The sequence below is a fragment of the Coregonus clupeaformis genome, chromosome 24 (assembly GCF_020615455.1).
Source record: "Coregonus clupeaformis isolate EN_2021a chromosome 24, ASM2061545v1, whole genome shotgun sequence".
Lineage (NCBI taxonomy): Eukaryota > Metazoa > Chordata > Actinopteri > Salmoniformes > Salmonidae > Coregonus > Coregonus clupeaformis.
The window spans coordinates 30255650-30378658 of NC_059215.1; the positions used below are offsets into that span (position 1 = coordinate 30255650).

Genomic DNA, 123009 nt, shown 5'->3' on the forward strand with positions numbered 1-123009 from the left:
TCTCTCTCTCTCTCTCTCTCTCTCTCTCTCTCTCTCTCTCTCTCTCTGTGTATCGATCACCCGCTTGTGCGCTGAACGGAAGATGAGTGGCGCAGTGGTCTAAGGCACTGCATCGCAGTGCAAACTGTGCCACTAGAGATCCTGGTTCGAATCCAGGCTCTGTCGCAGCCGGCCGCGACCGGGAGACCCATGGGGCGGCGCACAATTGGCCCAGCGTCGTCCAGGGTAGGGGAGGGAATGGCCGGCAGGGATGTAGCTCAGTTGATAGAGCATGGTGTTTGCAACGCCAGGGTTGTGGGTTCGATTCCCACGGGGGAATGTGTTCACTAACTGTAAGTCGCTCTGGATAAGAGCGTCTGCTAAATGACTAAAATGTCAATGTAAAATGAGAAGGATGCTGAGGCTGTGCGTTACACAAAATCCACCTGTAGAATCAGTGGTTGCAGACTTTCATGTTATCTGTTGCTAATTTAGCTTACAGTCCCTTGTAGGCTACATGTTTAAATGTATATTTTATTTAGTCTTCTTTTATTACTCATTAGGTTTCTTTTTGTCTTATTTATTTATTGCACTATTAGGCTATAAGCTACAGTTAAACTTTCCACTCAAATTGTGAAGACGTTATATATTGATGGCTCCATAATAAACATGATATTGATATTTGTGGGTATGATAATAAATGATAATAACAGCCTAATAGTCATCATCACCATCATTATCCTTGTAATTTACATTGTCATTATCTACTAGCCTATGTATTACTATACAAATGGATTTGCCTGATTTAATAATGGCTTAAGTAATTGTATTCAATATATTGTAATTTGGTTATTAATGAGAAAACGGACTATCCTAAAACAGCTGTCTCTCATCTGCGGCAGCTGTGTGCATATTACTTATTTATGACTATGTAATTCGAAATGGTGTGTGGGCGTTTGTGTGTGACTCGTTTTCAAGACAATAATTTATTTGATAATGAAAATCACTATCATAGGTTTAGCTTATTTGTAGGCCTAGTTCAAAATCTATATTCTCAGCAATCCTACGCATCAATTGGGTCAATGCACCAGAAGAGTGCATTTTGGGTAGTGTAATTTGGTAAAAAACTAAAATCGGGTTGACCATAACAGGGTTGATGATTTCATTTTAAATAACCATAAATCCCCTCGCAAGCTTCACTTTTTTCTTTTTACATTGTTAAAACATTTCTAGCCTGTCTGTCTATGGGTAACAAGGTTGACTTGTTATGTGCTCAGTAGTTTTGTTCAGTAGTTGTGGCCAGTAGTGATCAGTAGTTTGTGGTCAGTAGTTGTGGTTCAGTAGTTTGTGGTCAGTAGATGTGTGGTTTTGGTCAGTAGTTGTGGTCAGATTCTGATTCAGATCAACTTTATTATCCCACCAGGGGGAAATTCATTTGGTCATGTGCTTAAAAAGACAGTACACAAAACATGAAAACACAGAAACCACACAAAACAATTCATTAAAAGTGCCAAAGTGAAAGAGCAATATGCTGTATACTCGAGGGACCAACAGACTATCTATTTTACAGCCTAATGGCTGTTGGAATAAAAGAGTCCCCATATCTATCTGTTTTAATTTTCTTTGAAGAAGTCTCTTTCCCCTTGTCCGGCTGCTGCTGTGACTGAATTTTGAGTGAAGGGGATGAGTACTGTACTGTAAAATATTTCAAGTTTTAGGAGGATGAGTTTTGTGTACAGGTTGGTGGCTGATTCTTGATCTATACCAATTATCCTTTCCGCCATCTTAATCAAGCAGTGAAGCTTGACTTGCTCTTGCACTCGCATGTTTCCGAACACGCATATCAGACCAAATGACAGCACACTCTGCAGGACAGATTTATAGAACATTTGTAAGATATGGCGGTCGACATTAAAATGGTTCAGTTTGCGTTAAAAAAAACATTATTTGTTGCAATTTCTTTATCTTTGCAAAGGCACAGTCATTGAATTTCAGTTTATTGTCTATTTCGATTCCGAGGTACTTACAGTGCCTTCGGAAAGTATTCAGACCCCTTGACTTTTTCCACATTTTGTTACTAGTCAGGATTTAGGGAAAGATTAATAGAGCAAAGTACAGAGAGATCCTTGATGAAAACCTGCTCCAGAGCGCTCAGGACCTCAGACTGGGGTGAAGGTTCACCTTCCAACAGGACAACAACCCTAAGCACACAGCCAAGACAACGCAGGAGTGGCTTCAGGACAAGTCTCAATGTCCTTGAGTGGCCAGCCAAAGCCCAGACTTGAACCCGATCGAACATCTCTGGAGAGACCTGAAAATAGCTGTGCAGCGACGCTCCCTATCCAACCTGACAAAGCATGAGAGGATCTGCAGAGAAGAATGGGAGAAACTCCCCAAATACAGGTGTGCCAAGCTTGTAGCGTCATACCCAAGAAGACTCGAGGCTGTAATCGCTGCCAAAGGTGCTTCAACTAAGTACTGAATAAAGGGTCTGAATACTTACGTAAATATGATATTTCAGTTCTTCATTTTTAATACATTTGTAAAGATTTCTAAAAACAATTTTTTGCTTTGTCATTATGTGGTATTGTGTGTAGATTGAGAAGGAACAAAAACAATTTAATCCATTTTAGAAAAAAGCTGTAACGTAACAAAATGTCAGGGCTACAGGGCGTAAATCGTTCTTTTCTTTTGGCCTGTTGTTTTTAGGTATTGGGACAATCAGCGACTTCTTCCATAAGTCTGGAATTATCACACTATTCAGTGACAGCTGGAACAGCTTCTGGAATGGTAATATGAGCTGGTCTGCGCATGCCTGAAGTGCCTTGCTGCTGACGCCGTCTGGACCATATGATTTTCGTGGGTTGTAGTCAGTTGTTGTGGTCAGTAGTGGTCATTAGTTGTGTGGTTCAGTAGTTGTGGTCAGTAGTTGTGTGCACTCCAATTAGTATAATATGTTAAATTACTTATGGTATTAATTTGTGGATGTCCATCATCCATTTCGTATGATATGTTACAAATTACAGTTCATATGAAATGTTAGGAATTTGCTAATCGTATAATACGTTACGAATTTGCAAAACATATGCTATGTTACGAATTCCAATTTGTTGTGGCTAACGTTAGCTAGTTGGCTAGGTGGCTAATGCTAACATTAGCTCCCTGGCAAACGTTAGCTAGGCTAGGGGTTAGGGTTAAGGTTAGGAGTTAGGTTAAATGGTTATGGTTAGAGGAAGGGTTAGCTAATATGCTAAGTAGTTGAAAAGTAGCTAAAAAACATTAAGTAGTTGAAAAGTTACTAATTAGCTAAAATGCTAATGTTGTCCGTGATGAGATTTGAACACCCACCCTTTAGGTTGCTCGACGTTCGCGTTACACACCAACCCATCCACCCCGATCAACCACCCTCCTTTTTGCCTTAAGTAACCTTCTGTCTTATGTAACCGTACCAGACGTAACGTATCTTACTAATTTCAATGTCTCGACTTTACATTTACTATGTTACGTCTAGTCTATGAGACCAGGCTGCCTACCCAGGCCCAATTGCTTCTGCCCGAAACCCAAAATCAGAAATAACTTCCTCCATTAGTAAATCCATTAGCTGCTACTCTCTGTCTGTCACTCACTTTATTTATTTATTTTTTATTTATTTCACCTTTATTTAACCAGGTAAGCCAGTTGAGAACAAGTTATCATTTACAACTGCAACCTGGCCAAGATAAAGCAAAGCAGTGCGATAAAAACAACAACAACACAGAGTTACACATGGGATAAAACAAAACATACAGTCAATAACACAATAGAAAATATATATACAGTGTATGCAAATGTAGTAAGTTATGGAGGTAAGGCAATAAATAGGCCATAGTGCAAAATAATTACAATTTAGAATTAACACTGGAATGATAGATGTGCAGAAGATGATGTGCAAATAGAGATACTGGGGTGCAAATGAGCAAAATAAATAACAATATGGGGATGAGGTAGTTGGGTGGGCTAATTACAGGTGGGCTGTGTACAGGTGCAGTGATCAGTAAGCTGCTCTGACAACTGATACTTAAAGTTAGTGAGGGAGATAAGAGTCTCCAGCTTCAGAGATTTTTGTAGTTCGTTCCAGTCATTAGCAGCAGAGAACTGGAAGGAATGGCGGCCAAAGGAGGTATTGGCTTTGGGGATGACCAGTGAGATATACCTGCTGGAGCGCATACTACGGGTGGGTGTTGCTATGGTGACCAATGAGCTAAGATAAGGCAGGGATTTGCCTAGCAGTGATTTATAGATGACTTGGAGCCAGTGGGTTTGGCGACGAATTTGTAGTGAGGGCCAGCCAACGAGAGCGTGTAGGTTTCCATAGCAACAGATTAGCTTGGGAAGCTCTACTCAATGAAGAGATATGAGAGAGCAGTTACAGTGGGGAGAACAAGTATTTGATACACTGCCGATTTTGCAGGTTTTCCTACTTACAAAGCATGTAGAGGTCTGTAATTTTTATCATAGGTACACTTCAACTGTGAGAGACGGAATCTAAAACAAAAATCCAGAAAATCACATTGTATGATTTTTAAGTAATGAATTTGCATTTTATTGCATGACATAAGTATTTGATCACCTACCAACCAGTAAGAATTCCGGCTCTCACAGACCTGTTAGTTTTTCTTTAAGAAGCCCTCCTGTTCTCCACTCATTACCTGTATTAACTGCACCTGTTTGAACTAGTTACCTGTATAAAAGACACCTGTCCACACACTCAATCAAACAGACTCCAACCTCTCCACAATGGCCAAGACCAGAGAGCTGTGTAAGGACATCAGGGATAAAATTGTAGACCTGCACAAGGCTGGGATGGGCTACAGGACAATAGGCAAGCAGCTTGGTGAGAAGGCAACAACTGTTGGCGCAATTATTAGAAAATGGAAGAAGTTCAAGATGACGGTCAATCACCCTCGGTCTGGATGCAAGATCTCACCTCGTGGGGCATCAATGATCATGAGGAAGGTGAGGGATCAGCCCAGAACTACATGGCAGGACCTGGTCAATGACCTGAAGAGAGCTGGGACCACAGTCTCAAAGAAAACCATTAGTAACACACTACGCCGTCATGGATTAAAATCCTGCAGCGCACGCAAGGTCCCCCTGCTCAAGCCAGCGCATGTCCAGGACCGTCTGAAGTTTGCCAATGACCATCTGGATGATCCAGAGGAGGAATGGGAGAAGGTCATGTGGTCTGATGAGACAAAAATAGAGCTTTTTATTCTAAACTCCACTCGCCGTGTTTGGAGGAAGAAGAAGGATGAGTACAACCCCAAGAACACCATCCCAACCGTGAAGCATGGAGGTGGAAACATCATTCTTTGGGGATGCTTTTCTGCAAAGGGGACAGGACGACTGCACCGTATTGAGGGGAGGATGGATGGGGCCATGTATCGCGAGATTTTGGCCAACAACCTCCTTCCCTCAGTAAGAGCATTGAAGATGGGTCGTGGCTGTGTCTTCCAGCATGACAACGACCTGAAACACACAGCCAGGGCAACTAAGGAGTGGTTCCGTAAGAAGAATCTCAAGGTCCTGGAGTGGCCTAGCCAGTCTCCAGACCTGAACCCAATAGAAAATCTTTGGAGGGAGCTGAAAGTCCGTATTGCCCAGCGACAGCCCCGAAACCTGAAGGATCTGGAGAAGGTCTGTATGGAGGAGTGGGCCAAAATCCCTGCTGCAGTGTGTGCAAACCTGGTCAAGACCTACAGGAGACATATGATCTCTGTAATTGCAAACAAAGGTTTCTGTACCAAATATTAAGTTCTGCTTTTCTGATGTATCAAATACTTATGTCATGCAATAAAATGCAAATTAATTACTTAAAAATCATACCATGTGATTTTCTGGATTTTTGTTTTAGATTCTGTCTCTCACAGTTGAAGTGTACCTATGATAAAAATTACAGACCTCTACATGCTTTGTAAGTAGGAAAACCTGCAAAATCGGCAGTGTATCAAATACTTGTTCTCCCCACTGTAGCTGTTAGCTACTTTTCATCACTCTAAACTCCGGCAAAACTCAAGGAACTTTATGATTTTTTGTTAAATAATCCCTCCTGTCTGACACCATGTTATGATCTTAGTCAGATATGACTGTACTGCACAGAAGATCACAAGCAAATGGCTCAGCTTCAAAATGTTAGTGATCAATTTAGTGATACCCGAGCCCTACCTGTACCCCAGAGGTTGGTGGCAGCTTATTTGGGGAGCATGGGCTCTTGGTAATGGCTGGAGCGGAATCAGTGGAATGGTATCAAATACATCAAACACATGGTTTCCCATGTGTTTGATGCCATTCCATTCGCTCCATTCCAGCCATTATTATGAGCCGTCCTCCCCTCAGCAGCCTCCACTGCTGTACCCTAGTTATTGATGAGAAAACAGGCCCTAATCGGCCCTAACCTGATGTATAAATGACGTAAATCTATAATGTCAGGGCCCGTCGGGCTCGGGTCGGGCAGCAGAGCTCTACTAGTGAGCATTAGAAATCTTTACTGTATCATTCCAGGTCATCCAGATTGGGGAAGCATTCGAAATCTTAGCGCTAACTGTTCAGTCCAAAACAGATTCACAAATCATGGGAATTTGTCAATCTATGAAGAAGTTCTCTCCCTCTGAGTTAAGTGTTGCAAGGCAACAGTAGCCTTGGCAACACTGCTAAAGCCAGTGTGAGATACATGCTAGCTAACAACAAACGTTTTTCTTTTAAGTTAAATAAATACTGCACACTGACCCACAAAACTTATTTGCTAGATTCATGATAGTGTTGTTAGACAAAGCAAGGAAGTGAACTTCAAAATGTGATGTAGTTTTATTGGAATCTGCAGCTGTTGTTGGTAAGTAATAAATCTGCTAACTTCTGACATGACTTACAGTGCCTTGCAAAAGTATTCATCCCCCTTGGCGTTTTTCTTATTTTGTTGCATTACAACCTGTAATTTAAATTGATTTTTATTTGTATTTCATGTAATGGACATACACAAATTAGTCAAAATTGGTGAAGTGAAATGAAAAAAATAACTTGTTTCAAAGAATTATAAAAAAATACATAACGGAAAAGTGGTGCGTGCATATGTATTCACCCCCCTTGCTATGTAGCCCCTAAATAAGATCTGGTGCAACCAATTATCTTCAGAAGTCACATAATTAGTTAAATAAAGTCCACCTGTGTGCAATCTAAGTCACATGATCTGTCACATGATCTCAGTATATATACACCTGTTCTGAAAGGCCCCAGAGTCTGCAACACCACTAAGCAAGTGGTACCACCAAGCAAGCGGCACCATGAAGACCAAGGAGCTCTCCAAACAGGTCAGGGACAAAGTTGTGGAGAAGTACAGATCAGGGTTGGGATATAAAAAAATATCAGAAACTTTGAACATCCCACGGAGCACCATTAAATCCATTATTTAATAATTGAAAGAATATGGCACCACATATACAGGGAAATTCTTGAGGGAAACCTGTTTCAGTCTTCCAGAGATTTGAGACTGGGACGGAGGTTCACCTTCCAGCAGGACAATGACCCTAAGCATACTGCTAATGCAACACTTGAGTGGTTTAAGGGGAAACATTTAAATGTCTTGGAATGGCCTAGTCAAAGCCCAGACCTCAATCCAATTGAGAATCTGTGGTATGACTTAAAGATTGTTGTACACCAGTGGAACCCATCCAACTTGAAGGAGCTGGAGCAGTTTTTCCTTGATGAATGGGCAAAAATCCCAGTGGCTAGATGTGCCAAGCTTATAGAGACGTACCCCAAGAGACTTGCAGCTGTAATTGCTGCAAAAGGTGGCTCTACAAAGTATTGACTTTGGGGGGGTGAATAGTTATGCACGCTCAAGTTTTCTGTTTTTTTGTCTTATTTCTTGTTTGTTTCACACCCAAAAATATTTTGCATCTTCAAAGTCGTAGGCATGTTGTGTATATCAAATGATACAACCCCCCCAAAAAATCTAATTTAATTCCAGGTTGTAAGGCAACAAAATAGGCGGGTGCAAAGGGGGGTGAATACTTTCGCAAGCCACTGTACTGCATCCAGAAAGAGAGCAGTTGATGGGTTACTAAAAGAGCTCATTCTATTGATTGGTCGAAGCTATTCCTAATAGTGGAAGATTAAATACCCTCTATGTTTTTGTCTGACTTGTTTGGGGAGTGGTCAAAAAAGTTACAGAAAATGTTGTTGATGCGGTTACTAAAGCAGCTGCAACTTTTATCAGAGTAATATATTTTTGTTCAAACGCCAGATGAGTAGCAGAGAAGTAAACAAAGATTGTCTAAGTTGTTGCAAAGCGGTCAAAGTAGCTGATTTGTGTCAAAAGCACTGCATTTACAGTGAATGGAATGTTGGAAGTGATTATTTAGAATGTTGAGGAAATGCTATTAAAGTGAACGAAGATTGACAAATAGAAGGACAAAAAAACTACTAAATCCAGACCAGTCTACACGTTATAAAGTTTGAACTGCGTTTCTAGCTTAAACGGTGTAGGAGTTGAGTGCTGAAGAATAACTATAATAATAATAATAATAATAATAAGTATGTAGAAGATTTAAGTTGGGGCTTTTGCTTCGCAAGCCCCACAATAATAATCTTCAGACATGACTGTCAAAGCTACAAAATAACTAGGGCTTTACAATCATGTACATTTAGGTGGTTAACACAAGAAAAGCCGGGCCTCGAGGGACCACTCTTTGAGCCAATGAGGAGTCATTTTGACTCAAACATTGTAACAGTCTAATAAATACATTTTATATATGCTATTGAAAAAATTATCATTTGGTTGTGTTTATGAAGGCCTTGGGTAACATGAGAATACGAAAAAAAATATGATTTCAAAGAACACAATAACATTTTCGTTAGTGTATGTTACTGTAGGCTATCTGTTGCCATGTGCTTCATAGAAAAAATTATATTTTGAAATAGAGCTCATCTCTTCAATTTTATTTGGCAATGGTAAGGGTTTTGTAAAACTCAGAATCTGCTCTTTCTGATACTGTATAGAAATCAAAACGTCACTTTTTAGCAAGTGTAACAAAAATAACATGTCCTCTTAAAACTGCTTATAACCCAATTCTGTTTGTGATATCAAAATTCTTACAACATACACTATATGGCCAAAAGTATGTGGACACCTCTTCAAATGTGTTGCTGACAGGTGTATACAATCGAGCATACAGCCATGCAATCTCCATAGACAAACATTGGCAGTAGAATGGCCCATACTGAAGAGCTCACTGACTTTCAATGTGGCACTGTCATAGGATGCAACCTTTCCAACAAGTCAGTTCGTCAAATTTCTGCCCTGCTAGAGCTGCCCCGGTCAACGGAAAGTGCTGTTATTGTGAAGTGGAAACATCTAGGAGCAACAACGGCTCAGCTGCGAAGTAGTAGGCCACACAAGCTCACAAAACGGGACCGCCGAGTGCTGAAGCACGTAGCGTCTGTCCTCAGTTCCAACACTCACTACCGAGTTCCAAACTGCCTATGGAAGCATCTCCAGCACAATAACTGTTCGTCGGGAGCTTCATGAAATGGGTGTCCATGGCTGAGCAGCCGCACACAAGCCTAAGATCACCATGCGCAATGCCAAGCGTCGGCTGGAGTGGTGTAAAGCTCTCCGCCATTGGACTCTGGAGCAGTGAAAGCGCGTTCTCTGGAGAAAAACAATTTAATGGTTGAGAGGGATGAGGCAAAAGGAATGGCAAATAAGTCTGGCTGCACAACCGATTGGCAAACGTATTACAAATTGAGAAATCATGTGATGTCACGGATTCTGCCGAGGCTGCCCCTCCTCCTTGCTCGGGCAGGCTTCGGCGTTCGTCGTCACCGGAATACTAGCTACTGCCGATCTATGTTCTATGTTTCTATGTTGCACCTGTTGTCTGATTGTTACACACCTGTTGCCCATTACGTGATTACTCCTTCCCTATTTAACCCGGTGGCTCCCAATGTGTTTTGTGCGTGTTTGTTTTTCGTTTCGTGTGTCGTTGGTGAGCGGGTTTGTTCCTCCCTGTGTGGAGGTGTTTTGTATTTTGGATTCTTTACTTATTCAGTAAAGTACGTTTCATTGAGTTCTGTGTCCTGCGCCTGACTTCAATCCACCGCATTACACTGACACTCGTGACTTGTGACTAAACTGAATAAAAAGAAGAAGAAACTACACTATGAAACAAAGATAAATGACATAAAGAATGATAGTAAAAAGCTTTGGAGCACCTTAAATGCAATTTTGAGAAAAAAGGCAAACTCAGCTCCATCATTCATTCAATCAGATGGCTCATTCATCACAAAACCAACTGATATTGCCAACTACTTTAATGATTTTTTCATTGGCAATGACATGCCAGCAACAAACGCTGACACTACACATCCAAGTATATCTGACCAAATTATGAAAGACAAGCATTGTAATTTTGAATTCCGTGAGTGTGGAAGAGGTGAAAAGATTATTGTTGTCTATCAAGAATGACAAGCCACCGGGGTCTGACAACTTGGATGGAAAATTACTGAGGATAATAGCGGACGATATTGCCATTCCTATTTGCCACATCTTCAATTTAAGCCTACTATAAAGTGTGTGCCCCCAGGCTTGGAGGGAAGCAAAAGTCATTCCGCTACCTAAGAATAGTAAAGCCCCCTTTACTGGCTCAAATAGCCGACCAATCAGCCTGTTACCAACCCTTAGTAAACGTTTGACCAGATACAATGCTATTTTACAGTAAACAAATTGACAACAAACTTTCAGCATGCTTATAGAGAAGGACATTCAACAAGCATAGCACTTACACAAATGACTGATGATTGGCTGAGAGAAATTGATGATAAAAAGATTATGGGGGCTGTTTTGTTAGACTTCAGTGCGGCTTTTGACATTATCAATCATAGACTGCTGCTGGAATAACATATGTGTTATGGCTTTACACCCCCTGCTATATCGTGGATAAAGAGTTACCTAACAGAACATAGAGGGGTTCTTTAATGGAAGCCTCTCCAACATAATCCAGGTAGAATCAGGAATTCCCCAGGGAGCTGTCTAGGCCCCTTACTTTTTTGAGTAAAGCCAGTGTGTCTATGTATGCAGATGACTCAACACTATACATGTCAGCTACTACAGCGCCTGAAATGACTGCAACACTTAACAAAGAGCTGTAGTTAGTTTCAGAGTGGGTGGCAAGGAATACAACTAAAAGCATTGTATTTGGGACAAATAATTCACTAAACCCTAAACCTCAACTAAATCTTGTAATAAATAATATGGAAATTGAGCAAGTTGAGGTGACTAAACTGCTTGGAGTAACCCTGGGTTGTAAACTGTCATGGTCAAAACATATTGATATAACAGTAGCTAAGATGGGGAGAAGTCTGTCCATAATAAAGCGCTGCTCTACCTTCTTAACAGCATTATAAACAAGGCAGGTCCTACATGCCCTAGTTTTGTCGCACCTGGACTACTGTTCAGTCATGTGGTCAGGTGCCACAAAAAGGGACTTAGGAAAATTGCAATTGGCTCAAAATAGGGCAGCACGGCTGGCCCTTGGATGTACACAGAGAGCTAATATGAATAATATGCATGTCAATCTCTCCTGGCTCAAAGTGGAGGAGAGATTGACTTCATCACTACTTGTATTTATGAGAGGTATTGACATGTTGAATGCACTGAGCTGTCTGTTTGAACTACTGTCGCACAGCTCGGACACCCATGCATACCCCACAAGACATGCCACAAGAGGTCTCTTCACAGTCCCCAAGTCCAGAACAGACTATGGGAGGCGCACACTACTACAAAGAGCCATGACTACATGGAACTCTATTCCACATCAAGTAACTGATGCAAGCAGTACAATTAGATTTAAAAAACAGATAGAAATACACCTTATGGAACAGCGGGGACTGTGAAGCAACAGAAACATAGGCACAGACACATGCATACACACACACAATAACATATGCACTATACACACACGTACACATGCCTTGGCAGCAGCTAATGGGGATCCATAATAAATACAAATACAAATACAAATGGAAGCAAGTCCCTGCAGCAATTTTCCAACATCTAGTGGAAATCATTCCAAAAAAAATAGTGGAGGCTGTTATAGCAGGAAAGGGGGGACCATCCCCATATTAATGCCAATGATTTTGGAATGAGATGTTCGACGAGGAACATCTGATTTGGCCATGTAGTGTATGTGTGTTAAATAGACATATTTAGGAAAAGTCAAGGATGGAGGGGGGCATGACAAAACATTGCGGAGATACTGGTATTTGAATTTTAAATTCATATTGTTTCAAAATGTCTCACTCTGCTCTTCTAGCGTTAAGTGGGTTAAAATCGTCCTAGAAGATGTGACGTCAAAATGCTGGGCACTTTAGCAAGTATTTATTCATATATAAAATCAGATTTATTGAATTTTCTATGTGGTTTACACTAGGGATAAATATTTTCCCGGTATTTTACAAATGTTCCATCCCGAGAATAAATCACTTTTCTCCTGAGTAACCCGGTATTTACCGCAAAAAAACGGAAGTGTCATTCAAAAGCATTATAAAGCATATAAATAGGCTTATATCTGGATTTGATTAGAGCTTCGATCGAAAATTCAAGCCTGATGCTACCTGAGACAAAAAAGCCAAAATGATTGTGCCTTTATCCAATACATACAGTATATGATATAGGCTACTGCACATTACGCACGACAGAAAAACATAAAAGCCCATAGATGTAGCTAGCTACTTGCGAAAGTATTCACCCCCCTTCGCATTTTTCCAATTTTTTTGCCTTAAAACCTGGAATTAAAATGGATTTTTTGGGGGTTTGTATCATTTGATTTACACAACATGCTTACCACTTTGAAGATGCAAAATATTTTTTCTTGTGAAATAAACAAGAAATAACACAAAAAAACAGAAAACTTGAGCGTGCATAACTATTCATAACACATATTTTCCTTGATGGCCAAAAACCTCAATTTTAGTCTCATCTGACCAGAGTACCTTCTTCCATATGTTTGGGGAGTTTCCCACATGCCTTTTGGTGAACACCAAATGTGTTTGCTTATTTTTTTCTTTAAGCAATGCCTTTTTTCTGGCCACTCTTCCGTAAAGCCCAGCTCTGTGGAGTGTACGGCTTAAAGTGATCCTATGGACAGATACTCCAATCTCTGCTGTGGAGCTTTGCAGCTCCTTCAGGGTTATCTTTGGACTCTTTGTTGCCTCTCTGATTAATGCCCTCCTTGTCTGGTCCGTGAGTTTTGGTGGGCGGCCCTCTCTTGGCAGGTTTGTTGTGGTGCCATATTCTTTCCATTTTTTAATAATGGATTTAATGGTGCTCCGTGGGATGTTCAAAGTTTCGGATATTTTTTTATAACCCAACCCTGATCTGTACTTCTCCACAACTTTGTCCCTGACCTGTTTGGAGAGCTCCTTGGTCTTCATGGTGCCGCTTGCTTGGTGGTGCCCCTTGCTTAGTGGTGTTGCAGACTCTGGGGCCTTTCAGAACAGGTGTATATATACTGAGATCATGTGACAGATCATGTGACACTTAGATTGCACACAGGTGGACTTTATTTAACTAATTATGTGACTTCTGAAGGTAATTGGTTGCACCAGATCTTATTTAGGGGCTTCATAGCAAAGGGGGTGAATACATTTGCATGCACCACTTCTCCGTTATTTATTTTTTAGAATTTTTAAAAACAAGTTATATTTTTCATTTCACTTCACCAATTTGGACTATTTTGTGTATGTCCATTACATGAAATCCAAATAAAAATCCATTTAAATTACAGGTTGTTCCTTTTAGATTTAAAAGTGGTATGGGGAAAGAAACTTCAGAAGAATTTGAAACTTATAACCGCCATAGGTAGTTTCAAGTTCTCAATAAAAAAATGGCTAAATAGTAGCATGTCTCAAAAGTGAGTAGTAAGATTATAGTACATGGCTGAGAAGGAAATACCCGGGATAGCATATGGTCTGCCTTTTGGTGCCTGTTGTTTTTATTATATTGTGATTGTCTTTTATATATTAGTTATTGATTGTTTTATATATTAAGGGTATGTGAGACAAGGGAGATGTACCTGTCCATAGTTTTTTATTAGGAAAGGAAATTGTACTAATTATCTCATGTTATGAAACAAACAACCATTTTTGTCTGTTATTGTCTGTTGCCGCTACAATTGCTCCCCTAACCTTGTTGCATTCCCCCTCCCCCCTTCAAAAGGACCACTATGGAAAGAAGCTTTTAAGCTTTATTGTGTTATCCTTGATGATTTTCTTAAATTGTATGTGGAGGCATCACCGGCTGGAGCACCCTTATGTATGTATTTTACACATTGTCAAATAAATTAAATCAATCAATTAATCAAATCTGATATGCCAACTCAAGTCTATGCATTTTTTAAAGCATTTATGGACAGTGTTGAATATAGGCTAAATCATAAAATGAGAACAGGCTATATTGAAATGCCTCTTGCCTCAAATATCCTGTTTTGTCATTTTAGTATTGTGCACAAGCTGCTAGGCAGAAATGTAAAAGATCTTGCCTATGTAGAGCAGTGTTTCCCAATTCCAGTCCTTGAGTACCCCCAACAGCACACATTTTAGTTGTAGCCCCGGACAAGCACCCCTGATTCAACTTGTCAACTAATCATCAAGCCCTCAACAGTGGAGGCTGGTGAGGGGAGGACGGCTCATAATAATAGCTGTGCAATGGAGTCAATGGAATGGTATCAACCACATCAAAGATGTGGTTTCCATGTGGTTGATACCACTCCATTGACTCCATTTCAACCATTATTATGAGCTGTCCTCCCCTCAGCAGCCTCCACTGGCCCTCAATTAGTTGAATCAGGCAAGTTTGTCTTGGGCTACAACAACAATGTGTTCTGTTGGGTGTACTTGAGGACTGAAGTTGTGAAACACTGATGTAGAGTAAGATGATGGCAAGGTTTTGCAAATCAGCCTCAACCACCTGAAGATTGATATTCACTAGATTTTTCTTGAATGTGGAGTAATTTGTAGAAATCAGGGGTGGCCAACCCTCTTGGAGAGCTACCTCTAGGTAGGATATTCTACGGTCATACAGTACTTTAAAGGGATAGTTCACCCCAAATAATTACATATTTACATGTTTGATTCTTATGGACAAGGAGAGACTGAAATCCATCCTATGGTTAGCCACTGGCACCAACCGTTGATATTAGCATTTTCTAACTAAAAACCCAATGTAATTCAATGTCCCCCAGTTAGCATACTCTAAATGTCATGCCCAAATAATCTCAAAGTAACTTCAAACCAAGTCATGGAATGTTTTGTGTGTATTCAACTTTAAAAGAATCCTGAATACACCGACCTGTGATTTTTTAACATTTTTATTCCAAATGAACCCCTGGCTTCTTCCTTCCACTTGATGGAGAGGCAATTACACCTTATTGTGTCTTCATGGGCAATGTGGGGACCATCCACCCCATAAATCTATAGGACTATGTGGGGACTGGGCCCTGGTGGCTTGGACCAGTAATTGCAATGCAGAGATCACTGGCACCAGTCTGCTCACCCTGGTGAGGTCATGTTGGCTCAGAGGGCGGTGGGTAGGTTAGGTAGGCTATTACCCTGGTTTTAGATCACACTTGACTTCCTATCTAAATCTGGAATTAATGTTACGAAAATGTGACATGAAAATTGAATGAATTGGTACCATCAATTTCAGGAAATTATTGAAACGTATTCCTCTACAGATAATATTCTATACATTACTTTATGCTGGCCTATAAAGCCAACCAAGTGGCTTACCAATCCATAGATCTGCTTTTCTCTGAAATATGTTAGGCGTCACGACAGCAAAGAAACCCAGCTGTCTCCATGACAACAATAAGGTTTGTTGTGTATATAATTAACACACTTGATCAAAGTAGGCACAGAAAATAACTCCTCCACACAATATAAAGGATTTGATACAGTATATTGCCTCTTCTAGTCCTACTCTTTGTCCTCCTGCTTATAAATACAACAGTGACTCCTCTGGGGGGCAACTAACTGTCAGTCCACTAAGCCGTCTCCTAGGACTAGGAAGAGTGAAAGTGGACGGAGGGGAGGAGTACACATGCCTCCCCTAGCCTTATTTAGTTTGGAACGTCATGTGGTAGGTCTCGAGCTTCCAGCTGCTTTTCTTGGAAATGCCCAAGAATAGAGTGAGGAAAAGAGGAGGAGGGGGAGGGGTTAAGGGAAGGGGAGAGAGAGTGAGAGAGTGAAGAAGAGGCAGGGTGAAGGCCTCGGGATCAGCTGGTTCCGTATGTCAAGGATAGATTAGACACTTGGACTAGCAGAGGTGACATTAGTGGTCCCAGGAAGGGAGGCAGAGAGAGGAAGGAGAGAGGAAGGAGAGAGGGAGGAGAGAGGAAGGAGAGAGGAAGGAGAGAGGGAGGAGAGAGGAAGGAGAGAGGAAGGAGAGAGGGAGGAGAGAGGAAGGTGAGAGGGAGGAGAGAGAGGAGGGGATGTGTTAGCTGAGCCCTCTCCTTCATATGAGGGAAGGGGGAGATAGATGGACTCCGACTGCTACTTACGAGGTAACTGCAGATATGATGGATGATTAGAGGCCAAACAGACAGGTGTGTTGTTACACTTTGGGTTGCTCAAAGTCTGTGATGACAGATCACTGAATCCGCAAAGGGGTATGCCAAGACCTTGTTTTTCTAACCATGTTGCACAGTAGTATACTGCATACTTGTGAAGCACACTGCGCAAGAGAAACGTAGATAAAGACTTCATATGTGGACTTTATAATTTGACATTCACTTTCATGCACTGATTAAGATAATTGCCCCAACAGTAGCCCTTTCCTGCAGTCAAATGACCTTGTGGCCTCATGGCTGGAACGTTATTCATATTTATACGCAGAAAATCTGGTTTTTCTATGTCAAACAGTTTTGTTATATTTCAGTCTTCTTTGATGTATATAACGTGTAATATCGAGGTGCAAACTCATAATTGAATACATTTCAACTCTATATCTGACATGGTACAGGTGTCTTCTTTTTTTTAAGCCCATAACCATGTCTGTGAGGTGTATACTTTTGTTTCAAAGTAGATTTGTTTAAGACTACCAAGAAACACTGTGTGCGACCCTGATTTAGCCCACTGCAGTAAAAGGTTAAGGCATTTTATGCAAGGCACAAAGGCTGTGTTTACACAGCAACCCAAAGAACCCAATTCTGATTATTTTTTTCATATCCACACTGACCTTTTTTTATGTGATCCATATCAGATTTGTGCATTCACACTGATGTAGTCTTTAAAGTAGCACACAGATGCAATGCTCATTTCCTGTCACTGTTCCTTTAAATTTGGGGGTAGTTGTCTTGGTACTGGCAGATCATGTGCAAAAAGGCCACAAAAAAAGATTCATCTGGACTGAGGTCGCATACGGAGCATCAGCATTGTTTCAGGTTTCAGATCCACATATGGATGTGGTATAAATCTGAACTCAAAAGATCAGATTCCATGTGGTTTTTTACTTTTTACACATAGGGAAAAGATCAGATAGGTATCAAATATGCCAAATAATTGGCAAAAGATCTGAATTGGGCTGCCTGTGTAAACGCAGCCAAAGTATTTCTGGACAAATTGTCTTATTTCAATGACTGGTGATGATTCCTATTGTTATCATTTTGAGGCTGTTTAAATATCTAAATGTATGCAGCCAGGGACCCTCTTGTTACTGTGTCTGTGCAAAACCCTCTGACTGAAGCAATGAAGGAGGTCAAATAGAGTGGTTACATTTACTGTAATACAGTATATACTGAGTGTACAAAACATTAGGAACACCTGCTCTTTCCATTACATAGACTGACCAGGTGAATCCTGGTGGAAGCTATGATCCTTTATTAATTTCACCTGTTAAATCCACTTCAATCAGTGTAGATGATGGGGAGGAGACAGGTTAAAGAAGGATTTTTAAGCCTTGAGACATGGATTGCGTATGTGTGCCATTCAGAGAGTGAATGGGCAAGACAAAATATTTAAGTGCCTTTGAACGGGGTATGGTAGTAGGTGCCAGGCGCACCGGTTTGTGTGTGTCAAGTACTGCAACACTGCTGGGTTTTTCACACTCAACAGTTTCCCATCTGTATCAAGAATTGTCCACCACCCAAAGGGCATCCAGTCAACTTGACACAACTGTGGGAAGCATTGGAGTCAACATGGGCCAGAATTCCTGTGGAATGCTTTCGACACCTTGTAGTCCATGCTCCGACGATTTGAGGCTGTTTTGAGGGCAAAAGGGGGTGAAACTAAATATTAGGGAGGTGTTCCTAATGTTTTGTATACTCAGTGTACGTCTCTGTGGTTGAATTATGTCATGTCAAGCTCAGGATGCTATGCCTGTTTAAGGCATGTGCAAATTGACTTATCTTTGTAATATACAGTCATATACCGGTAACTGCCTAAATAAAGTAAACCCCAAAATAAAGTGTCTTAATAGGGCGCTGGGCCACCAGAACAGCTTCAATGTGCATTGGCATAGAGGAACACTATTCTTGTTGATTGTGGTGGAAAACACAGTCTCAGGCACTGCTCCAGAATCACCCATAAGTGTTCAATTGGGTTGAGATCTGGTGACTGAAACACACACACTTTAAACCCATAATGCTCCTTTGAGACATTTTAGTAATTTAGCAGACGCTCTTATCCAGAGCAACTTACAGTTAGTGAATGCATACATTATTTTTTCATACTGGCCCCCCGTGGGAAACGAACCCACATCCCTGCCGGCCAAACCCTCTCCTACCTTGGACGACGCTGGACCAATTGTGCGCCGCCCATGGGTCTCCCGGTCGCGGCCGGCTGCGACAGAGCCTGGACTCGAACCAGGATCTCTAGTGGCACAGCTAGCACTGCGATGCAGTGCCTTAGACCACTGCGCCACTCGGAGACCCCTTTTTCAAAGTCACTGAGATCTCTTCTAGCCATGGTAGCCAAAATTATGTGCAACTGGGCAACCTAAGCATGGTGGGATGTTAATTGCTTAATTAACTCAGCAACCACACCTGTGTGGAAGCACCTGCTTTCAATATACTTTGTGTCCCTCATTTACTCAAGTGTTTCCTTTATTTTGGCAGCTACCTGTATATCAGCATTTCCCAATCTTGGTCCTGGGGACCCCAAGGGTTGCACATTTTGTTTTTTTCTCTAGTACTACACAGCTGATTAAAAGAATGAACTCATATTCAAGCTTTGATTATTAGAATCAGCTGTTTAGTGCTAGGGCAACAACCAAAACGTGCAACCCTTGGGGTCCCCAGGACCAAGTTTGGGAAGCGCTGCTGTATATGCTTCTGTTTTTCAACGCCAAACCCACCACTGCTGTGATTGGCCAGAGCTCTATTTTCATGTCATCTGACCATAGCTCTGCCTGGAGTTTGATAAACGGCATTGGCACTTGGATTGGAACCGGTGCTATGGTAAGCTGACATGAAAATTGAGCTCTTTGGCCAAGCACACCAGCGGTGGGTTTGCCGTTGAAAAACAGAAGCATATACAGAAAAGTACCTCATACCTACAGTAAAATATGGTAGTGGATCTTTGATGTAATGGGGCTATTTTGCTTCCACTGGTCCTGGGGCCCTTGCCCTCAATGTCTTCATGAACCAAGTACCAGGACATTTTGGCCAAAAACCTGGTTGCCTCTGCCAGGAGGCTGACACTTGGCCGCAAGTGTGTCTTCCAGCAAGACAATAACCCCAAGCATTAATCAAAATCAACAAATAAATGGTTAATTGACCACAAAAATCGACATTTTGCAATGGCCATCTCAGTCTCCGGACTTGAACCCCATTGAAAATATGTGGTTTGAATTGAAGAGGGCAGTCCATAAGGGCAGATGATGGATATCAAGGACCTGGAAAGATTCTGAATGGAGGAATAGTCTAATATCCCTCCCTCCCAATGTGTTCTCCAATCTCATGAAACATTTTAGAAAAAGGCTCAGTGCCGTTATCCTCGCAAGGGAAGGGTGCTAGAGTATTGAAAACAGGGGCGCCAATAATTCTACTTGTTAAACAAAATCTCTTTCTCTGACCAGTTGTATTAGTATAAAATAATGCAATTTCCCAATTTGAGCATACAATATAGCTCAGCATTTGTATTATTTATTTTATACATACTTTTTTGCTCATCTTTATCAAGGATGCCAATAACTATGGATCTGACTGTAAATAGGACTCTCAATTTGGACTAAAGTCCTTATTTTAAATTATTAGATTTGGTCTGGAATTCGATTGTTGCAGTTAGTGCTCTCTCTGTGTTGCGCTTTCATTTGCACTTCAGAATGTTTCAGTGTAAGATGAGTAGTATTATGGTCCCCATCATAAAAAGGTCTTCCTTTAGTTAGTCTATTTATCTGATCATTACCTTAACAACTACAGAAAACCTGATTTGTTTTTGAATGAATGATCATTTGGTAGTGGTTCCTAAATCCTGGTCTTTGTCACTGTACAGCAGTGTTTACACAGGCAGCCCAATTCTGATCTGTTGCCCAATTATTGGTAAAAGACCTGATCTGAATGGTCAAAAGGTTAAAAAAATAAAAAATAATTGGGCTGCCTGTGTAAAGGTTGAGTTGATGCCAAAGAGCTCGATTTTGGTCTCATCTGACCACAACACTTTCACCCAGTTCTCCTCTGAATCATTCAGACGTTCATTGGCAAACTTCAGACGGCCCTGTATATGTGCTTTCTTGAGCAGGGGGACCTTGCGGGCGCTGCAGGATTTCACGGCATAGTGTGTTACCAATTGTTTTCTTGGTGACTATGGTCCCAGCTGCCTTGAGATCATTGACAAGATCCTCCCGTGTAGTTCTGGGCTGATTCCTCACCGTTCTCATGATCATTGCAACTCCACGAGGTGAGATCTTGCATGGAGCCCCAGGCTGAGGGAGATTGACAGTTATTTTGTATTTCTTCCATTTGCGAATAATCGCACCAACTATTGTCACCTTCTCACCAAGCTGCTTGGCGATGGTCTTGTAGCCCATTCCAGCCTTGTGTAGGTCTACAATCTTGTACCTGACATCCTTGGAGAGCTCTTTGGTCTTGGCCATGGTGGAGAGTTTGGAATCTGATTGATTGATTGCTTCTGTGGACAGGTGTCTTTTATACAGGTAACAAGCTGAGATTAGGAGCACTCCCTTTAAGAGTGTGCTCCTAATCTCAGCTCGTTACCTGTATAAAAGACACCTGGGAGCCAGAAATCTTTCTGATTGAGAGGGGGTCAAATACTTATTTCCCTCATTAAAATGCAAATCATTTTATAACATTTCTGACATGCGTCTTTCTGGATTTTTGTTGTTGTTATGAGAATATGAGAAACAATGAGAATAGAAAGGTTCAGAACTTTTGTAAAACATCACAGTACAGTTGAAAAATATATGGCAAATAGAAATCCAATATGGATGGTGTTAAGAGATAGATGGGTGGTGTTGAATGGAGTTGAAGGATGGGACTAATAACAACTAACAACAACTAATAACAACAAGATAACTAATAATGTAAGCATACTGTGTCCATAATAAGTATATAGGTTAGATTGAAAGTGACAATGTGAGTGATTGACAGGTGGAATGCCTGCATATTTATATCTGTGTCACCGGGTAACCATAGTGACTAGTCATGACTTACCATGATCCCTACCAGCAAGAGGGGGTCAGTACAAGGAGTTGTTGAAGATAGATGAATCAGTATTGGGGCAGATTGGTGGGACATGGCTGTGATTGACTATCAACTCCCCCTGGAGGTGTATTAAATCTCTGCGTTCCTGTTGAACCGATGGTTCAAGGAGCAAAGACAGAAAGAAATAGTCCCATCTTCCTTCATGACTTCTTGGAAATAATCTATATTGCTTTTCTATTGCTTTTCAAAAGTTACCTTTATTTTCATTAATCACATGTAAAGACATTAAATAATGTTGTTAGATTTTAATGATCTATCATGGACCTCTTCAATACTGTGCGTCCTGTTTATGGATAATTGGTTCTAGACTGAAATGCTAAATGAAAATAAGGTGCTAAAAGTGGAACATTTGAGAATCAGGGGACTAAGAGTCTCCGCCTACATAGACGATTACCTGCTTTGCTCCCCGACACAAGGGGGCAAGCGGTGCGAGACATGGCTTCCCTTGTAACCCACCTCACCGAGTTACGGTTCAAGATCAAGCAGAAAAAAAGCTGTTTGGTGCCCACACAGAGAATAGAATACCTAGGTGTGAAGCTGGATTCTGTCTCTTATCGGGCTACACTATCGGACCGCCGCATCACGTCGTTCCGACAGTGCCTCTCCCTGTTCCACATGGAACGTGACTCTGAGTGCTAGGGTTGTGGCATCCACTCTCTCCACTACTGACACTACTGAGAATGAGAGACTTCCAGCGTTGGGTCTCTGACCAACGTCTGTATAAATGATGTCACCTCAATCAAAAGATTACGGTAACCTCATAATGTCTCTTGGTTCTCCGTCACTGGAAGAGCCCCTCGATCTTTGTTTCTGGCACTCCCCTAGGGGTAGTATCAACGTGGAAGGTGGTGACGGCGGCAGACGCATCACTCACAGGGTGGGGCGCAGTTTACGAAGGAAGAGCAGTAAACGGACAGTGTTTCTTTCCTTTAAACACTTTCTACCCTTCCTTTGGAATTGTCACATCCTGGTCCGGACAGACAATACGACTGTGGTGGCATTCATCGACCGTCAGGGTGGCACTCGCTCTCCGCATCTACACAGACTAGCTGTCAAGATTATTCTGTGGAGCAGAGCACACCTACTCTCACTACACGTGACTCATGTCCCAGGAGTACTGAATGAAGGAGCGGATTGGGGAAGGAGTCACTGTAGTGGTGAACCAGATCTGGGAGAGATACGGTCGAGCCACTGTACTGCCCTACAAAGGCAAAATGCAGTAATGCCGTCTGTCTAGACAGAAATACTTTGAAGTCAGATTTTGCAGTAAAATAAAATACGTTGTTACTGCGTTTGGCCTTTGTAGGGCAGTGTAGATCTCTTCGCATTGCACAAAGACGCACACTGCCTGCTGTTTTTTTGCGCTAGCAGGAAACGCACCACTAGCGGTAGATTTGCTGGCACACCCGTGGCCAAGGGTGCTGCTCTACACTTTTCCTCCTCTATGCCCACTCTAGTCAAAGTGTCTCCTTTCCCTGGCCCACTCTAGTCAACGTGTCTCCTTTCCCTGGCCCACTCTAGTCAAAGTGTCTCCTTTCCCTGGCCCACTCTAGTCAACGTGTCTCCTTTCCCCTGGCCCACTCTAGTCAAAGAGTCTCCTTTCCCTGGCCCACTCTAGTCAAAGTGTCTCCTTTCCCTGGCCCACTCTAGTCAAAGTGTCTCCTTTCCCTGGCCCACTCTAGTCAACGTGTCTCCTTTCCCCTGGCCCACTCTAGTCAAAGTGTCTCCTTTCCCTGGCCCACTCTAGTCAAAGTGTCTCCTCTCCCTGGCCCACTCTAGTCAAAGTGTCTCCTTTCCCTGGCCCACTCTAGTCAAAGTGTCTCCTTTCCCTGGCCCACTCTAGTCAAAGTGTCTCCTTTCCCTGGCCCACTCTAGTCAAAGTGTCTCCTTTCCCTGGCCCACTCTAGTCAAAGTGTCTCCTTTCCCTGGCCCACTCTAGTCAAAGTGTCTCCTTTCCCTGACCCACTCTAGTCAAAGTGTCTCCTTTCCCTGACCCACTCTAGTCAAAGTGAGGGAACAAGGCGTATCCCTCATCTTAGTAGCTCTTTGATGGCCAGGGAAGCTGGCTAGCAGAGATCCCTCTCCAGTTTTACGACGAGCCCTGGCAGCTACCGTTACGTAGGGATCTTCTGACCCAAGCGAACAGAAAGATTTTCCACCCTCATCCAGAAACCATGGCCCTCTGGGCCTGGCCCGTGAGAGGATGAATCTGAATGCAACAGGCTTCCTCAAGGTCATTGAAACTTTCAAGAGTGCCAGAGCCTCTTCTACACGATTCCTTACCAATGCGCTGTATCCGAGGTTCTATGCTTTTTGCAGGACCTTTTGGACAGAGGGAAGGCTTTCTCCACTGTAAAGGTCTATTTAGCCGATATCTCAGCCTGTCATATAGGCTTTGACAATAACACAGTAGGGAAGCATCCTCTCTTATGTCGTTTTATGAAGCCTCTAGCTCAGTCTCCAAGCCTTTAGCCCCGTCTTGGGACCTGTCTATTGTGCTTGAGGCTTTTGAGCCGCTGGAAAGAGAGATTCAATATCTCTCCTTCAAAACCCCTTTAATGATTTCCCTTACATCTGCAAAGCGAGTGAGTGAGTCAGTCCACCATCCGTGCCTACAGTTTGCCCCAGGGTTATCCAAGGTAACTTTGTTACCTAACCCCACCTTTATGCCTAAGGTCAGCAATAATTATAATTGTCTCGACTTAGAGCTTGTGGCTTTCCACCCGCCATTTGTGTTGACTTAGAGCTTGTGGCTTTCCACCCGCCGTTTGTGTTGACTTAGAGCTTGTGGCTTTCCACCCGCCGTTTCTCTCAACTTAGAGCTTGTGGCTTTCCACCCGCCGTTTGTGTTGACTTAGAGCTTGTGGCTTTCCACCCGCCGTTTGTGTTGACTTAGAGCTTGTGGCTTTCCACCCGCCGTTTGTGTTGACTTAGAGCTTGTGGCTTTCCGCCCGCCGTTTGTGTTGACTTAGAGCTTGTGGCTTTCCACCCGCCGTTTGTGTTGACTTAGAGCTTGTGGCTTTCCACCCGCCGTTTGTGTTGACTTAGAGCTTGTGGCTTTCCACCCGCCGTTTGTGTTGACTTAGAGCTTGTGGCTTTCCACCCGCCGTTTGTGTTGACTTAGAGCTTGTGGCTTTCCACCAGCCGTTTGTGTTGACTTAGAGCTTGTGGCTTTCCACCCGCCGTTTGTGTTGACTTAGAGCTTGTGGCTTTCCACCCGCCGTTTGTGTTGACTTAGAGCTTGTGGCTTTCCACCCGCCATTTGTGTCCACTACGCATGTTGCGTATTTACTTGGATAGAACTTGAGCGACCCACTCTTAGTTTATTGTGCGCCTCTCTGCAAGGGTAAGCCCCTTTCTCGTCAACGGCTATGCCATTGGATAATGGAGGTTATTATATTGGCTTATAATAGTAAGGGTTTACAGTGTCGGAGCCTCTGAAGGATGATACTGTTGAGACTACCCTGGCTTCGGAGTGCATGTCTGCGATACGGGAGCTGGCCATATCCCATACTGATACATCGAAACAACAATTTGAAAGAGAACTTACGGTTCGTTTTGTTACCGCGGTTCACTGAGATTATGAGTGAGATGTATCACAGCATTTCCCTGCTCGCAAGAGTGCAAGGAAGAGAGACATGCTTCAGAATAACCAGTGGGCGGTTATAAAGAGGGAGGGGCTGACCTCATTTGCCACTGACCTGTCTGTCTCCGACAGACATTGTGTGATTAGTTCTTCCTAGTATTGATCCGCCTATGAGCAAATCCCACAGTGATACAGTGCCTTCAGAAAGTATTCAACCCCTTGACGTTTTCTACATTTTGTTGTGTTACAAAGTGGGATTAAAATGGATTTAATTGTCTTTTTTTTGTCAACGATCTACACAAAATACACCGTAATGTCAAAGTGGACGAATAAAAAAATATATATTAATGGAAAATAAAACACAAATATATTTTGATTAGATAAGTATTCACCTTTGGCAGCGATTACAGCTGTGAGTATTTCTGGGTAAGTCTCTAAGAACTTTGCACACCTGGATTGTACAATATTTGGCCATTATTGTTTTGAAGATTCTTCAAGCTCTGTCAAGTTGGTTGTTGACAATTCCTAGACAGCCATTTTCAAGTCTTTCCATAGATTCTCAAGCCGATTTAAGTCAAAACTGTAAGTAGGCCACTCACGAATATTCAATGTTATCTTGGTAAGTAACTCCAGTGTATATTTGGCCTTGCATTTTTGGTTATTGTCCTGCTGAAAGATGGATTTGTCTCCCAGTGTCTGTTGGAAAGCAGACTGAACCAGGTTTTCCTCCTGTGCTTTGCTCTATTCCTTCTATTTTATCCCAAAAATAACTCCCTAGTCCTTGATGATGACAAGCATATCCATAACATGATGCAGCCACCACCATGCTTGAAAATATGAAGAGTGGTACTCAGTCATGTGTTATGTTGGATTTGCCACAAACATACTGCTTTTATTCAGGACAAAAGCTTTATTTATTTGACACATTTTTTGCAGTATTACTTAAATGCTTTATTGCAAACAGGATGCATGTTTTGGAATATGTTTTATTCTGTACAGGCTTCCTTCTTTTCACTCTGTCATTTAGGCTAGTATTGTGGAGTAACTACAATGTTGTTGATCCATACTCAGTTTTCTCCTATTAGAGGCAATAAATTCTGTAACTGTTTAAAAGTTGCCTGAGCAGTTTCCTTCCTCTCCGTCAACTGAGTTAGGAAGGATGCCTGTATCTTTGTAGTGATTTGGTGTATTGATACACCATCCAAAGTGTAATTAATAACCACCATGCTCAAAGGAATATTCAATAGGTGCCTTTCTTTGCGAAGCATTGGAAAACCACTCTGGTCTTTGTTGTTGAATCTGTGCTTGAAATTCACTGCTTGCCTGAGGGACCTTACAGATAATTAATTGTATGTGTGAGGTACAGAGATGGGGTAGTAATTCAAAAATCATGTTAAACACCATTATTGCACACAGTTAGTCCATGCAACTTATTAGACTTGTTAAAGGTGCAATATGCAGAAATCGCTGCGCCATTTCCTGGTTGCTTAAATTCGAATAGTTTGTCTAATTTCAGTTTATGTGACAAAATAAGCAATGTGTAGAGAATCATTGTACCATCTAAACCGCTATGAAATATATTTTGAATAACCAAAAATATTGTACAAAACCGAAAGTAAAAGACACAGAAACAAAACTTAAGAACGGGAAGCATAGAAATAGCGCACATAGAACAGAGCTCACATTTCTATATGAATTTGGTCAGGTCAGCCAAAAAGTAACATACTGCAGCTTTAAGCTAATTTTTTGTCCTGAAGTTATTTAGGCTTGCCATAACAAAGGGATTGAATACTTATTAACTCAATACATTTCAGCTTTTCATTTATTAATTTGTCAAATTAAAAATAAAATAAAAAACATAATTCTACGTTGATATTATGGGGTATTGTGTGTAGATCAGTGACACAAAATCTAAATGTAATCAATTTTAAATGCAGGCTGTAACACAACAAAATGTGGAAAGGGATGTGAATACTTTCTGAAGGCACTCATTCATATTCTCAGAGAACTGGGGTTACGAAAGTAACCTTAAGTTTCTCACCCTGGTTCAACAACTAGGAATACCAAAAGGTATCTGGTGGACGGCCTGTCAAAGGACCTGCCTCATTAGGGACCTTTAATGACAATTAGCTTAATTTCCCTTTTAGTTCAGGAAAAATACAGCAGCTTTGTGTTACATTTTTCGAATATATCTCAACTGAAATGGCGATGGTGAGGAGTTTAATGACATCATGTCCGCCACTGGAAAGCCAGTCAATGAGGAGGAATGTACCGAGCTAATGACAGAAGCAGACCTAAACAAAGACAACAGGGATGATTCTGATAGTAAGACACACATGTCCTCACACACAGGCTCAATTTCTCCAATGGAAATAACATTCACATTCATGTATTGTGCTAATGAAACAGAAACTGGTAGATGACTAATGGTCAATAATAACATCAACTTTGACTAGTGATTGGTTTTGGATTAACAGGGGCAAATTTGGTCGCGCAGTCTGTGGGTAAATAATTTGACTGAAAACACACACACATACTATTGTTGACATATTATGTTGAATATTTAATCAGGATGTTATAGCACAAACAAGCAGGTGCACTATGGTAATGTATATAGGAACATTTTTTTCTCTTAATTATTATTAATGACCACAAGTCATGACTAAACTCAAATCCCACTGTTCTGGGTTTCTCTAGTACTAATATTCAAAAGAGAATACAGTGTTGAGGTCTGGGATCACAGAAGAACCACACTGACATGACATATCCAATCCTTAACATGAAAGGGCTCATATGACATTCATCCTCTGGTGACTGGACACATACAGGGTTATGGGGGGATACTATATATCGTGCATCAGTAAGGGTTGTGGTTTGATGATACCGTGGGTGCTATGCTATCACCGAGAGAGGGAGGTTGATTGGGGTAAGTAGTAGATGGTGGGAGAAGATCAAATTAACCCTTGTTTTCTGTGTTCCAGAATTTCTGAAAATTAACAAGACCAACATTCCTTTGTGACCCTTTCCATTTGCCACTTCTGCTTGAAGAAAATAACAACTATGTTTCTGAATGAAAAATTAAATACACACCCTCTTGAGTCTTCTCAATTACTAACAGTAAAGAGTCTAACCAAAAACACTACAGGCGAGTAAAAATGGGGTTTGAGAAAAGACAATACCTGGAGGTTCTTCACCCTATCCTAGATACTGCCCTTTTCAGTCATGTTGACTCTGTGGCTATAAATATCTGTCCAACCCTTATAAGAAGAAGGATCTTTCCCTCCTTGCCACCAAACACTTCCCACCCAGCTGTCCCCTTACACCTGTTCCCTCAATAAATGCTACACCCCTCCCACTGTGTCTCTCCTCTCGCCCTTCTTGCGTCTCAACCCTGTGCAGAGTGCTTTCAAAATAAACCTGATTTCATCTTTAACGTATGTTTCCAACGCCTTGTTGTCATGTGTTACAGTAGACTGGATCATTGTCTACTATTTCTATATCACTCAACCATTTCTCTGTTGATCTGTATGTCAGTCTTCAGAAACTAGCTCTCACTTTCAGTTTTGGTTTTACCTTGAAAATGTGCCTAATAAGGCACTTTGCCAAACATAATGTGCCAACATCAACCCTGCCCTAATTAAAAATAATGCTCCTGTACCACTACCCCCTCTCCGGACCCCACCACAGATACTACTAGACCCCCCTGCCCCTGCCCCACCAACTCCCATGCCACTCTGTCCCCCACCCTGACTTATGACTGCAACATCTCAGGTATCCTAGCCCTCCCTCACCCCTTACCCCCATACATTCCACTTTCTCCTCCGCTCTCCTATGACCATATGACAACTATTTCCACTATACAGTCAGTGTCCTTGGTTTCTGAAAACACTTTAGTTCCAAAGTCCATAGAAAAACTGCCATCTTGATTGTCTCTGCCTAATCCTGCTGAGGTCCTTTGTTCTTGTTATTCTTGTGATTAATCTTGAAAGATTCATAGAAATGTATGAAAGACAAAGAGGCCTCCAGCATGAGGTAAAGGAGCATGCAAAGTCAAAGAAAGAAAGGAAGACTAAAAGAAAGACAGTAGGCGCAGAGAACTTTCAAAGGCCTCTAATTGCGTATATAATGCAACATGCGATAGCAATGATCTTCTCATCACTTGATTGATGTCATCCATGACCATCAAAAAAGAGCTCTCAGCACTCAACAGCAACAAGAATGCTCTGACACTGCTCTGTCTCCATGAAGAGGTCCCCAGGTTACAAATACCAGATCAGTATAGTAAGATGCCATCCCCTAGGGCTCTGACAACGCTGCCAGATGCAACAACGTATCTTGAAGGCGTCTGGAATAAGAACCTAGAGGTTTGAAACGTGTAGATAGTAGCACCTAACCGAATCCTTCTATTGGGAGATATCCTCCGCTAGCTGAGTATATAGCCATTAACCCCGCCACCACTAACAACATCCCACCCCCTTCTACCCCGGGAAACCACTCCTCATAATATCCCTGTATCCCACCCCTCCTCCGCCCTCTCCAACCCCAGGCCTTATCTCTACGCAGGAAACATCCACCATACAAGGACAGTCAGGTCTAGAGTGGTTGGCCTGTTTATTGGATATAATACTGTGATTAAGGGCGGTCTCTGCCCTGTCCCCGTACAACCAAATATCATCTGCTATTCAGGGCACAGCACAGCCAGCTTCCAGCTCTGCAGCACTTTTCCACAGGGTTAGGGTTTCACACGTAGAAGGAAATGCCATCCCACGTCCACAACCCACTCTGGGCACACCCTTCTTTATCAGCATTACAGAGGCCTACCTTTAGTTTACAGTATGGAAACTGTCAATCACCACATTTGCTTGAACTCACAAGTGCATGCTTGGGGATCAACTACACCTTGTTTCAGAAATGATGTTTCAGAATTGACTATTTTCAGATATTGCTTAAAAGGGCTGGCTTTGTTCCCTTATGGAAATCTGCAAGAAGAATGTGTAATGTTGTTACTTTGAAAGTGGGACCAGAGAGGGAATTTGTTTAGGTTGATGAGCCAAAACATTGTGTCTGACAGGGAATACCTACACCTACTGTTACATTCAGGTACCTTAAACCTGCTGCACTTACAATCACAAGACGAATGTTGCCTTTCAATAGTGACATGTACCTGAAAACGTCCCAAAATGTCCTTATAGTTAAGTTTACCCCGTCAATTAAATGTTTGCAGCTTCAAGACCACCGCTGTCCACTCCAGATTTCGATTGGCTTTTGGGGGCCTCAGAACCCTAAAAGTTCAAGATTCTAAATCTGGGGTCCTGTGAGCACCAGGGGGCGTGTCTTAAGAGACCAGTTTAAAGTGTGTCTGAACTCTCACTTGAGGTCTAGTCTTTCTGTAGGTGTGCACACAGATTGACCACTCCTTTGGGCTTTATTTCTGTGGATATTTGGGGGAAAGCTAATTCGCAACCATGGTAAGACCAATCATTTGAACACACAATTACATTAATAAAAGCATAATAAACAACGAGTTTGTATAGGGTAACATTTGCAACTTTATATTTGGATGGGCAATTAAGATTATTAATTAGCCTAATTTGGAAATAATTTATTTGAAAATCATTTTGACAATGTATTGTCTCTTGCAGTCATATGTTTACCATTTCATAAAGTGTAAGGTATAAGACATGATTAAAACAGTAGTCGTTTCCTTAGACCAAAAAATCACTAAATTGTTTAATTAACCAAATAATATGTAAGTATTTAAGTATTTATAGCAGTATTTCTGGAGCATGACTTTAGGAAAGTTATGCATGGTCAGTTGGCGCAGGCTCGATAGGCTATGGGTTTATTGGTGCTTATCGGGTAGATACCGAGTATCAGACTGTCACACAACCTAAAAGGTCAGCAAGACTGCCCGGGTGCGGATTGTGTTTAGGCGACAAATTCCGTCGGATTGTGTTTCCGTAAACCATATACAGGGGGGTAATGTGTTGAGCCTTAAATAGCATGGCAAATTTGTCAGTATGCCTATAGGCTAAGGCTAACCCCTTTGTGTGGATATCTTTGTGAATGTCAATAAAACAGAAATACACTAATCTGATAGCCAATAACATCACTGTTACCCAAAAAATATTATAGATAGTTAGAATAGTGACAATTTGAGAAATTGTCACTACTACTATGACCTGGCAAATGTGGCGCTGTTTTTCCTCTAGACTGATGCGCAACAGGAGGCCCGCTCATTCTTGAGCGAGGAGATGCTTAACGGTGAGTAGGACCATAGCAAAACCATGTTGTCGTTAATTAATACATTAAATGTGCCAGGTCTAATGAATACAATAATTAGTGTCCAGAACCGTATCATCCTTCCAGAGTTCAAGGCTGCCTTCGACATGTTCGACACAGACGGTGGCGGTGATATCAGCACCAAGGAGTTGGGTCAGGTCATGAGGATGTTGGGCCAGAACCCGACAAGAGAGGAGTTGGATGAAATCATTGAGGAGGTCGATGAGGATGGTGAGCAACGGCTGAAAATATAATATTATCAATATTAACCTACATTAATATATGTAAGCTATATACCTTCAATGGCATGTGTAAAGTTTGGCGCGTAATTAGGCTACTTATGGGTAATTTATGCCCATGTTATGCTCAGGTGACCTGTGTATGATACTTACCTGTTCACATTGCTGTATTTACCTGTTGTATTCGAGCGTGATGCATAATCTATCGGAACCTTCACCTCAGGCAGCGGCACCATCGACTTCGAGGAGTTCTTGGTCATGATGGTGAGGCTCTTAAAGGAGGACCAGGCCGGAAAGTCTGAGGAAGAGTTGGCTGAATGTTTCCGTGTGTTCGACAAGTATGTCACCTGTTTTAGGGAGAAGGGGTTACGTTTTACAGTTTAACTTGTGTACAATTACAGTCAGCGTTCATATGTCGACAGGTTGTTAAACTCCCTCCAATGTGTGTTGCTTACGCAGGAATGCCGACGGCTACATCGACAGAGAAGAGTTCGCCATCATCATCCGCAGCTCTGGCGAGCAAATCTCAGAGGAGGAGATCGATGAGCTGCTGAAGGATGGAGACAAGAACGCTGATGGCATGCTGGACTTTGATGGTATGACAAAGCCACGATGCCTTTGATAATAATAATGATGATGCTGATTGGACAATTAGCCTACATATTGACCTGCATTTTCATAATGGATTTTAGGCCTGTTATTGACCATGAATTACATCACCATGATTTAAACTTTCATTTTCATAATGGATTTGTCACTCTTTTTCAGAATTCCTCAAGATGATGGAAAATGTGCAGTAAAAGAGAGACTCAAGGACATTCCTCCTCCCTTTGACCCCCTGCTGACCTATTCTGATCCATTTTTGACCCACTCCAACTCTCCCTCAACCTTCGCCCCTTGCCTATGTCATCCACCTCGATTAAACTAAACCTCTTCAACATAGGTGGGGGTAACCAGGGCTTTTGAGCCCTTCTTGCTTGTGATTACAACGCCCCATTGACGCCAAGCTGCTGCTGTTCCCCCAAATCAGGAGGGAAAAGCCGGGATGTGAAATTCACTGCAACTTCACAGAATGGGTCAGTGGATCACTTACCACCTCAACACCCTCAAGCTGGGAGTTCAGTCTAGATGTAGTCTAGATGGGCAGCTTGTGATCGCTGCTTAGACCAAGGCCAACTGTAACCACTTCACTGTAATAAACTATTGCTTGAACCGAGATAATAAATGAATAAACAAATGCTCACTGGTAGTTGGTGTGACATAATCATGGTCTGTACGCTATTGTTTTGAGGAATATCAATAAAATTATTATTTTCTTTTTCAATTTTTATTTGACCCACACAGCCATCTGGTCTTTATTGATGTACAGTCTGTGTTACTGTTGTGGACCATAAGGCATAACAGATTTGATAGCAGTAAAGCTAGATCAGGCCTATTTACTTACGGCAAAATACAAATTGAAAAAATCATTATTATGAAATGATATGCCATCTGGAACCTCCTGCCAAATTCCAAGTTTAAATTCTTCGTTATACAAACTGAACTGTAGGTAATCAAAGGAATCCCTATGAAACTAGATTACTGATACAGTGGGTTAAGGAACAAAGGACAAACTTCAAAAATGTTCTACGCCATATTCATCATCTCCAGCACCACCCCAACATCAACATGTGAAAATGGCACGTTTATATGTAAAGATAGAGGAAGATACAGTAAGAGTTTCCAATGACATCATCAGCCAATTAGTAGACAATGCCTACTCATAATTGGTTAAAAGCACACCGATAATGTCATTGGAAACACTTACAGTGCCTTCAGAAAGTATTCACACCCCTTGACTTTTTCCACATTTTGTTGTGTTACAACCTGAATTAAAAATTGATTCGATGTAGATTTATTTTGTCACTGCCTACACACAATACCCCATAATCTCAAAGTGGAATTATGTTTTTAGACATGTTTACAAATTAACAAAAATTGAAAAGCTGAAATGTCTTGAGTCAATAAGTATTCAACCCCTTTGTTATGGCAAGCCTAAATAAGATCAGGAGTAAAAATGTGCTTAACAAGTCACATAAGTTGCAATAATAGTGTTTAACATGATTTTTGAATGACTACATCATTTCTGTACCCCACATATACAATTATATGTAAGGTCCCTCAGTTGAGTACTACATTTCAAACACAGATTCAACCACAAAGACCAGTGAGGCCTCGCAAAAAAGGGCACCTATTTGTAGATCGGTAAAAACAAAAAAAAGCAGATATTGAATATCCCTTTGAGCATGGTGAAATTATTAATTACACTTTGGATGGTGTATCGATACACTATGTCACTACAAAGATACAGGCATACTTCCTAACTCAGTTGCCGGAGAGGAAGGAAACCGCTCAGGGATTTTAAACCAATTACAGAGTTAAATGGCTGTGCTAGGAGAAAAGATGGATCAACAGCATTGTAGTTACTCCACAATACTAACCTAAATGACAGAGTGAAAAGAAGGAAGCCTGTACTGAATAAAACTATTCCTAAACATGCATCCTGTTTGCAATAAGGCACTAAAGTAATACTGCAAAAAATGTGGCTAAGCAATTAACTATTTGTCCTGAATACAAAGTGTTATGTTAGGGGCAAATCCAATACAACACATCACTGAGTACCACTCTCCATATTTTCAAGCATAGTGGTGGCTGCATCATGTTATGGGTATGCTTGTAATCATTAAGGACTGGGGAGTTTTTCAGGGAAAAAAGAAACAGAATGGAGCTAGGCACAGGCAAAAATCCTAGAGGAAAACCTGGTTTCGTCTGCTTTCCACCAGACACAAGGCCAAATCTACACTAGAGTTCCTCACCAAGAAGACAGAGTATGTTCCTGAGTGTCCAAGTTACAGTTTTGACTTAAATCAGCTTGAAGATCTATGGCAAGACTTGAAAATGGTTGTGTAGCAATGATCAACTACCAATTTAACAGAGCTTGAAGAATTTTTAAAAGAATAATGGACAAATATTGTACAATCCAGGTGTGCAAAGCTCTTAGAGACTTACCCAGAAAGACTCACAGCTGTAATCACTGCCAAAGGTAATTCTAACATGTATTGACTCAGGGGTGTAAATATTTATGTAAATTAGATATTTATGTATTTAATTTTCAATAAATGTTCAAACATTTCTAAAAATATATTTTCACTTTGTCATTATGGTGTATTGTGTGTAGATGGGTGAGAATTAGTTTTATCTAATCCACTTTGCATTCAGGCCGTAACAAAACAAAAAGTGGAATAAGTCAAGGGGTAAGAATACTTACTATCTTCCTCTATCTTTTTACTACAAAACATAGAAACGCACCAATTTCACATATGTTGATGTTGGGTTGGTGCTGGAGATATGACGTTGGAAATGTACCTTTAAAGCTCGCACATATCACACCGAATTTGGATATAGCGTTCATCTGACGATCGTTCAGCACGCTGTGTTTTAAAGACCACCCGCTGTAGACGTCTGACTGCCAACATTTTACGCGTAAAATCGTAAAATGACGTTCAGATGCGCTAAGTACTCTCGGCCAGCAAACACTATTGGTGTGTCTGAGCCCTTAGTCCTGCAGAGATAATTATAATGACAATCAGTGAGGCTTTTATTCCATGCACAATAAGGTCCATCTACAGAAGTTGTGCGTTCATTTGCACCAATTAAACAGATTTTTTTATTCAATGTTTGAAGCTATATCCATTGTCTCAAGGTGTAGAAGGAGCAAGTGAAACGGTTCAGGAAAGAGAACCCATCCATGGATTAATATAGAAAGTCTACATTTGAACTCCCCTCTGGGCCCATGTCCTGAAATATCTCAGTAAAGGATGGAAGAAATTGTGTCAAGGGGTGTGAGTTACTTTATTCATAAATGTCCATTCCACCATTATGTCACTATCCTTTACTGATAAACAGGACAACAATTCTCACATAAGAGACATTTCCTCACAGGACCTAATGATTGATCCTGGAATGTGATATCCTTCTGCGGATACAGCACAGTATTCCATAACAAATAAAACAACTTTCTAGTATTAGATGTGTATGTTAATAGAAATATGTATATAGAAGGCATAAGCATTTGACATGAGCACAAACATATCTGAAGTCACAAGTGGATGGTCAATTAACAGTATCTCTATGTCCACATATGCTACAAAATCAACTTTAAAACCTCAAAAAAACATGTCAAAAGATCATAGCAGAATAAACAGCTTCGACAATGTGAAAGAAAAGTTTAAAAAAGGGAAAGACGACATGTATTCGTGGTGAAGGCCAAATCCCTCTACCAAACGACCTAAGAGCCATAGTTCGCTTCATCAAAGGCCTTGCGGGCTCTTTTCAGCTCCTCGTTCATCGTCAAGAGGTCTTTCACTCTGGCAAACTTCCTTGGATCTTTCCGGATAAGGAAAACAATGTCCTCCACCTGGACACGGCCCTGGCGTCCGATGGACATGGCTTTGTGTGTCATCTCCGTGACGAACTCGATCACAAGGTCCTCCAGGATGTCCACTGACTCAGTGTAGGGATTCTGGTCATCTCCAAACCCATACATCATACACCGAAGTTCTTTGGAAAACAGCCTTTTCCTTTTGCCGTGGTTCCCATCGGCTCCACCAGCCCCGTCATCCATATCATCGTCAAAACCAGCTTCGTCTTCCTCCTCCGCCATCCTCCCAGATCCAAACGGTGTACTAGAGCTAGCAATTGTAGCTAACGTTAGATAACTAGCTGGCTAATTAATTATGTAGCTAGATGGCTAGTTACAAAGCCCAGTGTCCAATGATATTTCGCAAACCTTGCAGGTTAGATGCAATTGGAGTCCTGAACCGTTTTGTTGTGGCGGGTTTTTAACTTTATACCAACGATAAAAATCGAGGGCCAAGACAACAATTCCTCAACCAAATTAACAATTTCTTCTTCGCTGTAGTTGCCGGAAGTAGCTACAGCAACTGGCCAGGTTGTTTTGCTGGGGAAATCGAAAATACTGCCACCTAGCTGGAGTCGGACGCACTTGATTCAGGTCGCCCATCGGACCGGCAGAGTGATCCATTGCATTGGACCAAGGACTACATTCCACCAAGCACAGGCAAGCAAAATCAAGTGCACCGCTTGGCCTGCTCAGTCGAGCGGTTTGTACGATGCCGTGGCCGGTGTGTAGAGTGGACTAACTGGCAATAACAAAGTAACGTTGCTGTAATTTGGCAAGTAAAACAATGTTTCAATTCAATTACTCTGTACAGCCATATGTTTATATGCGTCTCTTGATAGTTAAGCTAGTTAGCCAACGCGTTACTTGATTTAGACGGACCGTTCACACTTTGCTTAGCTAACGTTAGCTATCTAGCATACCAGCTTTCGCCGCCGTTCGCCAGCAGGTGAGTTCAGCCAGACAGTAGCTACAGTTTTAAAATGTTTTCATAAGATATCTGGTTCAGCTAGCTAACCATTGTAGCTAGCCAGTTAACAAGTTATCAACTGTCTTCCCCGATGTCTTGCCCGTCCATATTTTATGTGCTTTGTTAGCCATATGGCCCAGGCTTGTGTTTTCCAGTGCCATCATAATCGTCAGCCACGTATCTATTTAGCTTGGCCACATAGGCTTATCTGAGATCATAGCTACAATATTCGTTGTGAACACTTTAAAAAAATATATGCATGTTCATGTACAGTATTACCACAACACACTGGCTGTGTCAGTGCTATCATACAGCTGGGAGTATGCTCACTGATAAGACTGGTCAAACAGATTGCTCAACTCAGTCACATGCTCAGCTAGCAGCAAATTGTATCAGTTATTTTGTCTGATTATATTGTCAACTGATCCCATCTTTCTCACTTTTCCCTCCTCTCTCCCTTCCCAGCTTTCAGCACAGCGAGGTGCATTGCTCCTGTTTGAAGATGGTGCCTCTGCAGTAGTTCCTGCGGGGAAGGGTGAACCAGCACCATGGCTTGCCCTGTACAGTTCCTATGCCGGGCAGTCCGCACTGTGAGCCTGGTCCTCGTTTACTATGTCTTCTCCATCGGCATCACCTTTTATAATAAGTGGCTGATGAAGGTGAGTCTGAGGCTGGCTCACACTCCTTATGCGACATAACATTGTGTACTTCAAATCAAAAAAAATTGTCACATACACGAGTTTAGCAGATGTTATTACGGGTGTAGCTAAATGCTTGTGCTTCTAGCTCCGACAGTGCAGTAATATTTAACAAGTAATATCCAACAATTTCACAACATATACCCAATACACACAAATCTAAGTAAGGAATGGAATTTAAGAATATATACATAAATTATATGGACAAGCAATGACTTGGTATGTTTGCTTTGCATGCAGTGCCATGAAGCCTAACTCACTATCACTGTTTGCGGGTCTTGTTCCCATCTCTCTCCCTCTTTCTCTCAGGGCTTCCACTACCCACTGTTTATGACGCTGGTCCACCTCACCATAATATTCTGTCTCTCTACCCTGACCCGCTCGGCCATGCAATGCTGGACAGGGAAGCCTCGGGTCATGTTGAACTGGAAAGACTACCTCTCAAAGGTTGCCCCAGTCGGTGAGTGTGTGAATCGCTACATACAATGGCTGATTGTTTGTGGGCAGTCTATGCATATATAACATGATGCAGCCACCACCATTTTTTGTGTGTGTGGGGTGGGGGTCGAGGCGAGGGTCGAGGTGAGGAGGAGGATAATTTAAGATACTCTTTTGAAGAGGTAGGATTTCAGATGTTTTCGGGAGATGGGCAGGGACTCTGCTGTCCTAGCTTCAGGGGGAAGCTGGTTCCACCATTGGGTTGCCAGGACAGAGAAGAGCTTGGACTGGGCTGAGTGGGAGCTGCCCTCCCAACAACCAAAAACACATATCTAAGTTTAGATTTCATAATGAACCAGAAAATCAATAGTTATTTCTGGTTGTTAATCAAAGTTGGCTGACTAACTCGTTGATCCTGCTTTGTATACTGAACAAAAATATAAACGCAACAATTTCAACGATTTTACTGAGTTACAGTTCATTAGAGGAAATCAATCAATTGAAATAAATTCATTAGGTCCTAATCTATGGATTTCACATGACTGGGCAGGGGCGCAGCCATGGGTGGGCATTGGAGGGCCAATCAGAATGAGTTTTTCCCCACAAAAGGGCTTTATTACAGACATAAATACTCCTCAGTTTCATCAGATGTGGAGGTCCTGGGCTGGCGTGGTTACACGTGGTCTGCGGTTATGAGGCCGGTTGGACGTACCGCCAAATTCTCTAAAACGATGTTGGAGGCGGCTTATGGTAGAGAAATGAACATTCAAATATCTGGCAACCAGCTCAGGTGGACATTCCTGCAGTCACCATGCCAATTGCACACTCCCTCAAAACTTGAGACATCTGTGGCATTGTATTGTGTGACAAAACTGCACATTTTAGAGTGGCCTTTTATTGTCCCCAGCACAAGATGCACCTGTGTAATGATCATGCTGTTTAATCAGCTTCTTGATATGCCACTCCTGTCAGGTGGAATAATTATCTTGGCAAAGGAGAAATGTTCACTAACAGGGATGTAAACTAATTTGTGCACAAAATTTGAGAGAAAGAAGTTTTTTGTGAGTATGGAAAAATTCTGGGATCTTTCATTTCAGCTCATGAAACATGCGACCAACCCTTTACATGTTGCGTTTATATTTTTGTTCAGTATAGTATACCCCTCTGATGGGGTACAACAGTTGAACTAAGCTCATGAGGCATTCACCTTCCTGTCAGTAAGAAATAAACCCTTTGTTACTAGGAAAATAACAGTGTGCCATGATGTGATCAACAGTCCTAAAAAGCTGTCTCTTTCAGCCATGGCAACAGCGCTGGACATTGGACTCTCCAATTGGAGCTTCCTCTTCATCACCATAAGCTTGTAAGTGTGTGTTTACTACAGGGCCTTCTGAAAGTATTCACACCCCTTGACTTTTTCTGCATTTTGTTGTGTTACAGCCTGAATCTAAAATGGAATAAATTGAGATGTTCGTGTCACTGGCCTACACACAATACAAAATGTCAAAGTGGAATTATGTTTTTAGAAATGTTTACAAATTATTTAAAAATGAAAAGCTGAAATGTCTTGAGTCTATAGGTATTCAACCCCTTTGTAACGGCAAGTTTGAATAAGTTCAGGAGTAAAAATGTGCTTAACAAGTGACATAATAAATTGCATGGAATCACTCTGTGCAATAATAGTTGAACATGATTTTTGAATGACTACCTCATCTCTGTACCCCACACATACAATTATCTGTAAGGTCCCCCAGTCGAGCAGTGAATTTCAAACGCAGATGCAACCACAAAGACCAGGGAGGTTTTCCAATGCCTTGCAAAGAAGGGCACCTATTGGTAGATAGGAAGAACAAAAAAATTATACAGACGTCCTTCCTAACTCAGTTGCCGGAGAGGAAGGAAACCCCTCAGGGATTTCACCATGAAGCCAATATCTGCTACATGGCATATTATTATTATATTATATTATTATTAGTGACTTTAAAACAGAGTTAAATGGCTGTGATAGTTTTCTCCTAAGGATGGATCAACAACATTGTAGTTACTCCACAATACTAACCTAATTGACTGCGTGAAAAGAAGGAATGCAAAAAAATGTGGCAAAGAAATTAACTTTATGTCCTGAGTACAAAGCATTATGTTTGGGGCAAATCCAACACATCACTGAGTACCACTCTTCATATTTTCAAGCATGGTGGTGGCTACATCATGTTATGGGTATGCTTGTCATCGGCAAGGACTATGAAGTTGTTTAGGATAAAAAATAAACGGAATAGAGCTAAGCACAGGCAAAATCCTAGAGGAAAACCTTGTTCAGTCTGCTTTCCAACAGACACTTGGAGAAAAAGTCACCTTTCAGCAGGACAATAACCTAAAACACATGGCCAAATATACGCTGGAGTTGCTTACTAATATGACATTGAATGTTCCTGAGTGGCCTAGTTACAGTTTTGACCTAAATCGGCGTGAAAATCAATGGCAAGACTTGAAAATGTCTGTCTAGCAATGATCAACAACCAACTTGACAGAGTTTGAAGAATTCTAAAAAGAATAATATGCAAATAATGTACAATCCAGGTGTGCAGAGCTCGTAGAGACATACCCAGAAAGACTCACAGCTGTAATCGCTGCCAAAGGTGATTCTAACGTGTATTGACTCAGGGGTGTGAATACTTATGTAAATGAGATGTTTGTATCTCATTTTCAATACATTTTGAAATATGTCTTAAAACATGTTTTCACTTTGTCATTATGGGGTATTGTGTGTAGATGGGTGAGATTATTATTTTTTAAAATCCATTTTGAATTCAGGCGGTAACACAACAATGTGGAATAAGTCAAGAGGAATTAATACTTTCTGAAGGCACTGTATGTATCTACCTAACTTTGATCTATAGTTTGCTTGACCATCACTGTTCTGAATGGCATTAAAATATTTATTTGTATGTTTCCTCCAGGTACACAATGACCAAGTCTTCTGCAGTGCTCTTCATCCTCTTCTTCTCATTGGTTTTTAAACTAGAGGAGCCGGTAAGTCAATTTCACTTGAGATAGGCTAACTGTTGTTGTTTCTTCTTGGTCATTGTTTATCCAGTAGTATTAATGGGTGTTGCATGACAGAAAACTGCATTTAACATTCACGCTTTGTTCACAATACATGTTTGAAAGGCAGTGTTCCCGTGTTCGCAGAGACCACATTCACAGGAAACGCTGCATATGTCGGTTCAATCGGAAATTACTTTTAAATAGTGCATTGTCCAAATCCGCGATCGAATCTCAGCCTTTATGATAAAATGTTGCTGAACTTTGATGGAAATAAGTACAATGTTCTATATTTATGTTAAAAGTAGAACAGGTATGAAATGCAAATAACGCTTCCTTCTTTTCACTCTGTCAATTAGGTTAGCATTGTGGAGTACCTACAATGTTGTTGATCCATCCTCAGTTTTCTCCTATCACAGCCATTAAACTCTGTAACTGTTTTAAAGTCACCGTTGGCCTGATTAAATCTGTTGGAAATTCATTGCTCGACTGAGGGACCTTACAGATAATTGTATGTGTGGGGTACAGAGATGAGGTAGTCATTCAAAAATCATGTTAAACACTAGTATTGCACACAGAGTGGGTCCATGCAACATATTATGTGAGTTGTTAAGCACATTTTTACTCCTGAACGTATTTAGGCCTGCCATAACAAAGGGGTTGAATATTATTGACTCAAGACATTTCAGCTTTTCAATGTTATTTAATTTGTAAACATTTTGAAGAACATAATTCCACTTTGACATTATCAACATAAGTTTCCCTTATGGCTCAGGTGCATACATGCATCATAGGAATATACATAATATACACACACAAACACAGAAGTCAGCTCAGACAGATCCAGCTCAGAGAGGCCCAGGTCATGAGCTCTATCAGCAGCAGATTTTAATTTAGAATGGAAAATGAATGTGTTTATGCAACAAATGTTTGTGCACCGTATCACAAATCGAACCACATCGGTTCGTTCCTCGAATCCAACCGAATCGTTTCAAATGAAAACGTAGGCTATCGTTCCTGTATCGTATCGGAGCCCATGTATCTAACGTTAGATACGTATCGAATCTTGAAAGGGAAAGATGCACATCCCTTACACCTAGGTGTACCGTAGCCGCTCACATGGTTATGCCATTCTCATTTAAAGGCTTTCTTACCACACCCCCTCACACATTATACTCTTGTGTGATATCTGGATCATTCATTACTACAAAGGCAAGACCTGCCTAATTGAAGTCTCTGCGGTTGCAATCTTCCCACCAAGACACTCGCTTTCCAATGTTCTAGACAAGACTTGTCTAATTGATGTCCCTGCAAGCTTGCCACCTTGGCACTCACTTTCTAATGTTCTAACGAGCTCTAGGATTCAGTGAATGGATTCTCTTTTCATGCATAGGAGGAAGTTCCATTCCCTTCAGGTGTATCTAACTATGTGTCTATGCACTTTGAAATGTGTGTGCATTACATATACAGTGAGCTCCATAATTCACTGGACAGTGACCATTCTTTTGTTATTTTGGTTCTGTACTCTAGCACTTTGAGTTTGAAAGGATACAATGACAATGAGGGTGAAGTGCAGACTGTCAGCTTTAATTTGAGGGTATTTTCATACATATCGGATGAACCGTTACGTAATTATAGAAGCTTTTGTACATGGTCCCCCCATTTTCGGGCATCAAAAATCATTGGACAGTTTAACATAATGTAGAATAAAGTAATCATTGTTAATATTTGGTCGCATATCCTTTGCATGCAATGACTGCTTGAAGTCTGCGATGCATTGACATTACCAGACGCTGGGTATCTTCCCTGGTGATGCTCTGCCAGGCCTGTACTGCAGCCATCTTCAGTTCCTGCTTATTTTGGGGACTTATTGCCTTCAGTCTCCTCTTCAGCATGTAAAATGCATGTTCAATTGGATTCAGATCCGGTGATTGACTCGGCCAGTCAAGGATTTTCCACTTTTTGGCCATCAAAAACCCCCTTTGTTGCTCTAGCAGTATGTTTAGGGTCATTGTCTTGTTGCATGATGAAGTGCCGTCCAATGAGTTTGGAGGCATTTGGTTTTATCTGAGCAGATAAAATATTTCTATAGACTTCAGAATTCATTGTTCTACTTCTGTCTGCAGTCACATCATCGATGAAGACAAGTGAGCCTGTTCCACTGGCAGCCATACAGGCCCAAGCCATAACACCCCCTCCACCATGTTTCACGGATGAGGTGGTATGCTTTGGATCATGGGCATTTCTTTTTTTTCTCCACACTTTCCTCTTTCCATCACTCTGGTACATGTTAATCTTTGTCTCATCTGTCCACAATACTTTTTTCCAGAACTCTTGGGGCTCTTTTAGGTGCTTTTTAGCAAACTGTAATCTCGCCTTTCTGTTCTTCAGGCTTATCAGTGGTTTGCATCTTGTAGTGTACCCTCTGTAGTCCTGCTGGTGTAGTCTTCTACGTATGGTAGACTTTGACACATCTACACCTGCTTCCAGGAGAGTGTTTTTGATCTGTTGGGCTGTTGTCAGGGGGTTTTCTTCACCATAGAGAGTATTCTCCGGTCATCCACTACAGTGGTCTTCCTCGGTCTACCGGGTCTTTTGACATAATTGAGTTCACCGGTTGTTTTTTTCTTGTTAATGATGAACCAAACTGTTGACTTGGGCATGGCCAGGGTTTTTGCAATGTTCCTGATTGATTGATTTTCATTTCTGAGCCTTATGACGGCCAGCTTCATTTGCATCGACACTGCTGTCTTCCTCATGTTGTCACACCACAACAACAACCTCCAAAGGCAATAGCAAAGTCTAGAATCAATGCTATTCATCAACAGCTCTCCTGCATTCACTAACGACACAAATGAATACACCTGCCTAACGACACACATCTGTGAAGCCAATTTAACAAATACTTGTAGTACCTTAAAATGGGGGGACCATGTATAAAAGGTGCTATCATTTCTAAACAGTTCATCCGATATATATGAAAATACCCTCAAATTAAAGCTGACAGTCTGCACTTCACCCTCATTGTCATTGTATCCTTTCAAACTCAAAGTGCTAGAGTACAGAACCAAAATAACAAAAAAATTGTCACTGTCCAATGAATTATGGAGCTCACTGTATATGGTTGTTAACGTTATGGTTGTGTACTCTGGTTCCATGCCCTTGATGTGTATGATGAGGAAGTGCATAATGTGTGCATGTGGACAAAAGGCTTCTGTTCTGACCCACACGTTACTCTATTTTTCCAGAACCCATACCTGATCGTGGTGGTCCTTCTGATAGCCAGCGGTCTGTTCATGTTCACCTTCGAGTCGACCCAGTTCAACCTGGAGGGCTTCATCATGGTACTGCTGGCATCGTTCATCGGTGGGATCCGGTGGACCCTCACGCAGGTCCTGATGCAGAAAGCAGAGCTTGGTCAGTTACCAACTAGTCTCAGAAATCCCAAACCTAGGGAAAGGGTGTATGTTGGAACATTGTTAATGTGGGAGGCAACCCTTCTGCCTAGGGAGACTAGTTACTGAGCATCATTGTGTTGTTGTTTGGTCTTGGACTTGTCCTTTTATTCCCTGATTAGGCATTCAGCCCAGTAACCCCCACTCTCTTCCACATTCCACTCCCACAGGGCTCCAGAACCCAATAGACACCATGTACCATCTACAGCCGCTCATGTTCATGGGCCTCTTCCCACTCTTCCTCTTCAATGAAGGTAAGACTTTTACTATGCTTTCTAACCTGTTTGTGATAGTCCATGCCTGTCAGTCTGGGCATGACATAAGTGCCTCTATCTGTGTGTTAGTGCTGATCCATTTCTCTCCATCTGATTCTGTCTGCAGGGCTGAGCCTAAGTACCTCAGAGAAGCTGTTCCGTGTGAATGAGCTCTCTCCCCTGCTCTACACTCTGATCATGCTGAGTATAGGCGGATCACTGGCCTTTGGCCTGGGCTTCTCAGAGTTCCTGCTAGTCTCAAAAACCTCCAGTCTCACTTTCTCCATAGCAGGGATCTTTAAGGTAAGGAGGATAACACTGTATATCACTGGTCACCCTCTCTGTATCCCTCTGCTCACACCTTCTGCTCCCTCACTTGAATTGCTTCCTTTGCACCATCTCTCCCGCTGTCTCAAGCACTCCTCGTTTCACCTCCCCTACACCCTTTATTCAAAGTGTGTTTTCCATCTCCCCCTCACGTACCCTCCCTGTCCCAACTAGGAGGTGTGTACTCTGCTGCTGGCAACAGGCCTGATGGGGGACAGGATGAGTGGACTCAACTGGATGGGTTTCGCTGTCTGTGTTTCTGGCATCTCCCTGCATGTGGGGCTGAAGACCTACTATTCCAAAAGTAAGTATTCATACCATTACTGTATGTGGTACCCTACACTGTAAAATGAAAGCAAATTGTTGTCAATCAATCCCTGGTGTAGTCGGTATATTAGGTATGTTGTAATTGCTTGTTAATCAAGCCAGCGCAGCTGAAGGTACTGTGGCTAATCGAAAGGTATTTCAACAAGCTGTCCTTCATATCCAGTAATTGGTTATTATTTTTCAATCTACTCCAGGTAAAGTTCACTCGTTGAGACAGATGCCCATTCAAAACAGCCAAGACCTGGGAGTACCACTATTGTGTCATAAGGAATACGAGGGGGAGGAGACAGCTGATGACGATGATGAGGAGCAGGAGATTCTACTCTGAATCTAACAAGATGGTTGACTGACTCATGTTCCAGAGAGGCAAAGAGAAGGGATCACTGCCTCTACCTCGCTTTCCAACCAAGGTGCACGAGTTGAGGAGCAAACTGAGGTAGAGAGGAGATTCGGTAACACTTGGAGGACAAATGGAATTAAATAAAAAGTTTATTTATTGCAAAAAGTATAACCAACGTGTTTTAGCCTTCTTCAGAGAGGCCACAGAGGAACAGAAGGGGAAGGCTTCCAACCCTCCTCTACAGCCAACATTCTCTTCAGCCTTTGTCCAAAATCGCTGAGCATTACGGTCAGTAAAATGGACAGACGCCCTGAACTTCAATTATCAAATGCATTTACTGTTGCCTTTTAAGGGCCTTCAGTGATGTGAAAGATAAGTGTTTACCTTATAATATGTGAAATGACCAAACCGTACGTGCCATTATAATGATAGAAAGGTTTAATAGAAATGGAGGACCACTTGCCTAAACATCAGACTGTTACCATGGTTACTCCATGATTGTCAGTCTGACCGAAGTCGACCTAAAAAAGAAACTATATTCTCTATAAGCCAAAATGTTGAATAAAATGATATTTACACACACTTTACTGGTTGTACATGCTATTGGTCCTTTTGGCGGTAGGTGGATATATCCACAGCAAAGTGTTGTTTACCCTACTTTTTGCGGCACCAGTAGGTTCTGTTGCTTGTATTTTCAATCTCTTGACTCATTGCACGTGCTGCACAATATGTAAACAATAGCTGTTTGCTGTTCGGTCTGTGGTTTGTTTAGGCTAGGCCAAATTGTGCAAGTGTTTGTCACAAACCAGCGTGCTGAAGGTCGGGTTGTTAACACTTCCCTGTGGATATTTTGTAGGGGTGTAACGATTCGTTTTAACAACGATTCGATTTGTATCACGATTCGTGGTTGTCGATACGATTCAAGGACGATATTGGTTCATTTAGAACGATACGATCCGAAACGATTCAGTGACTTGAAATCGATTCAGTAACCTTTTAGCCAAAAATTCAACCAGTGTGACTGAAATAAATACCTGGATACTGGACAGTGCAGGTGAAGTTTCCTAGATTCCTGTTTCTTGTAAGGACCGCAATGGTGGCTTGATAATTTCTCGCTCGTCGGCTTCTCATCTGTCATCCGCCATGCTATGCTTTGTTGTCTTGGCGCCTTTGCGCTGCTGCTGGCGCGATGACGTCACGGATAGGCAGACTGAATCGAGTAATGTTTAAAGCCTTTATCATTAAAAGTGCTAAGAAAAAACATCCATATAAAGTCTGACGTGCTTAAATCCAATGGGTTATTTCCTAGTATCGATACAATCGATTTATTACATTTTAAAACGATGTTAGATCGATATATGTTGTCCAAAAGGCCAACTCGCCGAGCACAGATCGATGTAGTTGGATCATAGGAATATAAATCGATACATCGATGTAGTAGATGGATCGTTACACCCCTAGTAAAAACACTCCAGTGCGCAAAACAGGGGCACTGGAAAATACAAGGCACACAGGGAATATTCCCAGCGATACAAAATACATGGAGCTCCACCGAGCTTCTCTCTCCTCCACAATAAACAATCACACACAAAGACAAGGGGGCAGAGGGAACACTTATACAGGTACTAATGAGGGGATATGAACCAGGTGTGTGTAATAAACAAGACAAAACAAATGGAATGATGAGATGAGGAGCGGCAGTGGCTAGAAGGCCGGTGACGACAAACGCCGAAGCCTGCCCGAACAAGGAGAGGGGCAGCCTCGGAGGAAGTCGTGACAGATACTGTATATTTTTGAAAGAATACTATATTTCCCTTGACAGAGTGATGCTGAATGTAAAAAATGGCTCAACTTACCCCACTCTCCCCTACACATGATGTAACATTTGTTTACGAATGACAGATAATGTTTAAATGCAAAACACTTTATTTTGTGATGGGGCCCTCAGCTCAGTTTGGGAACCTTAATCCAGGCTGGACAGCAGGAAGTCAACCTGTATTTCTAGATTCCCCATCACCTCCCCCGAGAGCCTCTCTGGGCTGTCATAGATTGACTCATTGAGGTTGAAGATGGATTCTAGCCATGCCTTCATCTGGCCCTGTTGACAACAGACACATCATCAACAGTGAGTGAGTGAGGTGAGTGAGGTGAGTGAGGTGAGTGAGGTGAGTGAGTGAGTGAGTGATACCTTAACGAGGAGGTAGAAGTTCCCAGCAGCCTCTGTCCAGGCTCCTCCAGGAGGGTGAATCCTCATTATGACTTCCAGGAGCAGATAAAGGAAGCTACCCGGCTTCTGGAGAAGGGACATGAGTGAGTGTCTACAGATCTGATATGACAACAGTGTGTATAGCATAGATAAACAACAGGATGTTCTATTCTTAGGGCCACTTACAGATATAGGAAGAGATGTCTTTCCTTCTAGAAGGCTTAGTAGAATGAATTCATAAAAAACATCTGCGAAGTTGATGCGGTCGATCTGAAGTCAAACAAATAGGATAATTACATAATCTTCATTGACAAGCACTTTAGAAAGTCTCATTGAGTAGATGTTAGATGAGAAGACGGTGCCTGCAGCTAACGCTCAAGCTTTCATGTAGACCTACTCCTACGAGAGCCATCTCCTGCTCTAGTCGCTCCCTGTTTGCTGGCTCATTAATGAAGTTCACCAGTAGGTCGTAGGCCTGCTGAAACTGCCTCACATCCTCAAAACAAAACAATCATAAAATTCCTTAAAACTTAGATCATAAACTCAAAGATTCAGGTCTGTAATTCAAAGGGCCTCCGATTGTTTGGCTAGTATGACGTTGAAACTTTTCAACTAAACCCTATGAATCACTGTTGCCTAAAGGTAACCCACTGTGCAAGAACTGGTTGAATCAATGTTGTATCAATAAAAAATGTCAATGTGATGATGTTGAATCAAAGTGGGAAACTGATTGGATTTGAAAGAAGTCATCAACGTAAAGGGAATTTCGTCTTTTAACCTAAATCCAATTACGTTAATTTTTGGGGGATTTCACATTGAATTCACATTAGTTGACAACTCAACCAAATGTAAATCAAAACGAGACGTTGAAATGACATCTGTGCCCAGTGGGAACTATATATCTGGTCTGATGAACGTTGCACAATTATGTAATTGGTTACCTGCTGGTTGAGCTCGGATAGTCCACTCAACACCATCCTCCCAGCATGGGTGAGGTAATTGAGGGAGGTACTGTATGAGGATGTCAGAGCCTGTGAGAACAAGACAGTACATTTACAAATAGTCCAGAAATGTTCATGAAGTGAAATACAAAAAGGTGCTAAATTCACATTTTCTCACCTCCATAGCACGTCTGATACCGGCCAGCCTCAGAGAGAAGTTGGTTGTCCCTTGGTTTTCAAAGTAACGCCTGTAAATAGAAATGTTCAATAACAAATGTTCAACCTAAGAAGCTAAAACATCAGTGCCATGAAATTAAGAAATAATTGTATGTTAGCCTATATTATAACTGCAGGATTCACAAAGACCATACCAATGTAGGATCTTAATTTGATCACTCTTTTGTTGCTGAGAATTTTCCTGCACGGCAGGAAATGCAAACTTGTAGCGTATTTGGAATTTTCAAGTTTGGAATTTCCACTTTGAAATTTTAGACTCGATTTGCCCTAACGAAAAATGTATCCTGTTGCTGCAGGATTATTTTCCTGCTGTAGCAAACTGTCTCAAATTAAGATCCTACATCTGTATAACTACAATATTGGGCAGATTATTTCAAAGCAAAGGTTTTTACTATAGATGAACACATGAAAGCGAACCCACCGCAACTGGGGCACATCTGCAGCATTATTTTGCTCCTCCACAAACTCCTCCTCAAACTCCTAAAACAGACATCACATTAACTTAAACTCTACTAAACTGCATTTCACCTGCAACATCAACTGAAGCAGACAAAACATTCAGTGACATCATAACAATACTTTCATCTTGACCTAACAACTTTACCCTTGACAGACAACACAAACCTATCGATACCAAAACAATGACACACACCTGTACACACAAGTACAAATGAAATAAGAATTATTGACTGTAGAAAGAGTTTTACCTGAGGAGTGCTGTCAGGGTCTGGTCCTGGTCCTGGGTGGAGTGGTAAGGGGGAGGGGGACTGGGAGGGGAATCGGAAGGGAAAGGGGGAGGCGGAGAATTCTGGGGGAACTGGTGAGAGGAACCAGAGGACGGCTCATGAGGGGGTGGTGATGATGTCAGAGGTGGAGAACTGATATGCCATCATCTCATCCCCCTCTCCTGGTACCCCTCCACTGTGGTGGAGATATCCACCTGCTGTTTAACACACAACATGTGACACTGTCAGCCCAACACTGAAAACCACCATATTGAAAACCCCTCAACCAAACACTGAAATAAATCATAACACAGAGAAACAACGGGGTGTACCTGGGCATCCTCATAATAGGTGAACTCAGACCTCCTCTTGACAAGGCAGGACATGAGTCCATGGATCCTTCTACCAAGGAACTAAAAATGAGGCAAGAGATTAGAACGTGTAATTTCATTTTCTGTCAACATGTATTTATTCAAATAGGTAAATGGACATTTGCCACTTAACATTTTTTCTGTGAAAAATTGCCTGACTGTACCTTAATACCAGTCAGCTTCTTGTTGGTGAGGACCACCTGGACGAGACCCTTTAAAAGAGACAGAGAAACATTACATTTCATCCAGGAAATATAAGTAGACCTATAGCATGTGCGTCATTTGACACAAATCAGGTGCATTTGAGACGAAAGACCAGTTGAGAATCTCTCACCCATGGGTCCAGGATTTTTTCCTGGATGACTCTGCTCCACCACAGCTGCTTCTCCACTCCCCTCACAATGCACAGGTGATGCATGTCCTCTTCATTTTGCTATAAAGAAAAACTCCTTCAGTCTCCAGACCTCTCTCTATATGTTAGCTGTAGATGTCTATAACATTTGGCAGGCGATTTCAGTTCTGAGTATAATCCCTGGCAGTGATATAGAGCCCACATGATGTTCGTACGACAAGTTTCCCCTAGGTTTCAATTAGGGACAGACATACAAAAGAAAACCCAGAGACAATTGGGAGTTCAAATACACAGGTGTGTTCATAAATGTTAAGAATATGTCTGAAGTACCTGCACTCGTCCATAATGGATATTCCAGTAATGGAAATGAAACGAACCCCAGTTCCCAACCAGCTGCAACTTCTCATAGGGAAAACCAGAGTCTTCCCTATTTGGCTGAAAAACAAAGACATCCCCTAATTATAGAGATTGCTCTGTGATTAATAAGACACACAATTGTGGAGATAGAGGACATGGTAATGTGTACTATTACTAATCAGCTATGACTGTCTAATAATGTGATTGACTACCTGTGAATGGCTATCTGAAGGTGCTGACAGTTCGTCAAGCACTAGCCTCCCAGCTTCAGTGAGGTGAATGGTAGGCTCCTCAATAACCAATTTGGAAGTCTGTGAAAAAAAAGGGAACAGGGTAAAGTAAATTCTCCTATAAGATCAGATGAGCTTTGGTTAATAATGTGTTTGGTTACCTGTGTGTTTAACACTGCAAGCTCTGTTACCAGCATTCTCCCAGCACGAGTGAGGTAGTAGACTGGTTTGGCCTTGGAGAAGACAGGCTATGAAGACAAGGGAATATGTTTCTTCATTATGTGGTTTTATAGAAAACTAGTGACTTGATGTTAATCTTTAATATCCTCTAAAGACCAGAGAGTATCAGAATGGATAGACTCACAAAGATAGGAACACACAAGGGTCCAGACCAAGGGATTAAAGCCAGACAGGACCGGTGCCCAACCTCCTCATCCACATACTAAGGAACAAGACAGGATCAAATTAAAAGTCAGTTTGAATGATAGACAGGTAGCCTATAGGTCTGACAGACTGCTATAGGGAGGATCACAAGAGGAGGCTACTGCATGATAGATTCTGAGACACTACACAGGTCTGTGTTGAAAGGTTAAGGAAACATCTGAGGTACCTGCATATGAATGGCTACCTGTTCATTTTGAGAGGACAGTTCATTCCATACCATCCTCATAGCAGGAGTGAAACAGATGAAAATGGGCTGCTCCACTGTGAATATCTGTGAGAAAATGAGGGAACGAACATCAAAGTATTTCACTACCGTAGTGGATACTGAAGGTAATCCTGCCTATTAGATCAGATGAGCTTTGTCCAATAATCTGCATGGTTACCTGCGTGTTTAACACTGCCAGCTCTCTCACCAGCATCCTCCCAGCATGGGTAAGGTAATATGTTGGCTGCAGTTATAAAAAATAGGGAATATGTTTACAGAAATGTATTTCCATATTGTTCTTCAGAAAACGTCATGTTTATGTTTAAAGTACATAAACCAGTTTTAAGACCAGAGAGAAGACCAAAGAGTATCAGAATGGATGGACTTACAGAGCTGGGAACCCACAGAGGTCCAGACCAAGGGATTAAAGCCAGACAGGGCCGGTGCCCAACCTCCTCAACCACATACTAAGGAAGAAAATCAGGATCAATTTATGAGTCAGTAAAATGACAGTTTGAATGACAGATTGTTATTGAACCAATCCTGCTAATGAAGCAGTTTTGTTATAGCCTGGGTGCCAGTCTGTTTCAGCTCTCTGTCCACTCCTTATGGGATTGTGATGCCAATATCATATTGCCACGATGGAATTGGCAAGAGAGCAGAAAGACTGGCACCCAAGCTATTGATAGGCCTGCAGCATTCTTACCTGAACAAGGACTGGGTCCTCCTGGTCCAGGGTGGGCTCATTATCTTTATGAAAAACAATAAAGGATTGTTTTCTCTAAGTTTAAGAAATACTAGCTACAAGACACCAGACATCTGTCCATGATCATATATTTACTTGTGTTTTATATTGTATGACATCAAATGTATTTATGTGTCTGCATAATGTACCAACATGTTCAATTAAACCTAAAGCAACGGTTTGGTTTCAAAGGAGCAAGTTTGTTTGTTGTTGTTAATCTAGGGCTACACTGTAAAAAATGTCATCACCATGATTGCTACCTAAATGACACCCTATTCCCTATTTAGTGCACTACTTTTGACCAGCGCCTTTTAACCATAGAACTATGGGTCCTGGTCAAAATAAGAAATAGGGTATTGGGTGGCATTTGGGACTATTACTATTTAGACATTGTAAAATATGTAAACTTACCCTCCTCAACCGTGACAACACGGTCCACGCTCTCCACGGTGGCCAGTGCATCCTCACCGATACCGTCATATTTGCTATATGTGGTCCTCTGTAGCTCAGCTGGTAGAGCACGGCGCTTGTAACGCAAAGGTAGAGGGTTCGATCCCCGGGACCACCCATACACACAAAAAACGTATGCACGCATGACTGTAAGTCGCTTTGGATAAAAGCGTCTGCTAAATGGCATATTATTATTATTATTAAAGTCGACTGCTGAACCGGTCGCAAACAACAGGTCAGCTGCACACAGAAGCGACCTCTCGCGGAGGAATCTCAGCGGGGTCGCTTTCAACAAACGACTGAACATAGACCTACTCATTATCGCTCTACATACTGCAGTGATTTTGACTGAGTTCAAAACCATCTGACAATTCTTTCTTAGAATTACAGGGTTTTATAGGGACCATTAATACGTCAAAGTCTTCCATAAGTCATGGTTGGCTATGTCACAATGGGATAAACATGTTTATCAAACTGATTAAAAAACACTCAACAGTGACATCAATTAAATTGAATTTTGAGCATGATTTGGGAGTTTATACAATTGTAAACTATGAAACCATTGTTTAGAGAACAGTAGGAGTATAACCATTTAGAAAATACTGTATCTATGGCTCTGAGTAGGAGTAGAAGGGACAGCGTCACAATGCGCTCGCCATGGTTCTGAAAAAGAACGTTGCTGCGTTCATCAGCTCTGTGATGTTCTAGGCGGAGACACTCACTGAACCACTCACTTTCACGTTCAAGGTGTCAAAGCGTTCAACCAACATGCATTGGACTAAAACATCATTCAAATAGTTACTAAAAAGCCTACAGATATGTTTTATATTATTATTTTAAATCTCCTGCATAAATCAGCTGAGATAGCCTACTCTTCTCATCTCTTCGCCCTCCTGCCCTGGTGGTTATATCTGAGCGTTTTGATAACTGATTGATAATTTGGATTATTCATATCCAAAGTGAAATGCTGATTGTGTCATATTTATAATGTAGGCCTAGTAGCCCACGTTTCATGACATAACCCTAATCCTAAAATAGACTAAAATTGAAACCCTGGGCGAGCACACAAGCTCTGGCTGTACAGCCGGCAACAATAATACATTTAAAGAGGGTGGCTGTTGAGGAAAACCAGTACACCAACACAAATCTTCATTAGGAGATAAAAGTAATCAGAGGCTAAAAGAAAATGGCAGACAATAGAAATCGAATGCGTATGTTACGGCTGGTTAGTGTTTTAATTACGAAGGACTCCCACAAATCTATTGTCTCTCTAAAAAACTGTAGGCTGCATATTGGTGGTCAAAGTGGTCGAAACGGTGTAGTGATCCTCGCTAATACAGTGAGCCACATTACAATTCTGACCAAGTGGGTTAAATCTGTTGGAGCGATGCGTAGGGTGTGTGCCTTTCACGCATGTAACCTGGGTTCGCTTCCCCGCCCCTTGTTTGCTACACTATTTTAGGAAAGGGACATCTTCATGACCAACAATCTTACTCTAAAAACGTTTGTGAAAAAAGTTTGGTCAGTCTGTGAAAGTTAGAAAAGGTTGGTTAGTCTGTGAAAGTTAGAAACTTCCAGCAGGAATTGACAGTCATCAGTCAAGGTGGTTGGATTATATAGCTACAGTGGTGCTATGGTTCCAAAAGTGCTGGTGATAAAATTAACATTACTGGCATACAGATTTCAAAACAAAAGCCTATGATCAGGTATGGAGTTTTGGAAATGTTGTTAAACCCAACAGTCTATACTCTATAGCACAAAGTGTGATGTCCCCAATGATAAAATTGCATGTTACTCTAATTGTGAGATGTGTTACAGTTTACAATAGGCTACTTGGGTCTACTATACCTTCATCCTTTATTAAAGCATTCGGTTGCTAGCATTATCTCCACAAGCAAGGGTATCCTGGGGAAAGACAAATCTTCTCCTCCCAGTAGACGAACTGGATCAAAGCCAGTAGCCTCCAACATTACTGCTAGATAGCCATGTAAACACGAACCTCAGTGGCAGAGCTGAAGCTCATCTGAGATCTTGCATAGGCTGCTGTTTACCATAATCAGGATATTTTTTTACAAACCTTGGCGATACTTTCTTTGTTCTCGATTCGGAAGAAACTTGTCTCTTATGAACATCTGTGTGCAGTTGCAGGTGGAACTCCAAAAAACAGAGAATATTCAGAAAAATATTAAATCCACTTTTTGTATTGAGCGATAAATACCGCTTTCATATGTGTAGATCTTTCTTTTGGTCGCACTGTGGGAAGTGCTGTCATCAAGGCTACTTCTACAAGCGGCCGCAGCCGCTTCGCATAGAAACGACTAGTTACTGCAACGGTGTTGGGAAATGTGAGATGTGCACAGCTAAAATGCCGAGGACTGTGCAAAAGGTGGATTTAATATATTTTTTGTCGAATTTTCTCTAGTTTTTGGAGTATGCTACCTGTAACTGCACACAGACGTTTATAAGAGACACATTTCTTCCTAGGTTAGGGGTCTATAATTGTAAAATAAATGTGTTTGATTGAATAACTAGCCAAATCTAACTATCGTGGTCATACATCTGGACTCTTCATCATCATCATCAACACTTTGAATTACTAAGGATATATTCCTATAGCAACTGGTTGCTAGGGGAAACGAGACACTAGCATTATCCTCTTGTTGTGAGACTGAGAGGGAGGATTGGAGAAGTGCACGAGGAGGGGTGGGAAGCAGAGAAGACGGAGCATGGTTGAAATTCCACCAAATGGATAAGAAGAGGCAGACAAAGTTTGACACATTTATGTTTTCAGTGGTTGACCGACACGAATGAACGAGTAAACCTTGTTTTAGCCTAGTGAAGTATCACAAATTAATACCTCAGTATTAATTATCCACTGCACGGAATCTCCATGAGGGCACAAGTCTGCATGACAATTTTCGCGTAAAGAGAGGCAGCGCGGGAGAGCTGACTTGTCGCCTGGCAGGTATGTTCTGCTATTTTGAATAAAGCTAGCCATACAGCTAATATAAGTTTTAGGCTATTATTAATTTCGTATAGCTAACTAAATAAATGAAGCTATCTAACAGCAATGCTGTTGTGGGCTTACACATGTAATAATTACAACCAGGAGCCTATAATGGAGGAAGTCAGCTTTTCAGTCAGTCCTATCATTTATATTGAAAATAGGTTATTATAACACAAGGTAAACACACATTTACAATAATTGTTAGGTCTATGTTATTAGCCAAAAATTTACTGATACAAGTACAGAAACATTCATAGCCAGAGGCAACCTAGGCTACACTGCAATTAACACTATACTTATTATACACGCTATGTTCTACAGTGCTGATTCTAAGAACAGGGTTAATTCCCATAAAGTATTAGTATCTCTGTCTCTATCACATACATGCATGGCCAAGGAAGATAGGTTGCATAAACAGATACAAATATAGAGCGATAAGGCGCAAGGGGGACAGGGGAAGAGAATAAACAGTGAGAGGGCAAGAATTGGTGAGTACGCTCTGTCCTGCAAATGCCAGAGCACATCAGCGCCGGAGCTACATCTAGTTTGATGTAAGGAAGTAGCCTACTCGATTGCCTATCCAGGGGCCTTGTATGTGATCAGACCTGTTGAAGGTGGGGTTCGTGTGTGAATGTGAGTATGAAAGTGTGAGTATGTATAGCTGTAAGTATGCGAACGTATCAGTGTAAACTAGGGGTGTTTTAACAACGATTCGATTTGTATCACGATTCGTGGTTGTCGATACGATTCAAGGACGATATTGGTTCATTTAGAACGATACGATCCGAAACGATTCAGTGACTTGAAATCGATTCAGTAACCTTTTTAGCCAAAAAATTCAACCAGTGTGACTGAAATAAATACCTGGATACTGGACAGTGCAGGTGAAGTTTCCTAGATTCCTGTTTCTTGTAATGGAATCAGGTATCAATTAATTATGAATATAAATAAACAAGTAAACAACAATGAATGGCAAATGCATTCACATTTTATTTGAATAAAGTGCAAACAACACTTTAGGTTGAATTAACAGGAAGTTAAAATTGTCTGATTTCATTTTCAATATTCAATACATTTTCAATAAAAGTACAGTAAGTGCAACCAACATTTCAACAGTAGGTTTACCTGCTACTTCTGCTTTTGTTTTTCAACATAAAAATATTACAATATTAATATCAAAAATAAAGTGCAACCAACATCTCTTCAGGTTGAATTAACAGTAGGTTTACCTGCTACTTCTGCTTTTGTTTTTCAACATAAAAATATTACAATATTAATATCAAAAATAAAGTGCAACCAACATCTCTTCAGGTTGAATAAAGAGTAGGTTTACCTGCAACTTCTGCTTTTGTTTTTCAACATTACAATACAAATACAGTATTAATATCAAAAATAAAGTGCAACCAACATCTCTTCAGGTTGAATTAACAGTAGGTTTACCTGCTACTTCTGCTTTTGTTTTTCAACATTACAATACAAATACAGTATTAATATCAAAAATAAAGTGCAACCAACATTTCTTCAGGTTGAATGAGCAGTGGATGAACCTGCTACTACTCTCATTTTAATAAACAAACAATATTCAACAAAAGATCAAGTGTAACCTACTAGGCTACTCTTCAATGACTACAGATTTTTTTTTCAAAAATATCAACTGATCAACATGATCTGGCTGCAGAACACTTCTCTGTGCGTTCACTATGTCGCCAGCAGTACTAAAACTCGTTCTGCTGGCACACTGGTGCCTGGAATGCACAGGTACCGTTTAGCAAGGGTGGAAAGTACAGGTAGCTCTTTCTCCTGAGATCTCCACCACTTCATGGCATTTTCAGTCAAAGGCAACGCATCTTTTGCTCGGTACTTTAACACCTCTGCTCTGGCTGTCTCGCTTGTGGATTTTCTTTCTCTTTGGGTGAAGGAATCGCCAAACAGCGCATCTAAGGCTTTCTTCTTACAAGGAGGTGACTCATTTGGAGCTACAATATAAGAAATATATTTCAAAATATAGTCATGTTTCTCATTAATACAAAACAACAACAATCTTTTATTGGTATCACATGAAACACACCTGTGGTCTCTTCATTGAATCCTGACAGCTTTGTGCTTGAGCTTCCCTCGTCTTCCTCCTGATTTCCCATTGCTTGCATCTATTGATGTAAGAATGTGTGAACTGTTCAAATTTCTGCTCTGTAATACTGCACACATAAATTTAGAGGAAGATAAAGAACAGATGAGATTTGAGAGAGGACAAATGAAAGGGGAGAAGAGAAAAGAGCAGAGGAAAGAGGAGAGAAGAGTTACCTGGTGGGACACTTCTGCCTCAAAAACCAGTTTTGTGTAGACCTGTTCTCTGTCCTCTTTTTCCAGGTAGGGCAGTTCTTTAAATCGCGGGTCCAACGTGTTATGATTCAACTGGATAAGAACCCAAATGCAGACAAGTACACCAAGCCAGAGAAGTTTTAACAGGTTTATTTACAATGTTCAAAGTCCAGGTTTCCAAATATATGGGAAGAGCAAGTCCAGGTACAGGGAGGGTAACAGATCCAGATCAGGGCAGGTGTGGTACCGTAATGTCCTAGTGTCCGTGGTGAGTCCAAAAGAGAGGTCCGGTAATGGAGAGCAGGATGGTGGTGGCAGGAGTGAAGCGGAGGCAGGAGTCAGGTTCCAAATATCTGTGGCACAGGAGAAAACGTAAATAGAACAGACCAAAAACACAAAGAGCAAAAATAACCAGGTTGAGTTCGGCAGCGAGACTAACATGGTCGTCTTGACTATGATCTGACGATGAGTGGTAAGTTTGACCGGGTCTTAAAGGCTGAGGTGATTATGGTGAATGAGCTGCAGCTGGAACCCTGACTCCCGCACACCAGACTTCACTCCTGCAATCAAGGACAGACAGAGGGGAGGGAGAGAGCAGAGAGAGCTACCTATCAGCAGTAGGCCTAACAGTACCCCCTCTACGGACGCCACCTGGCGGCCGACGGGGTTTATCGGGGATGTAACCATGAAACTCTCGGACCAGAGCAGGATCCACAATGAAGCTCCTGGGCACCCAGGAACGTTCCTCGGGACCATAACCCTCCCAATCCACCAGGTACTGGAAACCACGACCTCGGCGGCGAACATCCAGAAGTCGCCGGACAGTGAGACCGGACCCCCACCCACGATCCTGGGCGGAGGAGGGGGACGAGAGGGCGGGCACAAAGGGCTAACCGACACAGGCTTAATCTGGGAAACATGAAAGGTGGAATGAACCCGTAGGGAGGCAGGAAGCTGTAGCTTGACCGCGCAGGGGTTAACAATAGACAGTATCTTGAACGGTCCTATAAAACGAGGCGCCATCTTCCTAGACTCCACCTTCAATGGAAGGTCCCGTGACTTCAGCCATACCTCTTGACCAGGAGAGTAACCGGGAGCCTGGGACCGGTGACGGTTGGCTTGCCTCTGCATGTACGCCGAAGCTCGGGACAGAGCTACCCTGGCCTTCCTCCAGACCTTGAAGCAGCGGCGCATGTGGGACTGCACCGAGGGGTACCGCAAGTTCCCTCTCTTGGGAAGGGAACAGGGGAGGTTGATAACCCAGAGCACACAGAAAAGGAGACAAACCAGAGGAAGCGTTAGTCAAGGTGTTATGAGCATATTCCACCCAGGGGAGCATGGAGCTCCATGACCCAGGGGTTAGACCCAGTGACACAGCGAAGAGCGGTCTCCATCTCCTGGTTCGCTCTCTCGGCTTGCCCGTTGGTCTGGGGGTGATATCCAGAGGACAGGCTGGATGTAATGCCCAAAGCTTTACAGAAAGCTTTCCACACCTGGGAGACAAACTGGGGACCCCTGTCAGAGACAATATCCGTGGGTAGACCATGAGAGCGGAACACATGTTCAACCAAAATATCAGCCGTCTCTCTGGCAGTGGGCAGTTTAGGTAGGGCCAAAAAATGAGCGAACTTAGAAAAGCGATCAATCACCGTAAGAATGACAGTCTTACCAGACGAGGGGGGAAGTCCAGTGACAAAATCCATAGCGATATTGTCATGAGCCCTCTCACTCCACTGGGTTACCACCTTAAGTTCTTCCACTCTGCTCACCACTCTCTCTACTCAGCCTAACTAGCTCCACCTGTCCCTGCTCTGCTCGGCTCTAATTACTCTGCCAGCTGCGCTGCATTACCCACTAACCTCTCCCAGTATTTAAGGCCCTGTCTTTCAGCTCTCCGGTGTCAGATCGTCTGCAAAGCTCACACCCGGAACCTGTTTGCTCGCGCTTCTGGCTCACCCTGGTTTTGTGACCCCGGACCTGCCTGTTTTTTTGGATACTCTTCTGCCTCAGGAGATCCAGACCTGCTTCTGCCATTACGACTCCTGACTACTCTTCAATCCCGGTAACTCTGACCAGCCTTCTGCCTTGCTACTACGTATTTTGGATTTCCCTTGAACTGTACTGCTGCCTGGTTTCATTCCGCCCCGTTGTGTCTGTGTTTCCTCCCCCCAGGACTTCTGGACCACCAACCACCGGCGTCATCGGACGCATCGCTGCCACTGGGGGGAGGCACAGACCCAGCACATCGGACGGGATAACCCCTGGAGCCTTCACTCACTCCCTACATCCCTTTCCCTTTAAGTTTAAATAAACTTTCTGGTGTGACGCAATTGTGGTCCTCTTGTCGTCTGTCTGAACCGTGACAGTACGATCTGACCATCATGGACTCAGCGCACACTTCCCCCGACATGGAAACCGAAGAGCCTGAGCAACCCCACCGCCATGCTACGCCTGGAACACACTGAGAGAGAGCTAGGCCGCATGAGCGGCGTCATCTCCCTCTCTGCTTCAGGTCGGCCACCAACAGCATCAGCAGTTCCAGCAGCACCAGCAGCAGTCCCAGCAGCAGCAACAACAACTCGCCATGATCATTCAACTCCTCACCAACCTGACCCCAGCCAGTCTGCCCACCAGCCCTGCCCCCGAGTTACCTGCCCCGGTCATTGCAGCCGCTGCTCCGGAACCCAAGATTGGAAACCCCGAGCGGTTCAACGGCGATTCAACCCAGGTCCGGCCATTCCTGACTAGCTGCCGACTTCAGTTCTCCTTGCAGCCAAGGACCTTCGCCACGGAGGGGGCTAAAGTTGGGTATGCCATCACTCACCTGACGGGCCGAGCTCGACTCTGGGAACAGCAGAGTTCGAACGTCAAACCCCCGCATGTGCAACCTTCGACCTGTTTGCTGAGGAGATGCTGAAGGTGTTTGACCTGGATTCCCCAACCGCAGAGGCGTCTCGTGAACTGTTCAGTATTCGACAAGGCAGACGTACAGTCGCAGACCATTCCATCGACTTCCGAACCCTGGCTAGACGAAGTTCTTGGAACACACCATCGTTGGTGGACGCGTTCTTCCATAGTTTGGCTGACTATATCAAGGACGAGTTGGTCTCCCATGAACTGCCTTCCACTCTTGATGAAGCCATCGCACTGACTGTCAGGATCGACAGTAGGATACAGACCCGTCGTCGTGGGAGGGGGCGCCAAGGTCCACCTACTACCGGTATTCGGAGAGATCCGACTGGGCTCCTGTCATCTACTGCCACTCACCCAGGTCAGCTTGATCAGTCTGAGCCTATGGAGATTGGGCGAGCCTCTCTCACTCCTGCAGAGCGCCAGCGACGCTCCACCTCAAACCTCTGCCTCTATTGTGGAGGTGATGGACATCGTGGTGGTAACCTGCCCTTTAAAGGGCCGAAGCTCACCGGGCATAGGGGGAGTCCGGTTGAGTTCAATGACCATCCAGTCCTCCGACCGCAAACCCCTGCTGCAAGTTCACCTCCGCCTCCCCTGACTCAACTCACACCCTGGCTGCTCTGGTGGATTCTGGCGCCGAAGCCAACATAATGGACATCAAGCTGGCACGCCAACTGGGACTGGAGAACCTCCGTTTGACACCTCCTATTCCTGCCCGGGCACTGGACGGACACTTACTCGGATCGGTCACTCATGTCACGGCCCCGGTCTCGATGGGTCTGTCCGGAAACCATCAAGAAACTATCCAGTTTCACCTGCTCCCCTCTCCAGGCCAACCCCTCATCCTGGGTTACCCATGGCTCCGCCCGGCACAACCCCTCAGCTCGACTGGGTGACCGGGGGTGATCAGGGAGTGGGGAGAGGACTGCCACCGAACCTGCCTGCTTGCCGCCGCACTACCCCCCTCGGCCAGTACCTACTAACTCCGCTCCTGACCCCTCCAAGGACCCTGTGTCGATTCTGCCAAGTCCCTGCATCGTTGCAGCTCTGACCTGGGCTGTTGAGGAACAGGTGCTGGAGGCTCTCCGTAACCAGCCAGGTCCCAGCACTTGCCCAGCTGACCGCCTTTTTGTCCCCGAAGACCTGAGGTCCCAGGTCGTTCAGTGGGGACATGACTCCCGCCTAGCTTGTCACCCTGGCTCCACCCGCACTTACAACCTGCTCGCCCAGAGGTTCTGGTGGCCCTCTCTGAGGAAGGATGTACGGGAATTCGTCCAAGCCTGCCCCATCTGCAACCAACACAAGTCGTTCTGCCAGCCCCCAGCTGGATTGCTGCAGCCCCTGCCTGTGCCCAGGAGTCCGCTGGTCCCTGCTGTGCCTTGTCCTCCTCCTCCACGGCTCAGTCGATGGTGGTCTGGTTTACACCGTCCTCGCCGCCTGCTTCGGTCCAGACGGAGGGGTAGGGGTCTCCAGTACCTCATTGACTGGGAGGGCTATGGACCTGAGGAAAGGACCTGGGTGCCAGCTAGTCGGATTGTGGATAGGACTCTCATCACCGCTTTCCACCAACGGCATCCTGATCAACCTGCAATCCGTAGGGGCCGCCCCAGAGGGATCCCTAACCGTCCTGCCCGCTCGGCTTCCTGTCCTGTGCCTGATCCTGTCTCGGGACCTGTCCCATCTCCCGACCACGGCCCTCCGGCTTCCTCCGAGGATGAGGACGTTCGCTCGGACCGTTCGGGAGGAGTTCTAGCCCTCCTCCGGCTCCCCTCCTCCCGCCCGGCGTGGTGTTGCTCTTGGGACTTCTGGGGCCGTCCCTTGGGGGGTTCTGTCATGAGCCCTCTCACTCCACTGGGTTACCACCTTAAGTTCTTCCACTCTGCTCACCACTCTCTCTACTCAGCCTAACTAGCTCCACCTGTCCCTGCTCTGCTCGGCTCTAATTACTCTGCCAGCTGCGCTGCATTACCCACTAACCTCTCCCAGTATTTAAGGCCCTGTCTTTCAGCTCTCCGGTGTCAGATCGTCTGCAAAGCTCACACCCGGAACCTGTTTGCTCGCGCTTCTGGCTCACCCTGGTTTTGTGACCCCGGACCTGCCTGTTTTTTTGGATACTCTTCTGCCTCAGGAGATCCAGACCTGCTTCTGCCATTACGACTCCTGACTACTCTTCAATCCCGGTAACTCTGACCAGCCTTCTGCCTTGCTACTACGTATTTTGGATTTCCCTTGAACTGTACTGCTGCCTGGTTTCATTCCGCCCCGTTGTGTCTGTGTTTCCTCCCCCCCAGGACTTCTGGACCACCAACCACCGGCGTCATCGGACGCATCGCTGCCACTGGGGGGAGGCACAGACCCAGCACATCGGACGGGATAACCCCTGGAGCCTTCACTCACTCCCTACATCCCTTTCCCTTTAAGTTTAAATAAACTTTCTGGTGTGACGCAATTGTGGTCCTCTTGTCGTCTGTCTGAACCGTGACAGATATGCGACCAGGGCCGGCTGGGTATAGGTAGAGGTCGTAGATGACCAGCGCTGGCCTGGGTGGAGTTTTTACTTCGTGCACATACCGTACAAGCAGCAATGAAGGCTCGAGTGTCCGCCTCCATCGTGGCCCACCAGAACTTCCGTCGCACAAAGTCAAGGGTCCGCGAAACTCCAGGGTGACAGGTAAGGGGAGACGAGTGAGCCCACTGAAGTACCTGGGAGCGAGCAGACTCAGGGACAAACATCCGGTTAGGAGGACCCCTCCCAGGGTCAGCTTGATGATGTTGAGCCTGTCTAACAATCCCCTCGATGTCACATGTGATGACTGCAATACTGCAGGTAGGAGGCAAAATGGGTTCAGGGTTACTACCAGTATCAACAGCCGAATGAACACGAGACAGGGCGTCAGGCTTGACGTTGCGTGACCCAGGACGGTAAGACAGAGAAAAATTGAATCTCCCAAAAATAGTGCCCACCTGGCTTGACGGGGGTTGAGCTGCTTCGCTGACTGGAGGTAAGCCAGATTCTTATGATCCGTCCAAACGATGAAGGGTTGTTCCGCCCCCTCCAACCAATGTCGCCACTCCTCGAGAGCCAGCTTAACGGCGAGCAGTTCACGATTGCCAACATCATAATTCCTCTCTGCCTGAGAAAGTTTCCTTGAGAGAAAAGCACAGGGATGCAGTTTGTTATCTTCAGGAGAACGTTGTGACAACACTGCACCTACCCCAGTGTCGGATGCATCCACCTCCACGACAAACTGGCGGTCGGGGTCCGGCTGCATCAGAATGGGAGCCGAGGCGAAGCGATGTTTCAGTTCTTCGAACGCTGATTCGGCCCCTTCATTCCAAGCGAACGGTCGTGAGATGGAGGTGAGAGCGGTGAGTGGCGCCGCAATGCGGCTGTAGTCCTTGATGAACCTCCTATAGAAGTTCGCAAACCCCAGGAATCGTTGAAGTTGTTTGCGGGTAGAGGGAGCTGGCCAGTCCGTGACAGCAGAGATCTTAGCTGGGTCCATCCGCAACTCCCCCTGAGCTATGATGTAACCCAAAAAAGAGGTCTCAGACACATGAAATTCACATTTCTCCATCTTCACAAACAGTTTGTTCTCCAACAACCTTTGCAACACCTGGCGCACATGCAGTTCATGTTCCTGGGAGGACTCTGAGAAAATCAAGATATCATCCAGATAGACAAAAACAAACCGATTCAACATGTCCCGAAGGACATCATTGACTAGTGCCTGAAAAACAGCAGGGGCATTAGACAACCCAAAAGGCATAACCAGATACTCAAAATGTCCCAAGGGTGTGTTGAAGGCAGTCTTCCATTCATCACCCTTACGAATGCGCACCAGGTGATACGCATTTCGTAGATCCAGTTTCGTAAAGATGGTAGCACCATGAAGGAGGGGAAAAGCAGAATTAATCAAAGGCAGAGAATACTTGTTCTTAATGGTGATGTTGTTAAGTCCACGGTAATCAATACAGGGTCTGAGGGTCTTATCCTTCTTAGCAACAAAAAAGAATCCCGCTCCTACAGGTGACGAGGAAGGACGCATAATACCTGCCGCCAAGGAGTCCCGAATGTAGTTCTCCATAGCCTCCGTCTCCGGCCGGGAGAGATTGTACAGGCGACTGCTGGGGAGCGGGGCTCCTGGCTGGAGGTCAATGGCGCAGTCGTAAGGCCGGTGAGGAGGAAGAGAAGTAGCTCTGTGTTTGCAGAAAACGGATGCCAGGTCATGATACACGTCAGGAACAGCAGAAAGATCCATGGACTCCAGTGGAGGTTGAGGCACAGTACTGGCAGGAGTCTGAGCAGAACACAAACAATTCACATGACAAAATGTGCTCCATGAAACAATGCTACCTGTCACCCAATCAATGTGTGGATTGTGTTTTATGAGCCAGGGGATACCAAGGACCAGGGGAGTCTGTGGGCAGTCGATAATATGGAATTGAATGTTCTCCTGATGATTTCCCGACACTCTAAGACAAACAGGAACAGTCTGATGGGTAATGCGGTTCAACAATTGTCCATTTAGACCCTTAGCCTGCAGCGGACAGTCCATAGGAACAGTCTCCAAATCCATTTGTTGAGCCCACTCTCTATCCAAAAGCTTTCCGTCGGCACCAGAGTCAATCAGCGCACTAACAGAGAAATTCTGGGACTGCCACTGGAGGGATGCCTGGAGCAGAATGCGGGGAGAAGAGGAAGAATCCGCTGCTCGGCTCACCAAAACTTCTCCCATTAATGATGAGCCGGCCCTTTTCCCGGACGAACTGGGCAGGAAGGAACGAAATGACCAGCTTCTCCACAATACAGGCAGACCCGAGCCTGAATACGACGTGCACGCTCCTCTGATGACAACCGTGCCGACCCACCTCCATGGCTTCGGGTTCAGTGCTCCTCGTATCGACTCGGGAAGACACGGCTCTCTCCGTAGGGACGATGCAGGGAGGAGTTTGTTGATGACAGACAGGTTGCTTGGAACTAACACTCCTCTCCCGGCGGCGCTCCCGAATCCGATTATCCAACCTGATAGTGAGTGAAATAAGATTATCCAGCGTAGGCGATTCATCATATGACACCAATTCATCTTTTAAGGTCTCAGACAAAGCATTGATGAACACTCCTTGTAATGCCTCGTCATTCCAACCACTCACTGCTGCTAAAGTCCGAAACTCCACTGCCATCTCCGCCACACTACGAGCCCCCTGCCGAAGAGAAAACAGCCGTTTCGCAGCCTCCTTGCCTCGTGACGGGGTGGTCAAAAACCTTCCTCATCTCCGTGGTGAAGGCAACGTAAGCGTTGCAAATGTCCGACTGACTCTCCCAGACCGCGGATCCCCAGGCACGAGCGGAACCGCTAGTAGAGTTGATAAGGTAGGCAATACGGGCTCTTTCTGAGGCGTAGGTGAGGGGCTGTTGTTCAAACACTAACGAGCATTGAGTCAAAAAATCGCCACAGGTTCCCATGTTCCCGTCATAGCGCTCTGGAGCAGGAACAAAAAGGCTCTCTGATCTGGGCTGAAGGGGTAGTAAGGGCAGATACTTGATTGGAGAGTAATTGAACCTGATTAAGCAGCACCTGACTGTCCTCAGCAATCGTTTTAAACAGGGTATCATGTTGGCCAAGTAAAATGCCCTGATTGGCTATGGCAGTCCAAATTTGAGTGCACTCTGGGGTGGTATCCGAGCTACTGTCTGCTGGGTTCATGTTGGTCAGATCATACTGTTATGATTCAACTGGATAAGAACCCAAATGCAGACAAGTACACCAAGCCAGAGAAGTTTTAACAGGTTTATTTACAATGTTCAAAGTCCAGGTTTCCAAATATATGGGAAGAGCAAGTCCAGGTACAGGGAGGGTAACAGATCCAGATCAGGGCAGGTGTGGTACCGTAATGTCCTAGTGTCCGTGGTGAGTCCAAAAGAGAGGTCCGGTAATGGAGAGCAGGATGGTGGTGGCAGGAGTGAAGCGGAGGCAGGATTCAGGTTCCAAATATCTGTGGCACAGGAGAAAACGTAAATAGAACAGACCAAAAACACAAAGAGCAAAAATAACCAGGTTGAGTCGGCAGCGAGACTAACATGGTCGTCTTGACTATGATCTGACGATGAGTGGTAAGTTTGACCGGGTCTTAAAGGCTGAGGTGATTATGGTGAATGAGCTGCAGCTGGAACCCTGACTCCCGCACACCAGACTTCACTCCTGCAATCAAGGACAGACAGAGGGGAGGGAGAGAGCAGAGAGAGCTACCTATCAGCAGTAGGCCTAACACAACGCTGATGCTGTTTAAAGAACAAGAATATTGCATTCATTGCATTATTAAATTAAGTTGACCTGAAATTGCAAGGGATGACCACCTCCTCATACACAAAATAATCAGAAGATTAAACTTTAGTATGTTTAAAAGAAATGTGGCACAGTGATGATGTAAAGCCACCATGAACTAAGAATTGTATTGCAGATATCTTGTTTACTTTTCCATATGAAAAAACAACTCAAATTCAAACTTGAAAACGCAAAGGTGTGGCATTTTACAAATTAATACAGTCTAATAACCTAAAATATTAACCAAGTTGATTTTAATTAAGACTCCAAATTAATTACCTATGTTGAGAGCATCTTGGGTGCCTCTGTAGCGTGTGGAGAGGTCACTGGCCATCACCCTCTTAATCTCTGCAACCAGGGTTGAGTCGTCTTCGCATGGCTGTAGGTGTTTCAGCAGTTTTGCTTGAAGAGGAGCAATTACAGAGAGAGTTGGCTGGTCTTCTTCACACATCACAGTGGTTGCCATTTTGACAGGACCCATCAACTGAACAATGTCATCCATGTTGGCAATATCACTCTCACTCAGCGTGCCTACATCGGTGACCCCCTTTCGTAGATCCTTGGACATCAGAGTTGCCATTATAGCTGGCTGTTGTTCCAAAAAACGTTCAAGCATTTCGAATGAACTGTTCCATCTGGTGATTATGTCTTGGATCAGTTTATGTTTTGGTAAATCCATCAGAGTTTGTTTTTCCTGTAGGGCGTGACATGCAATCGGGCTGCAGTGAAAATATCCAACAATTTTTCGCACTTTCCCCAACAACCTGGAAGCACGGTCCACCCCCAAACCCTTCTGCGAGGCAAGGTTGAGTGTATGTGCGAAGCAGGTAATGTGTGGACTGAACTGGGCTTCTGCACCGGCCACAATCATATTCCTGGCGTTATCTGTGACGATGGCAGGATTCTTGTCGTGAGATTTTCCACTCCATGCAGGCTTCACGCAGTAACGCGCCAATATTTTTACCAGTATGGGCTTCATTTAAAACTCTGGTTAGCAGAACAAAGGTCTTCATTTTCCACTCCGGATCAATGTGATGAGAGGTAATTGTCACATACCCTTGATTTGAGCATGACGTCCAGCCATCTGTCGTTATCGCTACTCGTTCAGCTTGAGAAAGCGACAGCTTCACATCATTCTTAGTACTTTCGTACAATGCAGGAATAACCTTTTCTGAGAAGTGTGGTCGGCTTGGTATTGTGTACCTTGGCTCCAATGTTTGAATCATTTCACGGAATCCCGGATTTTCAACCACACTGTAGGGTCGCATGTCTTTGCAGATAAACTTGGCAATTGTTGCCGTGATGTTTTTCGCCCGAGCTGAGTTTTGGCCTAGTCTCTGACTAAACATGCAGGCGAGACCTGAGGCTTCTGCAGAGTTGACTTTACCTTTCGCTGCTGTAGCAGCGGGACGCTGCAAGAGGTGCCTGGACGGTCGGTGTTGTGTGAAATCCCATGGCGCCTTAGTAGGTGGTTGGAGAGATTTGTCGTGTTGCCGTTGTACTTTACTTGACCTTTACATATCCTACAAACAGCGAGCGACTTATTTAGAACATCTCCGTCTTTGCAAAAGCCAAAGTGTTTCCACACACTGGACCGCAATGGTGGCTTGATAATTTCTCGCTCGTCGGCTTCTCCTCTGTAGTCCGCCATACTATGTTTGGTTGTCTTTGCGCCTTTGCGCTGCTGTTGGCGCGATGACGTCACGGATAGGCAGACTGAATCGAGTAATGTTTAAAGCCTTTATCATTAAAAGTGCTAAGAAAAAACATCCATATAAAGTCTGACGTGCTTAAATCCAATGGGTTATTTCCTAGTATCGATACAATCGATTTATTACATTTTAAAACGATGTTAGATCGATATATGTTGTCCAAAAGGCCAACTCGCCGAGCACAGATCGATGTAGTTGGATCATAGGAATATAAATCGATACATCGATGTAGTAGATGGATCGTTACACCCCTAATATTTTGTATTAGATTACCTCCGACATAGGGCCAAAATTGGCAGGTGAAGTAAGTTGAAATTAAGTTTGTTCAACATTCTGACTTTTTAGGGGACTGTTCGGGAATGCTAAGCCTACATGTTAGAGACGAGTGTGTAAGTATTTCATTTTAGTCATTTAGCAGACACTCTTTCCCAGAGCGACTTACAGTAGTGAGTGCATACATTTGTCATACTTCTTCGTACTGGTCCCCCGTAGGAATTGAACCCACAACCCTGTTTTTGCAAGCCATGCTCTACCAACTGAGCCACATAGGACTCCACATTGTCAAATGCTAATTAAATTTGATTATTTGAATTAAAGCGATTTCTAAACAAATTGGTTGTCATTTGTTTTGGGGGGGATGAGTGCAATAAAATCTTGAATGAGATTGAATTGGGTAAGCACAGAGCTTTTGTTGCTGCTACAATGTACTATATGTCCTTTCTTAAATTAAATAACATTTGCACAATTATTCAGAACTGTATGCATAATTTCTTCACCGAGGTCTTTCACATAGCGGTACTCAGTGTGCTATGTGGTCCTCACACCTGCTGACCGACCATATAATAATCATAATCAGATTTCACGTCTCTTTAACATGATGTGCACCGCCAGGCCTTCAGCTGCCTCTTATTAGATTTTCTCATTTGGAATCTAATTTCATGTCGAGAGAGCTCCCTCTCATCAACCTTATTGAGTTGACTTAACTTATAAAACCTGTGGTCATGTGAGCACAATTCACCCAGGAGACAGAGATGGGCCCTGTCATTGAGTTTGGGAATGTGGTAACACTGACAACGGGGACGGACTGGGATCAGAAATCGGCCCAGGCTTTTCTATAACACCGGCCCATTATTTTCCTCGAGGCTTCCACACCGGCCCTATTTTTTCTTGAGGCTCCCATTATTAGCCAATTAATTTTAATTCTGTGCAAAACCCTCTATTTAGACATATCTACAGAGCAAAAGATGGACCAGCTCATCTGGCATTTGCCCGAACTGCCCTATGGCCAGTCTGTCTCTGACTGACATGGACATGTGGTAACACTGACATCTGTATTGGGTTTATAACCAGAGTAGACCATGAATGATAATGTTTACCTATGAAAACATGTTTTTAAATACGTTTTATCTTTACATTCACTTTTGCATTTGCCATTTACTGTTTTCATTGGGGGTTTTGGTCCAGTAAATGTTTACACTAGGCAATGTAAGAAAGTGCAACTCTTTCTACACAATTCTTATTCAGTCTTATTCAGAAAACAAAACTTTTTTACATTACTTTCCTGCCTTTCATATACTGTATTAACCTGCCAGTTGCCTCATTTTTTCCCAGGTCACATGCACCCGACCTGCAGCACGTATACTTACTTCAAAGGAAACAATTAATTAAATAATGACGATATTCTACTAAAGATTATTCTTATGTGCTAAGTGAGGAGAGGATCTGACTAGGCATGTTATGTCAAACATGAAATTGGGAATTTATACTTCTCAGAGACAGTGCACCACGCCCATGTTAGGGTGTAGGAGGGCTGCTTGAAGAGCTATCATATTTCATTCCCAACTCTAGAAGATAGCGCTTGATGGGGGAGCAAAGCAGTGCTAGCGGAAGTCCTGCGTGTTGACATCACCACCTTTGGAATGCACAAATCTCACCTCGCGCTGAAGGAATAACCTGGACGTAACTTGCGACCCCAGGTAGGCTGATCGTCTCTGTAACATGTTACATTGTTGCTACGTTATTGTTACATTGTAGGCCTACATCTAGTTTATATTAGCCTACATGATATAGTAGGTGAGTCACAGAGCATGCTTCGCGGTCGCACCTGGTTTGTTCTCTCTCACTCGCATGCGGCAGGTAGACAGGTAGGTAGACAGACTGAAACAAAGATGTAGCCCAGCCCCAACATCGCTTATCCGTTCTATATTGAGAGGAGCGTGAACCTCGGTAGGTATTTCAATGGCGGAGGTGGAATGATGAATCTCTCCAACGTTGTATGGCCGTGATGTTTTGCCTTGTAGTTTCTCCCGCCCTAGGCTTATAGGAAGCGACCCCATCCACCTGCGAGTTCTACTGAAATAGGCAAGTATGTATGGAATGAATTAACAAAGACAAGCTGTTACCTGGGCAAATAATTATATTGGGGCTGTGGTTAACATGCCTACAGCAGAACCAGAGAGACCCGGGTTCGAGTCCCGGTCAGGCTACCTTCACCAGTTTACAACACTGCTGTCAGAAGTGGGGGCATGATGCTGCCAGAGGTGCGGGTAGATATGTGAAACGGCATTAAACAAAGTTGCAACACGGGGACATGCTTCCCAAAGGAGGGTCAGCATGTTTGACTTGGAACCAGAGAGCTGGATATGGGGCTCAGGGCCTGGCAATAGTCACTGTTTTGTGAGAGGCCAAGCAATAAGCACTGGCAGTACAACACCTTATTTCCAGTATAGACCATTATTTTACTCTTTCTGGGATGCACAGGAGAACAGTTTTCATTGCATAACCATAGGCCTACTCTGCTCTGTCCAGTCTGTGACAGACAAGAAGTATGGAAGAAATATGACAGAACCATCGATTGAGTTGCCCTCTTCCCTGGTGTGATGAAACAAAGTTTTACAACAATCAGGCAAGCAGCTACATGTCATGGCCTTCACGGCCCTCTGGCTGGAAAGGGTGAGTGTACTGAACACATAGGAAAATAGTTGTCATATGTAAGCTAGACCTTTGTCTTCGGCAGAAGAGGGTAAAATAATATTACTTAATATTTTGAAATCTAAAGTTGTCAAAAATAGTTGATGAACACAGTTGTTCATGTGGACTGGTGCCCATTGCATGCCTAAACATGCACCCAACAGTTTCCTGACACACACACACACACAGCTGTCCTCTCAGTTTAGTGTCTCTTCATGTTATCAGCCTCACATCACTGCATGCTTTGATGCTGGTGATCCAGCTCTGATGCCCCTCCCTGTCTCCTACCTCAGTCAGACACCTGCAGTATTATGGGTCTTAGAGTGGTGTCTGTCTGTGTAATTAGACCATTCAAATTAGAGGGCTGTCCAAATGGCGGGCAATCAGTATTTAAGCATCTGTACTGGCCTGGGTGTCAGAGTGGGACTCTGCGTTTTCAATGTTCCCATGGGAAAAGTGAGGCACACTTGGGGCTGTGACCGTCATGGATTTTTGGATGATGGTAATTGGCCAGCCAAATGACTGCGGTCACCGTAATAACCGTTTGAATAGCCATATATATATATATATATATACACATACAGTGGGGAGAACAAGTATTTGATACACTGCCGATTTTGCAGGTTTTCCTATTTACAAAGCATGTAGAGGTCTGTAATTTTTATCATAGGTACACTTCAACTGTGAGAGACGGAATCTAAAACAAAAATCCAGAAAATCACATTGTATGATTTTTAAGTAATTAATTTGCATTTTATTGCATGACATAAGTATTTGATACATCAGAAAAGCAGAACTTAATATTTGGTACAGAAACCTTTGTTTGCAATTACAGAGATCATACGTTTCCTGTAGGTCTTGACCAGGTTTGCACACACTGCAGCAGGGATTTTGGCCCATTCCTCCATACAGACCTTCTCCAGATCCTTCAGGTTTCGGGGCTGTCGCTGGGCAATACGGACTTTCAGCTCCCTCCAAAGATTTTCTATTGGGTTCAGGTCTGGAGACTGGCTAGGCCACTCCAGGACCTTGAGATGCTTCTTACGGAGCCACTCCTTAGTTGCCCTGGCTGTGTGTTTCGGGTCATTGTCATGCTGGAAGACCCAGCCACGACCCATCTTCAATGCTCTTACTGAGGGAAGGAGGTTGTTGGCCAAGATCTCGCGATACATGGCCCCATCCATCCTCCCCTCAATACGGTGCAGTCGTCCTGTCCCCTTTGCAGAAAAGCATCCCCACAGAATGATGTTTCCACCTCCATGCTTCACGGTTGGGATGGTGTTCTTGGGGTTGTACTCATCCTTCTTCTTCCTCCAAACACAGCGAGTGGAGTTTAGACCAAAAAGCTATATTTTTGTCTCATCAGACCACATGACCTTCTCCCATTCCTCCTCTGGATCATCCAGATGGTCATTGGCAAACTTCAGACGGGCCTGGACATGCGCTGGCTTGAGCAGGGCGACCTTGTGTGCGCTGCAGGATTTTAATCCATGACGGCGTAGTGTGTTACTAATGGTTTTCTTTGAGACTGTGGTCCCAGCTCTCTTCAGGTCATTGACCAGGTCCTGCCGTGTAGTTCTGGGCTGATCCCTCACCTTCCTCATGATCATTGATGCCCAACGAGGTGAGATCTTGCATGGAGCCCCAGACCGAGGGTGATTGACCGTCATCTTGAACTTCATCCATTTTCTAATAATTGCGCCAACAGTTGTTGCCTTCTCACCAAGCTGCTTGCCTATTGTCCTGTAGCCCATCCCAGCCTTGTGCAGGTCTACAATTTTATCCCTGATGTCCTTACACAGCTCTCTGGTCTTGGCCATTGTGGAGAGGTTGGAGTCTGTTTGATTGAGTGTGTGGACAGGTGTCTTTTATACAGGTAACGAGTTCAAACAGGTGCAGTTAATACAGGTAATGAGTGGAGAACAGGAGGGCTTCTTAAAGAAAAACTAACAGGTCTGTGAGAGCCGGAATTCTTACTGGTTGGTAGGTGATCAAATACTTATGTCATGCAATAAAATGCAAATTAATTACTTAAAAATCATACAATGTGATTTTCTGGATTACGTCTCTCACAGTTGAAGTGTACCTATGATAAAAATGACAGACCTCTACATGCTTTGTAAGTAGGAAAACCTGCAAAATCGGCAGTGTATCAAATACTTGTTCTCCCCACTGTATTTATTTTTGCTAAGCACATTTTCTCCTCTCCTCCGCTCCGGTCTGTATTTGCTGCCATAGAAATAGAATGAACAGAACCGGCATCCCCATTCAAGTCAATGATGACATAATGGATGGAATAATGGATGGACTGGCAGCCATTGCGATTGTACCAATAGGAGCAAAGCAGCAAGTAAAGTATCTGCTCAAATATGTGCTGTGATTCGTTGATTCAACTCAACTGACATTCCATTGCATGAGCCACATCAGTAACATGATTTGAATGCAAATTTGCAGTAATTTCCATGGTAATGTTCATCACAATACCAGGCAGCCATAGATGCGGTAAAGGAGTCAATGGAAATCAGACGTTCCATTGACCAAATTGGCGCACATCCAACAAATCTGATATAACAAACAGTGTCATGGATGCCAAGGGAAGCCAGGCTTCCCCAAACATTTGACAAATAAAAAAAGACAAATTATAAAATAATTAATCTTTTGTCTCTGTGTTTTCATAATTTTCAGTCAATTCGCAAGTGGCTGAATCTCACTGGAGAAGTCATCCGAACGAGGGGAAAAAGCACCCCTCTGTCTCAGTATGTGTATTTGACGCTGTCTGGAACAAAAGATTATGACATGTTGCTGCCCTAGAATTTGATTGATTGATGCCAGCAAGCATTATGCCTCACTGATCATTTTTTAAATAAAATAATTAGCCAATCAGTGTTGAGCTGAGCTCAACTGTGGGTTGTCCTGGCGCAGCAAAACTCCCCCCAAGGGAGGCCAGTTTGGATTTGGCTTCACACCAATCAAATCTCATTCTAAGCAAAACGTCATAATTGTCAGACAAATGTGTCTGTTTCTGGTCTGCTTGAGTTGATGTCCTGCAGTAGCTAGCTTGCTAAATCGGCCCTTTCCTAAGCCATAGATGGAGATGTGGATTTGGACTTGTGGTTTTGACTTAAGTCTCTGTACAGGCCAATGATTATGATGGCGATTCTGATCTTACCATAAATTCACATAATGTTCCACTGGCCTGAGACGATTGCAGTTCAATATGTAGCCTAGATGTAGCCTAGTAGGCTCACGTTAACTAGCTAGCTAATTTAGCTGCTCCATTTTTGCCCATGAGAGGAAGTTAGGCTAGCAATCATTTTAGCTAGTTAGCCTATAAAAACTAAAACTAAAAACGTACTGTATGGCAGAGCCATAGAACGTTTTGCCAACTAAATTGGTATTGGTGTCTTTAAGTTTGTTTTCAGTGTATTAAACTAAGCATATATAGCCTTGTTGATTTGATGATGTTGAAATGGTGATGGAATAGCGGAGGCAGTGCTCCTGTTGTCTTTGTGCTGACTTGCGGTAACTCTGTGGTTCTAAATCAGTAGTTGTTTAGTAAACTGTCAAACATTAACTTGCTTGACCATGCTGCAGGTCAACTGTTTGTTACGTGAAATATTTGTTTTGTGTACTTATCCAGACAGATGTTGCAATCCAGTTTTGTGATTAAATAAATGTATGTGTAGTTGAATTTATTTTGTTGTCACGGCCTTATTTTATATCACAGGGGCGTATTAACAAATGGGTTATAGAGCAAACAGCGCAAATATCACAACAGGTTGTAATATAGCTTTTTTTATTGTCGGCTTCCCCAGGGATTTTACCCACGCACCGCTACTGCTAACAAAGTGGATATTCGTCAAATCCGTCATGATTTATGTAGTGGAACAGGCCCACTATGTGCGTACTCAAGTCCGATTTGGACATTTTCGGCTGTTTTTGCTGCATAACATGCAGAAGTTGTCCCTTTTCAGGTTTAGAAGAAGTGACTGCTAAATACGAACTCCCTTTCGTATAAGCTGGTTAGCATAGCTACAGAAATCGTTAATGATAGTCAAAATAGTTTTTAACAGTAATGCAGTTGATTGGTAAAGATGACATGAACATGTTGGGGTTGACATCCATACAAGCATTATACTCCGATTTCTACCTCCAACATAGTGTGAAATACACATACAAACAATAGCCTAAATGTTGACTAATTTTGCTGGGGGACAATGAGGAGACTCGGGATCTTTCTCCCATGGCCCTTTCCCCCACGCGTTTCCATGGCAATTCCATTGTTTTGGTCAAGGTCCATTGAGTCCTTTACCGCATCTATTGCGAGTGTAACAGTCAAATTGCCAGGGTTAAAGGTTCCAAGCCTGTTCTATTCATTCTGTTTTTATGTGTGCTATTTTTAAACCCAGAGAGACCAGGCCGGGGTTTGGGGTTTGAGAAGTCAATGAGAGAATGGAAAAATGATTCCTTAGTTGTTGTTAATTTTCTCTAAATCTAAAAGCACAACCTAGATTCAAGCCAATGTCTTAAGTAGTTGAACATGTTATTACTCCAACCTCATGAAAGTGACAAACTGAATATTTGTCAAATTTATAGGCCTCCCGAGTGGCGCAGCGGTCTAAGGCACTGCATCACAGTGCTAGAGGCGTCACTACAGACCTGGGTTCGATCCCAGGCTGTGTCGCAGCCGGCCGCGACCGGGAGACCCATGAGGCGGCGCACAATTGGCCCAAAAATACTCAACTTTATATTGACGGCCTGCACATGCGCAGTCCTCCTGAGGTGCTGGCGGTCGGCCTCGGCCGTCTCTCCCAGGCCCAAAGGGCAAACTGGGTGAGGCAGGTGGAGTCTCCCTGGGCACAGCCGTCCTACAGCGTTTGGTGGCGCTCCGGTTGGAGAGCAAGGACACAATCAGGAAGGTAGAGCCGCTAGAACGGCTAAGTGGGTTCTGTTCCACGTATTTCATAGTTCTGAAAAAGGATGGCAGCTTTCGGCCAATCCTGGACCTGTGCGGCCTCAACAAATGTTTAAAGGAGCTCAAGTTCAAGATGCTGTCACCAGCGCGGGTGTTGCAGGCAGTCTCGAGCAGCCAATGGTTCACTACGCTCGACCTGAAGGATGCATTCCTGTTCCTTGAGATCACTGGAAGTGCCTCCGATTTGCCTTCAAAGGAGTGGCTTACGAAGTCCTCCCGTTCGGCCTTTCACTGGCGCCGCTTAAATTCACATAGTGTATGGATGCAGTCCTAGCGCCTATCATGTCCCAGGGCATTCTAGTGCTGAACTACCTGGACGACTGGCTGGTGTGTGCTCAATCAAGAGAGCAAGCTACAGCAGACACAAGGATAATCTTGAAGCACATTCAAGACCTGGGCTTTCACCCTAAACAGGGAGAAGAGCAACCTGACTCCTTCACAGACGGTGGTCTTCGTGGGGATGTTGATCGACTCAACTCTTATGAGAGTACATCTCCCTCAAGTGAGATTGGAGAATATACAGGCCTATCTGGACCGTTTCCAGCTTGGACGAGCCGTGTCCGTATTAGTGCCAGAAGTTACTCGGCCTACTCACGCCGGCTTCTCTGTTGATTCTGCTGGGCCTTCTTCACCTCAGGCCACTTCAGTGATGGTCAACTTACCATCTACACCAGAGATGACACAGACATCGTCAGCTATCGGTGACAAATGCATATGTGAGGACTCTGTTGAAATGGCACTCTCTTCCTGTTGGAGGGAGTGATACTGAACAGAGTCCACCGGAGGGAGCTAGTGTGCACCGATGCCTCGCTAGCGGTTTGTGGGAAAGTGTTCAGAGGTATAGCAGCGAGCGGACGCTGGAGCCCCCCATGGAGTAGCAAGCACATCAATGTACTGGAGCTCAGGGCGGTTTGCCTGGCACTCCAACAGTTCCTGCCCTACTTTGAGGGGAAGCATGTCCTGGTCAGATCAGACAACACCACTGTAGTGGCGTATATCAATCACCAGGGGGGACTGAGATCATGGCACCGCCACGAAATGACTTGGAACACTCATTGTCCCAGCTGGTTCTTGATGTCGAACCCTCCAGGCCCTCTGGGTTTGGAAGCCCTCGCTCACGATTGGCTGGCAACGACACTATGCGTTCCCACCATTTCTTCTGATCAGAGCTACTCTAGACAGGGTCAGTTTGAAGGGCCACCGGCTGTTCCTGATAGCCCCATACTGGTCGAGACGACCATGGTTCAGCCTCCTGTTGTCTCTCCTCTCTGGGACCCCATGGCAGCTGCCACTGAGACCCGACCTGCTCTCTCAGCCTCGGGAGACGCTCTGGCATCCAGACCCACGCTGCCTCCAGCTTTGGGCTTGGCCCCTGAGAGGCGTAAATGGGCAAGTCTAGCACTTTTGCTAGGTACCATCGAGTCAATGTTGCTGCCGCTAACCAGGTCGGGACGGCCGTGTTGGGTGTTGCCTCCACTTCCCTGGAGGGGGATGGAGGGACACAGCAACCATGACTGCCCTGAGCTCAGTCCAACAGGATTTTGCTCTTGTCTGGCCATGCCTAGTTCACCAACTTTTTTATCTGGTATTGTGATCCAATATAGTGGTTACGTACAGTTGAAGTCAGAAGTTTACATACACCTTAGCCAAATACATTTAAACTCAGTTTTTCACAATTCCTGACATTTAATCCTAGTAAAGATTCCCTGTCTTATGTCAGTTAGGATCACCACTTTATTTTAACAATGTGAAATGTCAGAATAATAGTGGAGAGAATTATTTATTTCAGCTTTTATTTCTTTCATCACATTCCCAGTGGGTCAGAAGTTTACATACACTCTTAGTATTTGGTAGCATTGTCTTTGAATTGTTTAACTTGGGTCAAACGTTTTGGGTAGCCTTCCACAAGCTTCCCACAATAAGTTGGGTGAATTTTGGCACATTCCTCCTGACATAGCTGGTGTAACTGAGTCAGGTTTGTAGGCCTCCTTGCTCACACACACTTTTTCAGTTCTGCCCACAAATGTTCTATAGGATTGAGGTCAGGGCTTTGTGATGGCCACTCCATTACCTTGACTTTGTTGTCCTTACGCCATTTTGCCACAACTTTGGAAGTATGCTTGGGGTCATTGTCCATTTGGAAGACCCATTTGCGACCAAGCTTTAACTTCCTGACTGATGTCTTGATGTTGCTTCAATATATCCACATCATTTTCCTTCCTCATGATGCCATCTATTTTGTGAAGTGCACCAGTCCCTCCTGCAGCAAAGCACCCCCACAGCATGATGCTGCCACACCTGTGCTTCACGGTTGGGATGGTGTTCTTTGGCTTGCAAGCCACCCCCTTTTTCGTCCAAACATAACGATAGTCATTATGGCCAAACAGTTCTATTTTTGTTTCATCCGACCAGAGGACATTTCTCCAAAAAGTACGATCTTTGTCCCCATGTGCAGTTGCAAACTGTAGTCTGGCTTTTTTATGGCGGTTTTGGTGCAGTGGCTTCTTCCTTGCTGAGCGGCCTTTCAGGTTATGTCGATATAGGACTCGTTTTACTGTGGATATAGATACTTTTGTACCTGTTTCCTCCAGCATCTTCACAAGGTCCTTTGCTGTTGTTCTGGGATTGATTTGCACTTTTTGCACCAAAGTACGTTAATCTCTAGGAGACAGAACGCGTCTCCTTCCTGAGCGGTGTGACGGCTGCGTGGTCCCATGGTCCTTGCGTACTATTGTTTGTACAGATGAACGTGGTACCTTCAGGCATTTGGAAATTACTCCCAAGGATGAACCAGACTTGTGGAGGTCTACAAATTTTTTTCTGAGGTCTTGGCTGATTTCTTTTGATTTTCCCATGATGTCAAGCAAAGAGGCACTGAGTTGGAAGGTAGGTGTCACGGTTTCGGCCGAGGCTGCTCCTCCTCCTTGTTCGGGCAGGCTTCGGCGGTCGTCGTCTCCGGAGTACTAGCTGCCACCGTTCTATGTTTCATGTTCGTTTGGTTTTGTCTGTTTGTAACACCTGTCCCTTGTTTGTGTTGGATTGTGTTTCCTATTTAGTTTCGTTTATTCGGGTCAGGTGTTATGTGTGATTGTTATTGTCAGCTTGCCTCCGAGGAGTTTTTCTCTCGTTTGTTGTTATTTCGAGAGTTCAGCACTGCGTGCGCTTTTCTTGTTTTCCGCACTGTGTGTTGTGCGTAATTGTTCGATGCCGCCCGGTTGGGTTGGCGACTCATTCCTGTTTTGGAAAGTACTAAAAGTCTGTTGAAGAACATCCTTGTCCCTGCGCTTGATTCCCTTCACTACATCCACCCGCAACACTCTGACAGAATCACACATCATCCATGGAATCAGCAGGAGCGACCGCGCCAACAGCAAGCCTGGAGGAACGTCTCCGTGGACAGGAGGACCGGATTCACCAGGTCTGTCATGCCCTGGAGGGGTGATGAACACTCTCCACCGATGGGAAACCAGCGGGTACCCACGACCCCACCTGCCGAACCATCCCCATCGGTCAGTCTTCCTGTCCCATCTCCGGAACCCAGTGGGATTCGGCTCTCGCTCCCGAGGGCGTACGACGGCTCCGCTGCCGGGTGTCTAGGGTTCCTGCTGCAAGTGGAGCTCTACCTCGCCACCGTACACCCGGCGCCCTCGGGACACGAGAGCGTCTCAGCCCTCATCTCCTGTCTCACCGGCAAGGCGTTGGAGTGGGCCAACGCCGAATGGAGGAGAATGGACGCCGCTACCACTACCTATGCGGAGTTCTCCCGCCGCTTCCGTGCTGTGTTTGACCATCCACCGGAAGGGAAGGCGGCGGGGGAGCGTCTGTTCTACCTCCGACAGGGGATGAGGAGCGCCAGGACTTTGCCTTGGAATTCCGGACTCTAGCGGCCGATGCAGGGTGGAATGAGCGGGCCCTTATAGACCACTTCGTTGCAGCCTCCGGAGGAACGTCCAGCGAGAGTTGGCGTGCAGGGACACCTCGTTGAAGTTTGACCAACTTGTCGACATGGCCATTCGGCTGGATACCCTGCTCGCCACCCGTGGACGTCCCGGGTGGGGTTCGCCCTTTCCACTCTCCAGCACCTCCGAGCCGAGCCCTATGGAGCTCAGGGGTGCTGGCGCTAGAGAACGGAGGAGTAGGAACCCGAGGGGGGCCGTTCCCTGCACTAACTGTGGCCGTGGAGGGCACACCGCGGCTAGGTGTTGGGGAGGTTCCCCGGTGGAGGAGAAGGCAGGTCAGGCATTGGGGGTCCCCCCAGGTGAGTAGGCGCCTACTTACCCAGAGCTTTCTGTCGTTCACCTAACCTTGCCTGTTTGTTTTCCACAGGTTGCACCTCGTTCCCAGCATAAGGCGCTGGTAGATTCAGGCGCAGCTGGGAATTTTGTAGATCGCCAGTTTTGTATAGAGTTAGGGATTCCCCTCCTTCCAGTTGATAAGCCTTTCCCTGTTCATGCCCTAGATAGCCGTCCGTTAGGGTCTGGGTTGATTAGGGAGGTCACAGCACCCCTTAAAATGAGGGCGCAGGAGGGTCATGAGGAGACGATTCAGCTCTATCTGATTGACTCTCCTGCGTATCCGGCAGTGCTGGGCCTTCCCTGGTTGATGACCCATGACCCTACTATTATGTGGCGAGAGAAAGCTCTTAAAGGGTGGTCTGCCCAGTGTGAGGGGCGGTGTCTGGGTGTTTCCATAGGGGCGACCTCGGTGGAAAGTCCGAATCTAATGCCAGCACTGCATATTCCCCCGGGTATGAGGATTTGAAACTGGTGTTTAGTAAAACTAGGGCGGCGCAGCTGCCGCCTCATAGACGGGGGATTGTGCGATAGATCTCCAGTCAGGAGCAGCTCTCCCGCGGAGCCATGTGTATCCCTTGTCTCAAGAGGAGAGGAAGGCAATGGAGACGTACATCGCTGAGTCTCTGAGACAGGGATACATACGGGCCTCCACTTCACCCGCTTCCTCGAGTTTCTTTTTGTGAAGAAAAAGGATGGAGGTCTGCGCCCGTGTATTGATTACCGCGGTCTCAATCAGATTACGGTGAAGTACAGCTATCCACTTCCTCTGATTGCGACTATGACGGAGTCATTGCACGGTGCGCAGTTCTTTACAAAATTGGATCTCAGGAGCGCATATAACTTGGTGCGCATTAGAGAGGGCGATGAATGGAAGACAGCGTTTAGCACGACTTCTGGACACTACGAGTATCTAGTCATGCCATATGGGTTAATGAATGCTCCCTCAGTCTTCCAATCCTTCGTCGATGAGATTTTCCGGGACATGCAGGGACAGGGAGTAGTCGTGTACATCGACGATATTCTGGTGTACAGTCCTACCCGAGCAGAGCATGTAGCCCTGGTGCGCCGAGTATTGAGGAGGCTGTTGGAGCATGACCTATATGTCAAGGCAGAGAAATGTCTGTTTTTTCAGAAGTCGGTCTCCCTTTCTGGGTTATCAGTTGTCTGCGTCAGGGGTGAAGATGGAGGTAGACCGGGTGTCAGCTGTGCGTAATTGGCAGACCCCAACCACTGTGAAGGAGGTGCAACAGTTCTTGGGTTTTGCAAATTATTACCGGAGGTTTATCCGGGGTTTTGGACAGGTGGCAGCTCCCATAACGTCTCTGTTGAAGGGGGGTCCAGTGCGCTTTGCGGTGGTCAGCTGAGGCGGACAGGGCTTTTGGGAAACTGAAGGACCTGTTTACCTCGGGCGCCGGTGTTGGCGCATCCGGATCCTCTTTACCTTTCCAGGTAGAGGTGGACGCGTCAGAGGCCGGTATAGGGGCCGTTCTTTCCCAACGTTCTGGCACACCACCTAAACTCCGTCCCTGTGCGTTTTATTCTAAAAAGCTCAGTCCGGCGGAGCGGAATTATGACGTAGGAGACAGGGAGCTGTTAGCCGTGGTACAGGCCCTAAAGGTGTGGCGGCATTGGCTCGAGGGGGCTCAACACCCTTTCCTCATTCTAACTGACCATCGTAACCTGGAATACATCCGGGCAGCTAGGAGACTGAATCCTCGCCAGGCCCGCTGGACTATGTTTCTAGCCCGGTTTGTGTTTAAAATCACTTACATCCCTGGGTCCCAGAACGGGAAGGCAGATGCTCTGTCTCGGCGGTATGACGCGGAGGAGAGGTCCGTTGAGCCCACGCCCATACTACCAGAGTCTTGTCTGGTTGCACCGGTGGTGTGGGAGGTTGATGCCGAGATCGAGCGGGCGTTACGCACCGACCCAAGTCCTCCACAGTGTCCAGTGGGTCGGACGTACGTTCCGCTCGAGGTACGCGATCGCCTCATTTGTTGGGCTCATACGTCCCCCTCCTCTGGCCATCCGGGTATCGGCCGGACAGTGCACTGCCTTAGCACGAAGTACTGGTGGCCAACGTTAGCTAGGGATGTGAGGATTTATGTCTCCTCCTGTTCGGTGTGTGCCCAGTGTAAGGCGCCCAGACATTTGCCCAGGGGTAGCTACAACCCCTGCCTATTCCACAACGACCCTGGTCCCACCTCTCGGTGGATTTTGTTACCGACCTTCCCCCTCACAGGGGAATACTACCATCCTGGTGCGTTGTGGATCGGTTCTCGAAGGCCTGTCGTCTCCTTCCCATGCCGGGTCTACCCACTGCCCTACAGACCGCTGAGGCTCTGTTTACCCATGTCTTCCGGCATTACGGGGTACCCGAGGATATAGTGTCTGACCGAGGCCCCCAGTTCACCTCCAGAGTGTGGAGAGCGTTTATGGAACGGTTGGGGGTTTCGGTAAGCCTTACCTCGGGTTACCACCCGAGAGTAATGGGCAGGTTGAACGTGTTAACCAGGAGGTGGGTAGGTTTCTGAGGTCTTATTGCCAGGGCCGGCCGGAGGAGTGGGCGAGATACGTTCCGTGGGCCGAAATGGCACAGAACTCTCTCCGCCACTCCTCCACCCAACTAACCCCTTTCCAGTGTGTGTTAGGGTACCAGCCGGTTCTGGCACCTTGGCACGAGAGCCAGATCGAGGCCCCTGCGGTGGATGAATGGGTACGGCGCTCGGAGGAAACATGGAACGCTGCCCACGTACATCTGCAGCGGGCCATCCGTCGGCAGAAAACGAGCGCCGATCTCCACCGCAGTGAGGGGCCTGTGTACGCACCTGGAGATCGAGTCTGGCTCTCGACCAGAAACCTGCCCCTCCGCCTGCCCTGCCGGAAGCTGGGTCGGCGGTTTGTGGGGCCATTCAAAGTCCTGAGGAGGTTGAACGAGGTGTGTTACAGGTTAGAACTGCCTATTGACTATAGGAATATTAACCCCTCGTTCCATGTGTCTCTCCTCAGGCCGGTGGTAGCTGGTCCACTCCAGGAGTATGAGATAGAGGAGACTCCTCCGCCCCCGTTGGACATCGAGGGGGCTCCGGCGTACACTGTGAGGTCCATCCTTGATTCGAGACGCCGGATGGGGGGTCTTCAATATCTCGTGGAGTGGGAGGGGTACGGCCCGGAGGAGCGGTGCTGGTTGCCAAGGAGGGACATATTGGACCAGTCCCTGCTGACCGAGTTCCATCGGGGTCATCCTGCGCGCCCTGCTCCGCGTCGTCCGGGTCGTCCCCGAGCCCCGGGTCGGCGCACGGCTGGAGCCGCGCGTCAAGGGGGGGGCACTGTGACGGTTTCGGCCGAGGCTGCTCCTCCTCCTTGTTCGGGCAGGCTTCGGCGGTCGTCGTCTCCGGAGTACTAGCTGCCACCGTTCTATGTTTCATGTTCGTTTGGTTTTGTCTGTTTGTAACACCTGTCCCTTGTTTGTGTTGGATTGTGTTTCCTATTTAGTTTCGTTTATTCGGGTCAGGTGTTATGTGTGATTGTTATTGTCAGCTTGCCTCCGAGGAGTTTTCTCTCTCGTTTGTTGTTATTTCGAGAGTTCGCACTGCGTGCGCTTTTTCTTGTTTTCCGCACTGTGTGTTGTGCGTAATTGTTCGTGCCGCCCGGTTGGGTTGGCGACTCATTCCTGTTTTGGAAAGTACTAAAAGTCTGTTGAAGAACATCCTTGTCCCTGCGCTTGATTCCCTTCACTACATCCACCCGCAACACTCTGACAGTAGGCCTTGAAATACATCTACAGGTACACCTCCAATTGACTCAAATGATGTCAATTAGCCTATCAGAGGCTTTTAAAGCCATGACATAATTTTCTGGAATTTTCCAAGCTGTTGAAAGCACAGTCAACTTAGTGTATGTAATCTTCTGACCCACTGGAATTGTGATACAGTGAATTATAAGTGAAATAATATCTGTAAACAATTGTTGGAAAAATTACTTGTGTCATGCACAAAGTAGATGTCCTAACCGACTTGCCAAAACTATAGTTTGATAACAAGAAATTTGTGGAGTGGTTAAAAAACGAGTTTTAATGACTCCAACCTAAGTGTATGTAAACTTCCGACTTCAACTGTATGTAACCACGGTTATGTGAGCTATTGGATCACTCCAATCCTTTTGTCGGTGATCTACGACGCCTTGAAAAGGACACGAGGTGGGAGTAGTGTGGTGGCAGCTATTTAAGGGGTTCAGCCGCAGCACTACCCGGTACACAGGACTAACCTAAAATTCTTACTTGGAATGTATCCTGCTGAGCAGAATGATACCATATTGGCGTGATCCAATAGCTCACGTAACCTTGATTACATATGTAACCTTCGTTGTTAAGAGTCGATGTTAAGGCCTAAACGGACTCAACCGTCTTCAGGGTTTCCACTAGATGGCACAGCCACAAAGTCACAATTGGTTTATCATAAAAATGCATGAAAACTAAAATGTAAGGTTAACCGTGTGGTTAGGGTTAAGGTTAGGGTTAGGTTTCAAATATGATTTTAAGAAGATACATTGTAGAAATAGGCAGGATTTATGACTTTGTGGCTGTGGTAATTAGTGACGACCCATCTTCAGTCAGCTGTTTGTCCCCCCCCCCCAAAAAAAAGACTGTCTTCATCCATAACTGTTGGTTATACGGTAATTGTGCCAGCCCTAGGCACACTACCTGCCTTTTCAATTTGCTTGAGTGGGTTTCTTCGAGATTAAAGTTTGACAAAATGGTTTTAGACAAATCCTCATTTGTGCACCCACAGGTTTTGGCCTATGCATAGTACTCACCAATATTGGCAATAATCAAATCATTATTAACTATACTATTAGCTATTAACTATGCCCATTGTCTGCCTTCCTTTTTCAAGTTTCCAGGTTGTAGTCATCATGCCTCTTCACTGCCTCCGACCTGGCTGCCCAGCGCTGATGGTGCCTTACCTGGTCACCATCCTGCTGCTAATGACCTCTGGAGTCCATAGCCAAGGTACCATGTACTTCATTACTAATACATCATCACTACTATTTATCAGATCATGTATATACCATGTGACCGTGGTATTCAATGGCTATTTTGCTCTAGCTGTAGAAGCATACAAATCCCCTGGCATTGTGCAATCTCTCTAGACTGTCTGTCTGACATGCAGACTCATGTTAGCAATTACACTCTCAGGACACTAATGTGAACTCAGTCACTCCTTTTTGTTGCCACACACACACACACACACTAAGCAGTTTACAGTGAGGTAAAAAAGTATTTGATCCCCTGCTGATTTTGTACGTTTGCCCACTGACAGACATGATCAGTCTATAATTTTAATGGTAGGTTTATTTGAACAGTGAGAGACAGAATATCAACAAAAAAAACCAGAACAACGCATGTCAAAAATGTTATAAATTGATTTGCATTTTAATGAGGGAAATAAGTATTTGACCCCTCTGCAAAACATGACTTAGTTCTTGGTGGCAAAACCCTTGTTGGCAATCACAGATGTCAGATGTTTCTTGTAGTTGGCCACCAGGTTTGCACAAATCTCAGGAGGGATTTTGTCCCACTCCTCTTTGCAGATCTTCTCCAAGTCATTAAGGTTTCCAGGCTGACGTTTGGCAACTCGAACCTTCAGCTCCCTCCACAGATTTTCTATGCGATTAAGGTCTGGAGACTGGCTAGGCCACTCCAGGACCTTAATGTGCTTCTTCTTGAGCCACTCCTTTGTTGCCTTGGCCGTGTGTTTTGGGTCATTGTCATGCTGGAATACCCATCCACGACCCATTTTCAATGCCCTGGCTGAGGAAAGGAGGTTCTCACCTAAGATTTTACGGTACATGGCCCCGTCCATCATCCCTTTTGATGCAGTGAAGTTGTCCTGTCCCCTTAGCAGAAAAACACCCCAAAAGCATAATGTTTCCACCTCCATGTTTGATGGTGGGGATGGTGTTCTTGGGGTCATAGGCAGCATTTCTCCTCCTCCAAACACGGCGAGTTGAGTTGATGCCAAAGAGCTCGATTTTGGTCTCATCTGACCACAACACTTTCACCCAGTTCTCCTCTGAATCATTCAGATGTTCATTGGTAAACTTCAGACGGGCCTGTATATGTGCTTTCTTGAGCAGGGGGACCTTGCGGGCGCTGCAGGATTTCAGTCCTTCACGGCGTAGTGTGTTACCAATTGTTTTCTTGGTGACTATGGTCCCAGCTGCCTTGAGATCATTGACAAGATCCTCCCGTGTAGTTCTGGGCTGATTCCTCACCGTTCTCATGATCATTGCAACTCCACGAGGTGAGATCTTGCATGGAGCCCCAGGCCGAGGGAGATTGACAGTTATTTTGTGTTTCTTCCATTTGCGAATAATCGCACCAACTGTTGTCACCTTCTCACCAAGCTGCTTGGCGATGGTCTTGTAGCCCATTCCAGCCTTGTGTAGGTCTACAATCTTGTACCTCACATCCTTGGAGAGCTCTTTGGTCTTGGCCATGGTGGAGAGTTTGGATTCTGATTGATTGATTGCTTCTGTGGACAGATGTCTTTTTATACAGGTAACAAGCTGAGATTAGGAGCACTCCCTTTAAGAGTGTACTCCTAATCTCAGCTGGTTACCTGTATAAAAGACACCTGGGAGCCAGAAATCTTTCTGATTGAGAGGGGGTCAAATACTTATTTCCCTCATTAAAATGCAAATCAATTTATAACATTTTTGACATGCATTTTTCTGGATTTTTTTATTTTGTTATTCTGTCTCTCACTGTTCAAATAAACCTACCATTACAATTATAGACTGATCCTTTCTTTGTCAGTGGGCAAACGTACAAAATCAGCAGGGGATCAAATACTTGTTTCCCTCACTGTATGTCCGATAATCATATAATATAATAATGGTTGGATATTGGCTGATGTTAGTCATAGGTTTAAACAAGAAATTTAATTTTGCCAGATTTTTCAGTGTACCGTTTTTATGTTTCTTTATCAGTATGCAACAGTGCTCAATCTCAGAGCTCCCAGTGCAGTCATGGCTGATGATCTCTGGGCTGTTGTTGTTATTCATGGGAGTGTGGGGCATTGACCCCAGTCTCCAGATCCCCTCTGATCCTCTGCCAGAAGTAGATGCAGGGACAGTGGGACACTACTAAAGCATTTCCATGTGAACAGAGACCCTTGCCCCTTACCCCTGTCCCACCCCCACCTCTCTGAATGAAGACAGTGCCTAATGTCAGGCATCAACAGTAAGTGCAATGATTCATGTCTGCGCTCCTCTACAATTTCTTCCGTTTTCCCCATGACGTCGTGTATAAGGTGCCTTCAAACTGACCTTCAACCTCAGGCCCTAAACGGATTTCCTGTCCCTCTTGCTATCCCAGTGGAGAACACAAAGCCTGCTTTGAGCAGACGGGCAGCTGGAGAGGAGAGAGGAGGACAGAGAGTGACACATGAAAGAAGAGGATTGTTGGGGATGCCCTCATTGGAAATTATGGAGATTAGCCGAAAACAAGAGACTGATTTGATTGGGGAAGGAGGAAGAGGCTCCTTTTCCAAAATTGGAGGTCTGAAAAAGGTTTAGAACCTATTAAAAATGCATTTTTTAGTAGTTTGATCATAGAACAGCACCCCACCACCACCACCCATTGCCAAGTTCATCGCCATACTCGTACCCAGAATCACATCCCCAGCAGATACACAGCCCTGCCAACACAGCTCAGTTGGTCTCTCACAACAAGTAATCACTACATAGATGTTCATGTTTCAAGTGCCTAGTGTTGATTATGCTTTTGTCTGTGTGAGAGAAAAATCAGTTGTTCCAATCACAAGTTGCTTATTTTGTTCTGTGTTCTGGCGGGTATACTTGTGAATAGCAGTTGGATTGTTGATTGTCTGATTGATTTGATATTAGATGTGGACCTATTTCTAACGTGGGTGCGCGTGCGTGTGTTGCCTACACTGCAGGGCGTCTGAAACTGACAGTGCTGTCTGAGGATCGGCTGCAGATGAAGTGGAAGGAGGCTGATGGGCCGGTCCAGGGATACAAGGTCCGCGTGAAGCCCATCTCAGGTGAGACAGCAGTACTGGTGTGTACTGTGAGGTTGAGGAGAGTTGATTCTAACTAGGAGTTGACAATGTTGGGTCACAATGACTTCAATCTGGAATCCTTAATGGTGAAACTGTCACGTCCGTTTGCGATATTACAACAACAAAGAAGTTACTGCAAACAACGAACAAACAGTGTTTTTTTTTCATCTGACATCATTGCATGCGCGTTAGAACAGCAGCATATGTACTGCATTTTATTTTTTACATTGATTAGCGATGCTCCCCACCTCTGGTTCGTCAACCAAACAAAATCAATAACAACGGCCATGGGGCGGACAGTGGTGCTGTTTCCTCCTACTATACTACGGATTCCATATTTAACCAAGACCAAGTAGCACTTACTTACAGTATATAGAGTATTGTACAGTATATACAGTGCCTTCGGAAAGTATTCAGATCCCTTGACTTTTTCCACATTTTGTTAGGTTACAGCCTTATTCTAAAATTGATTAAATTGTTTTTTTTCCTCTCATCAATCTACACACAATACCCCATAATGACAAAGCAAAACGTGCTAATTTATATTACATTTACATAAGTATTCAGACCCTTTACTCAGTACTTTGTTGAAGTATATTTGGCAGTGACTACAGCCTCAAGTCTTCTTGGGTTTGATGCTACAAGCTTGGCACACCTGTATTTGGGGAGTTTCTCCCATTCTTCTCTGCAGATCCTCTCAAGCTCTGTCAGGTTGGATGGGGAGCGTCGCTGCACAGCTATTTTCAGGTCTCTCCAGAGATGTTTGATCAGATTTAAAAGTCCGGGCTCTGGCTGGGCCACTCAAGGACATTCAGAGACTTGTCCCGAAGCCACTCCTGCGTTGTCTTGGCTGTGTGCTTAGGGTCGTTGTCCTGTTGGAAGGTGAACCTTCGCTGCAGTCTGAGGTCCTGAGAGCTCTGGAGCAGGTTTTCATCAAGGACCTCTCTGTGCTTAGCTCCGTTCATCTTTGCCTCGATCCTGACTAGTCTCTCAGTCCCTGCTGCTGAAAAACATCCCCACAGCATGATTCTGCCACCATAATGCTTCACCGTAGTTTATGGTGCCATGTTTCCTCCAGATGTGACGCTTGGCATTCAGGCCAAAGAGTTCAATCTTGGTTTCATCAGACCAGAGAATCTTGTTTCTCATGGTCTGAGAGTCTTTAGGTGCCTTTTGGCAAACTCCAAACGGGCTGTCGTGCCTTTTACTGAGAAGTGGCTTTCGTCTGGCCACTCTACCATAAAGGCCTGATTTGGTGGAGTGCTGCAGAGATGGTTGGCCTTCTGGAAAGTTCTCCCATCTCCACAGAGGAACTCTAGAGCTCTGTCAGAGTGACCATCGGGTTCTTGGTCACCTCCCTGACCAAGGCCCTTCTCCCCCGATGGCTCAGTTTGGCCGGGCGGCCAGCTCTAGGAAGAGTCTTGGTGGTTCCAAACTTCTTCCATTTAAGAATGATGGGAGGCCACTGTGTTCTTGGGGACCTTCAATGCTGCAGAAATTTTTTGCTGCCCTTCCCCAGATCTGTGTCTCGACACAATCCTTTCTCGGAGCGCTACGGACAATTCCTCATGGCTTGGTTTTTGCTCTGACATGCACTGTCAACAGTGGGACCTTATATAGACAGGTGTGTGCCTTTCCAAATCATGTCCAATCAATTGAATGCCAAGAGCGTGCAAAGCTGTCATCAAGGCAAAGGGTGGCTATTTGAAGAGTCTCAAATATATTTGTATTTGTTTAACACTTTTTTTTTGGTTACTACATGATTCCATATGTGTTATTTCATAGTTTTGATGTCTTCACTATTATTCTACAATCTAAAACATTTAAAAAATAAAAACCCTTGAATGAGTAGGTTTTTCCAAACTTTTGACTGGTAGTGTATGTTTTGTGTTTGTTTTTAATAAATGTACAAAAAAATGTGTGTAGGTTGCTGAGGATTTTTATTTATTTAATCCATTTTAGAATAAGGCTGTAACGTAACAAAATGTTGAAAATGTAAAGGGGTCTGAATACTTTCCGAAGGCACTGTAATTAACCAGATTATAGCGAATGAATTATAGGTAAGTGCCTCAAATTATTTTCCATTGTTGTATTTATTTTCTTTGCCTCTTTTTGAATGATTTTCCAGAACCCTACAATTTCCCACCCAGCTGCCTGTTCTCCACAATTAAAAAAAATAATATATATATATATTTTTAATAGTTTCTTTTATTTATTAATGTTTTTTTTTTCTTGTTTTTTATGTCATTGATGCTCTTATCCAGAGCGACTTACAGGAGCAATTAGGGTTAAGTGCCTTGCTCAAGGGCACATCGACATATTTCACCTAGTCGGCTCGGGGATTAGAACCAGCGACCTTTCGGTTACTGGCACAACGCTCTTAACCACTAAGGTACCTGCCGCCCTAATAAAGCTTCCATGCTGTCCCTCCCACTTAACTCCATGACATCTGGAGCCAGAGTTGATCAAAGCCCTGGCCACTGGCTAGTAAACACCTGCTCACTCTAATTTATGAAAGAAGCACGAGGGGACATTAGGGATTTTGGAGAGATGGGGACGATGAAGAGATGTGGCAGTGGGCTAGAAGAGGGAAAAGGGGTATAGTATATCTGGCTCAGTTGATGTTGTAAACAAAGCCTCAAGGAACAATTGATATTTTTTGTGTTTTGGCTGCTGCAGTGCGAACACACCTGGCTGTGGAGGCTGTCACCTGATAGCTTAGGGAGATATGCTGTGGCTTATCCAACCACCTTCTGGGTCATGACTCGCACACATTCTTTACTATAGAACAATAGGATAACAGTCGTCTCTCTTCCTTTTTGATTTGTTGTCTTTTTGTCTGCTCACTATCTCTTTCTAGCATTTGTTGTGGTAACACCAGCTGTATGTATGTGTGTCTGTCTGTCAGTTGCTCTCTCACTTCTGTAATCTGAGAGACTGTCTGATGTGTTTATCTCTGTCCTCCAGAGGTGCCCCAGCCAGAGCTGATGCTGACTACCACGCGTGGCCGGGCTACAGTGGCAGGTCTGGACTCCAGCCAGGAATACGCCCTTCAGGTCCTAGTGCTTAACGGCACCCTGGAGAAACTCATCGCCAAGAGACGCTTCACCAGTAAGAGACGGCAGGGGAGAGGGAGTGTTGAAAAGGAAGGAGAGGCGAGGAGGAAGAACAGGGGGAGAAGGAATGAATGCAGAGGACTTAAGAGGGAGAGGGAGGAGGAATGGAATGGCGGAGGGAGATTGGAAAGGTGGATGTGAATAATGAGTAGGTTTAGTATAAAAGAGGAAGCAGAGACTATGAAATTAAGAGTGTGAAGGACAGGAGGAAGATGGATAAAGAGCCAGAGAGGGATAGCTTAAGGGAGGACAGGAGGGAGTATTCGATGGAGTGGGAGGTTGGGTGAATGTATGGAATGACTGGTATGGGGAAATGAAAGTGAGAAGGAAAGAGTAACATGTTAGAGAAAGATGATGACTACTGTACTGAGAAGGAGAGAGTGAGGGGCACAGCAAAGGAGAGATGTACAGATACAAAGATCAAGAGTGAGGACATAGGCCCTCATGCCCACTACTGTAGGAATTCTCAAAGCATTTAGGAATTTGGGGAAATCCCTTTTAAAAACCGCAGTTGACCTGTGTGGGCTTTACCATTTACATTTGACATTTAGCAGATGCTCTTATCCAGAACGACTTAAAGGAGCAATTAGGTTTAAGTGCCTTGCTTAAGGGCACATCGACAGATTTTTCACTTAGTCGGCTCGGGGATTAGAACCAGCGACCTTTCGGTTACTGGCACCACGCTCTTACCCACTACGCTACCTGCCGCCCAAATTCACTTTTTCTCTGGATGGTAAACTGGTCATCAAAAAGCAACTGTTATTCTCTGTCAGGTGACAAAACATATTATGGCTGTGGGTTGAGAAAATAAGCCTTTATAGACACAACACCCGCTCTCAGTTTTTCAGACATTTGCAGTCATCACGCACAGCCTTTTCCCAGTAATTTGGGAATTTCTGAATACCTGTGTGCCTTTCACATTTTAATGTGTGTGAACACTTCCGTATCATTCCATTACATGAAACCACACACACACACACCTCTATCAGCCTGTCTTTCACAAGGGACTGTCTGTAATACATGTTGTGATTATTGCGGGAGGGAGACAGAAGCTAGGTTTCCATCCAATTGGCGACAGATTTTCATGCAAACGTTCTAAAATCTGCATAAAAACAATATGCGCGTTTTCCCTCCAGAGATGATTCCATCAAATTGACATGTTGCAGATAAAAGGTTGCAGATGACATAGTGCACATACACTGCCTTTTGCCGTTAAATTCCCATGTACTGAATAAAAAATACAAGTTAAATGGGTTTCTATCGCATTTTCAACGTTACTGATGGTTTTCTCACAAAACAAAATTGCGTTATATAGTAAGTGTGCCCACTCTGGTATTTGCACGTGGGCTGTAGCCAACCACCCTGTACATGATGAGATTATTATTATGGACAAAAGAGCAAGGTTATTTTTATTTGTCAAACGGCAGCCAAGCATCGATTATCATGTCACCAGAATAAGACCCTCGATATTTATTGGAAAGGAGCATCAAGCTCCTCCCCGTGCACTTTCACCACCCCTGTGAAGTTCATCATCATTTATTTCATCTGTAGCCTAATAAACTGCATGCTTTCCCGACTTGTCGTAGTGGAAGGACCACACATGTCATCGCGTGACTCCAAGTTTATTTACTTCGATATGATGGTTATTATATCTATATTTGCTCTTAAAGGCGTTTCCACCGACACAAAAAGATCCCACCTTGTCTAGCGTATTTTGTTTTGTTGACATTTGGAAAGTTTTGTTGACATCAGGCCTGTCATGACATTTTTTATCCGACGTACTTTACTCGCATAAAAAGGTTGGATGGAAAGCTGGTTGATGTACCAACTGTTATAGGAACAAAGTGCCCTTCAAAATGTTTCTTATTGTTGCCAGCCTTTCAGTGATAGTGGGTTACTGTGTCAAGGGAAGCGCGTTGGGACAAGTCAGACTTTGGTGTTGACTGTAAAATATCTGGCTATCATTCAATAATTATCCTAGTCTGGGAGCTCCTTCCTGGCCTCTCTTCTCAAACCCCCAGCCCCACTTGTTGTTTCCATGGAAATGTCATACTCAATTTGCTGTCACACTTACCATTTTCTCCAGGCAACATTTGCCCTTTTCATGGCGCTGTGTACAGTCGTGGTCAAAAGTTTTGAGAATGACACAAGTATTGGTCTTCACAAAATTAGCTGCTTCAGTGTTATGAGATATTTTTGTTAGATGTTACTATGGTATACTGAAGTATAATTACAAGCATTCCATGAGTGTCAAATGCTTTTATTGACAATTACATTAAGTTTATGCAAAGAGTCAATATTTGCAGTGTTGACCCTTCTTTTTCAAGACCTCTGCATTCCGCCCTGGCATGCTGTCAATTAACTTCTGGGCCACATCCTGACTGATGGCAGCCCATTCTTGCATAATCAATGCTTGGAGTTTGTCAGAATTTCTGGGTTTTTGTTTGTCCACCCGCCTCTTGAGGATCGACCACAAGTTCTCAATGGGATTAAGGTCTGGGGAGTTTCCTGGCCATGGACCCAAAATGTCGATGTTTTGTTCCACGAGCCACTTAGTTATCACTTTTGCCTTATGGCAAGGTGCTCCATCATGCTGGAAAAGGCATTGGTCGTCACCAAACTGTTCTTGGATGGTTGGGAGAAGTTGCTCTCGGAGGATGTGTTGGTACCATTCTTTATTCATGGCTGTGTTCTTAGGCAAAAATGTGAGTGAGCCCACTCCCTTGGCTGAGAAGCAACCCCACACATGAATGGTCTCAGGATGCTTTACTGTTGGCATGACACAGGACTGATGGTAGCGCTCACCTTGTCTTCTCTGGACAAGGTGTTTTCCGGATGCCCCAAACAATCGGAAAGGGGATTCATCAGAGAAAATGACTTTACCCCAGTCCTCAGCAGTCCAATCCCTGTACCTTTTGCACAATATCAGTCTGTCCCTGATGTTTTTCCTGGAGAGAAGTGGCTTCTTTGCTGCCCTTCTTGACACCAGGCCATCCTCCAAAGGTCTTTGCCTCACTGTGCGTGCAGATGCACTCACACCTGCCTGCTGCCATTCCTGAGCAAGCTCTGCACCGGTGGTGCCCCGATCCCGCAGCTGAATCAACTTTAGGAGACGGTCCTGGCGCTTGCTGGACTTTCTTGGGCGCCCTGATGCCTTCTTCACAGCAATTGAACCTCTCTCCTTGAAGTTCTTGATGATCCGATAAATGGTTGATTTAGGTGCAATCTTACTAGCAGCAATATCCTTGCCTGTGAAGCCCTTTTTGTGCAAAGCAATGATGACGGCACGTGTTTCCTTGCAGGTAACCATGGATAACAGAGGAAGAACAATGATTTCAAGCAACACCCTCCTTTTAAAGCTTCCAGTCTGTTATTTTAACTAAATCAGCATGACAGAGTGATCTCCAGCCTTGTCCTCGTCAACACGCTCACCTGTGTTAACGAGAGAATCACTGACATGATGTCAGCTGGTCCTTTTGTGGCAGGGCTGAAATGCAGTGGAAATGTTTTTTTGGGATTAAGTTAATTTTCATGGCAAAGAGGGACTTTGCAATTAATTGCAATTCATCTGATCACTCTTCATGACATTCTGGAGTATATGCAAATTGCCATCATCAAAACTGAGGCAGCAGACTTTGTGAAAATTAGTATTTGCATCATTCTCAAAACTTTTGACCACGACTGTATGTGCTGGCATTTCTTTTTGTCAAGCTCTGCATAAAAATGCTATGTTTATTGTGTAGAATGTACAATTATTTTGATTCATTTACTCATCCACTATTGTTCCACATTTCGCCTTTCCTTCTCAAATTCCTCTTCTTCCTCCTCTTCCTCTCCAACCACTGCTGTCATTTCTCTTCCACCATCTTTTCCTCCTTCGTCTATCCATGGCTCCATTTCCTCTCTTCTGTCCCCTTGCTCTCCTCCCTGTATCCTGCCAGTTGAGGGCTTGCGAGAGGAGGAGTTGGTCCGTAGTGGCAGTCGTGAACAGCGGAGGAAGGCCCTGCCAGGGGGGTCAGGGTCAGGTGAACTGGATGACCCCATAGAGGCCCTGCGAGCTGTACCCACTGTAGTCTACCATGAGCCGACAACCACCACCGCTACAGGTAGGGGGCGCTCTAACTCAGGGAGGGCTTTTAGGTCAAAGGATTTTACACTGTAGAGCAGGGGTATTCAAATCTTAACCTATGAGGTCCAGATTACCTCTGTTTTACTTAATAATTAATGGAACCTACCGGTTGACAGGTCTAAATCTGTCTCTGATTAGAGGGGAAGAATGGGGAAAAAAACAGTGGAACTGGTTTTGAGGTCCAGATTTGAATTTGAGGGCCGTAGAGCAATGCCCAAGAATCTTACTCTGGCCAATAAGCACTGAAGTGAATATAATGGTCATCCTCAATCAGTTCTGCAAGTAATGTGCTGTAACAGGATTTTATGTTTTGAGGGTTATTTCACTTCTTGTTTACTGTCGTAATTATATACGTCACACTACAGTGCTTTTGGCAAAAGGTAGGCATACCGTATCTAATATGTTCAGGTCTGATAATTGCTTTGGTTGTGGGTGGAAACAGTGGCACTTAGAAAATAAAAAACACAATGCCTCCCCATAGTTGATATTAATATGTGCTCCTCTCTGTTCCGCCATGGGCTCTGTCATTATGTGTGTGTTTAACTGGGAGGGTGGGGGCAGGAGCCTGGAGAGGCGCCAGTGTTCTGTAATGAGAGCCCTGCTGCAGTGCCACAGCTGTAATCTGCCCTGTCCTGTCCTGGCCTAGGAGATGCACTGCACTGGAGAGAAACAGGGCTGAGAGGAAACAGGGAGTGGACATGGGGTGTGGGATAAGGGACTGTCCAACAGGGGTTTACTAGTTCCCTGTATCTTAACAATGTCTCATAAGAACTGGAGATTGGATATTACTATGACCTGTAACTGAATGTTTATGTCATCATATAAGAACTGGTGTCCAGAAATGATTATGCTATTGTAATTTCTGTCATAGACTTTGTTTCTTTAACATGACCATCTGTCAAATTGTGTTTCTGTAGAACCTCCAACTACTCCAGTAACAACTACCCAGAATAATGACTTGGTGACAGAGAAGGCTCCCAAAGAGAAGAGGAAGAAGAAGAAAGAGAAGAATCGCTCCAAGGTGGACAATAAGGAGGAGCAAGGGACAACTCAGGGGAAACCAGTAGAGGATGAGAACTCAGACAGGGAGAAACTCAGGAAGACAATCCCCACCCAGCCTGTCACAGGTACACCAACTCCCATCCATCCCACCTACAGCAAACAGTTTGTAAAAACACAATAACTATTACTTCTCCAAGATGTACCAGGCAAAATGTTTTTGTTTAAAACGCCTGGCTGTTAATGTATTTTCAGTGTTGTAAGTGAAGTACCCTATTCAGAGCCCTTAATATGCACACTCTTCTAGCGCTAAAGGATAAAGTTAAGTCCTAGAAGAGGAGTTCGGGCCTTCCTTTGTCATCCTCAGCACTGCAATCGTATAAAAAATATTCCAGTTAGTGGCTATTTCAGATCTGATGACAGCGTTTCCTGAGGAGGGGAACACATAGAGGACAGGATAATGATAGGGCCTCTAGGGCAGGAATGTGCTCCCACTCCCCTGTAATCCTCTGTAACACACACACACACACACTACCTACTACTACTTCTAATACTACTATGAATGCATTCTCCTTAGTTTGGATCAGCCAGTTTCTTGATTTTAAGAGTGTTTCTTCATTAATCCAGTGGTGTCCACTCGGAAGGCCTTTGAGTGTGACACGACAGCAGCTGCTGATGTGGTCATGTTGGTGGACGGCTCCTGGAGCATCGGACGCACCAACTTCAGACGTGTCAGGGACTTCCTGGAGGGTCTAGTTACGCCTTTCCATATCGGCCCAGACAGGGTGCAGATAGGTGAGACACAGCAGACTCTTTCTGCTGAATTTGCGTTTTGTGTTTCTTATAAAAGGGTGTGTGATGTGATTGCATAATTAATACAATAATAAACCACATATATAAGACCTCCCCAGGCAAAAGTATTTTGATGTTAAGGATTCTTTGTACATTGTCTTTAATCTAAATCCTGGTGGTTTTGGCCACTTTCCAGTTTCTGCAGCTGCATTTACTAGGTCTGTAACAGAACTCTCCTCTATTAGCTTTTGACTTTACGGGACACCAATAACTGTCGTGTGGAGTGCTATTAACAGTTTATTGCCCCTCCGTTTCCCAGCCCTTTCTCAGTACAGTGGAGACCCTCGCACAGAGTGGCAGCTCAATAACTTCACTACCAAAGAGCAGCTGCTGGAGGCAGTCAGGAACTTCAGATACAAGGGAGGCAACACCTTCACAGGCCAGGCTCTGCTGCATGTCCTGGAGGAGAACCTGAGACAAGAGTCGGGGGCGAGGCCGGACACCCCTCGATTCCTGATCCTCCTGACGGATGGGAAGTCGCAGGACGACGCCATCGCTGCAGCCAACCGGCTGAAGAACAAAGGCGTGGAGATCATCGCTGTAGGTGAGATCTACCCTGGTGGTGCAGCCTGTTACTCTGGAGGGTTTAGTTCGCATAATAGAGAGTACGGGAAGTACAGGAGTTTGTATGGCTTTGTTTGTTTGTTTTTGCATGTTGTTTATGCTTGGTTGTGTTTGTCAGTAATTTGTGTGTGTCTGTACATGAATGTATTGCCGTGTGAAAAAAGGCCTGTCCCTGTCTCTCTCAGGTGTGAAGAACGCAGACGAATCCGAGCTGAGGCAGGTGGCGTCGGAGCCTCTGGAGCTCAACGTCTACAATGTGAATGACTTCCCTCTGCTCAGCAAACTGGTGGACCGACTGGTGCACATCCTCTGTGGGAAGATAGAGGAGCGCAGCATTGCGAAGAGTGAGTTTAGTACTTCAGTACATTCATATGTTTGTATAAACTCTCACAACCTGACATAAGTCCATTTGTGGCAAAGGCAATGAGAAATGCCAAGAAACATTATATCTTCACAGAGTGAGAAAATACCAAGTCAAGTTTCCTCATTCTCTGTTTACTGCGCAGGAAACGAAAGGCCGACAGAGGACCCTGTGCTGTCCTACCCCAGCCCCACAAACCTGGAGTTCTCTGAGCTGGGCCCCAGGGAGGTGCAGCTGAGCTGGACTGGACCTACCCGACCCGTCCTGCAGTACAGAGTGGTGTTCCACAGCGCTGAGGGACAGAGCCCACAGGAGGTCAGAGACAGACAGAATGTTCTCATGAATGTCGGCATTTACAAGTCATTGCAGTTATGGAGCTCTAGAACTTTAGTCATGGAAAAAAAGCAGTTGTGTAAACATGTAGCTATTTGGTGGTTTTGGCTGTGAGTGACTTGATCCCTGTGATTTATGTGTTCAGGTGGTTGTGAATGGGACCGTCTCCAGTGTGCTGTTGGGTGGACTCTCCTCCCAGACTCACTACCACATATCAATCTTCCCTGTCTACGATGACAATGTTGGTCTGGCCCTCAGAGGGACCGTCACCACATGTAAGGCACAACCCATCTGACACATTCCTCAAATATGATGTACTTCATAATTCAAATAACTAGACGAAACCATAGAAATAACTTCTGATACATTCTCTCTCTCTACCCTCTCCTTCCTTCCCTCTCTTTCTCTCCTCTCCTGGGTCATCAGTGCCCCTGGCCATGCCGGAAGGTCTGGAGGTGACCCCCTCGTCCCCCAGCAGTCTGAGGGTGCGTTGGAGGGCCGCGGCAGGGGCCACTCAGTATATGGTCCTCTACTCCTCCCTCAGCCACGGAGAGCCCGATGATGCCAAGGAGGTGAGGTTACTGGAGGATGGCAGATGGATGTGTGTGTGGTAGGATCATTTTGTGTTTCCTCACGTTGATAGGTGTATGTTAAATCCCTGTCCCAGGTGAAATTTGGGGCAGACCAGACTGATGTGGTGCTGGGTGGTCTGATGCCAGTGACAGATTACTCTGTCACCCTGTACGCCCTGTATGACGAGGACCCCAGTGACCCTGTCACCGCCATTGCCACCACATGTGAGGGAGTCATCACTGCCTGTTATTAATGAACATTCAATCAACCTTTTTATTAATTATTTGTTAACCCAGACAGTGTTACAATACTGGTATGTTTGAAAGATATGCGTGAAGTCCTTTCCATCATTCTCTTTCTATCCCTCTCTCTGCATCCTCTCGCTCTCTCTGTAGACCCGTTGCCCTCCCCTGTGAGTATGAAGTTTCCCATGGTGAGCCACAGCATGGTCAGGGTCAGCTGGGTTCCTGGAGTGGTCGACGTTCCCGGTCACAGAATCACCTGCAGCACCAACCATGGCAGTGACGTCAAACAGGTGTTCACCATTTAACTACTGTGGAATAAAACAGACATACTACTCAATGAAAATGATTTATTTTAAGAGGTTTCCTTGATTGATTGATTATCTCTCCTCTCTCCTCCCTCCCAGGTGGAGGTGACAGGTGTGAACTCAGTGCTGCTACAGAACCTGTCCTCTCTGTCTAGATACTTGGTGTCGGTGCAGTCCCAGTTTGAGCAGGGCCTGTCCTCACCGCTCACAGCCAACGTCACCACATGTAAGATCATGAAACCTAACGCTTCACACACACGCATTTCAACATCCAGACATGACCTGTGCATGTGACAGAGATCCCTCCCCTCTCTCTGTGTCTCTCTATCTGTCAGTGAGGGTACCAGCCACCTCTGATCTCAGAGTCACAAACTTCTCAGGAAGTGACATCACAGTTCGATGGGAGTCAGCCGCAGATGATGTTGTCTCCTACCTGATCAAATGGATCTCACTCAGTGGAGGGGACCTCAGACAGGTACAGTATGTGGAGGAACCTCAGCTTGTCTGTTATGACTACTAAGACTCACCGTATTTAATTGCCAATACAATGCTGTGTTGCATGTATTTTAGTATTACATTTGCTGTGTGTGTTCCAGTTGAGGGTGGATGGGGACAGCGAGGGGGCCATATTGGAGGGGGTGCAGGACGATAAGGAGTATCAGATCTCACTGTCTGCCCTCTACGCTGATGGAGCACAGAGTGAGGCTGTGGCTATACGGTACAGCACCTGTGAGTACAGAATACTCCCATTGTTTCAGACCTGGAGATGTTAATCAGATCAATATGTAATATTGGGATGTACTGTTGTAGTTTTCAGCATAAAGATCATGTATTAATGTGTTATGTGCCTATATCATAGTGTCAGGTGGCGGCCCTTCCAGTGTGTCCATCTCAGAGGAGACTGCAGTTAGTCTTCTGGTGAGCTGGGTTCCTCCCAATGCCCATGTACTGCAGTACCATGTCTCCTACACCGCCCTGACGGGAGGAGAGACACAGGAGAGCACTGTGAGTAACACACACACACACACACACACACACACACAGGTCAGGTTAGGTTAGGTTGTCACAGTGTTGTTATGCCCCTGCAGGAGTTGGTTTCAGGCAGTGAGAGACGGACATTGCTGCAGACCCTGCTACCTGACACACGCTACAGCATCCTGGTCACTGCAGAGTACCGCAACCGAGAGGGAGGGAGTGCCTCGGCACAGGGCAAAACCAGTGAGTCTGTCTGACACACTCATTTGTCATTAATAGTCTATCACCTGTGAATGCATGATCTCGCATGCACTAGTACACTCAGACATCCCGTCAGTTGTCTCTGTATGTCGGTTTCTCCAGCCAGTCTGCGAGTGAGCAGTGTCAGTGTGATGAGGTCTGATCACTCCAGTATCTGTGTGTCTTGGAGGCCTGTTTCAGCAGTCAGTGGTTACCGCATTGCCATCCAGTCTTTCAAAGGTAACAAGACCTTTCTAGCACATCTTGAAGTTACTCGGGTAGTCAGGAATCTTGGTTTTTGAGCTACCATCCATCGCTGTTTCTTACAATAATTTTTTTGTGTGGTGTATGTTTTTCTCTATGTCCCTACTGTGTTTGGGAGCCCAGACAAGCAGACAAAGCAGGAGATAGTGGATGCATCAAGCAGCAGCTACTGTTTCACTGAGCTGGAGCCAGAGACTGTGTACCGCATCAGTGTGCACTCCCGCCTCGACACTGTAGAGGGCGCTGCAGTCTCCATTCTCCACCCCACAGGTTCGTATAACATCAGCATTGTAGATGTAAACAGATCACTGGGGTACAATCCTCTTGATATATCCTCACTTATTCATAGAGTGGATAGATGCGGTGTGAAACACTCTCAATGTAACATTACACATTCATTGAAGTAGAACTAGATATAAGTCATGAGCGTTTGGATTTTGACCCCTACAGCATCGGCTCCAGCCAGAATCCCCATTCATCCCAGATTGCACCCAATTCGCAATGAAGGTACTTCTTTATATTATAGTTATTTGTACAGAACAGAGCTATATTGACAGTGCTGTTTGTGTGCTGACAGTGCTGTAACATAACTTTGTTTGTGATTAAACACTGCCCTCTTGTTTTACAGTATGCCCTGAGGTGACCATCAGAAACAGTATTGTAAAAGGTAAGGAAATTATGTTTGTAAAGTAAAGAGCTTTTGTCATCTACACATGGGTGTGTGTGAGACAGTCTGTGTTTCTGCACCAGGGTTCGATATGATGGAGGCTTTTGGTCTGACCCAGAGGGCTTACTCATCTGTGGAGGGGGTGGCTGCTGAGCCTTTTGTCTTCAATACTCTACACACCTATACTGTGTACAGAGACATCCAACTGACCCAGAGCACAGGGTGAGACATTTACACACACACACACACACACACACACACACACACACACACACAGTTCAATTATCTCAATATTGTCCCATCCACAGGTTCATCCACCCAGCAGGCTTTTCTCCGGAGCACACCATCAGTATAGCGTTCCGTCTGCTACAGGACACCCCCAGGGAGCCCTTTGCCCTCTGGCAACTCACTGACAACGACTTCCAGCCCAAGATGGGTGTGGTGCTGGACCGTGAGTCTGAGGAGAGGGATGGGGTTGAGGACTGTAGTTTTTACTGTTGTGCTCAGGGTGCTCACAAAATTTGCTGCAGCCATCCTGGCTGTTTACATTTGAAATTTTTAGCGACTTACAATTAGTGCATTCATGTTAAGATAGCTAGGTGAGACAGAAATACATCACAGTACATTTTCCCTCAACAAAGTATTTCTTAGCAAAGTCAGTACTAGTAGGAAAATGCAAGTGCCATTTCTTTTTTTTTGGGGGGGGGTTAGGGCGCCATTAGTTATTTAAGACACTCTTCAAAGAGGTAGGGTTTCAGACGTTATTGGAAGATGGGCAGGGACTCCGCTGTTCTGACTTTAGGGGAAAGCTTGTTTACTCATCATACGGTGGATCATTTCCCCCAAAAACAGTTTTTCCTCTCACCTCCCTCCTCTGTCTCTCTCTCTGTGTCTCTCTGTGTCTCTCTGTGTCTCTCTGTGTCTCTCTGTGTCTCTCTGTGTCTCTCTGTGTCTCTGTGTCTCTCTGTGTCTCTCTGTGTCTCTCTGTGTCTCTGTGTCTCTGTGTCTCTCTGTGTCTCTGTGTCTGTGCCCCCTAGCTGTGAGCAAACTGCTGCTGTACTTCAGTCTGGACTACAGAGGGGAGGTTCAGGAACTCACCTTTGACCAGCCACAGGTCCACAGGCTGTTCTACGGAAGCTTCCACAAGGTGAACGAGAGAGAAAAATACTTGATAAATAGAAGGAAGAAAGATGGAGAGAAAAAGAGGACGAGAGACAGTTCAATATCAAGACAATGTTGAGTTTTAGATGGTGATGAGCGAATGTGACCATAGATATAGAACTCTAATATATTGTCTATGGTTGTGACATACAGCATGAGTCGGTCTAACACACCCTTCTGTCCTGTGATTGGCAGATTCACCTGTCTATCAGCCAGGTGAGCGTATCCCTGTCTGTGGACTGCCAGCGTGTGGGTGAGAGGCCCGCGCGGCCCCTGGGGACTCTGCCCACTGACGGCTTTGAGATGCTGGGCAAACTGATGAAGACCCGTGGACCACACAGCGGCTCTGCCCCGGTTAGTTGGAACAAAACTGTTACTTTTACCCACACATAACAAATACTGTAGTAACCAGACTCTCTGTTTTACCTCCTCCAGTTCCAGCTGCAGTCCTTTGAGATTGTGTGCAACACCACCTGGGTCTTAGAGGACACCTGCTGTGATCTGCCAGGCCTGGTTAGTGACACACAGTAACTATATTAAAGGTCATGGGAAATAAATAAATACAGATGTGTAGAGGAATATGGAGTTAATGAATGCATTAGAAGCAGAGGCCCTCTGGTGTCCTGCCCTGAATATAACTGTAACTTCATTGACTGTAATCCTGCCTGTGTGACTATGTCAGAGGGATGAGGAGAGCTGCCCCGCCCCTGCCTATGCCTGCACCTGTACCTCCGACATACCTGGAGCTCCTGGGGTCACTGGGCCTCCTGTGAGTCACAGTGTGACAATGTTACATTATGATTAAAGCAGAATAAATTGATTAAATTAACGGAAATGTAGTTATGAAATGATTGCCAATTGCAATGATTTCATGACTGATCCTAAGATGATTATGCAACAATCCTTGTCTCTGTTTTTTAGGGCAAACCGGGTCCTCGTGGAGAAAAGGGTGAAAAGGGAGAGGAGGGCCAAAAGGTCAGAGGTCATAACACTTGTGAAGCCTATACACAAGCACCTGAACAATTCACTATACACAGCTGAACACCATCTGTATTGCATCATAGCCTATTTTCACATGTACTGTACATTATCATGTTTGTCAGAATGTGATTGTGACAGATCTTCCTATATTTTAACCTCTGTTCACCACTCCTGTTTTTCTCAGGGTGAGATGGGCCCTTCAGGGAAAATGGGGTCAGAAGGCGTACTTGGGCCCCTGGGAAATCGTGGCCCTCGGGGATTGACAGTTCAGGGCAAAGCGGTGGGTCGAATTTAAATTGTTATTTTAGAGCATCCTTATTGCTCTCCATGTTTAGAAAGTGCTACCTTGCTTTTTAAATGCATCTATCATGTTTGCCCTTTTGAATTGGAAAAATATGTTATTGTGATCAAGTGTGCAATGTCAGCATATTGCAGATCTGTGCCATGCTATTGTGCGATTACAACATTATTTATCACTTATGACCTCTGTCCGTTCCGTCTCTACAGGGACCACCAGGGGCTAGGGGTGTGAAGGGGGAGGTGGGAAAGCCAGGGGGGCAGGTGAGTCTGAATTACAACATTCCCATTTAATAAACCGAACAGGATATTATTCTGACTTTACCAGTCTCTCATCATTTGATTCACTGTGCTGTTGTTTGCATTATGGTTTTCTTCTTTGATCCCTCCACTTTCCTTCCGTCTCCTTCCCAATAATCTCCTTTACATCCTCCCCTCCTCCATCCTCATCCCTGTGTTTCTGTAGGGTTTACCAGGTCCTCCTGGACCCAAAGGGAACGAAGGACCCCCAGGCCCCAAGGTGAGCTCAATCTCAACCCTTATTCAAACACATCCTTGCCCAGTTCCACAAACCATGCCTGGAGTTCAAGACTCCAAGTGTTTGTATTATTAGTGTATATGTATCAGTCTGAAGCCAGCTCTGACCCTGACCTTTGCCTCCTCTTGGTATTTTTCAGGGCATCAGAGGAGTTGAGGGGAACATGGGCGGACCAGGGATTACTGGACCTAGGGTAAGAATGGGATGAATGTAAAGCAGAGACATACTTGTCATTGTTTACTAGTGATCTCTCTCTCTATTCCTCCTCCCCTAATCCACCCATCTGTGTTTTCAGGGTTTCCAGGGTATGCCAGGACACCCAGGGGTTGTTGGAGAGAGAGGACCTTTAGGGGGGGTGGGGCCTACAGTAAGTACTGAGGGACAAACGGAGCTTCATGACCTGAGACTTTCGCATCCAATATACTGTTGAAAACAACAATAATCCATTACACAATTTCAGTATTCTCAACTCATTAAGTGATCATCCATTGTCTGAGGTGAATCAAATTGTATTTGTAGCTAGTTGATCGTAGTTTCCCTTTCTATTGACAGGGTCTTCCTGGGAATAAGGGTGAAAGGGGAGAGAAGGTACGTTTTTATAATGCAAGTTTGTCTATGTGCAAGAAAACGTGTTTGTGCTCTCTTGACCCGTTGATTGACAGACATGCTCTGTTTTAGGGAGAGCCTCAGTCCATGGCAATGATCTTCCAGCTAGTCACACAGGCCTGTGAGCAACTGGTGCACAGTAAGTACTGCAATGCTGTACTTGTGTTAATGTAAGGTGATGTTTGAGTGAGTGCACATAGTTGTGTGTATCTATGTAGACTTATTCAGGATTGTTTTTCAGACGAGGTGCTGAAGCTGGATTTGTTCTTGAATGAGATGAGCCGTAAGCCTGTGCCCATTGAGGAACCAGTGGGTCCCCCAGGTGAGCCTGGTATACCAGGGGGAAAGGGCCCACCAGGACAGAGGGGGAACCAGGGAAGACTGGGGACTAGAGGGGAACCAGGGAAGTCTGGATACCCAGGAGAGCAGGGTGAGGCCTTTGGTTTTAGCCCTTCTCTAAATCTACTCTTCCTTCTAATGGTATTGATAATTACTAGTGGTGGTAGTGTTATATTGTTGGTCTTAAGTGATAAGTGTCTCTCATCAGTGGTTCCTTCTTTCCTTCAGGACGTAGAGGTGCCCCTGGGGAGAAAGGCAGCTTAGGGCCCAATGTCCAGGGACCACAGGGAATCAAAGGATTTGCAGGTACACTCTATGAGCAGAAAAATCAAGAAATGGTCCGAAAAGGTTCATTGCTGCTGTCAACTTAGTGATGAGGGTTTTTGTGATTGTATTTGTGCAGGTCTCCCAGGAGAGGCCAAGCTGGGCAGTCCCGGCCCTAGAGGAGAGGATGGCCAGACGGGACCTCCAGGCATCGCAGGAGCAGTCGGGCAGACAGGAGAGATCGGTCCCCCTGGCGTCTGTGATAGCAGTGGCTGTCATAGAGGTGCTCAACCACAAGCAGGTACAACAGCCATATCTAGGACCATTTACAGTAAATATTTCCATATTTCATATATTACCATAAGTGCTTTGACCTCCATGTGATTTTAATGTTTTGACTGCATGTCATTTTTCAGAGGACCCATATTTTGGATACCAGCCTTGAGCACACAGTGGAAGCTGAATTTTCTTGTGACATTGTGGTCCAGCTCCTATCATCTCCTTCATTTTAAGTGCCATTTTGAGTGACATAGAGCACTTGTGCCTTTAGACCTGATGGACAGACTGGGACTGGAGCTGACAAAGCACCACAGTGGAGCGTGTTTGGTGCATTGGAGCCAGTCAGTGACTCAGAGACACATGCTCCACTATAAAGGGGAAAAAGAAGTTGATATGGTTCCTCTTTTCATGAAATACAAATGTATCAAGTACATTTTTAAGTATTTGAATAGGTCTACCTGTTAATACACTTTCTCTAACATATTGTAAAGGCCTATGTTTTAATGGAGGCTATGTAGTGGATATTTTGGCAGACAGTAGGCCTGTTGTAGTTAACTGATGTATATTACCACCTTCGCACTGAAAATGTTACATCTGTTACTTACTTTGTCCATGTTTTTGTACTCATGCACTGTAACATATTACATGTGAAGCATACATTCAAATATGGTTCCTGTCATCTGTAGCTTTTTTTTTAACCTAAACTGCCTCAAGAAAATTTTAATCAAAAGGGTTAATTTTGTAAAAAAGCAATATTTTGTTTCAAACAAATGATATACTGTGAGAATGTCTTTATTGTTTTATAGATATACTGTATATGATCAATTGAATCTTGTTATTCTCATTATACACTAACATGCAGCTTTTCCTGTATTATGTTTTGTATGTTGTCTCACAGGAAAGCCCTGTTGACAATTCCTGCTTTATGTGTGTAAATGGCCATTGGCAGTTGTAATGTGTTCTTGAAAATATTTTATTATACAATGTCTTTTACTTTTATCTACTCTGAAGTGTGTGTGTGTGTGTGTGTGTGTGTGTGTGTGTGTGTGTGTGTGAGAGAGAGACCAGCATTAGACCAGCTTTTACAGAAATATGGTAGTCTAAATAATTATACAGCAGGAAGCCAATTGAGAGTAATAAAATCATGACCTAAAGAAGTGCACTCGCCTAAACTCTTTCTTAATCCCCAAACAGTGGACAAGTTTTGGCTTCAATGATAATGGTTGTGTACTGCAAGACAATAAAAGATAGGCTACTGTTACTGGTGAATTTAACTGAATATTGGCATGATCTGTTCGAGCCTTGAATGCTGATTGGCTGACAGCCGTGGCTACGGGCTGTATCCAGGCACTCCGCGTTGCCTTGCTTAAGAACAGCCCTTAGCTGTGGTATATTGGCCATATACCACACCCCCTCATGCCTTATTGCTTAATTATAAACTGGGTGGTTGGAGCCCTGAATGCTGATTGGCTGACAGTCGTGGTATATCAGACTGTATACCACGGGTATGACAAAACATTTATTTTTACTGCTCTAATTACGTTGGTAACCAGTTTATAATAGGAATAAGGCACCTCGGGGGTTGTGGTATATGGCCAATATACCACGGCCAAGGGCTGTAAGAACAACCCTTGGCCATATACCACACCCCCTCGGGCCTTATTGCTTAAATATTCCTCGTAAAGGATATTTGATGCAAGAACTCGGATGCAGAGTAGCCCACGTTTTGCCAGCATTGGGAGGCCAGAGATAGCCAGACAAGTAAATTGGCCTAAGGAACAGAAGTTTGGTATTGGAGAAAGGTCATAAGCGCGTGTTCTGCAAACAATACAGCGGATGAAGGCGCTGCATGAGCGAGGAGAATGGATAGACGTGGTTATGGACAGCTAGGAACAATGACAAGAGCAGAGTGTAGAGGGAAGTTGAGAGAATGGTGCCAAGTAGGCCAACAAAACGTACTCTGCTGTCTCTGATGGCTCAGAAATTGAACCTGACGAGAGTGGGGATGAATTACTTGTGGTGAAGACGTTGAACTCCAAGTCCGAGCCTCGCCCCAATGGTCATGCAAAGTATTGATGTGAGGGTTGACTCATAACCCGCAGTCATGGCCATGAAATATTGTGTGTGGCTGAAGGGCGTGTGGGTGGTGGGCAGGTTGAATAAAAATAAAACAATAGCTTAAAAAATCCATAAATGTATCATTCTTGTGCAAGTTATATCTATAGGCTACACTGAGTTTTTTATTAATTATTTTAGGCTATCTGGCATTAGTGAGTAAGCCTAAGCTTCAACTGTAGCCTACGCCCCCCAAAAACCATTACAAGCCAATTGCCAAATGATTTTGGGAAGAGGCAGAAAAAGTTAACATCGATCCACGGTGGAAGAAAGGACAATCTCAGGGTTTAATTCAATAAGAGAAAAGCTGTGAAATGAGTTGAAAATAAAGAGAAGGGAGGGCCAGAAAAGTAATGTTTGGGAAATATTTGGTGAAGTGGTAAATGAGGATTTATAAACTGGGTGGTTCGAGCCCTGAATGCTGATTGGCTGACAGCTGTGGTATATCAGACGAAACATTTATTTTTACTGTTCTAATTACATTGGTAACCAGTTTATAATAGCAATAAGGCACCTCCTGGGGTTTGTGGTATATGGACAATATACAACGGCTAATGGCTGTATCCAGGCACTCCGCGTTGCGTCATACATAAGAACAGCCCTTAGCCGTGGTATATTGTTTTGAGCCCCACCTTTCTAGCAAACATTTTTAAAAAGCCTGTTTTGCATGTTAGTTTGGCATTAATACGTGTCACATATCAGTTTGCAAACAATGTTTAAAAAAAACAACTTGGTCTCTTTTTTGGTTTCTTGACTAAGGCATCTCCAAAATGCATGTGTTTCAGCCTAGGTCAGTGCTTTCTGTGGTGGTGGGGCAGCCAGCGGAAAATACGGAGCGTAGGGGTTAGTAATGTTCTCTAGTTGCGCCGTCACAGTGATCTGTCACTCATGGGGACATTACGTCACCGCCAAATCAAAGGGTAGAGCTCGACAATTCAAGCCCCTTGGGTGCTGCCATAGAGTTACATCAGAAGTGCCCATCCAAAAGGCTCAAGGTCATTTGCCACCGATAAAATGACGTCAAATCACATATCTACAGCAGATTTGAGTGGACTGATCATGTCAACATCATACTTTCAAAATCTTAGCTAGTGTACTGGCAAATCCCTTTTAATCCTTGTCATATGAAGATAAATAATAGATAAAACGTATCGGTGCTCATCGGCCATTGGACATAAACATTACACAACAAGTTAGAAATCGCAAATTGAACAATGAGTGGTTTGGAAGGAATCAGTGGCTAACTGCAAGCATTGCAAAGCAATCACTAGCCTGCTATTCAGTGGAGTGGGTGTGTGGTCCCAAGTCTGGGTTTAAGGGTCTCTTTTCCAAGCTTAAAAGGATAAACATTCAACATTGTGAACTCGGAACAAAACGAGCTCCGACTGGGAAAATACGTTTTGAACGGTCATCCAACTCGGAATTGCAAGTCGGGAACTCGGGCCTCTTTCTAGAGCTCCAACCTGAAGATCACTGACGTCATCATGATTTGACCAGTTGTCTTGAAAGCACCATAAATCCAGAGAATGTCAGACTTTGATGGCAAAGTTTGATGACAAAATATGCCCAAGAAGGACTGCCGCGCCACCTTCCTGTTCAAGTGAGCACAGCACACCAAGGTGAGTCCAAAAATGTATTGTATGCTGCTGCATAAATTATGTAATATGCCAGGGAGATATGTATACTGTAGCTAAGAAAGTAATCCTAAGTGTATGTTGTGTAGTAAACTGTTAGTGGCCCATGTGCCTCACCCCAATAATTTGGTCCTGTTTCCCCTCCTAATTTCGCCTACTGTTCTGACTTGGTGGTGCACATGTAGCCTATAGCCTATTTTAGGTAAATGTAATCATCGAATATTGTAAGAGCTTTCATTGTCTGCTTATATGCCCCCTTTATTTATCCTACAGTTCTGACTTGGTGTACAGGGAGAATACTGTAAGAACGGCCCATGTTCTGAATTCTGTTGCTATACATTTCAAAAGTGCTGAACAAATAGTTATATTTACTACTTCCGTCCTAGCTCGCTCATGAATGTCTTAATCGAAATTACGTATTGCCTCATATCCGCTCATCGTCCCCTTATGCCATAGTTTGTACATCACAATTGTCAGTAGAAACCTCATTTGTTTAAGCAAGTCAGCCATATCAGCTATGTTTTTTTAAAGGCAGTAAATGAGGCGAATGAACTGTTTCGCTGCCAGACAAGGCTCTGCTGATAGCCAGTTGTAGCAATGGTAAGGTGTTGGGACTGCTGTTTGGACTGCTGTTGGGACAGCTTTATGTAGGCCCTAACAGTGTCTGGGCACCGTTTGTCACCGTTATAGTGCAATTAATGTATTGTTTAGTGTTGTGTTGTGTAGTGGGTTTGCTGGCATGCATCTAAAAAAAAAATGTTTTGTTTGCCCTACCAAGATTTACATGCTAAAATCGCCGCTGCATTTATTACATTATTCTGGTGAGCAAGGGTTTGTTTGTTTGCATGTATCTAATTATAGACAAGTTGACTAACAAATAGCCTACCAAAATGTTGGAAATTATAAGCAGAAACATATCTAAATCAGGCAGGGGTAGATATTCAGGTCCCGCTGGGCCGTAGGAAAGTCAAGTCCTTGATCCGGGCAAAAGGGCTCGATCTTTGGCAAAGGGAGTGGGATGCTAGTAGTAAGGGCAGGCAATTTTATCGCGTGCCAATATCGGTCAGTAAAGGAAGAGGTGAGGAGCATGGGATGTAGGCGAGAGGAAGTTGTGTGGAGTAGACTACTGTTTGGGCATACAGGTTTGAATGCCACGTTGTGGATGATAATGGGGAGGCATGAAACAGGTCTGTGTGATGAGTGTTTGGTGGAGCCCTTACGAAAAAAGAGTGCAGTATTCTGCAAATACTGCATCCAAAATAAGACCGTTTTTTTTACTGCATTAAATTTGCAGTGTAACTGCAGTTAGAGTGCAGTATAACTGTAGTTCAACTGCACTACATTGCAGTTATTCTGCAGTTACTGTGTCCAAATTACCACAGTCGACTGCAGTTTCTGCACTTTTACTGTAAGGGAGAAAACAGTGGAGCATGTGTTGATATTTTGTGAATTGTATGACGTAGATGGGGAGACATTGTGTGAAAGGGTTGAGGCTGGTTGGGGTTTGGGTGGTGTATTGGGGGGAGGGAAGTGGTGTCTAGGGCTCTATTTCACTTTTTTAGAGGAACAGGACTACTGAAGATAATTTAATGTACTTAGGCTGTGACTGCCCTCACACTCCAATAAAAGTAGGTGATGGTGTATGCACCTTGAAAGTTGGATGCGATCAGCCAACCCAATCCAGAAGAAGAAGAAGAAGAAGAAGAAGAAGACCCCTACAGTCAAATATAGTTATAACTATATTGTGTGGCTCCATCTAGTGGAATCTATATTTCTAGGAACCAATGTTTTGAAGAATTTGTTACAGGAGTGAATATTTTACACCGCACCCGCATCCGGCTCAACAACCTTCCAACCAACATGGCAAGCAGAAAAGGTTCACAGCAAAGCCGGGGAGATGGTGATAAATACTCGGTGTTGTTGCCCACTTACAATGAACGAGATAATCTACCGCTTATTGTGTGGCTATTGGTAAAATACTTCGGTGAAAGGTAGATCATTTCAAGTTATGTAGCACAGAGTGTGTGACAAGATGTCACTGATGAGCTGTCACTAAAATCAGAGGAGGGGATAGGGGATAGCCAATGGCTTACTTTTGCAGTCTGTTGCTGGGATTTCCTGCTGCTCATTGATAATTTCAGCTAATGACATACTCCCTGTTTTTTTTGTGTGTAGAATATGACTTATATAAATACCTTCATGAACTTATTACAGCTGTCTTACCTCTGCAGTCTTCATAACAACAACATGAAGTTGTGGGTGGGCCAAGCAATGACGTAAACATGCAACATTGTACTCCGTAGACAACAAAGACTGCAATAACATTTTACAGATTGTACCTTTTAAAGTAGTATAGCTTCTAACTAACTACATTTGAACAGATATTGCAAATTTGAAAGACATATTGATTGAAATTCAAGCTATAACTGGAACTATGATAGAGCTCATTATAAAGTCCCTGTTTTCATCAAATGTCAGATTAGCATTTGTTGTGTGATGGTTGAAACGTATTTTTACTTATTTACAGTGGATACGACTACGAGATTATTGTCATTGATGATGGAAGTCCAGATGGGACACTTGAGGTGGCAGAACAACTACAGAAGATATACGGAGAGGACAAGATAGTAAGTGAATTTAGTAGATTAGTTGTTCATTTTTTAATATATACTTTTACATTCACATACCTGCTGGCATACCAAGACACTCATTCACTCTCTGCTCTTTGTGGTTATTTTTCAGCTCCTTCGACCAAGAGCAAAGAAACTAGGGTTAGGTAAGTGTCACATACTCATTCATCAGAGTGAACACAGTGTTATAGAACACTATCTCAGGTACATATGTCTGGTAATGTCCTTTAATTCTGCAAACAGGAACTGCCTACATCCATGGCATTAAACATGCCAAAGGGAACTATGTCTTCATAATGGATGCAGACCTCTCCCATCATGTGAGTGGATCTCCTGTATATCTGGACAATACAGTATCAGAGAAGCAGGTTGGGATAGTGGCACCGGACCCTGTACATTCAATAATTAAAATGTAAAAATGGTCCAAAAACATACTATTTTCAGGAGGTTACTTGTGGTGTTACAATACTTGCTTGGTTGGATATTTGTATGAAAATGCTTCATAGCCAGGATTATGTTTTATGAAATCCTTTGAATGCATGCATGCATCCTAAAATACATTTTTCTCTTTACTTGCAGCCTAAATTTATTCCAGAATTCATAGGGTAAGTCATCTATTTTAATTCATCCAAAAATGTGAATGTGTATCTTTTTCTGAAAAGTTTTAAATATAGAATTCAGAATATAGTATGTCTGCTAGCAACCTACATCTCTACCATATGATTGTCTGTTGCCAAGTATCTGATGTGAATGTGTTTGTCTCCAAGGAAACAGAGAGAAGGCGGGTATGACCTGGTGTCAGGCACCCGATACAGAGGAGATGGGGGCGTATACGGCTGGGACCTGCGCAGGAAACTCATCAGGTGACAGCAGTGACACAATCTCCCGCTACATCTAGGTTGTTGGCTATCATTTATTCTGCTTGTGCTCATACACAAGGCAAGCATTAAACTCTCATCTGTGTGTGTCCCTACCTCTCTAACAGTCGGGGAGCTAACTATGTCACACAGGTGCTGCTGAGACCTGGGGCATCAGACTTGACAGGCAGCTTCAGGTAAGTGGCTAAATGTAAATAGGTGTGAAGAACAGCAGGCACAGTAATCACACTTACTTACATACCGCTACATCATCCTTTATCAGTGTACCAGTGTGTTATCTCACTGTTGTTTTTAATGCATGGTGATCTCAGGCTCTACAAGAAGGAGGTACTGGAGAGTCTGGTGGAGAGGTGTGTGTCCAAAGGCTACGTCTTTCAGATGGAGATGATTGTCCGTGCTAGACAGCTGAACTACACCATTGGAGAGGTGAGGCCTTTTAACCCTTTGTGTGTTTTTTTGTGTTGTGGGTTTTGTGTAATTTTGTTTCATTTCTTAATCATGAGATGTTTTATTTGTTTTTACCATCGAGGACCACTTTTGGACCAAGTATTTTAATTAATACTTTTAAGTGCTATCCTCTGGGAATACATTGTACGTCTGTTGTATATGTTTTTACCCAAATAAATTCAATTTAATAACATTTTAGACGTTCTGTTTATCATGTCAATAGGTTGTATGTAGCTAAGTTAAAGGGATAGTTAGGGATTTTGGCAATGAGGCCTTTTATCTACTTCCCCATAGCCAGATTAACTTGTGGATACCATTTTTATGTCTCTGTGTGCAGTTTGAAGGAAGTTGCTATCTAGTGTACAATTGATAACTAGCGTTAGCGCATTGACTGGAAGTGTATGGGAACACTATCTCTACCTTTCTTCATACTGGACGCAGATACATACAAATGGTATCCAGGAGTTCATCTGACTCTTCATTGCCAAAATCCAATCTATCCCTTTAAACTATATTTTTCCTTCTTCCAAACAGGTTCCAATTTCGTTTGTGGATCGTGTTTATGGGGAGTCTAAACTGGGAGGAAATGAAATAGTGTCCTTCCTGAAAGGACTGCTTACTCTCTTCGCGACAACATGATTTATGATGCTCTAGGTTTGGACTCAGCACAGCTTTTTAGTTTTTCAGTCATGCCTTTAGTGCAGTAATTAACCTACATAAAAATCAGTGGCGTAGGACGCACCCCCACAGCCCACGCGAGGTGGGGGGCAAGCTTTAGAGGTTGGGGAACCTCTAAAACTCAGGGGCCCCCCAGATAGCATATGAACACTTCATGAGTCATGACAAAATGTTTAGAATGACAGGAAATTAGCTTTAAAACTGCAACATTTTCTTTCAACCTCATGGCAAAATGTGTAGAATAGCATGAGATTAGCTATAAAACAGCACATTTTTCTCTCTGCCCCATGGCAATGTGTGTAGAATTGCAGCAAATGTGCTTTAAAACTGCAACATTTTCTCTCAAGGGGGGGTCCTTGATCGGACCTTGCGCTGGGACCTCGTGAAACTGCACTATGTCACTGATAAAAATGAGCTTAGGGAAAATGGACAGACTACGCTCTTTTTATGAGTAGTTGATTATTGACAAATCAAAGCACAAAGTATACATAAAAATAATCAATATTCACTGCCTCTGCTTCAGCTGGATCTCCAAACAGACATAGAGATGTTGAAGCATCAGTCCAAGTGAAAACAGTCACAAGCTTCTTCCTATATATTATTGTAGATTGATTAACTGCTTTTTGTTACTTACTTATGCATGTTGGTGGGTTTATATTCACACAAAACTGATAGATCTGTGATTGATGTAAAAAATAAATAGTTTACTTTATTTTGTAATATTTTGAATTGTCACTCTATTTGTTCATGTATGACCTGTGAAATTGTGAAAATTGGAGCATGGCTGTTTTTCCTATATTGGAATCTATGTAAACTGAAAAATATGTTAACCTGGGCAGTACAAATAAAGAACAACCCTTGAATGAGTAGGTGTGTCCAAACTTTTGACTGGTAGTGTATATATACATACACTACTGGTCAAAAGTTTTAGAACACCTACTGATTCAAGGGTTTTTCTTTATTTTTACTATTTTCTACATTGTAGAATAGTGAAGACCTCAAAAAACTATGAAATAACACATATGGAATCATGTAGTAACCAAAAACGTGTTAAACAAATCAAAAATATATTTTATACTTGAGATTCTTCAAAGTAGCCACCCTTTGCCTTGATGACAGCTTTGCACACTCTTGGCATTCTCTCAACCAGCTTCATGAGGTAGTCACCTGGAATGCATTTCAATTGACAGGTGTGCCTTGTTAAAAGTTAATTTGTGGAATTTCTTTCCTTCTTAATGCGTTTGAGCCGATCAGTTGTGTTGTGACAAGGTAGGGGTGTTATACAGAAGATAGCCCTATTTGGTAAAAGACCATGTCCATATTATGGCAAGAACAGCTCAAATAAGCAAAGAGAAATTACAGTCCATCATTACTTTAAGACATGAAGGTCAGTCAATACAGAACATCTGTGCCCAAACAGTTTGAGCTTCTACTTCTAAAAATCCACCTTTCCAGAAATAAATCTCTCACTGTTGCCGCTTGCTACAGACCCCCCTCAGCCCCCAGCTGTGCCCTGGACACCATATGTGAATTGATTGCCCCCCATCTATCCTCAGAGTTCGTACTGCTTGGTGACCTAAATTGGGATATGCTTAACACCCCGGCCATCCTACAATCTAAACTAGATGCCCTCAATCTCACACAAATTATCAACGAACCTACCAGGTACAACCCTAAATCCGTAAACATGGGTACCCTCATAGATATCATCCTGACTAACTTACCCTCTAAATACACCTCCGCTGTCTTCAACCAGGATCTCAGCGATCACTGCCTTATTGCCTGCGTCCGTAACGGGTCCGCGGTCAAACGACCACCCCTCATCACTGTCAAACGCTCCCAAAAACACTTCAGCGAGCAGGCCTTCCTAATTGACCTGGCCCAGGTATCCTGGATGGATATAGATCTCATTCCGTCAGTAGAGGATGCCTGGTTGTTCTTTAAAAGTAATTTCCTCTCAATCTTAAATAGACATGCCCCATTCAAAAATATAGAACTAAGAACAGATATAGCCCCTGGTTCTCCTCAGACTTGACTGCCCTTGACCAGCACAAAAACATCCTGTGGCGTACTGCATTAGCATCAAATAGCCCCCGCGATATGCAACTTTTCAGGGAAGTTAGGAACCAATATACACAAGCAGTTAGGAAAGCAAAGGCTAACTTTTTCAAACAGAAATTTGCATCCTGTAGCACTAACTCCAAAAAGTTTTGGGACACTGTAAAGTCCATGGAAAATAAGAGCACTTCCTCCCAGCTGCCCACTGCACTGAGGCTAGGAAACACTATCACCACTGATAAATCTACAATAATCGAGAATTTCAACAAGCATTTTGCTACGGCTGGCCATGCTTTCCACCTGGCTACCACTACCCCGGCCACCAGCTCTGCACCCTCCGCTGCAACTTGCCCATGCCCCCCCCGCTTCTCCTTCACACAAATCCAGACAGCTGATGTTCTAAAAGAGCTGCAAAATCTGGACCCCTACAAATCATCTGGGCTAGACAATCTGGACCCTTTCTTTCTAAAACTAGCCGCCGAAATTGTCGCAACCCCTATTACTAGCCTGTTCAACCTCTCTTTCGTAACGTCTGAGATCCCCAGAGATTGGAAAGCTGCCGCGGTCATCCCCCTCTTCAAAGGGGGTGACACTCTAGATCCAAACTGTTACAGACCCATATCCATCCTGCCCTGCCTTTCAAAAGTTTTTGAAAGCCAAGTCAACAAACAGATCACCGACCATTTCGAATCCCACCGTACCTTCTCCGCTATGCAATCCGGTTTCCGAGCTGGTCATGGGTGCACTTCAGCCACGCTCAAGGTCCTAAACGATATTATAACCGCGATAGATAATAGACAGTACTGTGCAGCCGTTTTCATTGACCTGGCCAAGGCTTTCGACTCTGTCAACCACCGCATTCTTATTGGCAGACTAAATAGCCTTGGTTTCTCAAATGACTGCCTCGCCTGGTTCACCAACTACTTCTCAGATAAGAGTTCAATGTGTCAAATCGGAGGGCCTGTTGTCTGGACCTATGGCAGTCTCTATGGGGGTGCCACAGGGTTCAATTCTTGGGCCGACTCTTTTCTCTGTGTATATCAATGACGTCGCTCTTGCTGCTGGTGACTCTCAGATCCACCTCTACGCAGACGACACCATTTTGTATACATCTGGCCCTTCATTGGACACTGTGTTAACAAACCTCCAAACGAGCTTCAATTCCATACAACACTCCTTCAGTAGCCTCCAACTGCTCTTAAACACTAGTAAAACTAAATGCATGCTCTTCAACCGAACGCTGCTTGCACCCGCCCACCCGACTAGAATCACTACTCTCGACGGGTCTGACCTAGAGTATGTGGACAACTACAAATATCTAGGTGTCTGGTTAGACTGTAAACTCTCCTTCCAGACTCACATTAAGAATCTCCAATCCAAAGTTAAATCTAGAATCGGTTTCCTATTTCGCAACAAAGCCTCCTTCACTCATGCTGCCAAACATGCCCTCGTAAAACTGACTATCCTACCGATCCTTGACTTCGGCGATGTCATTTACAAAATAGCCTCCAACACTCTACTCAGCAAATTGGATGTAGTCTATCACAGTGCCATCCGTTTTGTCTCCAAAGCCCCATATAATACCCACCACTGTGACCTGTACGCTCTTGTTGGCTGGTCCTCACTACATATTCGTCGCCAAACCCACTGGCTCCAGGCCATCTATAAATCACTGCTAGGCAAATCCCCGCCTTATCTTAGCTCATTGGTCACCATAGCAACACCCACCCGTAGTCTGCGCTCCAGCGGGTATATCTCACTGGTCATCCCCAAAGCCAACACCTCCTTTGGCCGCAATTCCTTCCAGTTCTCTGCTGCCAATGACTGGAACAAATTGCAAAAATCTCTGAAGCTGGAGACACTTATCTCCCTCACTAACTTTAAGCATCAGTTGTCAGAGCACCTTACCGATCACTGCACCTGTACACAGCCCATCTGAAATTAGCCCGCCCAACTACCTCATCCCTATATTGTTATTTATTTTGCTCATTTGTACCCCAGTATCTCTATTTGCACATCATCTCTTGCACATCTATCATTCCAGTGTTAATACTAATTGTAATTATTTTGCACTATAGCCTATTTTATTGCCTTACCTCCATAACTTGCTAAATTTGCACACACTGTATATTATATGTATTTCTGTTGTATTTTTGACTTTGTTTTGTTTTACCCCATATGTAACTCTGTGTTGTTGTTTTTATCGCACTGCTTTGCTTTATCTTGGCCAGGTCGCAGTTGTAAATGAGAACTTGTTCTCAACTGGTTTACCTGGTTAAATAAAGGTGAAATAAAAAATTTATAAAAAATGTCAAGAACTTTGAAAGTTTCTTCAAGTGCAGTTGCAAAAACCATCAAGAGCTATGATGAAACTGGCTCTCATGAGGACCGCCACAGGAAAGGAAGACCCAGAGTTACCTCTGCTGCAGAGGATAAGTTCATTAGAGTTAACTGCACCTCAGATTGCAGCCCAAATAAATGCTTCACAGAGTTCAAGTACAGTGAGGGAAAAAAGTATTTGATCCCCTGCTGATTTTGTACGTTTGTCCACTGACAAAGACATGATCAGTCTATAATTTTAATGGTAGGTTTATTTGAACAGTGAGTGACAGAATAACAACAACAAAATCCAGAAAAACGCATGTCAAAAATGTTATACATTTTTTTGCATTTTAATGAGGGAAATAAGTATTTGACCCCTCTGCAAAACATGACTTAGTACTTGGTGGCAAAACCCTTGTTGGCAATCGCAGAGGTCAGACGTTTCTTGTAGTTGGCCACCAGGTTTGCACACATCTCAGGAGGGATTTTGTCCCACTCCTCTTTGCAGATGTTCTCCAAGTCATTAAGGTTTCGAGGCTGACGTTTGGCAACTCGAACCTTCAGCTCCCTCCACAGATTTTCTATGGGATTAAGGTCTGGAGACTGGCTAGGCCACTCCAGGACCTTAATGTGCTTCTTCTTGAGCCACTCCTTTGTTGCCTTGGCTGTGTGTTTAGGTCATTGTCATGCTGGAATACCCATCCACAACAACATTTTCAATGCCCTGGCTGAGGGAAGGAGGTTCTCACCCAAGCTTTGACGGTACATGGCCCTGTCCATCGTCCCTTTGATGCGGTGAAGTTGTCCAGTCCCCTTAGCTGAAAAACACCCCCAAAGCATAATGTTTCCACCTCCATGTTTGACGGTGGGGATGCTGATCTTGGGGTCATAGGCAGCATTCCTCCTCCTCCAAACACGGTGAGTTGAGTTGATGCCAAAGAGCTCGATTTTGGTCTCATCTGACCACAACACTTTCACCCAGTTCTCCTCTGAATAATTCAGATGTTCATTGGCAAACTTCAGACGGGCCTGTATATGTGCTTTCTTGAGCAGGGGGACCTTGCGGGCGCTGCAGGATTTCAGTCCTTCACGGCATAGTGTGTTACCAATTGTTTTCTTGGTGACTATGGTCCCAGCTGCCTTGAGATCATTGACAAGATCCTCCCGTGTATTTCTGGGCTCATTCCTAACCGTTCTCATGATCATTGCAACTCCACGAGGTGAGATCTTGCATGGAGCCCCAGGCCAAGGGAGATTGACAGTTATTTTGTGTTTATTCCATTTGCGAATAATCGCACCAACTGTTGTCACCTTCTCACCAAGCTGCTTGGCGATGGTCTTGTAGCCCATTCCAGCCTTGTGTAGGTCTACAATCTTGTCCCTGACATCCCTGGAGAGCTCTTTGGTCTTGGCCATGGTGGAGAGTTTGGAATCTGATTGATTTATTGCTTCTGTGGACAGGTGTCTTTTATACAGGTAACAAGCTGAGATTAGGAGCACTCCCTTTAAGAGTGTGCTCCTAATCTCAGCTCGTTACCTGTATAAAAGACACCTGGGAGCCAGAAATCTTTCTGATTGAGAGGGGATCAAATACTTATTTCCCTCATTAAAATGCAAATCAATTTATAACATTTTTTACATGCGTTTTTCTGGATTTTTTTGTTGTTATTCTGTCTCTCACTGTTCAAATAAACCTACCATTAAAATTATAGACTGATCATTTCTTTGTCAGTGGACAAACGTACAAATTCAGCAGGGGATCAAATACTTTTTTCCCTCACTGTACTTGAACTCTGTGAAGCATTTATTTGGGCTGCAATCTGAGGTGCAGTTAACTCTAATGAATCAGGCCTTCATGCTCGAATTGCTGCAAAGAAACCACTACTAAAGGACACCAATAATAAGAAGAGACTTGCTTGGGCCAAGAAACACGAGCAATGGACATTAGACCGGTGGAAATCTGTCCTTTAGTCTGATGAGTCCAAATTTGAAATGTTTGGTTCCAACCGCCGTGTCTTTGTGAGACGCAGAGAAGGTGAATGGATGATCTCTGCATGTGTGGGGGTGCTTTGTTGGTGACACTGTCTGTGATTTATTTAGAATTCAAGGCACACCTAACCAGCATGGCTACCACAGCATTCTGC

General features: G+C 44.1%; 6 protein-coding genes and 1 long non-coding RNA gene across 9 annotated transcripts; 4 read left to right on the top strand and 3 right to left on the bottom strand.

The window, feature by feature from the left end:
• The first annotated feature begins 30676 nt into the window (after positions 1-30676).
• LOC121538332 (troponin C, skeletal muscle) lies at positions 30677-33168 on the top strand. The gene is made up of 6 exons (XM_041846221.1): positions 30677-30785; positions 31530-31581; positions 31687-31830; positions 32062-32176; positions 32298-32434; positions 32607-33168. Exons 1-6 carry the CDS (start codon positions 30783-30785, stop codon positions 32636-32638), a joined length of 483 nt encoding a protein of 160 aa, XP_041702155.1. The 5' UTR covers positions 30677-30782; the 3' UTR covers positions 32639-33168.
• Positions 33169-35710: 2542 nt separating this feature from the next.
• On the bottom strand, positions 35711-36810 carry taf13 (TATA-box binding protein associated factor 13). Its single transcript, XM_041846220.2, has one exon. It carries the CDS (start codon positions 36538-36540, stop codon positions 36166-36168), a length of 375 nt encoding a protein of 124 aa, XP_041702154.1. The 5' UTR covers positions 36541-36810; the 3' UTR covers positions 35711-36165.
• A 156-nt stretch (positions 36811-36966) lies between these two features.
• slc35c2 (solute carrier family 35 member C2) lies at positions 36967-46730 on the top strand. Of its 2 annotated transcripts, none has more exons than XM_041846214.2 (10): positions 36967-37246; positions 37733-37926; positions 38275-38425; positions 39703-39766; positions 41361-41433; positions 44694-44862; positions 45071-45154; positions 45282-45457; positions 45656-45785; positions 46003-46730. In XM_041846214.2, exons 2-10 carry the CDS (start codon positions 37816-37818, stop codon positions 46134-46136), a joined length of 1092 nt encoding a protein of 363 aa, XP_041702148.1. In that variant the 5' UTR covers positions 36967-37246; positions 37733-37815; the 3' UTR covers positions 46137-46730. The 2 variants fall into 2 exon arrangements, with proteins under 2 accessions (XP_041702148.1, XP_041702149.1); XM_041846215.2 differs by having other exon boundaries at positions 36993-37053.
• A 3691-nt stretch (positions 46731-50421) lies between these two features.
• Positions 50422-53514, bottom strand: LOC121538331. Its single transcript, XM_045206913.1, has 13 exons — positions 53373-53514; positions 52923-52966; positions 52606-52683; positions 52395-52460; positions 52196-52282; positions 51932-52009; positions 51729-51815; positions 51550-51648; positions 51311-51415; positions 50963-51061; positions 50793-50840; positions 50590-50670; positions 50422-50475 (listed from the first exon to the last, which is right to left on the bottom strand). The coding sequence occupies exons 4-13, from the start codon at positions 52428-52430 to the stop codon at positions 50422-50424; spliced, it is 774 nt and encodes a 257-aa protein (XP_045062848.1). The 5' UTR covers positions 52431-52460; positions 52606-52683; positions 52923-52966; positions 53373-53514.
• A 2519-nt stretch (positions 53515-56033) lies between these two features.
• Positions 56034-109367, top strand: LOC121538326 (collagen alpha-1(XX) chain). 2 transcript variants are annotated; one of them, XM_041846213.2, is made up of 41 exons: positions 56034-56376; positions 86824-86939; positions 89893-89997; positions 92983-93126; positions 97073-97237; positions 98178-98387; positions 98887-99054; positions 99371-99655; positions 99861-100019; positions 100182-100351; positions 100515-100644; positions 100796-100941; positions 101037-101166; positions 101338-101477; positions 101592-101718; positions 101828-101967; positions 102089-102221; positions 102352-102497; positions 102581-102710; positions 102831-102947; positions 103095-103241; positions 103422-103478; positions 103600-103638; positions 103722-103860; positions 103947-104089; positions 104676-104785; positions 104995-105153; positions 105235-105312; positions 105482-105568; positions 105721-105774; positions 105965-106060; positions 106288-106341; positions 106544-106597; positions 106755-106808; positions 106911-106982; positions 107168-107203; positions 107294-107360; positions 107463-107651; positions 107789-107866; positions 107964-108125; positions 108241-109367. In XM_041846213.2, exons 2-41 carry the CDS (start codon positions 86843-86845, stop codon positions 108267-108269), a joined length of 4746 nt encoding a protein of 1581 aa, XP_041702147.2. In that variant the 5' UTR covers positions 56034-56376; positions 86824-86842; the 3' UTR covers positions 108270-109367. The 2 variants fall into 2 exon arrangements, with proteins under 2 accessions (XP_041702147.2, XP_041702146.2); XM_041846212.2 differs by lacking the exon at positions 56034-56376 and adding an exon at positions 71541-71664.
• LOC121538329 lies at positions 58148-58811 on the bottom strand. Its single transcript, XR_006657391.1, has 3 exons — positions 58720-58811; positions 58487-58565; positions 58148-58394 (listed from the first exon to the last, which is right to left on the bottom strand). It is a non-coding gene; the product is annotated as an uncharacterized LOC121538329 (long non-coding RNA).
• A 4319-nt stretch (positions 109368-113686) lies between the features above and the next one.
• Positions 113687-116742, top strand: dpm1 (dolichyl-phosphate mannosyltransferase subunit 1, catalytic). Its single transcript, XM_041845108.2, has 9 exons — positions 113687-113843; positions 114380-114479; positions 114595-114628; positions 114726-114802; positions 115062-115087; positions 115250-115345; positions 115468-115536; positions 115672-115786; positions 116342-116742. Exons 1-9 carry the CDS (start codon positions 113713-113715, stop codon positions 116444-116446), a joined length of 753 nt encoding a protein of 250 aa, XP_041701042.1. The 5' UTR covers positions 113687-113712; the 3' UTR covers positions 116447-116742.
• The last annotated feature ends 6267 nt before the right edge of the window (positions 116743-123009 follow it).

Bases quoted from the DNA above. Each gene is read 5' to 3' on its own strand.
- slc35c2 (XM_041846214.2), top strand. From the start codon at position 37,816: ATGGCTTGCCCTGTACAGTTCCTATGCCGGGCAGTCCGCACTGTGAGC. The intron at 45,155-45,281 runs GTAAGACTTTTA...TTCTGTCTGCAG, and splicing joins ACTCTTCCTCTTCAATGAAG to GGCTGAGCCTAAGTACCTCA. The intron at 45,786-46,002 runs GTAAGTATTCAT...AATCTACTCCAG, and splicing joins GAAGACCTACTATTCCAAAA to GTAAAGTTCACTCGTTGAGA.
- LOC121538326 (XM_041846213.2), top strand. From the start codon at position 86,843: ATGCCTCTTCACTGCCTCCGACCTGGCTGCCCAGCGCTGATGGTGCCT. The intron at 105,569-105,720 runs GTGAGTCACAGT...TCTGTTTTTTAG, and splicing joins CTGGGGTCACTGGGCCTCCT to GGCAAACCGGGTCCTCGTGG. The intron at 106,061-106,287 runs GTGGGTCGAATT...CCGTCTCTACAG, and splicing joins TGACAGTTCAGGGCAAAGCG to GGACCACCAGGGGCTAGGGG.
- dpm1 (XM_041845108.2), top strand. From the start codon at position 113,713: ATGGCAAGCAGAAAAGGTTCACAGCAAAGCCGGGGAGATGGTGATAAA. The intron at 114,480-114,594 runs GTAAGTGAATTT...GTTATTTTTCAG, and splicing joins TATACGGAGAGGACAAGATA to CTCCTTCGACCAAGAGCAAA. The intron at 114,803-115,061 runs GTGAGTGGATCT...CTTTACTTGCAG, and splicing joins ATGCAGACCTCTCCCATCAT to CCTAAATTTATTCCAGAATT.
- LOC121538331 (XM_045206913.1), bottom strand. From the start codon at position 52,430: ATGCTGGTGAGAGAGCTGGCAGTGTTAAACACGCAG. The intron at 52,283-52,394 runs GTAACCATGCAG...ATTTTCTCACAG, and splicing joins TGGCAGTGTTAAACACGCAG to ATATTCACAGTGGAGCAGCC. The intron at 51,062-51,310 runs GTACTTCAGACA...TTTTCTTTATAG, and splicing joins TCCATTATGGACGAGTGCAG to CAAAATGAAGAGGACATGCA.
- taf13 (XM_041846220.2), bottom strand. From the start codon at position 36,540: ATGGCGGAGGAGGAAGACGAAGCTGGTTTTGACGATGATATGGATGAC.
- LOC121538332 (XM_041846221.1), top strand. The intron at 31,582-31,686 runs GTGAGTAGGACC...TCATCCTTCCAG, and splicing joins GAGCGAGGAGATGCTTAACG to AGTTCAAGGCTGCCTTCGAC. The intron at 32,435-32,606 runs GTATGACAAAGC...ACTCTTTTTCAG, and splicing joins TGGCATGCTGGACTTTGATG to AATTCCTCAAGATGATGGAA.